This window comes from Oncorhynchus keta, chromosome 14 (assembly GCF_023373465.1).
Source record: "Oncorhynchus keta strain PuntledgeMale-10-30-2019 chromosome 14, Oket_V2, whole genome shotgun sequence".
Taxonomy (NCBI): domain Eukaryota; kingdom Metazoa; phylum Chordata; class Actinopteri; order Salmoniformes; family Salmonidae; genus Oncorhynchus; species Oncorhynchus keta.
This window is the reverse complement of record NC_068434.1, coordinates 34,163,649-34,307,827: the sequence shown is the minus strand read 5'-3', so window position 1 is coordinate 34,307,827 and position 144,179 is coordinate 34,163,649. Positions and strand designations below refer to the sequence as shown.

The window sequence follows — 144,179 nt, the reverse complement described above, 5'->3', positions numbered from 1 at the left end:
GGGTTTTTATAAATAAGCATCAACCAGTGGGTCTTGCGACTGGTATACAGAGATGACCAGTTTACAGAGGAGTATAGAGTGCACTGGTGTCCTATAAGGAGCATTGGTAGCAAATATGAAGGCCGAATGGTAAAGAACATCCAGCCGCTTGAGAGCACCCTTACCTGGGTACTCCCTTGGTGACAGGCAGTGGCTGAGACAGCAGATTTTCTCACTTTGTACACTGCACTCTTTGAGAGAGGTAGTTAGCAAACCAGGCCAAAGACCCCTCAGAGACACCAATACTCCATAGCCGGCACACAAGAATGGAATGGTCTACTGTATTAAAAGCTTTTATATATACTGTAGGTATGAGGGTTTGTGTAATCTGCATAGGGATGAATCAGATATGTAATACCTGCAGTTAGTGCTCCATTACAGACAATTAAAAAACACACCTGTCTCAGGGTCACTTTCAGGGTTTATCAAGAGATAAAAATCCATCCACCCACCTGGAGAGAGAAAATAGATACCTGTCAGGCCCAGTGAACAAATCTCCCTGGCACAGACACATACACTCTCTCTTAATCGCTCTCTGTCTCTCTCAGTCCCTCTCTTTGTCCCCCTCTCCGCAGACTCTCTCTCCCTGGCCCACCTTAAAAGAGCCGTGCACCTGTCTGCGGATAGGCTTTGTTCTGGGTGACAGAGCTGAGTGTTACAGATAGAGGGATCTCCTTAAACCGTCAGAGGTAGAGAGAGAGAGAGAGGGGAGAGATATGGAGGAATGACCACTTTCTTTTCACTCTGTATGGAGTATGGATGGCTCAAAGTGCAGGGAATTGGGTGAAAAATGGATGACTGTGTGGCTGCTAGATGTACTGGAGGGAGAGAAGTCCTCCCTGATGTACTCTTTAGAAGACTGAGTCATTTCAGTGTCCAACTTTAAATCTCAGTCGAACAATCATCACAAAATATAATTTAGTATCACACTCTTTATATAGTTTTATGTAACAATCAATAACATAGATGTTTTCTCTTATATAACCTAATGTAGGCTAGCCACAGGTGTCAGTCTCCTGTGGTGTGGTAGCTGTTCCTCTGAGCTAATTGGGTACTAGTGGGCTCCAGCAATGCCACAAGGTGAACAGTTGATGACGTGGTGTGTGGGCTACAGCACTGTGCAGAGAGAAAGTAGATAGAAGTAGCCCAGAACAGAAGTCTCAGGCCTCTGCTGTAGGGCAGCCACTACCAGCTACTACTGTTTCACTTATCAATGAGCATCCCCATCTGCATTCCCCAGCTCAGCTCAGGGGGAGCGGGTGGATAAGCCACTACCTCAGCACTATAGCACCCTATTACCTTGTTAGTGCACTACTTTACTACCATAGGGCTCTGGTCCAAAGTTGTGCGCCATAAAGGGAAAAGGGTGCCATTTAATATGCAGCCCAGGAGTCAGATACTTTCAGAGACATGTCTCAGTACACAGAGATGGTTCAGCTTCTGTGGGTGGCAGGAAAACATGATCTTGTCATACACACAGAGCGGATGCGAGGTGGTTGTCTGGTGGGTTGACTTGATTGGTTGTTATGACATTGTTTTGAAGTAATGTACTTTCTTTGATGTTGACTAGAAACGACATATTACAAATAACAGTATGGGTGAAAATATGAAATGCAATTTCCTTTGTTAAACAGCTGTTACTGGATGATTTCCAGCTTCCTGAATACTCAATGCTTGTACTACTTACTATAAGTAGATTCTGAGGGGCTTGTTCACCTGCAGTGGGGTAAAACAAAAACTCAGGAAGTGAAGGGACACTAATCTCAAATAGTCTCCCTGTAACATTACAAATTATAATAAGCATTACTGTCATAATGGAGTACTGATATGCCATTATATGCACCATGAGATACATCTGCTGCACCCTTATTTCCTGTCCAGTATTTTTCCTGTGCCTATATTGTTCCTGTCCAGTTTTTTTTATCTGTCTATGAGTGGTCAGGGAAGTGAATCGAGTTGTCGTATTACATGCATCAGATGTAATGTTTTCCTCAAACATAAAGATTAATGTATATCAAATCATCTGAATAAGCTGCCAGCAGGTGGGGGATTAGGGGGGCTAGGGGCACCAATGGCATCAACATCAGATTAATCATCACAGTCCCATAAGGTGGTTAAGCATGAAGCTCCCATCTGGCAATATGCTCCTTGTAACATCACTAGTGAGAACTATCAAAACAAACAGCCACTGTCCAGTCCTTCAAGCACCACATCTGCACCACATATGCAAGGCCTGTGTGTAGTTAGCATGCTGAAACCCCCAGAACCAGGGTGCCAAATCTTCAGCAGCATATGAAAGTTCTGTCTGCTTCAAAGGAAATTGGCCTTGGTCCAACTGCCCCACAGGCCTGTATGAATTTAAATAAGACAGGGAACAGTTTTTGTTGTTGGGTGTGTGGGTATTGATCTGGACCACTGGACATTGCTGAGTAAGTACACTAAGTGAAAAAAATTATAAAATATAGCTTTCTCTCCATCTCTTTCTATGTCTCTCTTGCATCTCCATTTTTGTAGAAATTAATTGGTTCAAAACTGTTCACACATGGTATGTTTTCAGTACTTGATGCATTCTCTGATCCTTTGATTGGGTGGACAACATGTCAATTCATGCTGCCAGCACTCTGATAGATTGGAGGACATCCTCTGGAAATTATCATAACTACTGTGTAAGTCCATGGAAGGGGGTGAGAACCATGAGCCTCCTAGATTTTGTATTGAAGTCAATGAACCCAGGGAGGAGGATGGAAGCTAGCTGTCCTCCGGCTACACCATGGTGCTACCCTACAGAGTGCTGTTGAGCCTACTGTAGACCTTCATTGCAAAACAGTGTGTTTTAATCATTTATTTTGTGATGTGAATATATTTATATATTTATTATGATATTTTAATGGACAAAATGCCTTTCTTTCAAAAACAAGGACATTTCTAGGTGACCCCAAACTTTTGAACGGTAGTGTAAGAGGATTCAATGTACGTATTATGTACAGATAGGATATGAACTGAATGAATGAACCCACTATGGACTTTGGTGTGAGAACAATAACTTGAACCCAAAGCACATCATTCAATATCTCTATTAGAGATGATCTTAAAAATCACGTCTAAAGAAAAAAGGGTGATATTCTGCTTTTTTTAACGGCACATTTCTATGTCTCTTCTGAGTGGGTTGTGGAGAATGTGCTGAGACTGTGGAAGGTGTAGAAAACTCTCCTGTGAGGGGCATCTGCTGTGAGGAAGCATCTCGCCTGCTTTAATTCATGAGCTGTTTTCACCCTGATCACGCACAGACTGCTCGTTAGAAGCACAACCAATGAATGGAGGATACACATAATTAGAGTAGGGTGAAATAACAGCCACCACAGTATGCAAAGGATACTGTCACACCCTGATCTGTTTCACCTATCTTGTGCTTGTCTCCACCCCCCTCCAGGTGTCCCCCATTTTTCCCATTATCCCCTGTGCATTTATACCTGTGTTTTCTGTTTGTCTGTTGCCAGTTTGTCTTGTCTCGTCAAGCCTACCAGCGGTTTTCCTGTACTCCTGTTTCGCTCTTGTCCCTGTTTTCTAGTTTTTCCGATTTTGACTATTCTGCCTGCACTGAGCCTGCCTGCCGTTCTGTACCTGTCTGGCACTGCCCTGGACTGCTGACTTCTGCCTGCCCTGACCCTGAGCCTGCCGTTCTGTACCTTACTGATACTGCCCTGGATTACCGACCTCTGCCTGCCCTTGACCTATCGTCTGCCTTCCCCCTGTTTTGTTAATTAACATCTGTGATTCGAACTGTCTGCATCTGGGTCTTATCCTGAGTTCTGATCGTACTAACTGGCCATGACTGACCCAGCAGACTCAGACTCAGACCAGCTCTGCAATGCCGTCTCCTCCTAAGGAGCCACCATTGGATGGCACGAGTTACTTCGAGGTCTTATGGAAGGATTCCAGACCTTGGCGGAATGCCATGACTGTGTTTTGAATATATTGCTGGAGCAATTCCAAGAATGTTCTGTTAGACAGACGGCGACGACAGTAACCTCCCAGCCACTCAGTAACCCCGCTGTCAGCAGAACATCTTTCCAAGCCACTCTGGCTTCCCGAGAACCCTGCTTTCCTCCCCCCGGAACGCTTCGCTGGAGAGTCGGAAACCTGTCGGGCGTCTCTCCCGGTGTTCCCTCATCTTCGAGCTGCAGCCCTTGTCCTTCCCTTCGGACCGCTTGAAGGTAGCGTATCTTATAACGCTGATGTCCGGGAGGGCTCCTGCCTGGGCTCCGGCAGTGTGGGAACAACAATCTGCCATGTGCTTCTGTCTGGAGGAGTTTGTGGCGGTGCCGATGCAACTCTGCAGAGCTAGGCTTTCTCCAGCCGAACGTTTACGCAGACTTAACACCAAAAGTTGTCTGTATTGCGGGACTGCCGGTCATTACATGTTTACCTGTCCATTAAAAGACCAGGTAATCAGTAGGTACGAGTACTCAAGTGGGCCATACGGATGGATACTTTCTCTTCTCCCCTTACTCGCACCCCTCTCCATGCCATCCTGCTGTGGGGTGACCAGTCAAAATCTCTCCTGGTTCTCATTGACTCTGGGGCCGATGAGCGTTCCATGGACGCTACCCTGGTGTCAGAGCTGTTCATCCCCACTCAGCCCCTCTCCATTCCCATGGACGCTAGAGCACTGAATGGGCGCTCTATAGGCAGTCACCCACAATACTACTCCTATCAACCTGCAAGTGTCAGGGAACTCCAGCGGCTCCAGTGACTGTATTCACTGTCGGGTCTGGAGACCAAGGCTATGGGGACGTACATCGAGGATTCCCTGGCTGCAGGGTGTATCCGTCATTCTACCTCCACGCTGGTGCAGGGTTCTTCTTTGTGGAGAAGAGGGACCGGGGCCTCAATGACATCTTGGTTAAGAACACCTACCCACTACCACTCATTGCCTTGGCTTGCGAGACACTCCAGGGGGACACTATTTTCTCTAAGTTGGACCTGCGGAATGCCTACCACCTAGTGCGGATATGGGATGGTGATGAGTGGAAGACATGCTTCAACACTGCTAATGGACATTCGATCTGACCAACGCTCCTGCTGTGTTCCAGGCCCTGGTTAACGATGTTCTCCGTGACATGTTGAACCGGTTTGTTTTCGTCTACCTCGACGACATCCTTGTTTTTATCCCGCTTAGTTCAAGAAAACGTTCTCCACGTCTGACTAGTCCTCCCGCTTCCCCTGGAGAACCAGCTTTTTGTCAAAGCAGAAACATGCGAATTCCATCACCCCACCATCTCATTCCTTGGATACATCATCGTTGCTGGTAATGTGCAGATGGATCCCGGAAAGGTGAGAGCGGTGGTGGATTGGCCCCAACACACGTCCAGAGTGCAGCTGCAACGCTTCTTAGGATTTGCCCATTTCTAACCCTGGCTTCCCCCCTTTCAGCACTCACCTCTCACAAGGTCCCATTCACATGGTTCCCAGCTGCTGACCGGGCATTCCTGGACATTAAGCACCGCTTCAACACAGCTCCCACATTAATACATCCGGACCCGTCCTAATCAGTTCGTGGTGGAGGTAGATGCTTCAGATTGGAGTGGGGGCTGTCCTGTACCAGCATTCTGCCCTGGACCCTTAAGATGCATCCCTGCGCCACCTTCTCTCATCGTCTTAATGCTATGGAGAGGAATTATGAATGTATGTAAGGAATCAAGAACTACTTGCAGTGAAGATGGCATTGGAGGTGCAGAGGCACTGGTTAGAGGAGGTGGAACATCCATTCATTGTGTGGACAGATCACAAGAGCCTGGAATATCTCCACCGCCAAGCATCTGAAGTCCAGGTAAGCTCAATGGGCCCTGCAGTTCACCCGGTTCAACTTTACTATCTACTACCTCCAGGGGTCCAAGAATGTTAAGCAGGATTTGCTTTCACACCGCTATAACCCTGCTGCTACATCCTAAAAACCAGAGAACATCCTTCCTACCTTGTGTCTGGCAGCTACACTCATCTGGGGAATAGAGAACCAGGTCTGTGAAGTGCAGTGTTCCCAGCTGCTCCTCACTTCCCAGGGGGAAGCCTGTTAATTTCATTAATCCAAATGCCAGAATGCTTTTCTGTCCGTTTCAACGCAGACTGTCCAACTTGCTTGTTGAGACGAGATCGAGTGTAGATCAGAGATTGCCTTCTTAATACTCTATGATATTGATAATGGCCAATGTGTGCCTCTTTTGTACCTTATCATTGGGAATTCACAGAGCAGCATCTGTAATCACCACTTGGATCACTTGAGTGACCCTGTGGCAGGGTCGCTACATCAGAAATCCTGCCAGTGTGGTAAGCAAGAGAACAGTGAGACTTGTTATTATGGTAAAGGACTCTTTTTTTTTTAAATCTGTTTTTCTCTTTGTATTTCATTGCTGAGCAAGGGGTCAAAATGTGCAAACAAAATGTTTACTACCTCAGATTAAAGATTTCGGCTTTACATTCCCAAAATGGAAAGGTGAAATTCTAATCCCTTGCTAAGTGTCCTGTTCCAGACAAATCTGCTATGAAATATCCTACAAACACCTGTAAAATTGTCTCCAGTCTTCTTGCCAATCTGGCCATAATTAGAGTCAATGTTCTTAGCCAATTCCATTTAAGTTATTTCCAGTCATGTCCCGAGTCCTATTCAATTACCTTCTCACTTCTCTTCTCCCGACGATCCTAACGTCTCCTCTCCTCTGCTCTCTTTACACATCCTATCTCTCTCTGCTCAGATGGGGATACAGGAACAGTGACCGTGCTGCCAGGTTAAACCAGTTCAGGCCACTGAACCAGACTGCTGAGCCATGCTTAATTTCCAGTCTGACAAGCCCCAGGCATTCCAAAGGCCTCCGTTCCAAGTGACTTCCCCCTGGCTAATGCGTGACCTGCACACCACAGAGTTGGTTCGTACATCACTAAAGTAATTTGGCTGGAAGCTTCTCAGCTCTGTCTCAAGCATCACCATCACTCTGTGTCTAATATCTGGGCTTATTATCTCTCAGCAATGTAGAGAGAACACCTTATTTCTAGTGGACAGATATCTGTGAATACATGTTTTTCCTGGCCTTCCTCCCTTCCCTCCCCTGCCCATGTGGATAAAGCCTGTTAATGTAAAGATTTAACACAGAGCCATGCTGGCCCATCTGTGCTTATGACTGCCGGCACACTGCCATCTGTAATCCTCCAGGGTGTTTACCGGGAAGCTGTGCGCATTAGCGTGTGTGTGTGTGCGCGAGACTATGTGCATACCAAATACACTGAGTGTACAAAACATTAAGAACACCATCCAAATATTGAGTTGCATGCCTCTTTTGCCCTCAGAACAGTTGGAAGCATTGGACTCTACAAGGTGTCAAAAGCATTCCACATGGATGCTGGCCCATGTGGACTCCAAAGCTTCTCACAGTTGTGTCAAGTTGTCTGGATGTCCTTTCTGTGGTGGACCAAAACCCAGCAGTGTTGCAGCCACGTTTCATCTTCAATGCCCTTGCTGATGGAAGGAGGTTTTCACTCAAAATCTCACGATACATGGCCCCATTCATTCTTTCCTTTACACGGATCAGTCGTCCTGGTCCCTTTGCAGAAAAACAGCCCCAAAGCATGATGTTTCTACCCCCATTCTTCACAGTGGGTATGGTGTTATTTAGATGCAACTCAGCATTCTTTGTCCTCCAAACACGACAAGTTGAGTTTTTTACCAAAAAGTTCTATTTTGGTTTCATCTGACCATATGACATTCTCCCAATTTTCTTCTGGATCATCCAAATGCTCTCTAGCAAACTTCAGATGAGCCTGGACATGTGCTGGCTTAAGCAGGGGGACATGTCTGGCACTGCAGGATTTGAGTCCCTGGTGGCGTAGTGTGTTACTAATGGTAGGCTTTGTTACTTTGGTCCCAGCTCTCTGCAGGTCATTCACTAGCCCCCCCGTGTAGTTCTGGGATTTTTGCTCACCGTTCTTGTGATCATTTTGACCCTACGGGGTGAGATCTTGCGTGGAGCCCCAGATCGGGGGAGATTATCAGTGGTCTTGTATGTCTTCCATTTCCTAATAATTGCTCCCACAGTTGATTTCTTCAAACCAAGCCGCTTACCTATTGCAGATTCAATAGTCTTTCCAGCCTGGTGCAGGTCTACAATTTTGTTTCTGGTGTCTTTTGACAGCTCTTTGGTCTTGGCCATAGTGGAGTTTGGAGTGTGACTGTTTGAGGTTGTAGACAGGTGTCTTTTATACTGATAAGTTCAAACAGGTGCCATTAATACAAGTAACGAGTGGAGGACAGAGGAGCCTCTTAAAGAATAAGTTACAGGTCTGTGAGAGCCAGAAATCTTGCTTGTTTGTAGGTGACCAAATACTTATTTTCCACCATAATTTGCAAATAAATTCATTAAAAATCCTACAATGTGATGTTCTGGATTTTCTTTTCTCATTTTGTCTGTCATAGTTGAAGTGTACCTATGATGACAATTACAGGCCTCTCTCAACTTTTTAAGTGGGAGAACTTGCACAATTGGTGGCTGACTAAATACTTTTTTGCCCCACTGTATGTGATACCACTTTCCATGCCAATAAAGCCTTTTGAAGGGAATTTAATCAATAGCACTGGTACACATCATGTGGAAGATGGGGGCCATACAGTTGAAGTCAGAGGTTTAGATACACCTTAGCCAAATACATTTAATTCAGTTTTTCACAATTCCTGACATTCAACCCTAGTAAATATTCCCTGTCTTAGGTCAGTTAGGATCATCACTTTATTTTAAGAATGTGAAATGTCAGAATAATAGTTGAGAACGATTTATTTCAGCTTTTATTTCTTTCATCACATTCCCAGTGGGTCAGAAGTTTACATACACTCAATTAGTAATTGGTAGCATTGCCTTTAAATTGTTTATCTTGGGTCAAACGTTTCGGGTAGCCTTCCACAAGCTTCCCACAATAAGTTGGGTGAATTTTGGCCCATTCCTCCTAACAGAGCTGGTGTAACTGAGCCAAGTTTGTAGGCCTCCTTTCTCGCACACGCTTTATTCAATTCTGCCCACATATGTTCTACAGGATTGAGGTCAGGGCTTTGTGACGGCCACTCCAATACCTTGACTTTGTTGTCCTTAAGCAATTTGCGACCAAGCTTTAAGTTCCTGACTGATGTCTTGAGATGTTGGTTCAATATATCCACATAATTCCCACAACATAATGCTGCCACTCCCGTACTTTACGGTTGGGATGGTGTTCTTCGGCTTGCAAGTCTCCCCCTTTTCCCTCCACACATAACGATGGTCATTATGGGAAAACGGTTCTATTTTTGCTTCATCAGACCAGAGGACATTTCTCCAAAAAGTACGATCTTTGTCCCCATGTGCAGTTGCAAACCGTAGTCTGGCTTTTTTATGGCGGTTTTGGAGCAGTGGCTCCTTCCTTGCTGAGCGGCCTTTCAGGTTATGTCAATGTTGGCCTCGTTTTACTGTGGATATGATACTTTGTACCTGTTTCCTCCAGCATCTTCACAAGGTCCTTTGCTGTTGTTCTGGGATTGATTTGCACTTTTCGCATCAACGTTTGTTCATCTCTAAGAGACAGAACACGTCTCCTTCCTGAGCGGTATGACGGATGCGTGGTCCCATGGTGTTTATACTTGCGTACTATTGTTTGTACAGATAAACGTGGTACCTTTAGGCATTTGGGAATTTCTCCCAAGGATGAACCAGACTTGTTGAGGTCTACAATTTTTTTTCTGAGGTCTTGGCTGATTTCCTTTCATTTTCCCATGATGTCAAACAGAGGCACTGAGTTTGAAGGAAGGCCTTGAAATACATCCACAGGTACACCCCCAATTGACTCAAATGATGTTAATTAGCCTATCAGAAGTTTCTAAAGCCGTGACATAATTCTCTGGAATTTTCCAAGCTGTTTAAATGCAGTCAACTTAGTGTATGTGTAACAGAATAACTTTACGTCCGTCCCCTCGCCCATACCCGGGCGCGAACCAGGGACCCTCTGCACACATCGACAACAGTCACCCTCGAAGCATCGTTACCCATCGCTCCACAAAAGCAGCGGCCCTTGCAGAGCAAGGGGAACTACTACTTCAAGGTCTCAGAGCAAGTGACGTAACCGATTGAAACGCTATTTAGCGCACACCGCTAACTAAACTAGCCGTTTCACATCCGTTACATATGTAAACTTCTGACCCACTGGAATTGTGATACAGTGAAATCATCTGTCTGTAAACAATTGTTGGAAAATGACTTGTGTCATTCACAAAGTAGATGTCCTAACCGACTTGTCAAAACTATAGTTTGTTAACAAGAAATTTGTGGAGTGGTTGAAAAACAAGTTTTAATGACTCCAACCTAAGTGTATATAAACTTCCGACTTCAACTATACTTTTTCTTGCCACTGTATGACCTAAGGCTGATAAATTAATAAAAGGCTAATTCATTTATCTAAAGAATGACTGTGTGGGTGAATAGAGAGAGTTGGAGCAAATAGTGTTTTATCTGCAATGAGGGTGTTATGTGACAATATTATAGTTGGTTTGGGTGATACAATTGTACAGCGTTGACATGAGGTTATTTTTTTCAAGAGGGTTTAAGTAAAGGACAGCAAAAAAGGACCAGGACAAAAATGTGTATCAGTGTACCTATGCACATTTAGTCTTATCCAGTTGATAAAACCAACTGCTATTTAATCCTACTTTTTAACAGTAAGATTAAGGGACAAATGGCTCTTATAAGAATCATGCCATTTCTGTGCCCCAAAGGTTATGACTATACTCTACCACTATTAAGAATTAATATTGAAATTGGACCACAAAAAGACAGCTGATTTCTTTGAATGGTTCTGGTGAGTTGACAAAACGAGCACAGATAGTCCTTTCAGATATCATCTCAGTAGATGGCAGTATTTGTTCTAATGCCCCAGTCCAGCGCAGTATAAGGCAACACCATCAACCACCAACTGAGTGTCCAAATATGAACTGTAGTAAAGCAAAAGTGCATTCAATCATGCTGAGTGACAAATTGTATTTTTTAGATGAAAGCATTTTCTGTGCGCTAAAGGTTACCGCTACACATAATGACCATCTACTTATAACCCCTTATTTCCAATATCCTCTCATTTAATCTGCATTGTTTGGCTGGATTTCAGGCAAACAGATTTCCGCAAGGAAGCATATAGCCTAATGCATTTATCTCTCAATTTAATCTATATAATGGCGCTGAGGCTGTGCACTTTCCAGTATGTTTTTATGCATGGGGAGAACACTATAACACCCAACTTACTATAAAAGACAATCCAAACGGCATGCTACTTGACAGGACCAGAATCTTATGTGGATTTCAGGGCAGAGTAGGAAAGCCAGACAAGGGCACAGCACACATCCACGCCAGTGGAGAGAAACACGCCCTGATTCTGCTCTGTGATTTAAATGTATGACTCGGCTCTGGCCAGACGATAGACTGCTTGACTGCATGAAAGGGAGAGCATGTAGGCAGGGTGGCTGACGACAGGTACTGAGGGGAGAGAAGTGTTAACGCGGGGGAAATGAGGTCACATCCTGGTGAATCGATGGTTCCTCATTTAAACCCTCAGTGTTGTCAGTTTTGATGTTGTGGAGGAAATTCAGTGCAACATTGGCCTCAAAGTAACAACAAATAAAGAAACAAATCATCCAACAGCAAAATGATGGGGCCTATAATAGCCTTTCATTCTCTATACACTCTTAGAAAAATGGTGCTGTCTAGAACCTAAAATGGTTCTTTGGCTGTCCCCATAGAGAACCCTTTTGAAGAACCCTTTTTTTCCAATTAGAAACCTTTTGATTCCAGGTAAAACCTTTCTGGGTTCCATGTAGAACTCTTTCCACAAAGGGTTCGGTAACGCTTCACTTGAAGGGGTCTTTATTATAGTGTAAATGCACTGTAACTGTCACGATTGTCATGGGAAGAAGTGGACCAAAGCGCAGCGTGGTACGTGTTCATTCTATTTATTTTATAGTGAACACCAACAACAACAAAACAAATACGAACGTGAAGTTCTACAGGGCAAAATAACAACCAATGCAAAAATAAGATCCCACAAATGAAAGAAGGAAAAAGGACTGACTAAGTATGATTCCCAATCAGAGACAACGGTAGACAGCTGTCCCTGATTGAGAATCATACCCGGCTAAAACAAATAGAAAACATAGACTTCCCACACGAGTCACACTCTGACCTAACAAACATAGAGAAAAAAGGATCTCTAAGGTCATGGCTTGACAGTAACAAGCATTGTAGTTAATTGTAATGACCAAGGGGTAACAATGAATACTTGTTACCATGCTTGTTACAAATGGGCAAGTTTTCACTAAATTCACCAATTTAGTATTTTGTTTCTACTCAACTGCATCCGATCCAGTAATAACTATAACAAGGTTCTAATCTCTTGTGGACAGATGCACTGCGTGTCCTGAGATTACGTAGGCTCTAATTACCTACCTGTGAACGCACATGTCAAAAACTTCCACTCAATGTTGTTGCTAGCACTTTCCCCCAAAAACTGTACCATCTGGGTTAACTTGTTTGAGTTTACAAAAACAGATCAGATAAAGGACGATCTCACAGACTAGTGTCATCCTCAAGTGGGAGGATAAACACACAAGTACACCACAGAGTACATGTAAAATCTGCATAAGTACAATGTAATTACGAGGTGTTACACAGGATTTAAAAATGTTTTATCTATGAGATGTAGAACAGTTAAAGGATTTTTATTTTCACAGCTGCGTTGTACAATGCAATTTACTGCAGCATTTAACCAAGGCTTCATTATACTACAACCATTAATTGCATATTACAGTCTTACAAACAAACACCTCGGAAAAACATTTCCATTGACCTATTTGTTTTAAAGAACAACGTGGCACACTTGCTGACAATGAGTCTGAAGTAAAGTGTCAACAATGTGGTGGATATCTAAAACAGAATAATACTTCCACTTCCTGATTTATAACACTTGTATAAACAAGTTGGCAGCCACTAATGCTTAGAACAATTCATCTATTGTACTTATTGACTACATGATATCACACTACTAAACATTACAATGAAGCAAATTAAAATAGCAGCTACTATTTTGCATATTCAAGATTTTTGATATATATATATCAGAAACCTTCAATATGCAAAATAGTAGCTGCTATTTGTGCCCTATGCCCAGTCTTAATATTGGGCAACATCAGTACCTGTAAGGGAGTGATTAATGTGGCTCTACTCTCCCTCACCTTCCTGTACACATAGCAGGGATTCATTACTTGTGCTCTATGTTCTTATAAGAGAACTTATTTTATATCTATTCATTTTATTGATTCCTCCTGGACGCAACACTACTGAGGTGTTTTTCTCTTTCTCTTTCACTCATTCCCTTTCTGTCTCCCTCACTTGCTCTTTTTTTGTGCATGTGCGTGTGATACTCAAGTAATAGTTATGTTTGTGCACAATTCCCCCCTCTGAAGGCTAGCTTCCACGGCTTCATCTCTGTCCTATACCAAGCAGGATATTGCTTGAGGAAAGCAGCGCTCCATAATTTGCTTGATTCACACTGATAATTTTTTAAGAAACCACATACCCTGTATGGGTAGACTTTCAGGTCTTCTGTGTCAAATCTAAACCAAGAGACCTGGAGTTGAGAACAAGAGGATTTGACAGGAGCAAGCACTGAAGCACATTGGCCAATGACAAATCAGCTGACCCAGCTCTACAGTGGGCTCAGCTCACAGGAAGTGTAACAGATTATGGGGAAGTCAAAGTTAAGGATCCACCACACTCAGTGGTAACCTATTTTTATTTAACCTTTATTTAACTAGGCAAGTCAGTTAAGAACAAATTCTTATTTACAATGACGGCCTAACAAAAGGCAAAAGACCTCCCGCGGGGACGAGCTGGGATTAAAATAAATAACATAAATAAAATACAAAACACACATCACGACAAGAGAGACAACACAACATTACATAAAGAGAGACCTAAAGACAACAACATAGCAAGGCAGCAACACATAACAACACAGCATGGTAGCGACACAACAACATGACAACATGGTAGCAACACAACATGGTAGCAGCACAACACATGGTACAAACATGATTGGGGACAGACAACAGCACAAAGGTAAAGAAGGTAGAGACAACAATACATCATGCAAAGCAGCCACTACTGTTAGGAAGAGTGTCCATGTTTGAGTCTTTGAATGAAGAGATTGAGATAACTATCCAGTTTGAGTGTTTGTTGCAGCTCTTTCCAGTCGCTAGCTGCAGCGAACTGTAAAGACGAGCGATCTAGGGATGTGTGAGCTTTGGGGACCTTTAACAGAATGTGACTGGCAGAATGGGTATTGTGGAAATGAGGGCTGCAGTAAGATAAGGTAAGAAGAGGTTCCAGATAATTATTTGACTGACTGCATAGAGGTCTGGGCCTGTATCCACAAAGCGTCTCAGAGTGGAAAATTGGTCAAAAGTGCTGAGAATAGAGATAGTTTACTCCTATTCTTAAGGGTAAAAATAAAAGCTATGCATGATGCCTCTTTCCCACCTAGTCGACAGATAATGAATAATGGTAAATGCTCTGTTATTCAAATAAATAAATAAAGTAATCCAACAATGTGTATGCCGCCATCTTGTCTATTTCAAATCGTCTCTCATTGATTGAGAGGTGGATCCACCCCAAAGTGCAGCACGTCATCATGACACTCACCTGTCTTGATTCATGAGAGAAGATTTGAAGAAGATAAGATGGTGGCGTACACATTATTGGATTACTTCATGGAGCAACAAAATGTATTTATTGTTATAACGGAGAATAATGGAGCATTTTCTAAATTAAAACTCGATCTGCAACTGGACACAGACATTTTCAAAGATACACTTTTGGCCGGATCGAGAGCGGAGATAATATCACCAAGTTAACGTTGGTCGAAAATTCTCTGTGCTACACCAAACAGTACACTGTTTGACTTTTCTGTCATTTCAATAGTAAAACACTGTAGGATGTACAGTATAATACCATAAATGTGTTTTACAGCATTCATGCTCTAGATTGCACTGCATTTTGGAGATAAAATGCTGAAAAATACTGTTGTTAACTGTAATTTGGGAAGCCTGTAAAATGTTTTCCAACTTACTGTATTTCTTTTCAGTAATAGCTTATACCTACTTAGATTCAAATGATCCATTTCAGGCGGCAACCTCATGCTGTCGGGTGAGACGTAGCTCAGACTAGTTTTAGTAAATATCTTCTTGAAGCGGCTGTGAAGTGGAAGAATATCTTTAGCAGCTGCTGGGTAGGTACCTTGCCTTGTTTATAAGTACAGTGCATTCGGAAAGTACTCAGACCCCCTTTTCCTAATTTTGTTACGTTACAGTCTTATTCTAAAAATGGATTACAAAACATATCCCTCATCAATCTACACACAATACCCCATAATGACAAAGCTAAAACTGAAATATCACGTTTAAAGTATTCAAACTCTTTACTCAGTACTTTGAAGCACTTTTGGCAGCGATTACAGCCATGAGTCTTGGGTATGACGCTACAAGCTTGCCACGTCTCTATTTGGGGAGTTTCTTCCATTCTTATCTGCAGATCCTCTCAAGCTCTGTCAGGTTGGATGGGCAGCATCTCTGCACAGCTATTTGCAGGTCTCTCCAGAGATGTTAGATCAGGTTCAAGTCTGAGCTCTGGCAAGGCCACTCAAGGACATTCAGAGACTTGTATTGAAGCCACTCTTGCGTTGTCTTGGCTGTGTGCTTAGGGTAGTTTTCCTGTTGGAAGGTCAACCTTCACCCCAGTCTGAGGTCCTGAGTGCTCTGGAGCAGGTTTTAATCAAGAATCTCTCTGTACTTTGCTCCATTCATCTATCCCTCGATCCTGACTAGTCTCCCAGTCCCTGCCTCTGAAGAACATCCCCACAGCATGATGCCGCCACCACCATGCTTCACAGTAGGGATGGTGCCAGGTTTCCTCCATACGTGCAGGCCAAAGAGTTCAATGTTGGATTCATCAGACCAGAGAATCTTGTTTCTCATGGTCTGAGAGTCTTCATATGCCTTTTGGCAAACTCCAAGCGGGCTGTCATGTGCCTTTTACAGAGGAATGGCTTCTGTCGGGCCACTCTACCATAAAGGCCTGATTGGTGGAGTGCTGCAGAGATGGTTGTCCTTATGGAAGGTTCTCCCATCTCCACAGAGGAACTCTGGAGCCCTCTCAGAGTGACCACCGGGTTCTTGGTCACCTCCCTGACCAAGGGCATTCTCCCCCGATTTCTCAGCGGCCAGCTCTAGGAAGAGTCTTGGTGGTTCCAAACTTCTTCCATTTGAGAATGATGGTGGCCACTGTGTTCTTGGGAACCTTCCCCAGATCTGTGCCTAGACACAAACCTGTCTCAGAGCTCTACGGACAATTCCTTCGACCTCACGGCTTGGTTTTTGCACTGTTAACTGTGGGACCTTATATGCAGGTGTGTGCCTTTCCACTTTCCAATCAATTGAATTTACCGCAGGTGGACTCCAATCAAGTTGTAGAAACATCTCAAGGATCATCAATGGAGACAGGATGCACATGAGCTCAATTTCGAGTCTCATAGCAAAGGGTCTGAATAATTATGTAAATAAGGTCATTTTTATACATTTGCAAACATTTCTCAACCTGTTTTCACTTTGTCATTGTGGGTTATTGTGCATAGATTGATGATTTTTTAAGTTTAATCCATGTGAGAATGAGGTTATAACATAACAATGTTGAAAATGTCATGGGGTCTGAATACTTTCCGAATGCACTGTATGCTTAAATCATTAGTCATTTTTGTGCACTGTAGAAAACAACACATACTTCATTTTACCCACATTCAATACTAATTTAAAATCAATAAATGTTTTCTGTAAAACAATGAAAGCAGACTGTAGTTCAGATAGAGCCTGGCCAACAGTGGGGACAATAGCATACAGGTGCAGTTATTATTATTTATTTTACAGACAAACCAGTATTGTTAATGTAAACAGTACTGGACCCAAAATCAATACATGCGGGAACCCTTTCGTAATTTTAAGGAAACCTGATACCATCAGAAAATACAGTGTCATGTCTGTCAGGTCGTTTGTAAACCAATTACACGCAGCCTGGTCCAGGCCAATTACGGACAACCTTTGAATTAGTAATGCATGATCAATAGTGTCAAAGTCCTTTGACAGGTCATTGAAAAGGGCAGCACAATGTTGCCTTTTCTCCATACATTTATGTACATAATTTATAACCAGTGATGCAGCAGAGATTGTCTTTAGACCTGGTCATAGCACTGACTGATGAACATTCAGAATACATTTCATAGTCCAGAGAGTTGAGAGTTGATCGATTGCTAGGTTTCCATCCAATTATAATCTTCTAAAATCTGCTTAAAAAATGTGTGCATTTTCCCACCTTAGATGTGTTTCCATCAAACGGACTTATTGCTGACAAAAAGCTGTGCGTGATGTAGTGCACACAACTTTTGCCGTTAAATTCCCCAAAAATACAAGCTAATTGGATTTACATCCAATTACAGCTCAAAGATACAGAGCAGGAAGGCTACCTACATGATGAGTTTATTCTGGATAAGAGTGAGATTATTTTTTATTTGCCAACTGGCAGCCAAGGATTGATCATCATATCACCAGAATAAGAACCTTGAAATGTATTGTAAAGGAGCATCAAGCTCATCACCGTGCACTTTCACCACCCTGTGAAGTTCCTCTGTTGCCTAATAAACTGCGTGCTTTCCCGAGTCATAGTGGGAGGACCACACAACATTCACTACATGGCCCAAAGTATGTGGACACACCTTCAAATGAGTGGATTTGTCTATTTCAGCCACACCCGTTGCTGACAGGTTTATAAAATCGAGCACACAGCCATGTAATGGGCAATAGTTATTTAGGTCACAAGGGTATAACGAACTGTTCCCGAGACACCAAGACTACCCCATGTCTATTCTAAATAATACAACGTTCCCATAGCGGAGTCAAATAATGGAACACCCAATACTATCCATGGTAAGGATTGTAATAAAAAAATCGAAAACATTAAAAATACAACAATTGATAAAGAAATCAAATACAAATACACTATTCCATTCAAGATCGGGAATGTCGTAAAATAATCTGTATCCGGCTTTCTATTTAAATAGATAAAAGACAGCATTAGAAGAAAGCACAATTATTGAAATAATACATCTTCAAATATAAATTACTGCAACACAAAAGTACTCAAAAGCCTGAAAGTATGTAGGAATCAACATGGTAGGGATAACACAGCAAGCAGAGGACATAAAAGGTACAGTATGAGACCATTTTTGGGGTGAGGAAAGACAATGCATATTGACATGAAATACAGTATGGCAAGCCCTCGACTTGTTTGGCATGTTTCGCAGACTATTTCCTCAAGAACAAGCAGTTCAAGACTAACCAGGAAGTTGAACCTGAATCCCCCACCCCACTTTTCCCTGGGAGAGACCGCATGATGACTTTTCTCTATGAGAAAACCAAGCCATTATTGTGTCTGTATGCACTGTTTCATTATTTATAGCTTGACCTTCATTAGGAAATCTAATCTGCAGGGTACATGAGCGGGCCTCCATGTACTCCGAGGTGAAAGTGACTTTGCTGAAGTGCGTCAAAGTGGGTCAGATAGGCTGTTCCATGCGGGGGGCAGTGCTGCTGTACTGAAATATTTACATACTTGGCAAGCACACAGCTACTGCCCCAGGTTTAGGTCAATGATTTACATGCATTGGAGAGACTGTTCCCATGAAACATCTGTTAACAGCATAGTGTAGAGGGAAAGAGATGTGAAAGTTTTCAAAAGAGAAAAAAAACATTGTATTAATATGACACAATTAGGTAATATTCTTAGGCAGGCATTACATCAATTGCAGAAATGGCTTTGACATATGTGTGGTCGACTCTATTACTTAATAACAGTGTCAACAGGGAAATCTTCTGAAAGATATCTGGGATTTTAGTTTTTATTCTGTTCCCAGGCTCTGCAGACCTTCAATACTCTGGAGAGCAGTAGCTCTTTTTATCTCAATAGAAATACTGCATAATCTGTATTCAACTTTCTATTTATATAAACAGATAAAAGACAGCATTAGAAGAAAGCACAATTATTGAAATAATACATCTTCAAATATAAGTTACTGCAACACAAAAGTACTCAAAAGCCTGAAAGTATGTAGGAATCAACATGGTAGGGATAAAACACAGCAAGCAGAGGACATAAAAGGTACAGTATGTGGCTATGTGTGGGTATATATGTGGGAGGAATGTAGTTGTGATGGGGAGGGTGTATTTGTGATTGTAAAAGTGTGGTGAGTGAGGTGAGTGAAAAAGAAAAATGGTTGCAAATGCCAGAGCCCATGTGTGTCTCTGAGCAGAAGTTGTGACAGAGAGAGTTTTCAATTTTGTGCAGATATGGGATATACTTTTTAAAATAAATGACAAATATACTTTATTTATTTATCGTCCTATCATGACTTGTTTGAAGGGCCATACAGCAGCTAGTTTGTCTGCTTGCTGATGAAGTTGTATGGCACCAAAGTTATGGGACTGTTCTCAGAAATCAGCATGTATCTGACTCTGACAGCTGGTACTGTGTCTTGCTACTTTATAACATTTAGCCAAAGCGATAACGTCAAAGAGCGCAGTCAGCTTTGCTATGGAACTCGGCGCACTAATCACGGCAGAAGAACAGATATTATGACAATTCCTTTGTGCATTAGCTAGAACTTCAATACATTAGCTAGCTAGCTACAGCGGGTATTCAGCATTGAGTGTGTGAATTGGCGTTGTTGGCATCCATTCCTTTCGTTTAATATGGATTGAAAAAGATTGGCTTTAGAATTTGTGGTGGAAGTTCATGAAAATTGAATAATAGCGTCTGTAGAAAAACAAAACAAATGGGTAGATTTTTACACTGAGTGTACAAAACATTAGGAACACCTGTTAATTCCAGGTGAAAGCTATGATCTCTTATTGATGTCACCTGTTAAATGAACTTAAATCAGTGAGGGGAGGAGACATGTTAAAGAAGGATTTTTAAGCCTTGAGAGAATTGAGACATGGATTGTGTATGTCTGCTATTCAGAGGGTGTATTAATATGACACAATTAGGTAATATTCTTAGGCAGGCATTACATCAATTGCAGATATGGCTTTGACATACGTGTGGTCGACTCTATTACTTAATAACAGTGTCAACAGGGAAATCTTCTGAAAGAGATCTGGTATTTTAGTTAACAGTGTTTTTATTCTGTTCCCAGGCTCTGCAGATCTTCAATACTCTGGAGAGCAGTAGCTCTCTTTATCTCAATAGAAATACTGCATACAATAAAGGAAGGTTTAGCAACGAAAACATGTAGATAATTGGGTCATTGTGAATATGTACCTTTCAGCTATGCCCAAATGATTGCAGTGTCATTGAGATGATGTTCTATGGGACATGTTGAACATTAGAGCCAGTACCCGCATTCTGTTGAAACATGTTCATTCTGTACCACAACGTGAGTCAAATTCATGCAAAATTATTAGAATATTTTTCATGTACAGTGAATAGATCCCTTTCCAACCACCTGAAACACATGGATTTTGTGTTGTAGATATGCAGTAATAGAGTAGTGGCCTGAGAGCACACACTTAATGTGTTGTGAAATCTGTTGTGAAATGTTTTGTAATGTTTTTCAAATGGCATAATTGTCTTAATTTTGCTGGACCCCAGGGACAGTAAGGCAGCAGCAAATCCATAATAAATACAAATACAAACAACTGTTGTCTGATTCTCGATTATAATGATATAGGAATAGTAATGAATTTTATTCAGTATAATGGTTTCTTGCATCAAACAAACCAAACATGTTCAGTCACCTCCTTGTCTGAAGGAAAGGTGAATGAACAGGTTTATGTCAAGCCCTGCATGTCTCATGGAATGTAGGCCTACATTGAACACCACACATTGGCTGCTACTGTAGGCTAAATGATAGAACAGCTATTGCCATGTATAAATGTTATGGAATACATTTTCTCCATTATGTTTGATGGTAGGCCATTCTGGTAAGCCTACATTATGATTAAATAGCCACAGTAGCCTGCTTGACCACTGTCTGAAACTGTAACTAAGAGTGGCTAAAGCCTCAGTGTTCACAGTAAACGAGTGCTGGAAGTTGCACAGAATTTTAACAACATTCAAGTTTGCTCTCAGCAGATGTGAAATTTGCTCAATGCCGAAGAAAATTAGAGGGAACATTGACCATGACTACATGGCCACGCAAGTCTCCAACTCAGTCATCAAGTTTGCAGACGGCACAACAGTGATAGGACTGATTACCTGGTGAGAACCCTGGCGTAGTGGTGCCAGGAAAATAGCCTATCCCTCAGCTAGGATGTCTCCAGCCGAACGCGTACGCAGACTTGAGACCCAGTTGTATGTATTCCAGTACTGCCGGTCATTATGTGTCTACCTGTCCCTTCAAGAGAACTAGCTTATTTGTCGGAATAAGTACTCTGGTGGGTCTTAAGGACAATTTTTCTTCTCCCCCTACTCGCCCTCCTCTCCATGCCACTCTGCTGTGGGGCGACCAGTCCAAGTCTCTTCAGGTATTCATCGATTCGGGGGCCGATGTAAGTCTCATGGACGTTACCCTGGCGTCCGAGCTGGGCATCCCCACTCAACCCCTCTCCATTCGCATGGGTGTTAGAGCGCTGGACGGGCGCTCTATTGGTCACCCACCAGACCACCCCCGTCAACCTATGAGTGTCGGGGAACCACAGCGAGACTATTCAATTCCTGCTGGTTGAGTCTCTGCATGTTCCCGTGGTATTAGGATTCTGTTGGCTCCAGCGACACAATCCCTCCATTGACTGGGCTACTGGTGCCATCATAGGCTGGAGCCTGTCCTGCCACATTCATTGGGGCGGCAGGGTAGCCTAGTGGTTAGAGCGTTGGACTAGTAACTGAAAGGTTGCAAGTTCAAATCCCCTAGCTGACAAGGTACAAATCTGTCGTTCTGCCCCTGAACAGGCAGTTAACCCACTGTTCCTAGGCCGTCATTGAAAATAAGAATTTGTTCTTAACTGACTTGCCTAGTAAAATAAAGGTAAAATAAAATTGTCTGAAGTCAACTCTGCCTGCCCCAGGACATCTTCCTGGGGGCTTGGAAATTGCCCCGGACCTCTCCGCCAGCTCTGCAGAGTACCAGGACATTTACATTTACATTTAAGTCATTTAGCAGACGCTCTTATCCAGAGCGACTTACAAATTGGTGCATTCACCTTATGACATCCAGTGGAACAGCCACTTTACAATAGTGCATCTAAATCTTTTAAGGGGGGGGGGGGTGAGAAGGATTACTTTATCCTATCCTATAGGTATTCCTTAAAGAGATGGGGTTTCAGGTGTCTCCGGAAGGTGGTGATTGACTCCGCTGTCCTGGCGTCGTGGGGGAGTTTGTTCCACCATTGGGGGGCCAGAGCAGTGAACAGTTTTGACTGGGCTGAGCGGGAACTGTACTTCCTCAGTGGTAGGGAGGCGAGCAGGCCAGAGGTGGATGAACGCAGTGCCCTTGTTTGGGTGTAGGGCCTGATCAGAGCCTGGAGGTACTGAGGTGCCGTTCCCCTCACAGCTCCGTAGGCAAGCACCATGGTCTTGTAGCGGATGCGAGCTTCAACTGGAAGCCAGTGGAGAGAGCGGAGGAGCGGGGTGACGTGAGAGAACTTGGGAAGGTTGAACACCAGACGGGCTGCGGCGTTCTGGATGAGTTGTAGGGGTTTAATGGCACAGGCAGGGAGCCCAGCCAACAGCGAGTTGCAGTAATCCAGACAGGAGATGACAAGTGCCTGGATTAGGACCTGCGCCGCTTCCTGTGTGAGGCAGGGTCGTACTCTGCGGATGTTGTAGAGCATGAACCTACAGGAACGGGCCACCGCCTTGATGTTAGTTGAGAACGACAGGGTGTTGTCCAGGATCACGCCAAGGTTCACGCCAGGACCTCCGGGAAGGGTTCAGTAAGGGCCGGGCCACTTCGCTTCCGCAGCACTGACCGGTATCCAAGAAGGTCAAGCCCGAGGCACTGGCACGGCACTATAGTGCCGCAGCTACACCCCTGGAAGCCGAGACCTTTCCCCCTGCTCCAAGATCGTTATCCCCTCTGCTGTTCATCCTCTGTTACCCTGTACCCTTCGTATTTCTCCTACCTTTTCTGTGTCTAGAGTCAAAACCATGTCTGACTGCCCCTTGTCTTCTGTTTCTAGACCCATTCCTCCCCCGTGTCATCGATGGCCAGCCAGCGTACACGGTGAGACGCCTCCTGAGGCGCCTCCTGTTCGACCATGTGGCAGGGGTTTGCCTTGACCTGTCGTTTGCCTGCCCCAGTTGTTACAATAAACATGGTTACATCACCCAGTCTGCACTTGGGTCTTACCTTGATCCCTGATAGGCACACTTAACCAGCATGGCTACCACTGCATTCTGCAGCGATACGCCATCCCATCTGGTTTGCGCTTAGCCCCATTTGTTTTTCAACAGGTCAATGACCCAAAACACACCTCCAGGTTGTGTATGGGCTATTTGACCAAGAAGAGAGTGATAGAGTGCTGCATCAGATGGCCTGGCCTCCACAATTTCCAACCTCAACCCAACTGAGATGGTTTGGGATGAGTTGGACTACAGAGTGAAGGAAAAGCAGCCAACAAATGCTCAGCATAAGTGGAACTCCTTTCAAGACTGTTGCCAAAGCATTCCTCAGGAAGCTGGTTGAGAGAATGTCAAGAGTGTGCAAGTTGTCATCAAGGAAAAGGGTGGCTACTTTGAAGAATCTCAAATTAACATATATTTAGATTTGTTTAACACTTTTTTGGTTATTACATGATTCCACATGTGTTATTTCATAGTTTTGATGTCTTCACTATTATTCTATAATGTAGAAAATAGTCAGAAAAAATAAAAACCAATGAATAACTAGGTGTGTCTAAACTTTTGACTGGTACTGTGTTTGTAAACTTACCATTCAAAAGTACCATGATGATTTAGTGTCCATATAGCTGTACCATGATAATTGCACTGCTACTGAATAAACCTCTGATTGTTCTCCACTATTCCACTCCCTACTGTGTATACTGTATATATTTAAAATAATAGATATATTTACCAAAAAAAGTATATAAATGGCGGATTGGAAATAATGTAGATAATTACGTTGATAGTAGCCACAATACATCTCTCAAGGTTCTAAACGTCATCATAACCGCCATCAATAAGAGGCTACTACTGTGCAGCCGTATTCATCGACCTGGCTAAAGCTTTCGACTCTGTCAATCACAACATTCTTATTGGCAGACTCGACAGCCTTGGTTTCTCAAATGATTGCCTCGCCTGGCTTACCAACTACTTCTCTGATAGAGTTCAGTGTGTCAAATCGGAGGGCCTGTTGTCTGGACCTCTGACAGTCTCTATGGGTGTGCCACAGGGTTCAATTCTCGGGCCGACTCTCTTTTCTGTATACATCAATGATGTTGCTCTTGCTGCTGGTGATTCTCTGATCCACCTCTACGCAGACGACACCATTTTGTATACTTCTGGCCCCTCCTTGGACACTGTGTTAACTAACCTCCAGACGAGCTTCAATGCCATACAACTCTCCTTCCGTGGCCTCCAACTGCTCTTAAACGCAAGTAAAACTAAATGCATGCTTTTCAATCGATCGCTGCCCGCACCTGCTCGCCCGTCCAGCATCACTACTCTGGACGGCTCTGACTTAGAATACGTGGACAACTACAAATACCTGGGTGTCTGGTTAGACTGTAAACTCTCCTTCCAGAATCACATTAAGCATCTCCAATCCAAAATTAAATCTAGAATCGGCTTCCTATATCGCAACAAAGCATCCTTCACTCATGCTGCCAAACATACCCTCGTAAAACTGACCATCCTACCAATCCTCGACTTCGGTGATGTCATCTATAAAATAGCCTCCAACACTATACTCAACAAACTGGATGCAGTCTATCACAATGCCATCCGTTTTGTCACCAAAGCCCCATACACTACCCACCATTGCGACCTGTACGCTCTCGTTGGTTGGCCCTCGCTTCATACTCGTCGCCAAACCCACTGGCTACAGGTTATCTACAAGTCTCTGCTAGATAAAGCCCCGCCTTATCTCAGCTCACTGGTCACCATAGCAGCACCCACTCGCCACACACGCTCCAGCAGGTATATCTCACTGGTCACCCCCAAAGCCAATTCCTCCTTTGGTCGTCCAGTTCTCTGCTGCCCATGACTGGAACGAATTGCAAAAATCTCTGAAGCTGGAGACTCACATCTCCCTCACTAGCTTTAAGCACCAGCTGTCAGAGCATTTTACAGATCACTGCACCTGTACTTAGCCTATCTGGAAACAGCCCATCTGTCTACCTACCTCATCCCCATACTGGTATTTATTTATGTATTTATTTTGCTCCTTTGCACCCCAGTATCTCTACATGCACATTCATCTGCCGATCTACCATTCCAGTGTTTAATTGCTATATTGTCATTACTTCGCCACCATGGCCTATTTATTTCCTTAACTTACCTCATTTGCACTCACTGTATATAGACTTTTTGTTTTCTTTTGTTCTACTGTATTATTGACTGTATGTTTTGTTTATTCCATGTGTAACTCTGTGTTGTTGTACAGTGGGGCAAAAAAGTATTTAGTCAGCCACCAATTGTACAAGTTCTCCCACTTAAAAAGATGAGAGAGGCCTGTAATTTTCATCATAGGAACACTTCAACTATGACAGACAAAATGAGAAAAAGAAATCCAGAAAATCAGAAAAATCCAGAAAAATTTTAATGAATTTATTTGTATATTATGGTGTAGACCTCCACACGTCTGGTTCATCCTTGGGAGAAATTTCCAAATGCCTAAAGGTACCATGTTCATCTGTACAAACAATAGTACTCAAGTCTAAAAACCATGGGACCACACAGCCGTCATACCACTCAGGAAGGAGATGTGTTCTATCTCCTAGAGATGAACATACTTTGGTGCGAAAAGTGCAAATCAATCCCAGAACACCAGCAAAGGACCTTGTGAAGATGCTGGAGGAAACAGATACAAAGTATCTATATCCACAGTAAAACGAGGCCAACATTGACATAACCTGAAAGGCCGCTCAGCAAGGAAGAAGCCACTGCTCCAAAACCACCATAAAAAAGCCAGACTACGGTTTGCAATTGAACATGGGGACAAAGATTGTACTTTTTGGAGAAATGTCCTCTGATCTGATGAAGCTAAAATAGAACTGAATGGCCATAATGACCATTGTTATGTTAGGGGGGAAAAGGGGGTCGCTTGCAAGCTGAAGATTACCATCCCAACCGTGAAGCATGGGGGTGGCAGCATCATGTTGTGGGGGTGAAGTGCAACCGCAGGAGGCTGAAGAAATGTGGCTTGTCACCAAAATTCCTCTCAAACTTTTACAGATGCACAATTGAGAGCATCCTGTCGTGCTGTATCAACGCCTGGTATGGCAACTGCTCCGCCCACAAACGCAAGGCTCTCCAGAGGGTGGTGCGGTCTGCACAACGCATCACCGGTGGCAAACTACCTGTCCTCAAGGACACCGACAACACCCGATGTTACAGGAAGGCCAAAAAGATCATCAAAGACAACAACCACCCGAGCCCCTGCCTGTTCACCCCGAAACCATCCAGATGGCGAGTTCAGTACAGGTGCATCAAAGCTGGGACCAAATGACTGAAAAACAGCTTTTATCTCAAGGCCATCAGACTGTTAAACAGCCATCACTAACACAGAGTGGCTGCTGCCTACATATAGACTTGAAAGTATTGGCCACTTTAATAAATGGGGTTTACATATCTTGCATTACTTATCTCATATGTATATACTGTATTTTATACCATCTATTGCATCTTGCCTATGCCGCTCTGTCATTACTCATCCATATCTTTATATGTTGCCAGCAGCATACCACCCTGCATACCACTGCTGCCTTGCTTCTGAAGCTAAGCAGGGTTGGTCCTGGTTAGTCCCTGGATTGGAGACCAGATGCTGCAGGAAGTGGTGTTGGAGGGCCAGTAGGAGGCACTCTTTCCTCTGGTCTAAAAATTATCCCAATACCCCAGGGTGGTGATTGGGGACACTGCCCTGTGTAGGGTGCTGTCTTTCAGATGGGATGTTAAACAGGTGTCCTGACTCTCTGTGGTCACTAAAGATCCCATGGCACTTATTGTAAGAGTAGGGGTGTTAACCCCGGTGTCCTGGCTAAATTCCCAATCTGGCCCTCAAACCATCACGGTCACCTAATTATCCCCAGTTTACAATTGGCTCATTCATCCCTCTCCCCTGTAACTGTTCCCCAGGTAGTTGCTGTAAATGAGAATGTGTTCTCAGTCAACTTACATGGAAAAACAAAATATATTCTTATTCCATTCATTTACTTAGATTTGTGTGTATTAGGTAGTTGTGGAATTGTTAGATAACATGTTAGATATTGCTGCACTGTCAGAACTAGAAGCACAAGCATTTCGCAACACTCGCAATAACATCTGCTAAACATGTGTATGTGACCAATAAAATTTGATTTGATTTGATGAAAAGTCCCCATTCGCTAGTCCTTCTTTCATTCATGAAATGTCAACAAGTCTCTTCATGTTTGTTCAAAATTCCTGAAGGAGCTCAATGATAACAACACATTCCTATGCTATTTGGAAGCTGCTTTCTTTCTCAACGTAATATTCTAAATCTTTTTCATAAGGTAAGGTTAACTTCCGTGGGAATCTTTACACCAAGAGCATGTGTTTGTTGCAACCATTTTCGTGTGTGTTCCTTTTAACTCTTAACTTTCTCACAGTCTGAACTGTCAGCCGTTTGCTTCCAGAAATTAGGACAATTGCTATTGGGACTCTTAGGCTACAAACAACTTGTTTAATGGAATGGCTTTTTAGTTACTATAACATTTTCTTAATCACATTGTTTGGTTCTAGGTTATGAATTTAGTAGGTGAAGTTAAATTGATGTACAGTGCCTTCAGAAAGTATTCACACCCCTTGACTTTTCTCAAATGTTGTTCTCAAGGTGGTTTTAAATGGATTTCATTGTAATTTTGGGGGGGAAACAATCTTCACAAAATACTCAAAATAATAGTAATGTCAAAGTGGAAGAAAAATTCAAACATTAGTCCCAAAAAATATATACAACTAAAACACTAATATATATTGATTAGAGAAGTACTTAGCCCCTTGGTACTCAGTTCATTTCTTTGCCACATGTTTAGCAGTTTTTCTTTAGTGCCTTATTGCTAGTAGTATGGGTTGGGAATATGGTTCATTGTTTAACTAGCTAGCTACATGTTTAAACAAAAGTCCACTTTTACAGATGATTACATGACCCATCAAGTTAGCCAGGTGTGTCTGGGGGTGATTATGGCCATCTATTGTATTTCATGAGCATGTGTACATGTCAAGACAATAGTGACCCATCCACTTAGCTAGGGGGGGGATTATGGCATTTCTTTCACGTGACCCATCAATTTAGGCAAGTGTGTTTGGGTAAGCATAATCTAATAATTATACACATTGTATTTTTGATATTGCTACTATGCAAATATGCCAGTAACCATTTGACTGTAGCGTGTACAACTTCTGTATCCTGTGCATGTGACAAATACACTTTGATTTGATATAGTGTGTGTTTACCAGAGACGGTAATGTGAAGAAAAACATGACCTGCACCAATGTCAGATCAGGAAACAGACCAAGGACTAAAGTGTATTTTTACCTGGAATTTCTCCTATTGTAGATTAATACTTTCACCCCTAAATACTAAAGTATTCTTTGGTTGTTTAAAATACACTACCTTACTCACTCTTCTTAGCACATGGCCTCACATGTGAATCCTTAAAGAGATCAGTGGGGCTCAGGCTTAAGAGGTTGTGAACGATGCTAAATAGGTGTAGACAACAAAGAGCTCTCCAGTAGATGTGCCAAAAAATTAAAGGGCCACTTTCTCCACGTAGGTTTACCAGTTTATAAACTTTCAAAGCAGAATTACGTTCCCATTGTTTTGTAGCTCTGAGTTTATACTTTTATCCAATGTAAAAAAAAAAAACATTCAAAATTTTGCAACATAAGACTGAATCGAGGTGGTCGGGCACATTTTGTTGTGTTACAGCCTGAATTTAAAATGGAATAAATGTAGATTTTGTGTCACCTACACACAATACCCCATTATGTCAAAGTGGAATTACGTTTTATGGACATTTTTGCAGATGAATTGCAAATGAAAAGCTGAAGTATCTTGAGTCAATAAGTATTCAACCCCTTTGTTATGGCAAGCCTAAATAAGTTCAGGAGTAGAAATGTGCTTAACAAGTCACATAATGTAATATGTTGCATGGACTCACCCTGTGTGCAATAATATTGTTTAACATTTTTAAAAATGCATGACTACCTCGTATTTGTACCACAGTGGAGGCCGCTGAGGGGAAGACAGCTCATAATAATGGCTGGAACGGAGCTAATGGAATGGCATCAAACACATGGAAACCATGTGTTTGATGTATTTGATACCATTCCACTATTTTCGCTCCAACCATTATCACAAGCCCATCCTCCCCAATTAAGGTGCCACCAATCTCCTGTGCTGGACCCCACACATACAATTATCTGTAAGGTCCCTCAGTTGAGCAGTGAATTTCAAACACATATTCAACCACAAAGACCAGGCAGGTTTTCCAGTGACTCGCAATTAAAGTCACCTAATGGTAGATGGGTGAAAAAATAATCCCTTTGAGCATGGTGAAGTTATTAATCACACTTTGGATGGTGCATCAATACACCCAGTCACTAGAAAGATACAGGTGCCCTTCCTAACTCAGTTGCCGGAGAGGAAGCACACTGCTCAGGGATTTCACCATGAGGCCCATGGTGACTTTAAAACAGTTACAGAGTTTAATGGCTGTGAAAGGAGAACATTGTTGTTGTTGATCCATCCTCAGAGTGAAAAGAAGGATGTCTGTAGAGAATCAAATTATTCCAAAACATGAATCCTGTTTGCAATACAAACGGACTGTCATAGCTAGCCACCATCCCTGAAATGCTGTAGAATGCATCTGCAGGTAGCTAAAGCTAACCGACTAGGTTCAATGTTAGCTAGCTAGCTAACATTAGGCTATAACTAGCAATGCAAATGGATTTCTGAGATATTAATAATATTACTACACATATCATACACGTAAGGTTATCTAGCGAGTCAGCAAGCTAATGTTTGCTAGCTAGCTTACAGTACACTTTCATTTGCAATGGAAACAACTTTCTGACTAAATTAAAAAGGTATAATATCTGAAAATGTACCTAGACTCTTACCTGTATACATGGATGAATGCTTCACGGCAGACTGGAACTCCTTTAACTCCCTTTTGTTTGGACAACTTGTTTGGCAGTGTTGTGTCAAGTCATTTTTCACACTGATCTTTGTCTATAGCATTGCTGCCCAGCAATATTGTTGAGAGTAGTAGCAACCCTTTTGCAGTTCTCCATGGCAAACGTTATATCGTTCATTCCTGAAACGGGTCGCAAATGTGGAAAAAGTCAAGGGGTGTGAATACTTTTTGAAGGCACTGTATGTGCTGCAGCATTGAATACATCCAGTCCAGAAAAAGTTGTAGTGGTCAAGTACAACTTGAACAAGTTGTAGTATGGGCCTACCTACAGTACAAGATGCATGTTTTTATTTTATTAAATATTATTTACTGAAAAACTGGAAGGACATAGCATGTCATGTTCTTTTTAGTTAGCATGCAGATGCAGTCATTACAGACAGAACCTGTTCTGACTGAATCATTGTATTCCTTTTATTTAGGCTAAAAAAACAACAGAAATCATGGATGCCTCATCCAACACATCAGTCTATGATGACTACGATGATTCAGTGGTAATACCTTCCCAGTCCCCAGTCATCTATGAGATGTATCAGATGAAGGCTGGCTTTAGATACATTTATGTGTTAGTGTACTCAGCCAACATTCTGCTGGGTCTGCTGCTCAACTCTGCTGTCATCTTCAGGACTGTAAAATGCAGGTCCAAGAAGAAACTGAGTCAACAGATGTTAATCCTTGGCTTGGCTGTCACCCACCTCGTCTTCTGCCTCTTCGCCCCACTTTACCTGATCACTGCCTGGAACTACTTCTCCTGGACATTTGGGAAGGTTGTCTGCAAGCTGGGGTCCTACGTGATGTTTATGAACATGTTTTCTGTCTCACTGATGATCACCTTCTGGAATGTGTGCTGGAGTGTCCCTGGATGCTTTGAACACCGCATGTCCACCAACATGGTCCTGCTGTCCTGGTTCCTTGGGGCCATACTGAGTACCCCCTCTCTACTGTCCAGGGCGGTTCAGTACACTGCCGATGGACATGTCTGCATTGACGACTATGGCTATACTGGAAGCTCCCAGATGTCTAAAGAGGGAAGGGAGAGAATGATGGCAGTGTTGATCTGTCGCTTCATTGTCGGGATGCTGCTCCCTTTGGGTGCGAGATGTGTCAGCTGTTGCTGCATGAACAGCATGGGAAACAACCAGCTGAGGCCACGGGTTATTCGACCTGTGACTATTGCCCATTTCCTATGCTGGACTCCTGTCATTAGTCTCTCTGTGCTGCAAGTCACAATGGGGACAGGCAGCAGGTTGTTCACATACGCATTGCCCCCGGCCACTGCCCTGTCAGTCTTAAACAGCTGCATCTCTCCTATCATCTGCATATGGCAGGAGAAGAAGGAACAGAACCTGAGAGGACCCCCTCGGGTGGAGGACAACAGAGATGAGGATGAGGAGATGACATCCCTGACACGCTAACAATAAGGAGGATAATATCCGTAAGCAGTAATGGGAAAACAACATACTGTAAACACCATTTGCAATTTATGAACAGCTTGAAATGTAGTTAGAAATAGTGATATCATGCAAAATCTAAAATATTTTTTTATGAATTGTAATAAATACTTTATAAAATTGTCTTGTTAACAACTCACTGTATGTATAATTAATTACACATTGTACATAAAGATCTCTTGAGGTCATACATTACTTCTTGTTTTTAACCTGTGTTTATTTTCAATTAAAATGCTTGTCAAGTAAAGATTTGATGAAACACATAACTATTAACATTTCTGAAAATACCTCTTTTCAATTAAATTTGCCAATTTGCCATAGTAGAAATGTGACACCAACAGTGTGGCATAATGTGACACAATACTTACAACAAGGGGCTACCAAGCCAAAATAGAGTACTGAAAGTAGTGGAGTGGAATGGACATGTTTGGAAAACTGCACAGTCAGCCAGTGCTGTTGTATTGGTCAAAAACGGAGAGGAGTGCTAGGATATCACAAGTGACAATCAATTGAGAAGCACCACTGGACAGTGACATGTCAGCACCATCAATTGGTCTGTAAGGTAGGCTATTGTCTTTTCCTTCATTTCGGAACCATTGTTTCAGATCATCTAATGTTATGCTTGTGCTATAGATGACATATTAAGTTAATTGTTTGGATAATTGTCAAGTACTGATTTAACGAATATAGGCAATATCTAATACATCTCTAATTGAGGATGTTTTCAACGCTTGCAAAACATATCTTACATTTTCACGTAGGCCTATAGACATCAGTATTTTATTGAGGAGAGGGAGAAATTGATGAAGGCCATTGATGAAAGCCAAAATGTGAAGTTTTTAACTTTGCTAAAAATACATTAAAACTGCTTCAGGATCGGTGTCCCGTCCGTGGGACAGTTTAGCTAACGTAGGCTAATGTGATTAGCATGAGGTTGTAAGAAACAAAACAAAAATTCCCAGGACATAGACCCACTGTATCTATCTGATATGGGCAGAAAGCTTACATTTTTGTTCATCTAACTGCACTGTCCAATTTATAGTAGCTATTGGAGTGAAAGAATTCCATGCTATTGTTTGAGGAGAGTGCACAATTATGAACTTGAAAATGTATGAATAAACCAGTTAGGCACATTTGGGCAGTCTTGATACAACATTTTGAATAGACATGCAAGATTTCACTGGATCACTCTTAAACTTTGCACATACAGTGTTGCCATCTAGTGGCCAGTCTAAATTGCGCCTGGGCTAGAAAAATTAATTTAGCCCTTCCTCTTGCGTTTCAAAAATGATGGTACAAAAAATATATTTGTATTATCTCTTACCAGGTCTAATATGTTATATTCTCCTGCATACCTTTCACATTTACACAAACTTCAAAGTGTTTCCTTTCAAATGGTATCAAGAATATGCATATCCCTGCTTCAGGGACTGAGCTACAGGCAGCTAAGACTGAAGACTTGGGTATGTCATTTTAGGCGAACATTTTTTAAAGAAGGGGCGGATCCTTAAGATACGTTTTTAATGGTGAGCAAGCGTCGAGCCTTTTCCTTTTCAATTTTCATTGAAGAGAGGGAGGACACGGTAGTAGGAGGATAGTGAGGAGAGAGTTTGTGACAAACTAGCGATGGCCCTGGAACTCCAACCCACGTGATCACGAGCACATACAGTCAGGTCCAAAAGTATTGGCACTCTTGATAAAGATAGGCAAAAAAATACGATTAAAAAAATGATGCAAATACTGAGCTCTTTGGTATGCTTTATTTTTTGTAGAAAATTACATTATTTTACACTTATACATTTCCTCATTTTATGTTTTGATTTGACGTTTTAGTCATTTTGTAGACACTCGTAACCATAGTGACAATTAATGTATTCATCTTAAGATAGCTAGGTGAGACAACAAAATATCACAATCATAGCAAGTACATTTGCCCTCAAAGTATTTTTCAGCAAAGTCAGTGGTAGTAGGAAAAGACAAGTAAAAAAATACAAAATAATAAAAAGAGGACCAGTGGAAACTAAATTGCCCCATAACATCAAAGATCCACCACCATATTTTACAGTATGTATGAGGTACTTTCTGCATATGCTTATTTTTTTAATACCAAACCCACTACTGGTGTGTGTGGCCAAATAACTCTATCTTCAAATCATCTGACCATAGCACCGCCTGGAGTTTGATAAACGGCATTGGAACCGGTGCTATGGTCAGATGCCATGAAGATAGAGCTCTTTGGCGTCTAAAAAACGGAAGTGTACCAGGACATTTTAGCCAAAAACTTGGTTGCCTCTGCTAGGCCACAAGAAATGGTTAATTAACCACAAAATCAACATTTTGCAATGGCCATCTCAATCTCCGGACTTGAACCCCTTTGAAAACCTTTGGTTTAAATTGAAGAGGGCAGTCCATAAGAGCAGACAAAGGCTATCAAATATCTAAAAATATTCTGTATGGAGGAATGGTCTAAGATCCCTCCCAGTGTGTTCTCCAATCTCATAAAATACTTTAGAAAATGGCTCAGTGTAGTTATCCTTGCAAGGAAGGGAGTACTGAAAACAAGGGTGCCAATAATTTTGTCCCCTACCATGTTCAGATGTCTTTTGTTACTTCTAAACAAAATCCTCCTTCTCTGAGCAATTGTATTGAGCATGCAATATAGCTCAGTATTTGTATTATTTATTTTACACAGTCTTTTTTTCATCTTTATCCAGGGTGCCAATCGCTTTACCAAATAGACCACCTCAGATTTGTTTGAAGTGGACATGTTCAGAGACAGACATGTAAATTACCCATGGCTAGAAGACAGACTTTGAAGTAAAGGGTCAATTGAGAACAAGGGGGTGATCAAAACCATTTCCTAACGACAATGTCTTATCTTCACAGGGATTGTAAGCCAAATAACTGCAATACAATGGAGGATTATACATATGAATATGATTATAGCAATTACACCTATGACAATGTTACTCCTCTCGAGGATTTAGATTTCAAAACTCACAAGACATGCTTCACAGAAGTTTCATGCGCCTCCCTCCTGGTGGTCAATGTAGTTATCTTCCTGCTGGGGGTTTGTGGGAATGGGGTGGTCATCTGGATCGCTGGTCTCAAGATGAAGAAGACAGTCAACACCACCTGGTACCTCAGCCTGGCCGTCTCCGACTTCATATTCTGTGCCTGTCTCCCCTTCAACATCATCAACACGGTGACAAAGGACTGGATCTTTGGGCTCTTCATGTGCAAGTTCACCTCTTTTGTGATGTTCCTCAACATGTTCTGCAGCATCTTCCTCCTGGTCGTCATCAGTGTTGACCGCTGTGTGTCAGTGATGTTTCCAGTGTGGGCTCAGAACCACCGCACCATGGGCAAGGCCTCTGTAGTGGTGGTTCTGGCCTGGGTTGCCTCTGTCGCCCTCAGCATCCCCTCCATAGTGTTCAGAGACGTCAAAACCCATTTAGGGATGAGAAAGTGTTTCAATAACTACAGAGACCAACACAGCCACAAGATGATCGCAGTGAGTCGGTTCATTGGTGGGTTTGTGCTGCCATTCTTTATCATCATCTTTTGTTACTCTGTCATCATCCTGCGACTGAGAACCAACCGAATGATGAGCAAGTCCTCCAAGCCCTTCAAAGTTATGACTGCCCTGATAGCCACATTCTTCATCTGCTGGCTGCCCTACCATGTCTTTGTACTACTTGAGCTGAACCACCAAAACTACAACCTGGAGGTTATAAGAGCTGGGCTTATGGTGGGCACTACTGTAGCCATAGCTAACAGTTTCCTCAACCCAATGCTGTATGTTTTCATGGGCAATGACTTCCTGCAGAAATTCAAGAGCTCCATACTGTCTAAGATGGCGAATGCCATCGGAGAGGAGGGCCACACCACCAGCCGCTACCTCTCCAGGTCCAGCTCCATGGAGGGCAGCCGCAGAACCTCCACACACATCTAAATCTCTATGATGATGGTAAGGCCTCAGTGGCTGCAGACGCTTTGTCTTGTAGAAATGTCATATAAGGTGTATTTTCACTTTATGATCTAATGGACTAGTTATATTTGTCATATATTTGTATAATCACAAGTAGTGCTCTTTGTCTCATGTTAAAACATCTATCTGTTTGATATGTTTCTCCCATGAGCTCCAGTATATTTTCCTACCTTAACTTTTTCCAACCAATTTGAATGTCATTATCTCACATACAGAATGCGATGGAGGCCTTGCTGTGGAGTGATCTTTTGTAGTGATGTGACATAACATAGGGTTATAACCTATTTACTAGACATATTGAAATAACAACCTAATAACCTAATAATAATAACCTCTGTATAATGTGTCCCTGTAGATGTTAATCTTACAAGCAGAAGTCCATTTGTTTCAGTGAGTGACCAAGCTCAAAGTTCAACGACATCAGTGAAAACAGGAAATGCTCCTGTTTGACAGCCATGTCTCTTGAGGGGAAATGTTTTTTGTGGGGAAATCATTGTGACCTCTTTGTGGTAATTTGTGTAAATTAAGCTGAAACATATCCCTACCGCTGAAAAAAAAGATACCTTCTAAAAGGAAATGAACATCACACTGCTTACAGTACGAAGAGCAGAAAGACTATTCACACACTTTGAAGTGTACACTGGGTGTACATAACAATATGAACACCTTCCTAATATTTGACATCAGAACAGCCTCAATTCGTCTGGGCATGGACTCCAGAAGGTGTCGATAGCATTCCACATGGACGCTGGCCTATGTTGACTCCAATGCTTCCCACAGTTGTGTCAAGTTGGCTGGATGTCCTTTGGGTGGTGGACCATTCTTGATACACATGGGAAACTGTTGAGTGTGAAAAACCCAGCAGCATTGCAGTTCTTGACACAAACCAGTGCACCTGGCACCTACTACCATACCCTGTTCAAATGCACTTAAATATTTTGACCTGCCCATTCACCCTCTGACTGGCACACACACACAATCTGTGTCTTAATTGTCTCAAGGCTTACACATATTTCTTTAACCTTTTATCTATACTGATTGAAGTGGATTTAACAAGTTAATTTAATAACGGAGCATAGCTTTCAACTGGATTCACCTGGTCAGTCTATGTCATGGAAAGAGCAGGTGTTCATAATGTTTTGTGCACTCAGTGTATATACAGTGCATTTGGAAAGTATTCAGACCCCTTGACTTTTTCCACATGTTGTTACGTTACAGGCTTATTCTAAAATGGATTGAATACATTTTGGGGAGCATGGGAGCATCGCTGCACAACTATTTTCAGGTCTCTCCAGAGATGTTTGATCGGGTTCAAGTCCGGGCTCTGGCTGTGCTACTCAAGGATATTCAGAGACTTGCGCCGAAGTCACTACTGCGTTGTCTTGGCTGTGTGCCTACGGTCGTTGTCCTGTTGGAAGGTTAACCTTCACCCCAGTCTGAGGTCCTGAGCGCTCTGGAGCGGGATTTCATAAAGGATCTATCTGTGCTTTGCTCCGTTCAGCTTTCTCTCAATCCTGACTTGTCTCCCAGTCCCTGCCACTGAAAAACATCCCCACAGCATGATGCTGCCATCACCATGCTTCACTGTAGGGATAGTGCAGGTTTCCTACAGACGTGACGCTTTGCATTCAGGCCAAGGAGTTCAATCTTGATTTCATCAGACCAGAGAATCTTGTTTCTCATGGTCTGAGAGTCCTTTAGGTCCCCTTTGGCAAACTCCAAGCGGGCTGTCATGTGCCTTTTACTAAGGGATAACTTCCATCTGGCCACTCTACCATAAAGGCCTGATTGGTGGAGTGCTGCAGAAATGATTGTCCTTCTGGAAGGTTCTCCCATCTCCACAGAGGAACTTTGTGACCATCAGGTTCTTGGGCACCTCCCTGACCAAGACCCTTCTTCCCCAATTGCTCAGTTGGCCTGGCGGCCAGCTCTAGGAAGAGTCTTGGTGGTTCCAAACTTCTTCCATCTAAGAATGATGGTGGCCACTGTGTTCATTTCAGCAGAAATGTTTTGGTAACCTTCCCCAATCTGTGCCTTGACACAATCCTGTCTCGGAGCTGTACGGACAATTCCTTCGACCTCTAGGCTTGGTTTTTGCTCTGCCATGTCAACTGTGGGACCTTATATAGACAAGTGTGTGCCTTTCCAAATCATGTCCAATCAATTGAATTTACCACAGGTGGACTCCAATCAAGTTGTAGAAACATCTCAAGGAAGTTGATCAATGGAAACAGGATGCGCCTGAGCTCAATTTCGAGTCTCATAGCAAAGGGTCTGAATACTTATGTAAATAAGTTTGATTTTTTTTTATACATTTGCAAACAATTCTAAAAACGGATTTTGATTTTAAAAATGAATTTAATTCATTTTAGTGTAATGCTGTAATGTAACAAAAGGTGGAAAGTCAAATCAAATCAAAATCAAATGTATTTATATAGCCCTTCGTACATCAGCTGACATCTCAAAGTGCTGTACAGAAACCCAGCCTAAAACCCCAAACAGCAAGCAATGCAGGTGTAGAAGCACGGTGGCTAGGAAAAACTCCCTAGAAAGGCCAAAACCTAGGAAGAAACCTAGAGAGGAGCCAGGCTATGTGGGGTGGCCAGTCCTCCCCACATAAAAAAAAAGTCACAAAAAAAAAGTAAAGGGGCCTGAATACTTTCAGTCAAGGGGTCTGAATACTTCCCGAATGCACTGTATACATCTGCCTCAGCTATTGCAAACATCCATACACAACATAACGTCCAGCCCTATCCAAAACAAATCATTTGTGGTCGTCTGGATCCCTGGATATTGTGTTTTAGAACAAAACTCTTCATTTATATTTCCTGCCATATATCACCCAGCTTGTGGACAGGTTTCTATGCAATCAGATTTGTACCATGACATGTAATTCATCCCACCTCACCAACTGTCAGATCATCTGCTGTGACACTGAAAGTCAAGTGTTATTAAATACCCTAGCTGAGAATCATATTGGAGAGTCCTGTGTTTACGTGTGAACAACACATTTCACACAACCATTGTTCTGTTCAATCTACCTCTTTAATTAGTTTATCTGATGAATAAGATGAATCGGCTAGGATCTTGTGTTGCAGGGGTAGGCAACCCTGGTCCTAGAGTGCCGCAGCCACTTCATACTTTTGATTTAACCGACCTGGAAGACCATGTGTGTTGAATTTATGCAATCACTGAACTTATCAATTAGCTCAGTTGATCAGGTGTGGTGCCTAGTTGTAACAACATCCTGCTATATGTGTGGCACTCCAGGAACAGGACTGCCTACCCCTGTTGTCTGTATATTGGACCATGTTTGTAATTATTTATGGTAAACCACAGAAAGAGAAGCTGCTTGTTAAAAGGAACTTAACTGGGAAGCGGAAAGCATTGTCACATTCTAACTGAATTGCATTTGTAATTAAATCCAATGTTTTAAGAAATAGAAAGAAATGGAAAGTTAATTGATGTACACCTGTTTTAATGTATTTAATAATTAAAAATCATGTGACATAAACAAACTCCTGTGTCCAACCATCTTTATGTGTATGCCATAAACAGTTTATTGAAAAAGTGCATGTAATTACATTAGTCACCCAGCAGTTGCAAAACAGCATGCATCATACAGTGGGGAGAACAAGTATTTGATACACTGCCGATTTTGCAGGTTTTCCTACTTACAAAGCATGTAGAGGTCTGTAATTTTTATCATAGGTACACTTAAACTGTGAGAGACAGTTTGTGGGAATGGGATGGTCATCTGGATGGTCATCTGGATCGCTGGTCTCAAGATGAAGAAGACAGTCAACACCAACTGGTACCTCGGCCTGGCCGTCTCTGACTTCATATTCTGTGCCTGTCTCCCCTTCAACATCATCTACATGGTAACAATGGACTGGAACTTTGTGCTGTTCATGTGCATGTTCACCTCTTTCATGATTTAACATGTTCAGCAGCATCTTCCTCCTGGTCATCATGAGTGTTGACCATTTTGTAATGGTCGTATATCCAGTTTGGGCCCAAAACCAGTGTACCGTGAGGATGGCCTCTGCAGTTTTGGTCCTTGCCTGGGTCATTTCTGTTGCACTCAGCATTGCCTCCATAATGTTTTGTCATGTCACCACAGACTACACAACAACATGCTTTAACAACTACCCATCCCAAAATATCCATCTAACTGTAGTTGTGAGTCGATTTGTCAGCGACTTTGTGCTCCCTCTCCTCCTAATCATCTTCTGCTACTCTGTCATCACCCTGCAACTGAGGACCAACAGGATGACCAGGTCCTCCAAGTCCTTCAGAGTCACATGACTGCCCTGATAGCCATGTTCCTCATCGGCTGGCTGCCCTGCCATGTCTTCATTATACTGCAATCCGGAGCCAGGGGTAAAGCTTATCTAACTGTTATTCCTGAAGGTCTGAAGATATGATGGACTAAATACATACTAACCAACGTCTGGTGTACTTTTACTACCATACAACATTTATTTCAGATTGCATGTTTATTTGGAATCGCAGTCCTTTACTTCCATTCTATTACCTTATTTATAATCACATTACATTCATTCCATACAAAATACATTCAAATGTGACGCCCCTTTTGAGATTAGTGCGAGCCTGTCAATGAAAGCAAAAAACACTCAAAGTTAAGGTCCTATGTCAAAAATAGAAGAGATAGCTCCCATTTACTTGTTGCATTATAAATATATTTGTAATTTTGTTGCACGTACTATAAAAATATATGTGTATATTTTGGAAGGAATTTTTTCTTTCATTGCACTCTTTCTACATGTGACCAATAGAGACACACGCACATTATATATACATCAGTCAACATAAAATGGTGGGTGTACAAAATCAAATGCTTCACTTACAGATTATTTTGATGTATATTAGCTTTCTATTCTCTGTTGCACATTACCTATGGCTAGGACTATTATATACCTGTACATGTAGCTTGTTTTGCGATACCGAAGCAATCGAGAAAATGGGGTGCTTCACTTTCAGCATTACTCACCTTCAACAAAAATGATCAGGGATCGTATATCAAGAACAAAAAGCATTGAGGGGAAAACTCTCATCTCAAATCATCTATAACTTGAATAAATGCCTTTTGGGCCTTTGGGGTAGTAAGCGTTCAGCTACAGTACATGCTACAGCTGTATTAACCTTACAGTGAAACACTTTTTGGATCATATTCAAGTTAAATAAATGAAGACAAATATTTAAATAATGAACCTTCATTATCTCTTAGTTATGAAGTCACTCAAACAGAGACACAATATTACTTTTGATTGATTTTGGTGTGTTTGAGTCATTATAGGCAGGCAAATTTGACTGACCCCCCATAAAAAAATGTATAATTTGAAGTGTTAAACTATCAGGGTATGCTTGATAACTCCACAGTCTTGATCTAACGTGCCTCAGCCACACAGTGAGGTGGCATACAATTATTGATTGTTAACCCTGCCTCTTCCCAGCCTGTATTGAGTTATGAGCCAAATGGAAATCTCAAACATTCAATCAGTGCATTGCACTGACACAATATTTGCAATAATTGCATAACAACGTCCTTGGTATTTTGTTTCATAAGCTAGAACACTCTCGACACTAGTGTGTCTGATGATGCATTAAGCGGACAGTTTAATATCAAATATCATCAATAATGTATTCACATTACCAATAATATTTGATATTAGTAATCATTTTATTTTCTCTACATTTCAACTTAAAGCCAACAGTCAGCTGACAGAAAAGGCACCACATTGTAATTTTGCTTCTAACCACCATCATAAGGAAAGCAACAAGTTCTGCAGAGTGATTTAGCAGAAGTGGTAGTTTCAAAATAGCGCTGTTTAAGGGAAAACTCCATTCAATAAATCCACAATAAATGTATCATGCGCAGTGTGTCTGGCTGACCACATCTGAGGAGACCAAGGACGAACAAGCTGTCGATGAGTCGAGGCTAGTTGTTGAAAGGGCTGTCTTGACAAGAGTCAGGAGTGTTCCATAGAGCCTGATGGTCAAAATAAACTATGGAGAGTTAATTATTTAGTGTTCCAGAGCTGTTGCCAGTAACCAAAAGGACAGCTGTAATGCACAGATGTAATGACTCAGTAGGACTGATACAGCACAGTTTTAAGAGAGGCCACTGCTTCAGAGAAGTGCTGTATTACCTCTTCTTGTTCGAATACTGCTGAAGTATGAGGAGAAGAGTGAAGATCTAGCCTCATGGTGGGTTCACAGGGGTAGACGGAGAGATGAGTGTTCAGTCCCATTCATTACCTCTTTTAGATGGACACAGGGGTTTTCGCCAACCAAATCCAAGTCCAATAGTACGGTTTTGACCACCTCCTAATTTTAAATCTAGTGGCTCTCAAACATACTGTATTCAGCAAGTGGAGGTATAGATTTTTCCTCTCTAACAAAGCAAAACATTTAGTTGAAAATGACAGATCATTAAAAGGTTTTGTGACATTTCAAACCATTTCATGAAAGAGTATTTGTTCTCCTAATCAATACGGTTGTGAGCCTGTCAGTCAAACAAATAAAAGGAAAGGGATGTGAGAAAGAAGGAGACAGAGAAGTGGTGGGGAACAGAGAAGTATATTAAATAAAAACAAATTTCCTACACATAGATTTTCACTTCATGTGACTTTTATATTTGAAGCCATTTGGACATGGTTGACATGAATTAATCCTAGAACGAAGGGAAGGGATAGAAGAACAGAGTGAGAAATGGAGAGAGAGAGAGGGAAAGGAGAGGAGATATTATCTCGGAGTGGGTCGGTACTCCTTCGGCACCCCGGCCATGTTCCTCTTCTTTAGGGAAGCGTCCACAGTCATGACCAGTTCGTCAATGCTAGTGCGCATCTCAGGTGTGTACGGGTCATAATCCAGTTTACGCAGGCCGGAGCGCTTGAATTTACCGTCCTTCTGTCCCTCTACACAGAGCAGGCGGTCCTCGGCCACCTCCAGGTCCAGAAACAGGACCATGTCCTTGAGCTTAGAGAACAGCTCCCTCTTCAGCTCCTCAAAGTGGACCACATGGACGTTCCTCCCATAACGCAGCCAATCCAGTGTGTGGGACGCCCACCAAGGAGCATAGTTCTTCACAAACTCAGGCCACTCTGCAAAACAACACACAACACCAGAAGCAGATGAAAAATAATCAAGTTGTGTGAGAAGGCATAAAATTTTAGTTAAGGGTACACAATTGATCTCCAGCATATATCAGTTATATTCAATGTAAATAATTATAATCCAAAATTGGAAGAAAACACCTATAAATGGGGCACTATTGGCTGTATGAGCAGCCCAGCAAACAGCAGGAAAAAATACAATTTGAATATAATTTTAGAATACAATCTCTGCAGCTCTCTACATCCCCAGGGAACGCAAGGTTTGTGGATCCATTCTCTCTGCAGAAGAATCATCAAACACTGATATTATTTCATTTAAGAGGTCTGGTGCAATTCACCAAGTGTAATCACAGCACATAATGCCTTCTCTGAGACCCGGGATTCCTTGGGGGGATTAAATGAATGACACAGAACAGAGCAAGTTTTTGTCCTTTTAACAGATAGACCTGCTGCAGTCTGGGAGGCTCAGGATTTACCACCAGGGTCAATGGAGAGCTGCAGGGGCGGGACATACTGTAGAGCAGGTGACAGCTAGGATAGGGATCTACTGTTGTGGCACCAGTAGGTCTACCAGCACCCTACAGTATACATTGTCCTTCAGTTGACTGCTAAGACAGTTCAGTGCACCATACCCTTTTGGAATACTTTACTGCAGAAACCTTTCAATCTTTTATAAGCCACAGTCCATAAAGGAGTTGGCAGGCGAAACCAGGGCTGCTTTAGCATGTACCTTTATTGGGAGGAGAGGAATGGATGTTAAAGTGTAAGTCTGCTGAGTTAGCAGTGCAGGCTTGGGGATTCAGATGATATGAGAGTGGAAGTTATACTGCCATAGTGAACTTCAGAAGAACATTGCACGTTAAAGGGCAGCAGTGAAGCAGAGAAACAGTTCTCTTATCAGATAGCGAAACCAAATCTGGAGAGCCAAAACACCACAGCTATTGAATCCCTCTTGACAAACCTCATGCATTGTATGCCATGAAGCATTGGTAAATACAGTAGGCAGTCCTAATCCGAGTAGGATAGTACAATTCAGCTATTTTAATGTAGTATGTGAATGGATAGAGGTTTGTTTGTTTGTCAGTCAGTTGGAGTTCAGTTACAGTGGCCATGGACCAAGGTTGTTGAGACCCTCTGGACATCAGGAAGTACAGAATGTTAGCCTATAAGGGGGGCAAAAAGCTAATACAGTACACTGAAAGGAGCTGTGTGAATAACTTCATTATGTAGCTAAGGGACATTTGTTGGTTTATGGATGGTAAGATAATATTTTTGACAAATTCAATAATGTGCCTTAATCATCCAGAGACCACTTCCGAATATGACACATAGCCTACCGATACTTATGCATGTGTAACATTCAAATACTATCGGCAAAATAATTTTTGGGGGATTCAAGGTAATTGTGAGGCTGCAGTGCTTTAAAAGGCGTCAGCAACTCTAACAGTAACTCTAACGTCATCATAACAACCTACAGTACAGCCCCCCTCTAAGGCCTGGGGCCGGTGATCACACAGCTGGGGCCGGCTCTTACACAATGTCCTGCTGAGTCAGAGGTTCCATCTCGAATGGCACCATGTTCCTTATTTTGTGCAATATACAGTATAGGGAATATAGCAGGGTTCCCCAATAGACAGCGAACGGGCCAAATTTGTCCCGTGGGTAATTTTATTTGGGCCCCCAAATTGTTGGACATGAAAGACTAAAATCACCAGGAAATCAGCTCAAACACATTTTTATTTAGAAAATATGTTCCCAAACTTACAAGGGATTTCAGATAAGAGCTGTGGTTGCCATGGTTACTGACACACTCTGAAATGTGTGGAGGGAAACATTTATAATATGAGAACATACCAAAAACAATTCTGCCCATTGGAGGAGCTGAAAATGAGAAAATCTTACAACATGAGGCCAAAACCCCATTATATCATTCAGATATTGAAAGCCTCTGTGGTTGACCACATTAGTTAATAAAAAATACATTATAAGGAATAAGGTTTTGAAGTGTCTGTCCTATATCTAAGAGTTCTAAGAAAGCTCAGGAAATATATTTGTTTTGTTTTTACACACATTTAACCCCTTATTTTGGTTGGCACAAAACTACATCCATTCATTTGTATGGGTCATGTGACACATGTCTCTCCCTTTCTAAAGAATGGGCTTATTAGTTTATAGGCCAAACCGTTTGGATGCTACAGACGTTTTTGTGAGAAGAACGATTTTCGGGATGTCTCCTGGTCTGACAAACAGCGCAGTAGCTTTTGCCACTTTCCACCGCAGATGTTACTTAGATTAAAGCACTGGTGCATCAGTAAACTCTAGGGGGTTTTAATAAAGAGAGAGCCACTGAAAATGGGCATTCAGTAGCATGATGGGGAAAAGGCATATGCACAGTATGCCAAGCCTGTTCATATCTGTTGATTTCACTTAGTCATGACTCATCAATAATTTATATCACATACCCTTATTACTGTGTAATTATACTAATGTAATTACTGTTACAAGTATTGTAATTACTAATGATTGTACTTACACTGTACTTACAGCAGTAACCCTATTAATCTTAGCTCTAACCCAGACTCTAGCTTCATGTCAACACCTCGGCTCAACCCCAACCCTAACCCTAAGTAAAGTATAAGTACAGTGTATTAAAGAGCACTGTAATATAAAGTATAACTGACAGTTGATTAGATTAATCATTTTCATTGCAAGACAGCGGAAGGACACAATGCACAAATACAGTAGGTCGAAAAAAAGTACAAAAAATAAGCATTGGCATTCGCTGAGGACGAGACACTGAATTGTGGACACAGTGACAACATGTTGTCATCATTGGCTAAAGTCTCACCTTTCCCTCTCCAGTGGGCCTGAGAGGCAAATCCAATATGGCCGCCGTACTTGCGGTTGAACTCAGCCATGAGGGCTTTGTAAGGGTTGCGGATCATGACGATGCTGGCGTCAAAGGCTTCAATCTCCTTCTTGCCACTCTCATGTGTTTTAATGCAGATGGTCCTACCACTCCGCCAATGGTCTCGCTCACCTTTGAAGCCTTAGAAAAAAAGTATATATATACAGTACCAGTCAAACGTTTGGACACACCGACTCATTCAAGGGTTTTTCTTTATTTGGACTATTTTATACATTGTAGAATAATAGTGAAGAGATCAAAACTATGAAATAACACATATGGAATCATGTAGTAACAAAAAAAGTGTTTAAAAAAAAATCTAAATATATTTTATATTTGAGATTCTTCAAAGTAGCCTCCCTTTGCCTTAATGACAGCTTTGCACACTCTTGGCATTCTCTCAACCAGCTTCATTAGGTAGTCACCTGGAATTCATTTCAATTAACAGCTGTGCCTTGTTAAAAGTTAAAATAATGTATTTCCTTCTTAATGCGTTTGAGCCAATCAGTTGTGTTGTGACAAGGTAGGGGTGGTATACAGAAGATAGCCCTATTTGGTAAAAGTCCAAGTCCATATTTTGGCAAGCACAGCTGAAATAAGCAAAGTGAAATGACAGTCCATCGTTACTTTAAGACATCAAGGTCAGTCAATGCAGAAAATTTCAAGAACTTTGAAAGTTTCTTCATGTTCAGTCGCAAAAACCGTCAAGCACTATGATGAAACTGGCTCTCAGGAGGACCGCCATAGGAAAGGAAGACCTAAAGTTACCTCTGTTTGCAGAGGATGTGTTATTTCATAGTTTTGATGTCTTCACTATTATTCTACAATGTAGAAAATAGTAAAAATAAAGAAAAACCCTTGAACGAGTAGGAGTTCTAAAATTTTGGACCGGTAGTGTATATATGGAAATGCTTAAAGTGTCTTTTTTACTGTGTAAGTGACTGCATGACTTCCCAATGTATGACTGGCCAGTACCCATGTCATCTTTTACGTCTAAGTGAGGCCTACAGTACCTTTGTTGTAGAGGGAGCCATCAAAATAGTAGCTGCCTGTGTAGAAGCCGGTGGCCAGCTCTATGAGGTGGCGGGCCCAGGTGTTGCCAGCCCCGGGGAAGCTGGCCAGAGCAATCAGCTGCTTGGAACGCGTGGGCAGGAAGCGCCGGTCCATGCAGCGGTTATCTGAGGGAACACAGGATAGAACACAGGTCACACACGTGATACACAATAATGAATGACAAAATTAAATACACAGCCTTATTTGTGTTCCTTACTAAAAAATAGTCTTATTAACCTGCCACAGAATTGAAATTGCTGGACAGTGAGGGAGAATGTCAAAGGGTCTCTGTACTTTAGCTTGACAGTAGGAATCTCAAATGGCTTCTGTAAGCCCCTGAAGGACTGGTGAACATAGACAGCTCTTCAGGTTCATACATCCTAGACCTAGAGCAGACATGTGTTTCTACTATAGAGGAAAAAATATGGCAAATGTCATGTATAATGCCTTTGAAATCCAGTCACTGCTTCAAATGTCCTGCACTGTAAACACAAATCAATAACTTACTTGTAACAGATGACATTCACATTCTGACTATCTCTGAAACTCACTTGGATAATACCTTTGATGATTCAGTGGTAGCAATACATGGTTATAACATCTATCGTAAAGACAGAAATGCCAATGGGGGTGGTGTTGCGGTCTATATTCAAAACAGTTCCTGCATAGCTTAGAGAGGATCTCATGTTAAATACTGTTAAAGTAATATGGCTACAGGTTAATCTGCCTCACCTAAAGAACATTATTGTGGGAAGCTGCTCTAGACCACCAAGTGCTAATAGTCAGTATCTGGATAATATGTGTGAAATGCTTGATAATGTATGTGATTTCAACAGAGATGTTGACTGGCTTTCATCAAGAAAAAACGTCAAACTGTAACCAGTGCCTGCAACCTGGTTCAGGTTACAGACAACCGACCAGGGTAGTTACAAACAGCCCAGGAATGAAATCCTCAACATGTATTGATCACATCTTTACCAATGCTGCAGAAATGTGCTTTAAAGCAGTATACAAATCCATAGGATGTATTGATAACAATATAGTAGCCATATCTAGGAAAACCAAAGTTCCAAAGGCTGGGCCTAATATAGTGTAGAAGAGGTCATACAAAAAGTGTTTAAATGATTCTTATGTTGATGATGTAATTAATATTTTCTGGTCTGTGGTTTGTAATAAGGAGCAACCAGATGCTGCACTTGACACATTTATGAAATTAATTATTCCAGTTACTAATAAGCATGCACCCATTAAGAAAATGACTGAAAAACAGTTAAATCCTCTTGGATTAATGAGGAATTTAAATGTTTTATGGTTGAGACGGATGAGGTAAAAGATATGGCAAATAAGTCTGGCAGCACAACCGATTGGCAAACGTACTGCAAATTGAGAAATCATGTGACTCGGCTAAATAAAAATACAAATAAACTGTACTATGAAAAGAAAATGATATAAAGAATGATGGTAAAAAGCTTTGGAGCACCTTAAATTACATTTTTGCCAAAAAGGCAAACCCAGCTCCATCATTCATTGAATCAAATGGCTCATTCATCACAAAACCCACTGATATTGCCAACTACTGTAATGATTTTTTCATTGGCAAGATTTGCAAACTTAGGCATGACATGCCAGCAACAAACGCTGACACTGCACATCCAAGAATATCTGACAAAATTATGAAAGACAAACATTGTATTTTTGAATTCCGTGGTGTGGAGTGTGGAAGATGTGAAAAAAGTATTGTTGTCTATCAACAATGACAAGCCCCCCAGGGTTTGACAATCTGGATAATAATAGTAGACAATATTGCCAAATCTTCCATTTAAGCCTACTGGAAAGTGTGTGCCCTCTGGCCTGGAGGAAAGCTAAAGTAATTCCACTACCCAATAATAGTAAAGCCTCCTTTACTGGCTCAAATAGCCAACCAATCAGCTTGTTACCAACCCTTAAACTTTTGGAAAAAGTTGTGTTTGACCAGATACAATGCTACTTTACAGTAAACAAATTGACAATAGACTTTCTGCATGCTTATAAGGGAAGGACATTCAAAAGCACTTACACAAATGATTGGCTGGGAGAAATTGATGATAAAAAGATTGTGGGGGCTGTTTTTTTTCAACTTCAGTGTGGCTTTTGATATTATCGATCAGAGTCTGCTGCTGGAAAAACGTATCTGTTATGGCTTTACACCCCATGCTATATTGTGGAGAAAGAGTTACCTGTCTAACAGAAGACTGTGTTTTTAAATGGAAGCCTCACCAACATAATCCAGGTAGAATCAGGAATTCCCCAGGGCAGCTGTTTAAGCCACTAACTTTATTCAATCTTTCCTAACGACATGCCACTGGTTTGAGTAAAGCCAGTGTGTCTATGTATGGGGATGACTCAACACTATACAAGCCAGCTACTACAGCGACTGAAATGACTGCAGTTAGTTTCAGAATGGATGGCAAGGAATAAGTTAGTCCTAAATATTTCAAAAACTAAAAGCATTGCATTTGGGACAAATCATTCACTAAATGCTAAACCTCAACTAAATCTTGTAATGAATAATGTGAAAATTTAGCAATTTGAGGTGACTAAACTGCTTGGAGTAACCCTGGATTTTAAACTGTCATGGTCAAAACATATTGATGCAACAGTAGCTAAGATGGGGAGAAGTCTGTCTATAATAAAGCCCTGTTCTGCCTTCTTAACAACAGTATCAACAAGGCAGGTCCTACAGGCCCTAGTTTTGTCACACCTGGACTACTGTTCAGCCATGTGGTCATTAATAATATGCATGTCAATCTCTCATGGCTCAAAGTAGAGGAGAGATTGACTTCATCACTACTTGCTTTGTTAAGAAGTATTGACACCCATGCATTCTCCACAAGGCATACCACCAGAGGTCTCTTCACAATCCCCAAGTCCAGAACAGACTATGGGAGGCGCACAGTACTACATAGAGCCATGACTACATGGAACTCTATTCCACATAAGGTAACTGGAACAATCAATAGAATCAGATTTTAAAAACTAGTAAAAGTACACCTCATGGAACAGCGGGGAGCAGGGACTGTGAAGAGACACACAAAAAGGTACAGACACATGCATACACACACAAGTGCTAGCACACGCACTCCACACACATACTGTACATTGTACTATTGTTGTATGGTGGTAGTAAATATTTTGTATTGTAGATACAGTGCATTCGTTATTCAGACCCATCTACACCCAATTCCTCATAATGACAAAGCAAAAACTGTTTTTTATTTTATTTTTGCAAATGTATTACAAATAAAAACTGAAATATGACATTTACATAAGTATTCAGACCCTTTACTCAGTACTCTGTTGAAGCACCTTTGACAGCGATTACAGCCTCAAGTCTTATGACGTTACAAGCTTGGCACACCTGTATTTGGGGAGTTTCTCCCATTCTTCTCTGCAGATCCTCTCAAGCTCTGTCAGGTTGGATGGGGAGCGTCACTGCCTAGCTATTTTCAGGTCTCTCCAGAGATGTTCGATCCAGGCTCTGGCTGGGCCACTCAAGGACATTCAGAGACTTGTCCCGAAGCCACTACTGCGTTGTCTTGGCTGTGCTCTTAGGGTCGTTGTCTTGTTGGAAGGTGAACCTTCACCTGAATATGAGGTCCTGAGTGGTCTCGAGCAGGTTTTCATCAAGGATCTCTCTCTGTACTTTGCTCCATTCATCTTTCACTCGAGCCTGACTAGTCTCCCAGTCCCTGCCGCTGAAAAACATCCCCACAGCATGATGCTGCCACCACCATGCTTCACTGTAGGGATGGTGCAAAGTTTCCTCCAGACGTGATGCTTGGCATTCAGGCCAAATAGTTCAATCTTGGTTTCATCAGAACAGAGAATCTTTTTTCTCATGGTCTGAAAGTCCTTTAGGTGCTGTTTGGCAAACCCCAAGCGTGCTGTCATGTGCCTTTTACTGAGGAGTGGCTTCTGTCTGGCCACTCTACTATAAAGGCCTGATTGGTGGAGTGCTGCAGAGATGGTTGTCCTTCTGGAAGGTTCTCCCATCCCCACAGAGGAACTCTGGAGCTCTGTCAGAGTGACCATCGGGTCCTTGCTCACCTCCCTGACCAAGGCCCTTCTGCCCCGATTGCTCAGTTTGGCCAGCTGGCCAGCTCTAGGTAGAGTCTTGGTGGTTCCAAACTTCTTCCATTTAAGATTGATGGAGGCCAATGTGTTCTTGGGGACCTTCAATGCTGCAGACATGTTTTGGTACCCTTCCCCAGAGCTGTGCCTCGACACAATCCTGTCTCAGAGCTCTTCATACAATTTCTTCGACCTCTAGGCTTGGTTTTTGCTCTAACATGCACTGTCAACTGAAGGACCTTATATAGACAGGTGTCTGTGCCCTTCCAAGTCATGTCCAATAAATGTAATTTACCACAGGTGGACTCCAATCAAGTTGTAGAAACATCTCAAGGATGATCAATGGAAACAGGATTCACCTTTTAAAAAAATATATATATATGCAAAAAAAATCTAAAAACCTGTTTTTGCTTTGTCATTATGGGGTATTGTATGTAGATTTAAGAGGGGAAGAAATATTTGATCCACTTCAGAATAAGGGTTGGAACGTAACACTATGTAGAAAAGGTCAAGGGGTCTGAATACTTTCCGAATGCTCTGTATGTAGTGGTATAATAATGTTATATGATGTAATGTTTTATATTTTGTTTTATATGTGATGTAAGTGCCTTAATGTATTTGGACCTCAGGAAAAGTCACTGCTGCTTTGGCTAATGGGGATCCCTAACCAATACAAATACAATGACACTCTTGAACTAGAGATTGCTTCATATATGTGTAAGCTAAGTCACCCTTGATACAAGTTAATGCTTAGCAACAGTGTAATGTGATGTACTACAAGGCAAAGGCCTGTGAGTAACATCACTGCGGTGGTGTAAAGTGCTTAAGTAAAAATATATTAAAGTACTAGTTAAGTAGTTTGTTGGACTTTACTATTCATATTTTTGGACTACTTTTACTTTTACTTCACTACTAAAGAAAATAATGTATTTTTTACTCCATACATTTTCCCTAACAGCCCAAAATACTCAGTTACATTTTCAATGCTTAGCAGGACAGGATTTTTTTTCAAATTCACACTTGTGTGCTGTCTGGTTTGCTTAATATAAGGAATTTTACATTAATTATATTTTTAATTTTACTGTTGATACTTAAGTATATTTTAGCAATTACATTTACTTGTAATACTTAAGTATGTTTAAAACCAAATACTTTTAGATTTTACTCAAGTAGTAATTTACTGGATGACTTTTACTTGAGTCATTTTCTATTAAGGTATCTTTACTTTTACTCAAGTATGACATTTGAGTACTTTTTCCACCACTGTGTGACTGCAGGACTTGGTTGGTGTGAGAGCAGCCCTGTGGTGGTTACGATGTTGCAACTCTGAAGACTGTTTAAGGAAGCAAGAGATGGTACAATACGTCAGTTTGTGTTCTGGGACAGCTGTTGATGCACAGGCTTTCGCCATACTGGAAATTAAAATAAATGTCACATGAAACATGGCCAGTGATTAAGAAACAAATAATTGTACAATTTATATAGCCAATGTGTGTATACTACAGAATGTTTACGTTTTAAAATGTATTTGACTGTTTTTTTATTGTATCCTTATATAATATGACTGGTCCAGAACAGTATGTTGTTATACATTGTTTATTAGAGCCTCTATTTCCAGCTCTGAATGTAAGAAGTGCTGTTGCAGCATTAGGGCAGCATTGCTCACAGCCTCTCTGGGCTTCCATCCGCTGAGGTGAGACAAAACAGCAGCAGCATCCATGGTGATGGTAAAGTGTAGTGTACCGCAGGGCAGCTCTCTAGGCCCTCTACTCTTTTTTTCATTTTTACCGAGGACCTGCCATGTGTGTCCATGTATGTTTATGATTTAACCATATGTGCATCAGCAACCACAGCTAATGAGTCACTGAAACCCTTAACAAAGAGTTGCAGTCAGTTTTGGAATGGGTGGATAGCAATAAACTGGTCCTGAACATCTCTAAAACTAAGAGCATTGTATTTGGTACAAATCATTCCTTAAGTTCAAAACCTCAGCTGAATCTGGTGATGAATGGTGTGACTGTTGAACAAGTTGAGGAGATTAAATAACTTAGTGTTAGATTGTAAACAGTCATGGTAAAAACATATAGATTCAATGATTGTAAAGATAAGGAGATATCTGTCCGTAATAAAGAATTGCTCTGCCTTTTTGACACCACACTCCCAAAGCAAGTCCTGCAGTCTCTAGTTTTATCTGATTTTGATTATTGTCCAGTCATGTGGTCAAGTGCTGCAAAGAAAGACCTAGTTAAGCTGCAGCTGGCCCAGAACAGAGAGGCACGTCTTCCTCTTCATTGTAATTCATTGTTAAGGGCTAATATTAATACTTTGCATTCTAGTCACTCTTGGCTAAGAGTTGAGGAAATTCCAGATTGTTTGCATAGTTAATTTACACACAGCACTGACACACACACTTACCCCACCAGACATGCCAACAGGAGTCTTTTCACAGTCCCCAGGTCCAGAACAAATTAAAGGAAATGTACAGTATTATACAGAGCCATGAGTGCATGGAACTCCCTTCCATGTTATATAGCGCAAGTGAACATCAAAGCAACACCTCACGGTATAACGCCTTTCCCTATGTGACCTACTTGTTGTGTGTATGTGCTTATAGATGCACACACACACTACATGTTAATGTTTTTAAATGTAAATTGTAATGTATTTTATCTGCAATGTATTTTTCGTTATTTGTCGGACCCCAGTAAGACTAGCTGTCGCCATTGGTGTCGGCGAATGGGAATCGTAATAAATCAAATCAACTGGTGATGGTGTGAAAGCAGTGGGCTAGCTGTTTCACAAGAACACTCTCACCTATGCTCAGAAACACTGTACACAAATGGCTTCCTGTACCACTTCCAGCACTCTGCTATTCTCTTCTACTTAAAGAGCATCAAAACAAATATATGGGAATCCATCCTTTAATATGAATAACATTGGTAATGGTAATTGATGTAGTTATATCCAGTCACTACAACTAGAGAGGGCTTAGAAGGATGAAGTCAGTGGTAGATAGTGGCTTGTTTACCTTGGACCTGTGTCTGGTACACCACAAAGTACTCGTCATTCCCACAGCTCTCAAACTCCTCGCCATGGCAGCGGTGCAGGCACAGGTCCTCATCCTCCATCTCATGGAGGGAGAAGTGGGGGGTGGGGAACCCACAGAGACACCTGTCTCCAGCTAGGACCGCTAGGGACAGCTCCTGGAGGACAGGAAGGAGGGAGCCCAGGGACATCAGAGAGATAAAGATGATGTATATGATACACACACTCACACACTGTAAAAATAATCTAGTTGTTTCAACAAATTATTATTAAGTAAATAGTTCTACAGCCTTTTTTGTTTACTCAACTTTTCGGTCCATGTGCTACCTGAACTTAAAATGTTTAGCTCTAACTTGGGAAAACTTAGGCAAAAACTCAGTAAATGTAAAATGATGTGTTTGCTCAACTTTTCTCACATGTTCATTCAACTATAAGGCTGTGGAACTGGCTGCACACACACACACACACACACACACACACACACACACACACACACACACACACACACACACACACACACACACACACACACACACACACACACACACACACACACACACACACACACCGTGCTTTTAACATAATGTTTTCAACTTACATATTCGACACACATTGACATCACATTGACGTCTTACATCAGCAGTTACTTAATAATAAATAGTTGAAACAACAAGTTTTTTTTTTTTTTTTTTACAGTGGAAGCACTTGTAGGCACACATACACATGACATGTACGCACCCTCACATAACACAAATACACCTGCTCTCACTCAAACAGTACCAAGCAAACAGACATCACAATCTCACACATCACAATATGTACATTTCCCTCACCTTTTCCGTACACATGTCCACACACTTCTCCACTGACATGTTCTGGATGACAGCGCTGATGGGCAGGGCCAGGGTGACGTTGTCAGGCCTGTGGAAGCACCCCTTAAAGATGGCACTCCCATCTGAACCAAGGACAAACACAATATACTAGATTAGTATCAACACATTTTCATGTGTGTTCTGACTGGACAAAGTAAACGGACCCCTCCCTTGGCCTCACTAGGAACCTAACACAAAGCATGAGGCCCTGACCCAACAGTGGCCTGCCCTGAGCAGTTACCACCACATCAGAGACTGCCTGGCTCTTCAACACTGGCTGTCTCAACACCATTTAGCCCCAAGCTGTCCCTATGGGCTACCATAGTGCACACACTGTTGAACAGCAAATAACAGGCCCAGACATACTGTAGAACAGTAAATAACAGGCCCAACAATACTGTAGAACAGTAAATAACAGGCCCAGCCATACTGTAGAACAGTAAATAACAGGCCCAACCATACTGTAGAACAGTAAATAACAGGCCCAACCATACTGTAGAACAGTAAATAACAGGCCCAGCCATACTGTAGAACAGTAAATAACAGGCCCAACCATACAGTAGAACAGTAAATAACAGGCCCAACCATACTGTAGAACAGTAAATAACAGGCCCAACCATACTGTAGAACAGTAAATAACAGGCCCAGCCATACTGTAGAACAGTAAATAACAGGCCCAACCATACTGTAGAACAGTAAATAACAGGCCCAACCATACTGTAGAACAGTAAATAACAGGCCCAGCCATACTGTAGAACAGTAAATAACAGGCCCAACCATACAGTAGAACAGTAAATAACAGGCCCAACCATACTGTAGAACAGTAAATAACAGGCCCAGCCATACTGTAGAACAGTAAATAACAGGCCCAGCCATACTGTAGAACAGTAAATAACAGGCCCAGCCATACTGTAGAACAGTAAATAACAGGCCCAACCATACAGTAGAACAGTAAATAACAGGCCCAGCCATACAGTAGAACAGTAAATAACAGGCCCAACCATACAGTAGAACAGTAAATAACAGGCCCAACCATACTGTAGAACAGTAAATAACAGGCCCAGCCATACTGTAGAACAGTAAATAACAGGCCCAGCCATACTGTAGAACAGTAAATAACAGGCCCAGCCATACTGTAGAACAGTAAATAACAGGCCCAGCCATACTGTAGAACAGTAAATAACAGGCCCAGCCATACTGTAGAACAGTAAATAACAGGCCCAGCCATACTGTAGAACAGTAAATAACAGGCCCAGCCATACTGTAGAACAGCAAATAACAGGCCCAGCCATACTGTAGAACAGTAAATAACAGGCCCAACCATACTGTAGAACAGTAAATAACAGGCCCAGCCATACTGTAGAACATTAAATAACAGGCCCAGCCATACTGTAGAACAGCAAATAACAGGCCCAGCCATACTGTAGAACAGTAAATAACAGGCCCAACCATACTGTAGAACAGTAAATAACAGGCCCAGCCATACTGTAGAACAGTAAATAACAGGCCCAACCATACCGTAGAACAGTAAATAACAGGCCCAACCATACTGTAGAACAGTAAATAACAGGCCCAACCATACTGTAGAACAGTAAATAACAGGCCCAGCCATACTGTAGAACAGTAAATAACAGGCCCAGCCATACTGTAGAACAGTAAATAACAGGCCCAACCATACTGTAGAACAGTAAATAACAGGCCCAACCATACTGTAGAACAGTAAATAACAGGCCCAGCCATACTGTAGAACAGTAAATAACAGGCCCAACCATACTGTAGAACAGTAAATAACAGGCCCAGCCATACTATAGAACAGTAAATAACAGGCCCAGCCATACTGTAGAACAGTAAATAACAGGCCCAACCATACTGTAGAACAGTAAATAACAGGCCCAACCATACTGTAGAACAGTAAATAACAGGCCCAGCCATACTGTAGAACAGTAAATAACAGGCCCAGCCATACTGTAGAACAGCAAATAACAGGCCCAGCCATACTGTAGAACAGCAAATAACAGGCCCAGCCATACTGTAGAACAGTAAATAACAGGCACATTGACACTCTCGCTCTCTCTGTTTCTCAGTTAAGCTATTCTCTGTTAAGTCCATCTTCCTCTATCTCCTCAGCCTGCCGTCTCACAAAAGACACCCTTTCCTTTTTTGGTAATGAAATGCTTCATTGGAGCTTCCTCGGCTAGCGTGTCACTTAACTATAAATGATCAGCCCAGGGCCCCGAGAACTAGAGCACCTTTCTAACTTTATTAGGTCTGTGTGTCTTACTCATTATGGTAACATATCATAGATGCAAATATTAAGCTGCATGAGTGCATGAGTTAGCCTAGATCTAATAATGCGTGTGGAGACTACACATGATCTTTCTGATTCAGTATTACAAATAGGTATATAGAGATAGGGGAAAGGGACATTATAACTGGAAAGGAAAGGGTGAAAGAGAGGTAGGAGTTTTTACTCAGAAAATTGGGTCTTATGTCTCTACAAACGTTCTGCTGCTGATCAGAGGGGAAAATGGGAGGCTGCACTGTTTCCCAGACAACCGGATGATAACAATCTGCAGTGCAGAGGACAACAGAGGATAAAACATCCTCCCGTTCATTTCCTCTTTTGAAGAATGCAGCAGGGTTCTTGTCACATGATGTCTGCGATCAGGGGTGTCAGAGCATGCTCAAACACATTTGAAAAAGAGCAATGCTCAGCCATCTGGAATATGCATGCTTCAGCAAACAGGAAAAAAGGAGAAATAACAACAATTACAGAACAGTGTTGTTATTTTAACCCCCAACAAGCTTGGAGCCACTTCCAAAAGATATACTACCATAGATTGTGGATTGGTGTCTATGTGCTTATCGTTTAAGAGACCTAGGAGATAGTAGAAGTGGGGGAGGAGGAAGGGTTTGAGAGGGAGTAAAAGGAGAGGGAGGAGGTGCACCCTACCCTGTTGCCTCTGAACATCCTATCACACTTAACTACCCGTCCCACCCATAGACATTAATATCAGTACATAGCGATAACCCGGACATCATCCATGTATTCCTGTGGAAAACTCCTGATGGCGTATGAAGCCGGAATTACTTGAATTTGAAGTTTGCCATATTGCTGAATCATCCTGCCTGAGAGAGTCAATCGGAAGCCTCCTCGTAGCCTGCCGGCCCGTGATTGGTCTACGTCAGCACGTGGTCCTGTGTGTCGATAAATTTAGTAGTATTTAATGAAATATCTAGATTTCTATTGAACTTTAAAATAATTCACTGTGGGGATCAAACTTGATCATTTTAGAGACCAACACGGCTGTCTCAATTTTTTTATTTTAGCCCTTTGGCGATCGTAGGCTTTCTAGAGCAGACCAGGGTTTTTGTTCTCACAAAACGAGAGCCCTGTCAAAGTGAAAAACACGGCTCGCTGGGCTAGGTAGCACAGCTCTTTGGGGGAAAAGTAAACAACTAAACCGGGTTGCACCCGACCCTGGAAAAAATATTCACCGTCAAACCACCAAGAACTAAATATTTTATTAGCATAATTTATTAGCATTGATTGCAAAACAGTGCCAGGGACTGTGTAGAATCCTTTCAAGTATCTACTTTGCAGTTAGTTAACCTATAATGTTTTTTTTGCATTTTAGCCTATAATATGAGGTAGAAGTCAGTCATGTTGAAAGAGAACAGCACTGTGGTATGATTGCCTGGCTGCTCCTATCAGTACCCCTCTGTTTGTCATTGTGTCGGGTGCACCATGTGTAACGGATGTGAAATGGCTAGCTTAGTTAGCGGTGTGCGCTAAATAGCGTTTCAATCGGTTACGTCACTTGCTCTGAGACCTTGAAGTATAGTTCCCCTTGCTCTGCAAGGGCCGTGGCTTTTGTGGAGTGATGGGTAACGATGCTTCGAGGGTGACTGTTGTTGATGTGTGCAGAGAGTCCCTGGTTCGCGCCCGGGTATGGGCGAGGGGACGGTCTAAAATTATTCTGTTACATTGATGCTGTTGACCCGGATTACTGGTTGCTGCGGAAAAAGGAGGAAGGTCAAAAGGGGGGTGAGTGTAACGGATGTGAAACGGCTAGCTTAGTTAGCGGTGTGCGCTAAATAGCGTTTCAATCGGTTACGTCATTTGCTCTGAGACCTTGAAGTAGTAGTTCCCCTTGCTCTGCAAGGGCCGCGGCTTTTGTGGAGCGATGGGTAACGATGCTTCGTGGGTGACTGTTGTTGAAGGTCCCTGGTTCGCGCCCGGGTATGGGCGAGGGGACGGTTTAAAAATTATACTGTTACACATGCCCCCTAAGTGGAGTACCCATGCCCAGGTGGAGTGTGGTGATAGGTGGTTAAAGCTCACAGTGGCGCGCTGACTCCTGGCTCAGCTCCAGTCTGTAGATGGACAGGCGATTGGCCCCTCCACACAGGTTGCCCTTGTCGCCCTTACACTGCATGATGCATTCACTCTCAGAGGCGTTGGGGGCCTGGATCTTGTGGCCACAGTAGCACTCCGCCCCAAACTCTAGGCCTGAATACAGGTATCCCCTGGTGAAAGGAAAACAGAGGGGGTTAACATGTTAATACATCAATAATGGGGGGGATCACGTGACCCTTGAACGAGGTGGCCGCATGAACTGATAGCTCCGCACATGTAATTTCCAATTCTTATTCATAAGTTAAACCCCATTAGCTTTAGTAAAAAAAGCCATGGTGGTTACAAAAGTCGACATTACATGTGACATTTTGGCTGTATGGCTGGGCCTGTTATTTGCTGTTCCACAGACTCGAGCAATAGCAGCGGAAAAAGCCTCAGAGAAACAACTAGCTTCAGAAAAAGCTAGTGCCATTAGCCAGGAGCATGACGACCATCCCTTCCCGAGGCCCAACAACTGCCAACCTACTCCTCTGTCGAAGACATCCTTTCTGAGCTGAGATCCAAACATACAGAACTCAACATCAAACTCAGCTCAGTGTGATAGGGGACAAAGTGACAACCCTGGAAAATGCCTTGCCTGACATCAACAACAAGATAGCCATCAACGTAGGGTGCCTGGATTAGCCAGATTTGGGAATACAATCATTGGAAAATTCACTGGCAGATGCAGTGAAAACAATAGCATATGCTGAAAAGGAAACAGAGCATCTGGAAGAGAAAATCAGAGGACCTGGAAAATAGGGGGTGAAGGAATAACTGTTCTAATAACCCTGTCTGAAAAAGAAGAGGGAAACATGTCACTGATCCGCTACCTACAACACAACCCCCCAGAATGGCTCCACCAGTCCACCGACAGGCCCATAGAACTGGAGAGAGCTCACCAAGCACTGAGGCCTACACCAGCAGCCAGACAACCACCGCGCCCAATCGTCATACGTTTCCTGAGATTTCACTGACAAGGAACGAGTGCTACAGGCAGTGAAAATCAACACCATTTCAGTGTAAAACGCAAAACTCACCTTGCACCAAGACCTGTCAGCTGGAATACGTCGAAAGCGCTGAGAGTTTGACGAGGTGAAGAAACACTTCATTAACCAAGGCATCTTCAGGTGATTCAAATACCCAAACGCGTTCAGGATTCTTCACCAATGAGCCATATCACACTTCAAAACTCCCGAAGAGCCAAATAGGTTTTTGAAGGACAATCCTGGCCACTGAGAAACAGACCAATGACGAAAAGCGATTACTGTTATTACTATTGTAGGTGAGACAACATATCTGCCATCCAATATTCCAGCCACCCGGCGAAATGTAATTTTAGCAGTCTATTTATTATTTTTGGGGGCTGCGTGAGGGATAGGCCCTATAGCCTAACCTAGGCCTGCAAAATATTTTGCCTACTTTTATTTCCAAATTTTTAGCCCCTTTTACGATCTTGTATCATCACTGAAACTCCCCAAAGAGCTCGGAAGGTGAAGGTTGAGTCATTCGTCCTCCGAAACATGACCCGCCAAGCCGCGCTTCTTAACACCCGCCCGCTTAACCCGGAAGCCAGCCGCACCAATGTGTCGGAGGAAACACCATTCAACTGACGACCGAGGTCAGCCTGCAGGCACCCGTCCCACCACAAGGAGTCGCTAGAGAGCGATGAGCCAAGTAAAGCCCTCCCGGCCAAACCATCCCCTAACCCGGACGACGCTGTGCCAATTGTGCGCCACCCTATGGGATTCCCGATCAAGGCCGGATGTGATACAGCTGCACCTCTCGGGAGAAAATTCACTATTTACAGCCTGTTATCTTGTTTGTAGAACATATAGGCTATTTGGCAGACAACGTGATCAGACACTGTGTCAATTCAATATTAGGCCTATAGCTTACTTTAAAAAATGTATTTCGAATTTTCACCTCGCAAGGCTGCAGGCCCAGAAGGCATTCCTAGCCGCGTCCTCAGTGCATACGCAGACCAGCTGGCTGGTGTGTTTACGGACATATTCAATCAATCCCTATCCCAGTCTGCTGTTCCCACATGCTTCAAGAGGGTCATTATTGTTCCTGTTCCCAAGAAAGCTAAGGTAACCCCGCTATCATCCAGAAGGCGAGGTCAGTACAGGTGCATCAAAGCTGGGACCGAGAGACTGAAAAACAGCTTCTCTCTCAAGGCCATCAGACTGTTAAACAGTCATCCATCATTAACATTGAGTGGTTTCTGCCAACAGATTCAATCTCTAGCCACTTTAATAATTGGATGTAATAAATGTATCACTCGTCACTTAAACAATGTCACTTTATATGTTTACATACCCTACATTACTCATCTCATATGTATTTTCTGTACCCTGTACCATCTACTGCATCTGCCTATGCCATTCGGCCATTGCTCATCCATATATTTACATGTACATATTCTTAATCATTCCTTTACACAACATTTTTAGATAACTTGTTAGATATTACTGTACGGTCGGAACTAGAGGCACAAGCATTTACCTACACTCGCATTAACATCTGCTAACCATGTGTATGCAACCAATAAAACCCATAGCACTTTCGAGTGGCTAGATGTTCTTTACCATTCGGCCATCAGATTTTCCACCAATGCTCCTTATAGGACACATCACTGCACTCTATACTCCTCTGTAAATCGGTCATCTCTGTATACCCATCGCAAGAACTACTGCTTTATTTTTTATTTTATTTTTTTGAACCCTCATAGGCCTCACTCCCCCCTATCTGAGATACCTACTGCAACCCTCATCCTCCACATACAACATCCGTTCTGCCAGTCACATTCTGTTAAAGGTCCCCAAAGCACTCACATCCCTGGGTCGCTCCTCTTTTCAGTTCACTGCAGATAGCGACTGGAACGAGCTGCAAAAAACACTCAAACTGGACCCTTTTATCCACATCTCTTCATTCAAAGACTCAATCATGGACACTCTTACTGACTGTGGTGGCTGCTTTGCGTGATGTATTGTTCTCTACCCTCTTGCCCTTTGTGCTGTTGTCTGTGCCCAATAATGTTTGTACCATGTGTCACAGGCCGGCTCATAGCCTGTGGCAAAAAGGAGGGGACACGAACAACAGGTATAGGCCAATCAAAAAGGTTCTTTATTATAAACCAAAAACGAGCCCATGTGGCTCCAATCACTAACGGCCCACCTCTGCCTGCAGGAGGAACCGCCCCTGCAATACAGAGGAGGGGCAGTGACACATGTTTTGTGCTGCTACCATGTTGTGCTGCTGCCATGTTGTGATGCTACCATGTTGTGATGCTACCATGTTGTTGTCATGTTGTGTTGCTACCATGCTGTGTTTTCATGTGTTGCTGCCATGCTATGTTGTTGTCTAAGGTCTCTCTTTATGTAGTGATGTGTGTTTTATCCTATATTTTTGTCCTATATTGTTTTATTTTTTTAATCCCTCGTCCCCGCAGGAGGCCTTTTGCCTTCTGGAAGGCCATCATTGTAAATAAAAAGTTTTTCTTAGCTGACTTGCCTAGTTAAATAAAGGTTTGTCCGTCTTCGCTTTGACCTCTGTAAAACATCTCGAGGTCAAAGACCTGGAAATTCAACACCTCCATGTTATGAAACAAAGCATTTCATTCATTGGTCACTAAATGGATAGACAACTACTGTACTCACAAGACAAGAAAGACTCCTGTTTCTCTGGCCACAATGTGGGATGCTGCCAAAGCCACATTAAGAGGTCATCTAATTGCATATGTTTCCTCCTCGAAAAAGCAATGGAAGCACACATGTTAGATCTTGAGAGGGAGCTGGAACGTTGCGAAAAGTACATGAACAATCCCCAGACAGTGCCACCTGGAGTCAACCTAAAACAGCCAAAGTCAACCTAACAGTGTTGCTCGTCCTACTGGCCCATAAGCTTGCTGGATTTCGACTACAATATAATTACCAAATTGCTCGCCAAAGACACTCCTCTTTCCAAAATAACAAAAATGTACCAAACTAGATTTACTAGAGACAGGTACTCTTCTGATTACTTTCGCCGTCTTTTTGATATTATAGATCAAGTAAACGCACAGAAGACCCTGTCCTGCTGGCTTCACTGGATGCTGAGAAGGCGTTCAACAGGATGGACTGGAGCTTTCTGTTCTCAGTCTTAGAAAGGTTCAATATGGACCCAAACTGTATTAAAGGATGCCCGCTGTCCCCTCTGCTCTACTTATTGGGGGCGGAGCCTTTAGTGGAGTTGATAAGGAGCAATCCAAGTATTATGGATGTTTATGGAGGCGGCCTTCAGCACAAGATTTCACTCCACGCGGAAGATGTCTTGCTCTATGTATCCCACATCCTGAGAAATCAAGAGGACAAGTACATTAGAGTGTCTAGTTTGAGAAACAGACGCCTCACAAGTCCTCAACTGGCAGCTTAATTAAATAGTACCTGCAAAACACCAGTCTCAACGTCAACAGTGAAGAGGCAATTCCGGGATGCTGGCCTTCCAGGCAGAGTTCCTTTTGCCCATCTTAATCTTTTCTTTTTATTGGCCTGTCTGAGATATGGCTTTTTCTTTGCAACAGCATCCCGGAGTCGCCTCTTCACTGTTGACATTGAGACTGATGTTTTGTTGGTACTATTTAATGAAGCTGCCAGTTGAGGACTTGTGAGGCGTCTGTTTCTCAAACTAGACACTCTAATGTACTTGTCCTCTTGCTCAGTCGTGCACCAGTGCCTCCTACTCCTCTTTCTATTCTGGTTAGAGCCCATTTGCACTTTTCTGTGAAGGGAGTAGTACATAGCCTTCATTTCTCAGAACAAAAATAGACTGACGAGTTTCAGAAGAAAATTTGTTTCTTGCCATTTTGAGCCTGTAATCGAACCCACAAATGCTGACGCTCCTGATACTCAACTAGTCTAAAGATGGCCAGTTTTATTGATTCTTTAATTAGCACAACAGTTTTCAGCTGTGCTAACATAATTGCAAAAGGTTTTTCTAATGATCAATTAGCCTTTTAAAATGATAAACTTGGATTAGCTAACACAACGTGCCATTGGAACGCAGGTGTGATGGTTGCTGGTAATGGGCCTCTGACATTTAGGAAGATATTCCATATAACATCTGCCGTTTCCAGCTACAACAGTCATTTACATTTACATTAACAATGTCTACACTGTATTTCTGATCAACTTGTTATGTTATTTTAATGGACAAAAACGTGCTTTTCTTTTTTTTTTAAACAAGGCCAACGGTAGTGTAATGTATATGCATGTGTTTTGGAGTTGTAGAGAGTACTGTACTTCTGCACACAAAATATTAGATTACAGTTTGATATGACCCTGTGTCTCTATCTTCAGAATGCTCAGCAGGAATTTGTTCTTGATCCAGACATAGAAAATGTGTTTATGACTATCACATACTTTGCTAAAAAATGTATTATCTAGTGTGAGCTTCTAATTCCTCCCCTACATTTAAAATGTGGATTTTAAAAGCTCACTTATGACCTCAGCAAGAGACAGCCCAGGTCTAATGGACTCTGGTCTCCACTATTCAACTATATTTTAAACTGGACAGAGTGAATGGGGTGATTAAGGAAATGTGTGTATATAAAGTACATACTGTGTAAGATGCTGTAAAACTAATTATCTGCTTGTTGTCTCAGCAAAAGCTGGAAATAGCTAATATGATCACAGATAGTGTTGCTGCAAATGTGATGTTGTTTTTTAAGAAAAACATATTTATGTCTGCTACATATGTTTGTTTGTTGATTGAAAATAAGAAAAATTAATAAAACTATATCATCAATAATAATAGAGAGGCTCTGTCTCACACAATAATATTCTGCATTGGTTGCAACATGATAAGAAATAAAAATGTCCCTACAGCAGCAATACTCTCAGTGCTTCTAGTACTTCCTGACAATCTGTAAGCATCTCGACTCACCTACTGCAGTCTGCAATGTCTGACCAGAGGTAAGTGGTCTTGTATTTCAGAACTCGATTATGCATGCAGTAGCAAGACGCACATCAGCCTCTCTCTCAGCAGCTCTCTCTGCAGTCAGTCCAGTAATAGGGTGATTGACTCATAGACAGTCAGCTGGGTAACTAGCAGTAACCTCACTCGCTCTCTTCAAGATGAAGAGAGCCCTCTGGGTGGACAAGGGTGGGACCAGAGAGAGATTGCATGCAGTAATACTGCACCAAGACACCAGAGCTTTTTAAAGAAATACATTTTCCAGGGTGATGCTGATTCCGAAGTCCATGCAGAGTACACTATTCTGGAAGGCTCTATCCATCAAACACACATGGCCTTGGGGTACAGTAACCTGGCAGTGGCACATGAGAGATGCATACTTGATTCCTCTGAGTTCTTTAGAATGTCAATAGATGGCCAACACTACACAGCCTTTACACAAAAAATGCTGGGTTTGTTAGGATGACCCAACTGCTGGGTTGCAGACATTGGGTCACTTAATTTGGTTGTTTTATTTTAAATCAGCAAAGTTGGGTTGTGGATGCTGGAGTATTGTTACTGAGTTATTGAGATATGGCCCAGCGGGTTAGATCAGAAGACCAGGGCTTAGTAGGGGCGTGGCTTTCAGATAGTTATTTTTGGCCACCAGTGAGAGTAAATGTAATTTTGTTCTGTTGTATTTTTATCACATGTTAAGGTTGAACACTGAAACCTTTATAGCTTTAATGAAGCTTACACACGTGTATGAGTTCCTTAAGAGCCTATGCATTTCCCAGTGTTGGGATAGTTACCACTTTGTTACAATATGTTATTACTATGTTATTAAGGTTTTATTGGAATATGTAATGTGAAAAAACATTAAAGGAAAACAAAAATTTGCACTGTACAAACTTAACATGATGACATTTATGCTCACTGGTGGCCAAAAATAACTATATAAAAGCCACGGACCCTGATAGTGCATGACTCCTGAAAATAACATATAGATTACATTAAAAAAGACCCAGCTGCTCAGTCAACCCAGCATGAAAATGAATACAAATCCAATTCATGGTTAAATTAATTAACTATTAAAGGCCCAGTGCATTCATTTTGTGTGAGGAGAATTTTGTTTTTGTACTCAATAATACCCTGAACAAAAACATAAATGCAACATGCAAAGTGTTGGTCCCATGTTTAAAAGATCACAGAAATGTTCCATATGCACACAAAGCTTATTTATCTCAGATTTTGTTAGCAAATTTGTTTACATTCCTGTTGTCATGACATTGCTCTGTTCTCTCTCTACTCTACAGATTGGCCCTTTGTTAACATAGAGAAAGTCTGGTAACATCAAAAGGTTGGGAACGGAACCATATTTCAGTAATCCAACCAGATTAAAATATTTATTGGTACTTAAAGAGTATGATGTCAGATCAGTTGTCATCGGAGGCATTATTACTGATGATACGACATAAACTGTATCTTGGAAAGTCAGATTCACATGGAATTCTTGTGCAATTTAAATGTTTAAATATGAAACTATTTGTGAAAAGATTCAATGTAATTCTACCTTCTAAATGAGAGAATTGTTTTCAAAAGTGAACTATGCTTACTCAGTGTCCCCGCCCAAGTGAACAGGCATTGGTTGTGAACTATGAAGCACACCCTTCTCTCCCCCACTACAAAAGCCCATTGACGAAAGTCAACCTAGTGTTCTCGATGACGTGAGGACTGATGTCCATACGTCTAAAAGGGCTAATTTCAACTACAGAACTAAACCAACCTCAGCATGAGCTCTGGTTGCGAATGGTTGAACGACTACAACCTAACCAAATTAACATTGTGTTCCCGATGACGTGTGGACTGATGTCCATACGTTTAAAAGGGCTAATTTCAACGTGGAGGTGACGATCAACACGCTGGAAGCATGACCTTCGACTATACCAGCCAGAATATAGCATGAGCTTATAGTATGGCAACTATGAACTCTTATTCACTAAAGAAAGGATACATCCAAGATGTCGAGTTATCAGCAGCAGCTGTAAATGTGGGCTATGAAAGGACAAACAATCTCTTCAGAAAGACAGGGTACTACAACGTATACGTTCTACCACGCGACTACGATACTACAACGTATCCTTTCTACCACAAGACATATTCTTCAAAGGACAAGGGAGATCTCTGCTGGGCAACTCAGCCTTCCATCTTCGACCAATCTATCGAAGCGCAGATCAGAGTAAATATTTCTTGCATTTTCCATTTCCAAATGGGCGGTTATTTAGAATGCATACGATTCTGTATTTACGATGGCATAGCTTCATTAGTTCCGATAGAGACCCAATCCTTTTGTTCCTCAGTCTTCCCATGCTTCATTCAAACCCAACCCCCTTTCTCTGAGTAACCAGCTGTCATATCGGTTCCAATCGCTAGGGACGTTTTCTTGTAAGACATAATTAGTAATCAATGTATGATCCATCCTGTGTACACTATATGTAATTCTGTGTGATTATTTAGGTATTTAGTAAATAAATAGTTAAACCAAATTTTGTATTGCTGATTCAACTGGTTAGCCAGGTTTTGTGAAGATAACCAAGAATTTTACGATGTTCAGATGAGACTGAATAAGTTAACGATTGATAATTGACTGCTATTGATATACAATATTACCAGGTCTTTAAGAGTTTATTCGAAAGACAACAGCTCTATAAACCTTCCGTGGTGCCCCGACTTCCTAGTTAATTACATTTACATGATTAATTTAATCAGGTAATATTAATTACAGAGAATTGATTTCATAAAATAGCAAGTCATATATCACTTAATCCATAGTAAAGACACGACACTGTTAGTGAGCGTTTCTACTTTGTCAAGATAATCCATCCACCTGACAGGTGTGGCATATCAAGGAGTTGATTAAACAGCATGATCATTACACATGTGCACCTTATGCTGGGGACAATAAAAGACCACTCTAAAATGTGTATATGCGTGCCTGCGTGAGTGTGCGTGTTTGTATATGTGTATATGCGTGCCTGCGTGAGTGTGTGTGTTTGTATATGTGTATATGCGTGCCTGCGTGAGTGTGTGTGTTTGAAACATAAACATTTTTTATCCTGTCATTCCTCAGCCAAACAGTTACAGTAGTAACCACCAATGAATTTAGAAGTAGCAAGGACAGTAAGCACACTAGAGGACATTTGATTGCTTGTTGTCTTTGTACTGAATCGTCGTGTTTGTGAGTTTTTATATTCCCAGGCCTACCTTTCAGCACAGTTGTCCTGGCAACGGAAGACCGTCATTTTCTTGTAGTCGAAAAAGGACACTCCCCTAAGTGCTCTTTTCGCTGTGTCGTCGATATAGCAGCCGATGTACTTCGCTGTAAGAGAGAAAAGTATAACATTTCTGATAATAAATCAAATATGCACAATTCAAGCAGACCAATGCATATTATAGGAGACAAGGGAGAGAGGCAATAATACTGTTTGAAATAGCACATGTTTTGTTTAGCATGGAATTCCATAGTTTATGTGAGTAAAACATGCACATTTAGTACATTTCCAAAGGTAATTGCTTATTATTACAGCCATGGTCAATTATGTAGAGACATTCTATAAATCAGTAAAACAACTTTTAAGTAAAATCCCAAATCATCAATTTGATCCATACAGTGAAGACATATTGAAGGGCAATGTTTCTGCTCAAGGAATCAACACCAGACTAGCATGTTGATTTATTTATAAAGACACACAACTCCTTCTAGTGGCCTGCTACTGCAATGGCACTCAGTACACTTCCTCCCTGACTTATTTGAAGTGAGTATTGAGGGAGGGAGGGAGGGAGGGATGTCCTTCTGCAGTGGGACTGGTTGATCCTTCCACACTTCCTTCCTGCTCTGTCTGTGAGGTAGCATGCTGGGTAGACCAATCCAAAACCCTCACCATCTGTCCCCTGGGGGGTTGAACAATGCACATCCTAACCCACCACATTACTGTAATTGTAATGGTCTAAAAGGCAGTAGAGCGGCAGCATGTGGTGCTCTGTAGGACCTTGCAGTAATCTTCCGCCCAGACATAGCAGCAGAGTGGACTGATCACTAATCTGCTTTATGACAAAGGGAAGCAGTGATTTAGCTCAACTGAACTGCACTTCAGTGGGGCTGCCCTTCCACCTTCCGTTTTTGTGCTGAGTTTATTAAATTAAATAATCCGATCAGCAGCCACACAAGGAAGCAGAGATACTATATCTATCTGCAAGTTGTGATGTAAGCACAGTCATGTGGCAAGAAGATTAACAACAGACACAAATATGAAGTCTATACTGTACGAACAAATACTGTGTGTACACAGATGTATGACAGGAGTGTAGGGAGTGTAGAGACATAACTCAGCCACCTGTATAGAGTTTTATTCAGGGCTGTGATGATAGTTAAAGTAGGCATCTCTCTAAATCAGAAGATCTGGTGTTGACAGGTGATGGATATAGTGGTTCCATTTCAAACAGCTTTGTTTTTTCCTCTCGGTTTCCCAAACAAATAACAGACATGTCAGAAACAATCTGCCTCTCTGAGTTTGTCACCATAGTATGAGCTTATTGTCTCCCCTCTCGTATCATGTTATTATCTTATCATAATCTTATTATAATCTTTTATAATAATCGTATTATTATTATATACTATACAGTAATGTTCTCGCCTCATGAGGGATGTCAACAGATAAAATGAATCTGTACTGGATTACAACGATACCCTTGCTGGATTACTCCTTGAAACAGGGTAGATGAGGTGGTTGGATACAGGGGAAGACAGTATTTGGTTAATGTTTCTTTCAGACAGTGTGTGTGCTTGCGTGCGTGTGCTTACATGTGCAAACGGGTGCGTACCCTTGTGTGAATGGTGGGGAGCGGGTTGGGTGTGGCTGCTCTTGACGAGAACATGACAGGGGCCTGGAGTGTGATGAGGTGGTGGTGGGGGTGGTGGAGTACTGTGGCACATAGGAGTTGTGGATGAAGTGGAGCAGTGTCACTTTGAAAGCACTAATTACTCTTTCAGCTAGCGCTCTGCCGTGGTCCTGTGGGGTTTATCACTTCACAGAGAAAGAACAGAGGGAGAGGAAGACAGGAAGAGAGAGAAAGAGAAAGAGAGAGAAAGAGAGAGAGAGAGAGAGGGAGAGAGAGGAGAGAGAGAGAGAGAGAGAGAGAGAGAGAGAGAGAGAGAGAGAGAGAGAGAGAGAGAGAGCAAGGACATCCTAGACAGAGAGGACATACTACATGGAGACAAACTGAGGTCCTCTCGTATGATCTGATAATCCGTAGCAATAATACATGTACTATATAAAGCCTGTTTGTGTTTCTCTCAATCAGAAAGATGGATAACAATCATGTACCATATGAATACCACATGAATGTAACAAAAACAATCCCTGTGCAAATCAATTCCACCCAGGAACTGCTTGTGCTTGTAATACCTATTTCTCTCATTCAAAGGCTAACTATATGTAGGTATCCTTGTACTACGAAGGTAATAACCATAGAGATTCTATCTCTATTATTATACTGCTGTCATCTGGTACAACTCCTACTATATACTTTAAAGTCCAATATGGAGAGTGTAAAGATCATTGAAAAGGATCATATGATTAGGGCGGTGCGCTATGCTGTGCACTTCTGGCACTTCCAGTCTGCTACCAGCTGCTCACAGCAGCCAGCTTTGTGGAGTCCCATTCTAAATTAATCTACATCACTTCACAGGAGCTCGATCTAGCTCTTTTTGGGAAAGGTTAATTGGACATGGACATGCTACATATGGACATGCTACATATGGCCCATGAAAATGAGCCGTGAAGGATTTTACCCAAGATTGGAGATCTATGCTTATGAGTGTGAGACTTTCAGAGATAGAGACAAACCTTCAATTAGCTTATTTTTTCAATTATATTTTGTGGTTTGGTTCCAAGTCATTTGTCTGTGGCTTCTCAGTATCTAGGTAATATTTACAATGTCACACCAGATGTTGCTAAGGATAGCTCCATTATGTAGGAAAACATACATAATAAAATATAGGGAAAACCTGCTATCAATGTAAAGCAGTGCGTTCTGAATATCTCCCTCAATGGGTGTTGACTGACTGTGGGCAAGGAGGACCAGGGTGGGTGGCATCACAGAGCTAACTGAGCCCCTGGTTCCAGATCTCCCTGGGAGACAGGTCTTCATCTCCCTGGAGCTACAAGCTCTCACAGTCTTAATCGTCACATTTTTAAGTTATTCCAAACATCACATTATTAAGTGTTTAAGGTTAAGTTTAGGAATTAACTCCACATTTGTACGGTTAGGGTTCAATTTAGACATTAACTCTGAATGGTTAATGTAAGGGTTAAGGTTTGGGATAGGTTTAAAATAAAAAAATATTAAAAACAACTTTCTTTCGCTGGATTCAAACATGCATCATTTGGAATCAGAGGTAGAAGCTTAAGCCCATCCACTATCCCCATCCACAATGTCCTTGCAAAACCTTGAAGGTAACAGTGCTCACTGTTGCCCCTTAATAGACAGTTTCCACATCATCTCCCAACGTCTTCAGAAATGGATGAACGTCAAATACTGGCTTGTTTTACAGGTGACCTGCCTGTCCTGGAGAGGCATCACCTGAAGGGCTAATTACTTGTTAAATATCCAGTCACTTAAATGCTGCATCAAATTTAAATGGCTGTCGTTTTGCCAAGGCCTCCAGCACAATAATATCCACATTAACCTTGAGCAACACTCTGAGGGTGAATGTGTATTTGCCTATCCACAAATGCCTGTGTGTCTGTACATGTGGAATACTGTGCATTTCATAATGAACAGTGAATACTCAAGGGGCCATTTAAGTTTGATAGTCACTTAAACGGATAGTATATTTCTTCAGGCTGTTGCAGTGAAATAATAAATTACTCTATTGTCTATAAACCTGTCATTTTTTATACAACATAAACAACTGGAGTTACAGATGTAGGATCGTAATTTGAGCCAGCAACAGGACATATGAATGATGTGGATGACAATTAATGGACATTTTTGTAGGGGTTGAAACATTATTCGTAAGGGAAATTCAAGTCTGAAATTTCAAAGTGGAAATGTCAAACTTCAGAAGCATTTTAAACCTTGAATACCCTACAGGTTTTACATTTACTGCATTGCAGGAAAGGTCTCCTGCAACAGGGTGATCAAATTAAGATCATAAATCTGTAAGTCAGAGGTGACTTTATCAGACAATGATTCTTATGTATAAAACCAAGCTGAGGGTGTCTAGTTAAATACACTACAGGACCAAAAGTATGTGGACACCTGCTCGTCGAACATCTAATTCCAAAATCATGGGTATTAATATGGAGTTGGTCCCCCCCTTTCTGCTGTAACAGCCTCCACTCTTCTGGGAAGACTTTCCACTAGATGTTGGAACTTTGCTGCGGGGACTTGCTTCCATTCAGAGTATTAGTGATGTTGGGCTATTAGGTCTGGCTCGCAGTCGGCGTTCCAATTCATCCCAAAGTTCTCGATGGGGTTGAGGTCAGGGTTCTGTGCAGGCCAGTCAAGTTCTTCCACACCGATCTCGACAAACCATTTCTGTGTGGACCTCGCTTTGTGCACGGGGGCGTTGTCATGTTGCCACAAAGTTGGAAGCACAGAATTGTCTAGAATATGCTGTAGTGTTAATATTTCCATATATCAATATCATATATCACATATCAATATTTCCAAACCCATTTCATGAAGCTCCAGTTCCTGTGCTGACATGGCTTCCTGAGGCAGTTTGAACTCGGTAGTGAGTGCTGCAACCGAGGACAGACAATTTTAACGTGCTATACGCTTCAACACTTGGCGGTCCCGTTCTGTTTCCAATTCACAATAACAGCACTTACAGTTGACCAGGGCAGCTCTAGTAGGGCAGAAACTTTAAGAAAGGACTTGTTGGAAAGGTGGCATCCTATGATGGTGCCATATTGAAGGTCACTGAGCTCTTCAGTAAGGCCATTCTACTGCCAATGTTTGTCTATGGAGATTGCATGGCGGTGTGCTCAATTTTATACACCTGTCGGCAACCGGGGGGGTCTGAAATAGCCAAATCCACATACGTTTGTGTATATAGTGTATACCAAACATGTACTGTAGGTACTGTACAACTAGCAATGTATCAACATAAACTTTTGACTCACCCCGTCCGTCGTCCAGATCTTTGGCGTTGCGTCCCTTGAGGGCGCGGTTCCAGCTGCTGGTGTAGTCTACTCCCCTACCCTCCCAGTCCTTCCCACCAGCCCCTTTCATCCAGGGAGGGCCGTACCTCCGTGGGGTGGGTCTGCGTGTATCTTTCAACACCCTCCCCATCATTCCTACCCCCCGGCCGTCTGAGGAGGCCACCCTGTTCCCTATCCCAGATGCTACCATGGGGTCCCGGCCCCCATTTTCCCCCGTGGAGCTGTCCCCTACAAAGCCAGAGTGCAGGAACACCAGGCTCCCAGCTGTCAGGTAGAGGAGGATGAAGGAGAAGAAGCGCACAGGTTTCCTGCGAAAGTAGCGTTGGATTTTCAGCAGAGGCCTGGCCATGCTGGCTCCCCCTGCTCAGTCACAACGTCCCAGGGACACCCAACCATAAAGCAGCAGAGCAGGACAACACCCCCCTAAAGCTACTAAGAGGTTCAATCACACAGGACAGAGAGTCCAAATCCAATTCTGGTTGGGGAAAAATAATTGCCTACCAGGTAAAAAAACACACACAACAAAGGTATCTTGAGCTAAGGAGTGTGTGTGTATGGGATCTCTGCATGAAGGGGTGTGTGTGTAGTGCTGGAGAGTGTGTCTCCAGTGTGTGTCTCTCTACATTCCCTCTGAGAAAGCATCAGGAGGGCAGAGAGCTGATGGTGGGGCCATGGCAGGAAAGGTGATTTGCTGAGACTGAAAGACGACCACAGCTCCACAGAGGCCCTTTCCACCGCCAAGCAGATGGAAGACGCTTTTACTCCCTCCAGCCATTTACCGCGACGGTCTGTGACGGAGGTTGTGGCTCGCCATCTGAAAGTAAAATAAGCCGCATTAAATCAAATCAAAATCGAATTGTATTTGTAACATGCTTCATAAACAACATGTGTAGTCTAACAGTGAAATGCTTCCTTTCGGGCCCTTCCAAACAATGCAGAGAAAAAAACATTGAAATAGAAGAGAAAAAAAAGAGAAATAATAACACAAAGAATAAATAGAAAAATTCTAACACACAATAACTTGGCTATGTACACGAGGTACCAATATCGAGTCAAGGGGTACAAGGTAGTTGAGGTAGATACTGTATGTACATATAGGGAGGGATAAAGTGACTAGGCAACGGAATAGATAATAAATAGTAACAACGGAGTATTTGATGAGTCAAAAGAGATTAGTGCAAAAAGGATCAATGCAGATATTCCAGGTAGCTATTGGTTAACTATTTAACAAACTATTTTACCAGTCTTATAGCTTTGGGTGTAGTGCCCACCCACACACACCATCTCCCCACCTCCTCAGCAACACTCAACCATCATGCACCAGGTTGCAAAGAAATAAACTAACACAAATAAATAAACAACCTAACCCGAAAAAAGCAGAAGCAGTGGCAAACAGCACATTAGGGTTAGATATGGCCAAAAGATACATCAAAATGAATCTCACAAATAAATACAAGACACTATTATTAAGACAAATGCATCAAACTAAAATACAAAATACTTTTGCAAAGTAGAGTATTTACATAAATACACTTGCAAGTACACGGCTTCACTACAACAGCATTCTCAGTAGCTCTAACGACAAGTGTTTTACTTGCTATGGCTGTGAAATGTGGTTGTTTATCTACCTCAGTTGAATGCACTGACTGTAAGTCGCTCTGGATAAGAGTGTCTACTAAATTAGCAAAATAATAAACAATTAGAAAGTACACTGGGTAATATCATTGACCTTGTTTCGGGGCGGAGCTCATTAACACAATACCCAGCATGCTTTAATGTTCATTTTTACATTTTCATTTATGTATTGGTAATTTAGAAGACACTCTTATCACACCATAATGCCATTAGACTTCTGATATCAATGCAAGGTGAAATTAAATAATAATAATTAAATAAAGTTATTAGAAAGTATTTTATATTTTGAAAATACTAATTACAGTTCTTGAAAGTATCTTGCTACTAATACATTGGATTGTAGTTAAGGCCGGTGAAATACAAATGACAAAATGCTCAAAAGTAATTGAAATACATATTTCTAATATATCTCTGATTAGAGTGGATGAAAAGCTTTGGGCTGTGGTGGTTGTTGCCTTCAGTTCATACTAAACCCAACTGTGGGTGGTCCTCTCTGTTCCAACTAGCTCTGAGCTCTACAGGCTTCATTATATCTTCTAAATGAGATTGGAATGGAAACACTGGATGGGGAGGGGAAACATAGGAGTTCCACCCCACAGCAGTCGAGTTAACCTTTTACTGCAGTTGGCTAAATCAGGGTCACACAGAGTGTTTCTTGGTAGTACTAAACAAATCTACTTTGAAACAAAAGTATACACCTCACACAGCTTAAAAAAAGAAGACACCTATATACCATGTCAGATATAGAGTTGAAATGTATTCAGTTTAGCGTTTGCATCCCAATATTACACTTTATATACATCATAGAAGACATAGAAACACCGGATTTTCGGCAGGTTTTTTAAAATAATGTTTATTCATTATGAAATTATGAAAAATATGAATAACATTCTACCCATGAGGTCACTATGTCATTTGATTGCAGGAAATGGCTACAATCCTCTCCATCACGGATGGTATGAGTTGCTGAATTGAAAAATAAATAAAAAATCCCATTCTGTTTCAGTGGTCCCAGATCAGGATCTGGTAACATTCTTTATATTAACAACACTACAGATGTAGGATCTTAATTTGAGCCAGTTTACTACAGCAGGAAAATAATCCTGCAGCAACGGGAAATGTGAAATATCATGCGGAATATAATTAATGGACATTTGTCTGGATATCTCAAGTAAGACGGGCGTTCTTCATTCATTAAAAAATATGTGAAAAAAAAAATATATATATATTATTTTTTTTTACGTTTAAAAAAATATATATGTGCTTAATAGCAAACTCTTTGGTGATCTGTAAACATTTTAAATTACGAGCCTAGTTTATTTCTTATGGAGAAAAAAAGGATTCTTCCTGGCTAGCCTTGATTGGCTGAGATAATGGAGGGGCTGGTCATGCTGAGAGATGATTCCTGATTGGTCTACCATGCCACAGGCTACTGTCTATAACATAATGGGGGTTTCCTGATCAGTAGTCTACCACAGATTTTTATTTTAAAGATAATAGCAATGGACAATTGCAAACGTGTTGCTACAGCTCTCAACGTCATCACTGCCCTGAATTTAACTGCCGCTATTGACAAAGCTCAGTAGGAGAATGTTGTGATGGGCTACTCTCTGGAGGTTGACAGCCTGACTCGCTCTTGACTCTGAAAGTGAATCAGATGACGAAGCAATCCTTGACTTGGGTAAAAACAACATTGTCATTTCTGATGATTTCTGATGACAGTGGTGAGGAAGAAATGAAGATCAACAGTATTGTTGTGGCAGAATAAGTGGACCAAGTTTTGAACTCAGTGGAATGCCCAGTAGAAGCAGAGTATGAGGAGATGAACAAAACTCTGAAGTTCGATTGCAAATAAGGAGAGAGTCGAAAAAAGAACTCAGAAGGCTCTTGTATAAAACAACTCTCACTGCGTTAAATCTTTAAGCAAAGGGCAAACACAGCATCCATGACAGAGACAAACAAAGATGATTCTTGGAATATTGAACACTGTCAATGTCAACTGGAGCGACATGACACAACATAACAAGAATGCTGAGCAGACGAAAAGCAAATGACAGAGAACCTTTTACTTAACCATTAGAAACCCAGACCCGGTTTTCCTTGCATAAAAACATCAGTAGTGATAGGACTGCTCAAGGAGACCCCAATTAACATATTTCTGAAGAAAAAATTAAAATGTTGGTTAACAAAAAATGCATGCAAATGTATGGTTTGCATCACTTAATGCCGTTTGTTACACAACACACTTTCAAGTACTTAGCCAAAAATGTAGATTTTTAGTTGAAAATATACTCAGGCCATCTCTGGACATCACATGAAATATGCTGAATGAGCATACAAAACAATGCCTCTTCAGCAAGTGTGTAACACCTTCTGGAGCTTGTCTATAAGTTGGAATAACAAGTTAGCACATTTCAAACAAGCATTACTTTCCCATGTTTCCCCCATGAGTCTGTACTTTTATAAAACATACAAAAAAGCCAATATCGATTTGATGGAATAGGAAAAAACTCTACCACTCTTTCAGTGTACCACCTTAGCGGGTGGTGAAAAAAGAGTGTCCTTATCTGTCCTCTGAGTCACGCTATGGCCATTATAAGGTTTGTGTTTACACCCAATGCCTTGGGAGATTAAGGTGTTTGAGGTCAGAGCATTCAGAGGGGAGGAGGGGGGGTAACCTTGACTTAGAGGCAGACCTTCATAAAAGGTACTACAGTACATATAAAGGTACTCAAGTACTTCCCCTCATGCGCTCTTCCTCCTTATTTTCACTTTCTAACCATGGCATGCAGACACAGACATATTATATCTGCCTAGCATTCTTTTACATACTGGGATTGGCATGTAGGCCAGAGGCAAAAAACACCTGGGCAGATTTTGGGCATGGTTGGGGAGAAAGATAAAGGGCACACAACTGGTGGCAGATGGCAGAATGTTACAGTATACACACATGCACACACACACTTGCAATCACCCTATTAATTATTTATAAGCACACAATGGAAAAAATGAAATTGAACTACAAACTCCACCTGAGAAGAGCATTTCTAATTTGCAGGTTCAAATGACCGTAATAAGAGTGGATGCAGAGGTCACTGACTTCAAACAAGACATTGAAACACAGACAGGTTTTGTATGTAGGGGGGCAGAGAGTTACAGGTGTCCTTACATTCTCTAATTGCCAATTGGGGTTCTATGACTTGCCGTGAGTTTACAATGTTTAAATGAGCTATAAGAGGCCCTTGAAGTGAGAACCTCCTCGAGTATTGGGGTTGGACTGTGTTCATATCTGGCTGACCACTTCAGAAGGTGGTCAGGGCAACATTTCTCCTCAGTCTGGATGCAATCAGGCACATTTTTGGGATGACATCATCAGCACTCTGCCACAAGTCTCCAGAAAACTTGTGTTTTCGAAGTGAGGCACCTTTTTTCATTAAACGTTAGAGGAAATATGTTCCTAGTGTGTGAGGAACGTGTTTATTGGCTTCAAAATGGCTAGCCAGCTAGCTTATTTACAAAAAAATGTTTTTGTGTGGCTAGAGTTATGCTAACCTGTTTGCAATCCCTTTAACTTTGCTAGCTAACTTGCTGGCTAGCTACAGAGTTTCACTGGCTAGATAGCTACAGTAAATGGCTCCTGCCATCAAGTTGTTGTTGTGTTCTTATCAGATGTATCCTGTTCCACCGTTTGCAGAATGCATACTGGCATTTGAATACATAAAAAAAGGGAATCCAGACACAACATGGACATTTAAATGTAGGCGTATACACATGACGTGTTCGAAATTTCATGATCTCCATGATCAGAATACAAAAGCTGCATGAACTGTCAAGTCTAGACACGGCGTGATTGACCATTAATTCACATTCATATTAAATGAGCCAGCAAATATTTAATCCGAGTGGATTCTGGCGGGAGAAATGTCAGAGTTAATCGTTACCGGGCAGTCGGGCAGCTCAGTGCGTGCTGTGGGCCATGGCTCTGCAGGACACTCCATAAATATACTTCATATCTGCCCTGTGACTTATTGAGCACTAGGCAAGGGGCTCTCCTGCAGAGTGGATGCTGTCACCTCACTCATACCCTTTACAGAAAGCCTTTACTGTAAAACAAAATCAGGCCATGTTTTTTAGAGCCCAATTCATAGAGTCCCATTTGAACCACATTCTTGCCAGGATAAACCATTTATATCTCCCGTGCACATGCTGGGAAGTGTGGGAGTAGATGTGGATCAATGTGGGTGGACGTCTATTTGAATAAATCTATTGAATATACACCATTATAAAGGAATCCGTGATTTTTTTTTAGGCAGGTCCTAAGAAACATTTTAAGACAAATTGTTTCTTTTTACGAATAGAATGCCATATTCTTTGTTTAATTATGTTACTGGTCTGTGCAGCCAAAAGTCTGCAGCATGTGCATGAAATCACAACCTGGTCTCAGAGCATTTCATATTATTCTGTATGTAAATTAAATACACTCCATTTAGTATGATACGTTACATTTTAAACGGTATTAATTCATTTGTGGATGTCCATCACCCATTTCGTATGATTATAAGTACAAATTTGCAAAATGTACAATATGTTACGAATTTGCAAAATGTACAATATGTTATGAAAACTAGCTAGGTGGCTAATATTAGCTAGCTGAATACCGTTAGCTTGGCTAGAGGTTAGGGTTAAGTTTAGGAGTTAGGTTAATGGGTTGCAGTTAGGGTTAGGGGAAGAGTTAGCTTACATGCTAAGTAGTTGCAAAGCAGCTAAAAAGTAGTTAACAGTTGAAAAGTTGCTAATTAGCTAAAATGCTAGAGTTGTCCATGATGAGATTCGAACTAGCAACCTTGCTACACATTTGCGTTATATGCCCACCGATCCACCCCAACCAACCACCCTACTTACATTATTACCAATCAGGCTGTTATGGTAGAGTGGTCAGATGGAAGCCACTCCTTATTAAAAGGCACATGACAGCCCGCTTCGAGTTTGCCAAAAGGCACTTAAAGACTCTCAGACCATGAGAAACAAGATTCTCTGGTCTGATGAAAGCAAGATTGAACCTGGCACTATCCCTATGGTGAAGCATGGTGGTGGCAGCATCATGGTGTGGGGGTGTTTTTCAGCGGCAGGGACTGGGAGATTAGTCAGGATCAAGGCAAAGATTAATGGAGCAAAGTACAGAGATATCCTTGGTGAAAACCTGCTCCAGAGTGCTCAGGACCTCAGACTGGGGTGAAGGTTCACCTTCCAACAGGACAACTACCCTAAGCACACAGCCAAGACAACACAGGAGTGGCTTCAGGACAAGTCTCTGAATGCCCTTGAGTGGCCCAGCCAGAGCTCAGTCTTGAACTCGATCGAACATCTTTGGGAGACCTGAAAATAGCTGTGCAGCAACGCTCCCCTTCCAACCAGTCAGATCTTGAGTGGATCTGCAGGGAAGAATTGGTGAACCACCTCAAATACAGGTGTGCCAAGCTTGTAACGTCATACCCAAGAAGACTCAAGGCTGTAATTGCTGCCAAAGATGCTTCAGCAAAGTACTGAATAAAGGATCTGAATACTTATGTAAATGTCATATTTCATTTTTCTCTTTATAGAAATTAGCAAACATGTCTAAAAACCTGCTTTGACATTATGGGGTGTTGTGTGTAGATTGATGAGGGGAAAAAAACGATTCAATCAATTTTAGAATAAGGCTGTAACCTAACAAAATGTCCAAAAAGTCAAGGTGTCTGAATACTTTCCAAAGGCACTGTATATCCAGATGATGCTGCATACCATTTTGCGCAATGAAGATGTAGGCATGTTCGAGGTGTAAGAGCATAGTGTGTGCCAATGCATTACGGCTACATTTCATACTAAGCTGTAGGCAGAACTTTACGCAATCATGACTAACACCTTGATCACACAGACAGCGTCAATGGCAAAATGGTATGCAGAATCATCTGGATATGTGTCCCCTTCTGCTATCATTTCTGTCAAGCTGTTTACTATACAGTAGAATGCACTGCAACTGCCTCTAACGCGATGCTGCAAGGCAAACGTAGCATTCCATTGGAAATGAATGTACTTCTGGTGTACCTAAATGCAATGATGCTGTCGGTGTGATCGAGGCGTAAGTAGGTTGGCGGAAATAAAAGTATAGGTATTTGTTGCTGGCAATATCTTTCATATATGAAGAAAAGTCGGCAAAAAGTTGGCGGGATGCTAAAGTTGGTGGAAAAACGTCTTGGTTTAAAAACGGTTTCTATCCCACCTAGCTCAGGGAACAGGTCAACTGAGACCACCTTATGTGACCACCAGCCTTTCTGTCCTACACTGTCCTACCCAGTCCTGCCTTGCTGGCTCTCTGACAGGTGTCACCGCCTCTGTCACTAACAGCCTTCTTATATACACAGAGTGTACAAAACACTAAGAACATGACATATCCATGACATAGCTTTTAACTGGATTCACCTGGTGAATTAGTTAGTCACCTACTGAGTGAGTCGTGTTTATATGCCTTGTGTTTGGCCCCAGATGAGGATAATACAGACCACTTTTGTAACATTGAATCAAAAAAACAGATAATTTGATTAAATATAATTATCTCCTTATCTGTTTTCATTCATTATCATTTGTGATGTTATTGGATTACCTTGTATAAACCACTATAGTAGGCTCAAGGGTGTGGGGTTTCCACGTCACCAAGTTCAATAACAAACAGGCACCAGTAGCACAATTAGAATGCATTTATTAAGGGTTTTGGTACACTGGGGAAATGCACCAATCACCTCACAGTCCACAAGCCGTTCTCATTGTCCGTTCCATTTTCCAGGTGTACTCCTCACACTGGGGTCATCAGCCAATCCGGTCCGGTACACAAGGGGGGGGTAATCCGACAGTCCAGGTCACCACAGGTAATCACAGCTATCGCTCTTACAGCTATCGCTCCTCCTCTGCCCCTTTGTGCAGGCTGCTGCCTCCTTTATCCTCAAGCACTCCTTGGCTTAACCATGTCACGTTCTGACCTTAGTTCCTTTGTGATGTCTTTGTTTTAGTATGGTCAGGGCGTGAGTTGGGTGGGCAGTCTATGTTCTTTTTTCTATGATTTGGTATTTCTGTGTTTGGCCTGGTATGGTTCTCAATCAGAGGCAGCTATTGTCCCTGATTGAGAACCATACTTAGGCAGCCTGTTTTCACCCTTGAGTGGTGGGTGATTATTTTCTGTTTGGTGTTTGTATTCTGCACCAGACAGAACAGTTTCGGTTTCGTTCGTTCACTTTGTTGTTTTTGTTCAGTGTTCAATTGCTTTATTAAAAATATGGACACTTACCACGCTGTGCGTTGGTCCTCACCTTCCAACAACAACGGCCTTTACAAACCACCTACAGCCTCCCCTCGTTGGGGCAGGAAGTTCATATAAGGCTCGGCGGTGGAGCCAGCTACCTGCAAGATATCTCCCCTCAATTACAACTCGCCAACTCGCCCTGCCGTCTGCCACACCAAATAAAAATAAACATTTCTCTAGATATTATTGTCATGAATGGGATAATCTCAAATTGTTTTTCATAAATGTCTAACATTTTTATGTTCTTATGCCAAGAAAATAAATTGGGTAGAAATGCAATGGTAATGACATTATGTTGAGAGAGCAAACAGGAGAACTATGCTGTGCAGAACATCAATAAACGAAAACAAATCAGTCCCAGAAAATAATATTTTCCAATGGTCAAATAACTAAGACATAAAACATACGGTTTGTGGTTTGGCTTGGCCCTTACATACTATACTGTATGTATCCAATTTCTGTTATTTTGTATTTTATTTGCCAAATGAACCCTATTCCACTCCTGAATTATTGGGAAACAGGGCGACAAAGAGCTCTGAAACAGAGTTGACCACAGCTGGTTTAAATTTTATTTTAATCAATCCTCTCCTCTGATTTGTGTTGGGCTTGGCTGTGACTGGCTTCCTCCCTGATGATATTGCATTCTACAACAGTGATAACAGCATCACAACATGGCTGAACAAGGGCCAGTGTGGGGCGAGAGAGAGAGAGAGAGAGAGAGAGAGAGAGAGAGAGAGAGAGAGAGAGAGAGAGAGAGAGAGAGAGAGAGAGAGAGAGAGAGAGAGAGAGAGAGAGAGAGAGAGAGAGAGAGAGAGAGAGAAGTGTGTGGGACTGATGAGAGGCCAGTGTGGGGCCGGAGAGAGGAGTGTGTGGTTTTTCTGAAATCCTGGTTGAAGGATTCCGGATTTCCTGCATATTCCCTCCTGGTTCTGGTAAGCCTCCAACCGGGATTTTGGGAAAACCAGGGAATTTATTGAAAGTCTCAGGAATTTTGCAAAACTAAATCCCAAGGCAATGCTTTAACTGAGGTCTGTGAATTGAAGCTAAAATCCTCGGAAGATGAAACAGTGCGACTGTTGGCCCTCAGATGCATTTGTAATAGTTTTTTGTTTTGTTTATGAAAGAAGGAGAGGAGCATCCAGCATCTTGGTCAAATAAGTAGTAGTACATGCTCTGCAGTTCTATGCACATGTAATGATGTCTGAGGGGGAAAAAACTGTGTTCGTTGTTTGAAGTAAAGTCTTTGTTGTTGTAATATGGCAAACGGACGTGGCAGTTTCACCGCTACGGATTCCAGCTTTAAGATCTATTCCAGGCGTAGCTCCTAAGTGACACAGCTCTTTATAAGATAAGCACAGATGGTGCCTGTGAGTGTTGGTGGAGCCTTGAAAACGGTTGTGCTCAGGAGGTCCTGGCAATAAGTATTGAGGGGCAGTGGGTAAAGAGCACAGGAGCAGCTCTGTTTGCTCTGTGTCTGGCAGTGTACAGTAGTAGCCAGCCACACGGTGCAGGTGTTTCACATCTTCATGCCAACCATTTTGATTAGACCCATGTTTGATCCTGGAGTGTGCCGGCTGGTATCAGTGATTGGCTCAATTCCCAATTCATGGAATTAGTGGTAGCCACTCAGAGGCTGTGGAAGCTTGTCAGTGGGGCTGTGTGGGAAACTTCCCAGATATATCCTGTCTTTCGTAAGATTCGTCCTCTGAAGCTAACATAGCACTTTGAAAACAGCTGTCATAGCCCTTCACTGGGTGCCCAAAATAAACTGTTATCACTGGTGAACAGTTTTGGGGAGTACATGTAGTTTAACTTGTAATTTAACTAAATTTTGCAGTAGCTTGGCAATAGTTGACCTAAATTGTAATCTAGGTAGTGTTTTCAGAAGTTAATTACTTTTCTGCCATGTAGCGGTTTAGCTAACTACTATAACTACACACTACTTTATTTGCAATAATAAAATAAAATATGGGAGAAGTCGGTAAGAATTTCCTTTATTTTTCTGCATCAGACCTACCTGATTCTCACTTGAAATTCAGTTGTTGTGTTTAATAGACTAACTTACACATTCTGCAATTCTGTCAATATGACTCTAAAGTTCTTGCAATTTCTTATCTATGACATTTCAGATTTAGTAGTTTGGAAGTAGTTTGGATGTAGTGAACAACTTTTTAAGTGTAGCTTTCATGTAGATTAACTTATTTCAGTGTAATTGGTAGCTTGGTAAACTATATTTTCAAAGTTGCTTCCCCAACACTGCTGGTTAGACAAGGTTTATTACAGTTAGTGACATGATTCTTTGGCACAGAAGTTGTATAGATGCTGTAGTTAGGTAAAGTGTCTCACACGAGCCGTAGTTGGGTGCAGTATCTAACACTATCTGTAGTTGGGTACAGTATCTAACACTATCTGTAGTTGGGTACAGTATCTAACACTAGCTGAAGTAAGGTACGGTATCGAACACCAGCTGTTGTTGGGTACGGTTTCTAACACTACCTGTATTTGGGTAGGTTTTCTAACACTAGCTGTAGTTGGGTACAGTATCTAACACTAGCTGTAGTTGGGTACAGTATCTAACACTAGCCGAAGTAAGGTATGGTGTCTAACACTAGCTTTACTTGGGTACGGTGTCTAACACTACCTGTATTTGGGTAGGTTTTCTAACACTAGCTGTAGTTGGGTACAGTATCTAACACTAGCTGTGCTTGGGTACAGTATCTAACACTAGCTGTAGTTGGGTACAGTATCTAACACTACCTGTAGTTGGGTACAGTATATAACACCAGCTGTACTTGGGTACAGTATCTTACAATAGCTGAAGTAGGGTACAGTATCTTACACTAGCTGTACTTGGGTACAGTATCTTACAATAGCTGAAGTAGGGTACAGTATCTTACACTAGCTGTACTTGGGTACAGTATCTTACAATAGCTGAAGTAGGGTACAGTATCTTACACTAGCTGTACTTGGGTACAGTATCTAACACTAACTGTATTTGGGTACAGTATCTAACACTAGCTGTAGTAGGGTACAGTATCTAACACTAGCTGTAGTTGGGTACAGTATCTAACACTACCTGTAGTTGGGTACAGTATATAACACCAGCTGTACTTGGGTACAGTATCTTACAATAGCTGAAGTAGGGTACAGTATCTTACACTAGCTGTACTTGGGTACAGTATCTTACAATAGCTGAAGTAGGGTACAGTATCTTACACTAGCTGTACTTGGGTACAGTATCTTACAATAGCTGAAGTAGGGTACAGTATCTTACACTAGCTGTACTTGGGTACAGTATCTAACACTAACTGTATTTGGGTACAGTATCTAACACTAGCTGTAGTAGGGTACAGTATCTAACACTAGCTGTAGTTTGGTATATTATCTAACACTAGCTGTAGTAGGGTACAGCAACTAACACTAGCTGTAGTTGGATACGGTGTCTAACACTAGCTGTAGTAGGGTACGGTGTCTAACACTAGCTGTAGTAGGGTACGGTGTCTTACACTAGCTGTAGTAGGGTACGGTGTCTAACACTAGCTGTAGTAGGGTACGGTGTCTAACACTAGCTGTCGTAGGGTACAGTGTCTAACACTAGCTGTAGTAGGGTACGGTGTCTAACACTAGCTGTTGTAGGGTACGGTGTCTAACACTAGCTGTCGTAGGGTACGGTGTCTAACACTAGCTGTAGTTGGATACGGTGTCTAACACTAGCTGTAGTTGGATACGGTGTCGAACACTAGCTGTAGTAGGGTACGGTGTCTAACAATAGCTGTAGTTGGATACGGTGTCTAACACTAGCTGTAGTTGGGTACAGTATCTTACACTAGCTGTAGTAGGGTACGGTGTCTAACACTAGCTGTAGTAGGGTACAGTGTCTAACACTAGCTGTAGTAGGGTACAGTATCTTACACTAGCTGTAGTAGGGTACAGTATCGAACACAAGCTGTAGTTGGGTACAGTATCTTACACTAGCTGTAGTAGGGTACAGTATCGAACACTAGCTGTAGTAGGGTACGGTGTCTAACACTAGCTGTAGTTGGGTACAGTATCTAACACTAGCTGTACTTGGGTACAGTATCTAACACTAGCTGTAGTTGGGTACAGTATCTAACACTACCTGTAGTTGGGTACAGTATATAACACCAGCTGTACTTGGGTACAGTATCTTACAATAGCTGAAGTAGGGTACAGTATCTTACACTAGCTGTACTTGGGTACAGTATCTTACAATAGCTGAAGTAGGGTACAGTATCTTACACTAGCTGTACTTGGGTACAGTATCTTACAATAGCTGAAGTAGGGTACAGTATCTTACACTAGATATACTTGGGTACAGTATCTAACACTAACTGTATTTGGGTACAGTATCTAACACTAGCTGTAGTAGGGTACAGTATCTAACACTAGCTGTAGTTTGGTATATTATCTAACACTAGCTGTAGTAGGGGACAGCAACTAACACTAGCTGTAGTTTGGTATATTATCTAACACTAGCTGTAGTAGGGTACAGCAACTAACACTAGCTGTAGTTTGGTATATTATCTAACACTAGCTGTAGTTTGGTATATTATCTAACACTAGCTGTAGTTTGGTATATTATCTAACACTAGCTGTAGTTGGGTACAGCAACTAACACTCGCTGTAGTTTGGTATATTATCTAACACTAGCTGTAGTAGGGTACAGTATCTTACACTAGCTGTAGTAGGGTACAGTATCTTACACTAGCTGTAGTAGGGTACAGTATCGAACACAAGCTGTAGTTGGGTACAGTTTCTTACACTAGCTGTAGTAGGGTACAGTGTCTAACACTAGCTGTAGTAGGGTACAGTGTCTAACACTAGCTGTAGTAGGGTACAGTATCTTACACTAGCTGTAGTAGGGTACAGTATCGAACACAAGCTGTAGTTGGGTACAGTATCTTACACTAGCTGTAGTAGGGTACAGTATCGAACACTAGCTGTAGTAGGGTACGGTGTCTAACACTAGCTGTAGTTGGGTACAGTATCTTACACTAGCTGTAGTAGGGTACAGTATCGAACACAAGCTGTAGTTGGGTACAGTTTCTTACACTAGCTGTAGTAGGGTACGGTGTCTAACACTAGCTGTAGTAGGGTACAGTTTCTAACACTAGCTGTAGTAGGGTACAGTATCTTACACTAGCTGTAGTAGGGTACGGTGTCTAACACTAGCTGTAGTAGGGTATGGTGTCTAACACTAGCTGTCGTAGGGTACGGTGTCTAACACTAGCTGTAGTTGGATACGGTGTCTAACACTAGCTGTAGTAGGGTACGGTGTCTAACACTAGCTGTAGTTGGGTACAGTATCTTACACTAGCTGTAGTAGGGTACAGTATTGAACACAAGCTGTAGTTGGGTACAGTATCTTACACTAGCTGTAGTAGGGTACAGTATCGAACACTAGCTGTAGTAGGGTACGGTGTCTAACACTAGCTGAAGTAGGGTACGGTGTCTAACACTAACTGTAGTAGGGTACGGTGTCTAACACTAGCTGTAGTAGGGTACGGTGTCTAACACAAGCTGTAGTTGGGTACAGTATCTTACACTAGCTGTAGTAGGGTACAGTATCGAACACTAGCTGTAGTAGGGTACGGTGTCTAACACTAGCTGTAGTAGGGTACGGTGTCTAACACTAGCTGTAGTAGGGTACGGTGTCTAACACTAGCTGTCGTAGGGTACGGTGTCTAACACTAGCTGTCGTAGGGTACAGTGTCTAACACTAGCTGTAGTAGGGTACAGTGTCTAACACTAGCTGTAGTTGGATACGGTGTCTAACACTAGCTGTAGTTGGGTACGGTGTCTAACACTAGCTGTAGTTGGATACGGTGTCTAACACTAGCTGTAGTTGGATACGGTGTCTAACACTAGCTGTAGTTGGATACGGTGTCTAACACTAGCTGTAGTAGGGTACGATGTCTAACACTAGCTGTAGTAGGGTACGGTGTCTAAAACTAGCTGTAGTAGGGTACAGTGTCTAAAACTAGCTGTAGTAGGGTACGGTGTCTAACACTAGCTGTAGTAGGGTACGGTGTCTAACACTAGCTGTAGTTGGGTACAGTATCTTACACTAGCTGTAGTAGGGTACAGTATCGAACACAAGCTGTAGTTGGGTACAGTTTCTTACACTAGCTGTAGTAGGGTACGGTGTCTAACACTAGCTGTAGTAGGGTACAGTTTCTAACACTAGCTGTAGTAGGGTACAGTATCTTACACTAGCTGTAGTAGGGTACGGTGTCTAACACTAGCTGTAGTAGGGTATGGTGTCTAACACTAGCTGTCGTAGGGTACGGTGTCTAACACTAGCTGTAGTTGGATACGGTGTCTAACACTAGCTGTAGTAGGGTACGGTGTCTAACACTAGCTGTAGTTGGGTACAGTATCTTACACTAGCTGTAGTAGGGTACAGTATTGAACACAAGCTGTAGTTGGGTACAGTATCTTACACTAGCTGTAGTAGGGTACAGTATCGAACACTAGCTGTAGTAGGGTACGGTGTCTAACACTAGCTGAAGTAGGGTACGGTGTCTAACACTAACTGTAGTAGGGTACGGTGTCTAACACTAGCTGTAGTAGGGTACGGTGTCTAACACAAGCTGTAGTTGGGTACAGTATCTTACACTAGCTGTAGTAGGGTACAGTATCGAACACTAGCTGTAGTAGGGTACGGTGTCTAACACTAGCTGTAGTAGGGTACGGTGTCTAACACTAGCTGTAGTAGGGTACGGTGTCTAACACTAGCTGTCGTAGGGTACGGTGTCTAACACTAGCTGTCGTAGGGTACAGTGTCTAACACTAGCTGTAGGAGGGTACGGTGTCTAACACTAGCTGTAGTAGGGTACAGTGTCTAACACTAGCTGTAGTTGGATACGGTGTCTAACACTAGCTGTAGTTGGATACGGTGTCTAACACTAGCTGTAGTTGGGTACGGTGTCTAACACTAGCTGTAGTAGGGTACGGTGTCTAACACTAGCTGTAGTAGGGTACGGTGTCTAACACTAGCTGTAGTAGGGTACGGTGTCTAACACTAGCTGTAGTTGGGTACGGTGTCTAACACTAGCTGTAGTTGGATACGGTGTCTAACACTAGCTGTAGTTGGGTACGGTGTCTAACACTAGCTGTAGTTGGGTACGGTGTCTAACACTAGCTGTAGTTGGATACGGTGTCTAACACTAGCTGTAGTAGGGTACAGTATCGAACACTAGCTGTAGTAGGGTAAGGTGTCTAACACTAGCTGTAGGAGGGTACGGTGTCTAACACTAGCTGTAGTAGGGTACGGTGTCTAACACTAGCTGTCGTAGGGTACGGTGTCTAACCTTAGCTGTCGTAGGGTACAGTGTCTAACACTAGCTGTAGTAGGGTACAGTGTCTAACACTAGCTGTAGTAGGGTACGGTGTCTAACACTAGCTGTAGTTGGATACGGTGTCTAACACTAGCTGTAGTTGGGTACGGTGTCTAACACTAGCTGTAGTTGGATACGGTGTCTAACACTAGCTGTAGTTGGATACGGTGTCTAACACTAGCTGTAGTAGGGTACGATGTCTAACACTAGCTGTAGTAGGGTACGGTGTCTAAAACTAGCTGTAGTAGGGTACAGTGTCTAAAACTAGCTGTAGTAGGGTACGGTGTCTAACACTAGCTGTAGTAGGGTACGGTGTCTAACACTAGCTGTAGTAGGGTACGGTGTCTAAAACTAGCTGTAGTAGGGTACGGTGTCTAAAACTAGCTGTAGTAGGGTACGGTGTCTAAAACTAGCTGTAGTAGGGTACGGTGTCTAACACTAGCTGTAGAAGGGTACGGTGTCTAAAACTAGCTGTAGTTGGATACGGTGTCTAACACATGCTGTAGTAGGGTACAGTATCTAACACTAGCTGTACTTGGGTACAGTATCTAACACTAGCTGTAGTAGGGTACAGTATCTAACACTAACTGTATTTGGGTACAGTCTCTAACACTAGCTGTAGTAGGGTACAGTATCTAACACTAGCTGTAGTTTGGTATATTATCTAACACTAGCTGTAGTAGGGTACAGCAACTAACACTAGCTGTAGTTTGGTATATTATCTAACACTAGCTGTAGTTTGGTATATTATCTAACACTAGCTGTAGTTGGGTACAGCAACTAACACTCGCTGTAGTTTGGTATATTATCTAACACTAGCTGTACTTGGGTACAGTATCTTAAAATAGCTGAAGTAGGGTACAGTATCTTACACTAGCTGTACTTGGGTACAGTATCTAACACTAACTGTATTTGGGTACAGTATCTAACACTAGCTGTAGTAGGGTACAGTATCTAACACTAGCTGTAGTTTGGTATATTATCTAACACTAGCTGTAGTAGGGTACAGCAACTAACACTAGCTGTAGTTTGGTATATTATCTAACACTAGCTGTAGTTGGGTACAGTATCTAACACTAGCTGTAGTTTGGTATATTATCTAACACTAGCTGTAGTTGGGTACAGTATCTAACACTAGCTGTAGTTCGTTACAGTATCTAACACGAGCTGTAGTAGGGTACAGTATCTAACACTGGCTGTAGTTTGGTACAGTATCTAACACTAGCTGTAGTTGGGTACAGTATCTAACACTTTCTGGAGTTAGGTACAGTATCTAACACTAGCTGTAGTAGGGTATGGTGTCTAACACTAGCTTTACTTGGGTACGGTGTCTAACACTAGCGGAAGTAGGGTACGGTGTCTAACACTAGCTGTAGTAGGGTACGGTGTCTTACACTAGCTGTAGTAGGGTACGGTGTCTAACACTAGCTGTCGTAGGGTACGGTGTCTAACACTAGCTGTCGTAGGGTACGGTGTCTAACACTAGCTGTAGTAGGGTACAGTGTCTAACACTAGCTGTAGTTGGGTACGGTGTCTAACACTAGCTGTCGTAGGGTACGGTGTCTAACACTAGCTGTAGTAGGGTACAGTATCGAACACAAGCTGTAGTTGGGTACAGTATCTTACACTAGCTGTAGTAGGGTACAGTATCTTACACTAGCTGTAGTAGGGTACGGTGTCTAACACTAGCTGTAGTAGGGTACGGTGTCTAACACTAGCTGTAGTAGGGTACGGTGTCTAACACTAGCTGTAGTAGGGTACGGTGTCTAACACAAGCTGTAGTTGGGTACAGTATCTTACACTAGCTGTAGTAGGGTACAGTATCGAACACTAGCTGTAGTAGGGTACGGTGTCTAACACTAGCTGTAGTAGGGTACGGTGTCTAACACTAGCTGTAGTTGGATACGGTGTCTAACACTAGCTGTAGTAGGGTACGGTGTCTTACACTAGCTGTAGTAGGGTACGGTGTCTAACACTAGCTGTAGTAGGGTACGGTGTCTAACACTAGCTGTCGTAGGGATACGGTGTCTAACACTAGCTGTCGTAGGGTACGGTGTCTAACACTAGCTGTAGTAGGGTACGGTGTCTAACACTAGCTGTAGTAGGGTACAGTATCGAACACAAGCTGTAGTTGGGTACAGTATCTTACACTAGCTGTAGTAGGGTACAGTATCTTACACTAGCTGTAGTAGGGTACGGTGTCTAACACTAGCTGTAGTAGGGTACGGTGTCTAACACTAGCTGTAGTAGGGTACAGTGTCTAACACTAGCTGTAGTTGGATACGGTGTCTAACACTAGCTGTAGTAGGGTACGGTGTCTAACACTAGCTGTAGTAGGGTACGGTGTCTAACACTAGCTGTCGTAGGGATACGGTGTCTAACACTAGCTGTCGTAGGGTACGGTGTCTAACACTAGCTGTAGTTGGATACGGTGTCTAACACTAGCTGTAGTTGGATACGGTGTCTAACACTAGCTGTAGTAGGGTACGGTGTCTAACACTAGCTGTAGTAGGGTACAGTATCGAACACAAGCTGTAGTTGGGTACAGTATCTTACACTAGCTGTAGTAGGGTACAGTATCTTACACTAGCTGTAGTAGGTTACGGTGTCTAACACTAGCTGTAGTAGGGTACGGTGTTTAACACTAGCTGTAGTAGGGTACGGTGTCTAACACTAGCTGTAGTAGGGTACGGTGTCTAACACAAGCTGTAGTTGGGTACAGTATCTTACACTAGCTGTAGTAGGGTACAGTATCGAACACTAGCTGTAGTAGGGTACAGTGTCTAACACTAGCTGTAGTAGGGTATGGTGTCTAACACTAGCTGTAGTAGGGTACGGTGTCTAACACTAGCTGTCGTAGTGTACGGTGTCTAACACTAGCTGTCGTAGGGTACAGTGTCTAACACTAGCTGTAGTAGGTTACGGTGTCTATCACTAGCTGTAGTAGGGTACGGTGTCTAACACTAGCTGTAGTAGGGTACGGTGTCTAACACTAGCTGTTGTAGGGTACAGTATCGGACACTAGCTGTAGTTGGATACGGTGTCTAACACTAGCTGTCGTAGGGTACGGTGTCTAACACTAGCTGTAGTTGGATACGGTGTCTATCACTAGCTGTAGTTGGATACGGTGTCTAACACTAGCTGTAGTTGGATACGGTGTCTAACACTGGCTGTAGTTGGGTACGGTGTCTAACACTAGCTGTAGTTGGATACGGTGTCTAACACTAGCTGTAGTTGGGTACATTATCTAACACTATCTGTATTTATGTACAGTGTCTAACACTAGCTGTAGTAGGGTACATTATCGAACACTAGCTGTAGTTGGGTACAGTATCAAACACTAGCTGTAGTAGGGTACAGTATCGAACACTAACTGTAGTAGGGTACGGTGTCTAACACTAGCTGTAGTAGGGTACAGTGTCGAAAACTAGCTGTAGTAGGGTACAGTGTCTAAAACTAGCTGTAGTAGGGTACGGTGTCTTACACTAGCTGTAGTTGGATACGGTGTCTAACACTAGCTGTAGTTGGATATGGTGTCTAACACTAGCTGTAGTTGGGTACGGTGTCTAACACTAGCTGTAGTTGGATACGGTGTCTAAAACTAGCTGTAGTAGGGTACAGTGTCTAACACTAGCTGTAGTTGGATACAGTATCTAACTCTAGCTGTAGTTTGGTACAGTATCTAACAATAGCTGTAGTTGCATCTCGCATACTATCCAAAGGCAGCTCTGCAATTACCACAAGATAGTGAACATCAGCCAGACAATAGATATCTTGAACACCAGTAATAGTTTGAATACCTCCAATCCATAATTGTCAACATCTGTCTTTCGGAGAGAGATACCGTCTATAGCCTATAGAGATATGGTGAAAGATACAGTGCTGTTCTAATTGGGATAGGGTGGAAGATACAGTGCTGTTCTAATTGGGGTAGGGTGGAAGATACAGTGCTGTTCTAATTGGGATAGGGTGGAAGATACAGTGCTGTTCTAATTGGGATAGGGTGGAAGATACAGTGCTGTTCTAATTGGGATAGGGTGGAAGATACAGTGCTGTTCTAATTGGGATAGGGTGGAAGATACAGTGCTGTTCTAATTGGGGTAGGGTGGAAGATACAGTGCTGTTCTAATTGGGATAGGGTGGAAGATACAGTGCTGTTCTAATTGGGGTAGGGTGGAAGATACAGAGCTGTTTTAATTAGGATAGGGTGGAATATACAGTGCTGTTCTAATTGGGGTAGGGTGGAAGATACAGTGCTGTTCTAATTGGGATAGGGTGGAAGATACAGTGCTGTTCTAATTGGGATAGGGTGGAAGATACAGTGCTGTTCTAATTGGGGTAGGGTGGAAGATACAGTGCTGTTCTAATTGGGATAGGGTGGAAGATACAGTGCTGTTCTAATTGGGGTAGGGTGGAAGATACAGAGCTGTTTTAATTAGGATAGGGTGGAATATACAGTGCTGTTCTAATTGGGATAGGGTGGAAGATACAGTGCTGTTCTAATTGGGGTAGGGTGGAAGATACAGTGCTGTTCTAATTGGGATAGGGTGGAAGATACAGTGCTGTTCTAATTGGGGTAGGGTGGAAGATACAGAGCTGTTTTAATTGGGATAGGGTGGAAGATACAATGCTGTTCTAATTGGGATAGGGTGGAAGATACAGTGCTGTTCTCATTGGGATAGGGTGGAAGATACAGTGCTGTTCTAATTGGGGTAGGGTGGAAGATACACTGCTGTTCTAATAGGGATAGGGTGGAAGATACAGTGCTGTTTTAATTGGGATAGGGTGGAAGATACAGTGCTGTTCTAATTTGGGTAGGGTGGAAGCTACAGTGCTGTTCTAATTGGGGTAGGGTGGAAGATTCAGTGCTGTTCTAATTGGGGTAGGGTGGAAGATTCAGTGCTGTTTTAATTGGGATATGGTGGAAGCTACAGTGCTGTTCTAATTGGGGTAGGGTGGAAGATTCAGTGTTGTTCTAATTTAACACCTGGTGAGGTAAGCACAGACATGATATTTTATGCTACCAAGGGAAAGAGTAATGTCAAAGGAGAAACATAAGAAACTGAAGGATGTGAGGAAATGGTAGTACAGTGTTGAGAAAGACATAAAGAGGTACTTTATGCAAGGGTAGCCTAGTGGTTAGAGTGCTGGACTAGTAACCGGAAGGTTGCAAGTTCAAACCCCAGAGCTGACAAGGTACAAATCTGTCATTCTGCCACTGTTCCTAGGCCGTCATTGAAAATAAGAATTTGTTCTTAACTGACGTAGCTAGTTAAATAAAGGTCAAATTTTAAAAAATGCAATAGCACATTTCTAATGTTTGTAAACAAGTAAATTCGTACACAGTGGCACGCAATGAAGTGGCAGATGCCAATAATGCCCATGCATTTGGCACAAAAAGGATCCAACAGACCAATCACAGGATGGGGTTTTAGGTGAGCCATTTAAAGCTGAGAAATTAAGCCCATGGGTGGCAGGGAAAAGGCTCATTGTAATCCTTATAATACTCAATGGACCATTAAGCTCACTGGTGTCCTTTTTACAGTGAAAGAGGTAAATAAAAGGCTCTAAAAATAACGTTATCCTATACAGTAGCAACTGGCCCTGTACAGTAGTAGCCTTAGCTGAGTGTGGTGTAATGGAGTAACTACATCAGTGTTGAGAAACATTTTCTGAGCATAATCAAAGGAAAGACTATTTTTTCCACCCATTTGTTTCTACTCTGTTGTTTCCATGGCACCATATCGGTGCCTATTGGTGCCATGGAAACTGAATAGTAAAAATAAACGGGTGGTAGTGATAATAGCTTCCTTTGATTATAGAACATGCCCAAAAGCACTGAAGTGTGATTAAGCAAATCAAAACTGGACTGTCCAGGTTCCACCTGCCATTTCCACAAAATCCGAGTCAGCTTTCTTTTGTTCCACAGGACACTAGGCTGTGTGAAAACACAATATATTCATGAAGCTTTTCAATTTAGGGAGGTAGGGGGAGGGAGGAAGGAAGGAAGGAGAGAGATAGAGAGGGAGTGAGTGTGGCTGAGAGAGAATGAATAAAACAGTGCAGCAACCTTTACAGCATCACAGACTCAGAATTAACCAACACAGAGAAGGAGCCATTACATTCCAAAAGGAGCCATTGATGGGCACAACCGAAGAGGTACTTTCATTCTGTCCTCCTTACCCAGGTGTCACCCTTCAGTCTAAAATCTGAGAAAATACCTCAGATTCTTCCACTCGTCTGAGCCTCTGCCCCCCCCACGCTGTCTCTCCACCTAGCCAGCCCAGCCCCCTGCCCGTCGGCCCTAGACGGACATTTGAAAATCAACTGAGTGAATTAGCCCTCTGACGGCTCCTGTAAAGAAGTCATTATTTGCAGTGATGCTGAATGGGGAAGCTCTGTCAATGGGAGATCAAATGATGTCTTCCACTCACCAGCCTGAACAAAGCGTTTATTCAGGGCCCACAGAATATCTGTATTTTTCCCCCAGAGTGAAGCGTTTCCCCTTGCTTCCAGCTTTCCCACTGGCAGGATTGATTGGCTTTAATTAAGAAATAAATCTCATAGCCATGTTATTCTCTGAAATTCAGTCCACTGTGGTTGAAGGAGATAATTTTTTAAAGACACACTTTCATGTTTTAAACACCCTTTAAAAACAGTCTGAACATCTAATTACATATCTGAATACAAGACGAGTTCAGGGTTCCCAACAAATTACTAACTTTACAGTAGTTACAAAATTTACAAGGGGTGGACAGAAACCTAGCTTAAATCAACACAAATCACATGCCGACAAACACACACACACACACACACCACAGTTACTTGGAGTCATTCATTAACTGAAAGGAAGGCTCTTAGTTTTTCCATGTTGACAGAACAGGAAGCCACTTAACTGAGCTTGCTAGAGGGGAGGAACCAGCTCCTACTCTTTCCCAGCTTCTACGTTACACCTTATCTTACATCAGCCTTCCTGCCCTTTGTCTTAGTAATAGAGCAGCTCAGAATCTTTTCCAGGGATTTTCTTTGTATCTAAGCCACACGTGTATGTCCAAATCCAATATCCTGGTTACTCATTACTCCAGAACCACTGCTCAATGGCCTGTGTTCTTAAACACAGTCTGGATTTAATGATCCAACAAACATGGGCAAAGTTATCTGGATGTTGCTGGGACATACGCCTTGGCATAGTGAGTAGACACTGAGCGAGAGAAAGAGAGAGAGAAAGAGATGGTGGTGCATTCACAAGCAAACCAATGTTAGTAGTTTGAAAGAGTAAAAGAGCTTGTGTTGTACTTATACAGTGTTTTTTTTCTTCTTAATTAGGCTATATTGTCTCTTCTGACATATTCTTTTGAATGTAGATTTCAGATTTCAGACAATGACAGAATGCACTTATGAATGAAATTCACATGTGGAAACTTGAACGTCAAACTAAACTTGACTTCAACAGCAGCCAATGATCCCCTAAAGCCCAAACTCAGCTAAAGAGCCAAGCAGCCATCTTACCTCACCTGGGCTCACCTGACCTGCCTGCTTACTTGTGGACAGAACTAATCACCAAATCCCCTATCCTGTTCTGTCCATAGACACGCACAAACGCACACACACATGCACGACACACACACACACACACACACACACACACACACACACACACACACACACACACACACACACACACACACACACACACACACACACACACACACACACACACACACACACACACACACACACACACACACACACACACACACACACACACACACACACACACACACACACAGTGTAGATAATGTCAAGACGTAGCAGGAGCAGGCAAGAGCAGTTGAATCTGGATTGTGTAAAGCGTTAACCAGCCTTCCACCCCCAACCCGTCCGTCAACCCTGTCCCCTATCCCCCTTTGGCAAAGCCATCTCCTCCTTTTAGCATCAACACCTCAGCTACTGTGAGCATAATGAAATTTCACACTAACAAAACAGCCATTCTGAGCTGCCGCACCAGCATTATTGTGATTTTTTTTGGTACCCTTCCCCAAATAATGTCCAATCATTTGAATTTACCACAGGTGAACTCCAATAAAGTTGATCAATGGAAACAGGATTCACCTCAGTTCAATTTCGAGTCTCATATCAAAGGGTTTGAATACTTATATGGTATTGCTGTTTTTTATTTTTAATACATTTGAAAAAATGTCTAAAATCCTGTTTTTGCTTTGTCATTATGGGTATTGTGTGTAGATTGATGAGAGAAAATTGTAATCAATTTTAGAATAAGGCTGTAAGGTAACACAATTTGGAAAAAGTGAGGGGATCTGAATACTTTCCAAACGCACTCTATACTTCCATAATTTTTTTTACGTGGTACCATGATTTTTTTATTATGCTAATTAGATTTCCGTGGGCACTGACATCGACTCTAGGCGGTTTAAACTATGAGGGTCACAAGGAACAACCTATTTTAACATCCTGGGAGTCTAATGAAACCAAAAGGCACATCCAAAGATCGCACACATAATGTTTAAAGTTGCAGCAGAAAATGGTCGTGTGGACAAAGAATGACTTGGCACAATGTGAGCTAAATACAGCAATGCTTGAGTATTTCATACAGTACTGTACATAAATTAGCTGCAAGAGCAGATATTTACTGAGCTACATTTCAGCTTTCAAAATCGTCCTTCATTGTAGACTGCTTGAAAGGCACAATGTATAGAAAGCACACATCCTCACAATGTTCATGGACTCTATACTCTGTCTAAAGATCTCCTCAAGGATAACCTGACCAGCTGGATGACTATTTTGAGCAATAGAAATTGAGCAGACTGCAGAGGCCATGGCCTAAACCTTAGCACACAAAAATAGTAAATGATGAGAATGGGAAGCTTGCAAACCTGCCTCTCACCCTGATGAACACTACTTTATCTCTGCAGTGGATAACCTCCAAAGGCTCAGGCTATTTTGGCTTTTAATATGAGCTCTGCAACGGTGAGCAGTCACGTCAGGCAGTGGCCAGGACCCACTGGGCTGGATGCACATGTTTGGGGGGAGAGGGGGGGATGGGGGGTAGGGTTGGGGTTGAAGGTTCTATGAACATGCCTCCTCTTGCGGAACAGTCACTGAACCATGGGCCTCCTCATCAAGCCAATCTGCCTGAAAAGGCAGAGTAGTGCCAGCAGCCAGATATCATCACAGCCACATTAATTAAAGAGGGGCCATCATTAGAGTGAGTCCCTGTTGCTCACTGCTGTTTCTATTTCTGGACAGACTGTTGTTATTGTTATTGTTGTAGCTCCTTTTGCCTCTTCACTCAGACAGGAAGGAAGATGCTAACAGGTTGCTTAATAATGAAGAGGAGCATAGTGACATCTACTGTAACCTCAATCTCCACTCCAATACGGGTAGTTAAGAATTAGTATCCAAAAAAGTGCATTCCTGTTACACACCACTAATTTAGTGTAGGTGCTGCCCTTTAGTAAACTGATTAAACATAAAGAAAAGGCACAACTCTATACTAATCATTTAAGAATCATTATCATTGCTTTTCAGGTCTCAGAATGCACCACCTATTTCTGTCCATGCAACAAAATAATCACATGACATGAGATTGAGAAAAAGGAAGTCAAGAAACTGCATTTGACTTATGATACAGTGGTTATCATAAGTATCCACCCCCCTTGGATGTCTTCACATTTTATTGTGTTACAAAGTGGGATTAAAATGGATTTGACATTTTTGTAAAAAATCTATACAAAATGTCGCAAAAATTATAACAGGTCTTAAAACTGTATGAAAAATGTAACACTAACATACTTTGATTGGATAAGTATTCACCCCCCTGAGTCAATACATGTTAGAAACAGCTTTGGCAGCGACTACAGCTGTGAGTCTTCTTGGGTAAGTCTCTAAGAGCTTTTCACACCTGGATTGTACAATATTTGTCCATTATTTCTTCAAGCTCTTTTAATGTTAAGGTGTGGGGGTCATGGCTAGACAGCAATGTTCAAGTCTTGCCATACATTTTCAAGCAGATTAAAGGGTAAGATGCATGGGTTTTTTCTCACCATATTTACATATTTACTACTGGCACATGTTTTGCTTTACACTCAGATTGCAATTTAATAACAAACATTTGGCAAAACACAACACACAATTCTCTACCTTTGGCACAACCTTCACAACTAAAATGTCTTATGTGCAAATGAAAAGCAACACTGTTCAACAAGCTAAGCTCAATTACCAATTGATCAATTTCACTCTTCACATGTGACCAATTGTATGAATGTTCACTTTGCAATCAGACCTTTGTTATGGATAAAAAGGCCACAGGTGAGTACTCCTGTGTTTGGAGAACAATGGAAGCAAACTTGGTAGAGGTGGAGGTGGGGGTAGAGATGGGGGTAGAGGTAGAGGTGGAGGAAGACCAAGAACAAGGAGAGTAATCTCTGATGAAATTCGGGCAACTGTGGTGGACCATATGGTCAACCATGGTTTGACCTTGAGAGATGCTGTGTAGAGAGTGCAGCCCAATCTGAGCCGCTTCACCGTAGCATCCATCATCCAGACGTTCCAAAATGAGAATAGGTATGCACTGCAGACATTGAACCTATCTACTACTTCTCCTACTTGTCAGTAGTACAACATAAAGCACAGTATGGGGAAACAGAGTAAATGTTTCAGGTATTACTGTATGTATAAATTTGGGAGCTATACTATTTTGTAACATGTTTATCTTGTATACTGTACTACTGCAGTGCTTACTGTACTGTATGCTATTTTGTTTTTGTACACCTGAAAGACGGTAACCACATGGTGGTAGAACGCGTCTATTTACAGACAAACAGGCGACTGCCATTGTGCAAATTATTGAAAACCCTACCATCTTCCATGATTTTGATTGCTGTGTTTCATTTTTTGCAAGATATCTGTGGGGTTTGGGGGAATTGGCTAACGGTTTTGTTTTGTGTTTAGAGTATAGAGTACCTGAAATGTAGTTTCAGGAAACGTGTGTTAACAATTGGGAAAACTGTAACTTATTTCCGGATATCTTCGGACCTACCCACAATGAACCTTTTCTCAACATCATATGGAGGATCTACTCTGTGCTACTGAGTTCGTAGCTAGGTCAAGCTGGCTAAGGTTAGCTACACCTCATGCTCTTCACAGACTTTGTGGTCGTTATCTAGTGGGAACCCGTTAGCACTGCAGACTCTGGTGCCTTCTTGCTGTGGGCTCAAAACAAAAGAGAAAATGGTGTCCTTTTTGTTCTGTCAACTACTCAGCATGTTCTTTGTGAAGTAGGCTATGGGAATTTTGTAACTTTTTCCACCTTGGCTTAGCGCGCTAGCTGACTGACATCTGGAATCTATCTATTTTGGATAAGAGCAACTGTTATTTGGATAAATAGCTTACTGGCTGACTAGCTTGATAAGTTAAATGCATGTAGCTAACATTCTTTTATGTTTGGTTAGATGGCGTTATGCACACTACCAGTCAAAAGTTTTAGAACACCTTCTCATTCAATGTTTTTTCTTTCTTTTTTATTATTTTCTACATTGTATAATAATAGTGACGACATCAAAACTATGAAATACCACATATGGAATCAAGTAGTAACCAAAAAAGTGTTAAACAAATCAAAATGTATTTTATATTTATATTTTATATATTTCTTCAAATAGCCACCCGTTGCCTTGATGACAGTTTTGCACACTCTTGGCATTCTCTCAACCAGATTCACCTGAATGCTTTTCCAACAGTCGTGAAGGAGTTCCCACATATGCTGACCACTTGTTAGCTGCTTTCCTTCACTCTGCGGTCCAACTCATCCCAAACCATCTAATTTGCTGGTCGGGGGATTGTGGAGGCCAGGTCATCTGATGCAGCACTCCATCACTCTCCTTTTTGGTAAAATAGCCCTTATATAGACAGTAGGTGTGTTATGGGTCATTGTCCTGCTGAAAAACAAATTATATTCCCACTAAACCCCAACTAGATGGGATGGCGTATCACTGCAGAATGCTGTGGTAGCCATGCTGGTTAAGCGTGCCTTGAATTCTAAATAAATTACAGACAGTGTCACCAGCAAAGCACCCCAACACCATAACACCTCCTCCTCCATTCTTTGCGGTGGGAAGTACACATGTGGAGATCATCTGTTCACCCACACCGCTTCTCACAAAGACACGGCGGTTGAAACCAAAAAATCTCCAATTTGGACTCATCAGACCAAAGGACAAGTTTACTCGTGTTTCTTGGCCCAAACAAGTCTCTTCTTTATTATTGGTGTCCTTTAGTAGTGGTTTCTTTGCAGCAATTAGACCACGAAGAACAATAAAAATCTCTGAAACTGAAAACACTTATCTCGCTCACTAGCTTTAAGCACCAGCTGTCAGAGCAGCTCACAGATTACTGCACCTGTACATAGCCCATCTATAATTTAGCCCAAACAACTACCTCTTCCCCTACTGTATTTATTTATTTTGCTCCTTTGCACCCCATTATTTCTATTTATACTTTGCACATTCTTCCACTGCAAATCTACCATTCTAATGTTTTACTTGCTATATTGTATTTACTTCGCCACCATGGCCTTTTTTTGTCTTTACCTCCCTTATCTCACCTCATTTGGGATATAGACTTGTATATAGACTTATTTTTCTACTGTATTGTTGATTGTATGTTTGTTTTACTCCATGTGTAACTCTGTGTTGTTGTATGTGTCGAACTGCTTTGCTTTATCTTGGCCAGGTCGCAATTGTAAATGAGAACTTGTTCTCAACTTGCCTACTTGGTTAAATAAAGGTGAAATTTGAAAAATTTGAAAAAATTCACACAAGTCACCCCTGAACAGTTGATGTTGAGATGTGTCTGTTACTTGAACTCTGAAGCATTTATTTGGGCTGCAATTTCTGAGGCTGGTATCTAATGAACATATCCTCTGGAGCAGAGATAACTCTGGATCTTCCATTCCTGTGGCGATCCTCATGAGAGCCAGTTTCATTATAGCGCTTGATGGTTTTTGTGCACTTGAAGAAACTTTCAAAGTTCTTCAATTTTCAATTTTTCAAATTGCTTGACCTTCACGTCTTAAAGTAATGATGGACTGTAGTTTCTCTTTGCTTATTTGAGCTGGTCTTCACATAATATGGACTTGGTCTTTTACCAAATATGGCTATCTTCTGTATACCTCCTACCTTCTCACAACAGAACTGATTGGCTCAAACACATTGAGGAGGATAGAAATTCCACAAATTAACTTTGAAAAAGGCACACCTGTTAATTGAAAAACATTCCAGGTGACTAACTCATGAAGCTGGTTGAGAGAATTCTAATTCATGAAAGCAAATGGTGGCTATTTGGAGAATCTCAAATCTAACATATATTTAGATTTGTTTAACACTTTTTTGGATACCACATGATTCCATATGTGTTATTTCATAGTTTTGATGTCATCACTATTATCCTACAATGTAGAAAATAGTAAAAATAAAGAAAAACCCTTGAATGAGTAGGTGTTCTAAAACTTTTGACCGGTAGTGTATGTCCAAAACTTGATTTATTTGAGGGTAGCTGCAAGCTAGGTGTTGATAGCAACTCGCTGACCAATGTAACGTTAGCAGGCTGGTAGGGCTAGTGTTGGCAGGCTAGTAGGGATAACGTTAGCAGGCTAGGTGGTTAGCAACCCTGCAAGTTGATTTGTAACAAAACATTAATAAAGTATTTGCTTGTAAGTTGGCTGAAAATTTTACTGAAACCAGTAGTCATGAGTGCAAACGATTTGGTTTAATTTGAAATTACGCATTTTAAGTTATTTCTGTTGGAGTTTACATTATAAGGACTTTTGTATTCTTCGGAATTCTGATTGGCTTCATGGATTAACTCCAAAAATAGAAATGTGAGGTGTAACTTTGTATCGGGACTTTTGATGTGTATACTAATGCCAATCCATATGTTAAATTTGGTTACGTTTATGCTAACAACCCTTTAAGTCAAACCTGTAACTTGGCCACTCGGGAACATACACTGTCTTCTTGGTAAGCAACTCCAGTGTATATTTGATGCAACCACCACCATGCTTGAAAATAAGAATGAAATATGGCGCTGGAATGTATAGCAGATGTTTTAGGGATTCCTGACCATTTCTGCTATTCTTTTTAATTGTTTTGCTTTTGGACATCATAGCAGGGATAACTAGCCTCGATTTGGATAAAGATTTCTAATTTAATGAGAAGGAGACACAGGACATACTGCTCACCCCGGACCAGGCCCTAATCCCTGACACTCGAAGAGAAAGAGACAGTGCGGGTACCCTGATGAAGCTACTGCAGATAGTAAATAATCTGCCTCTCCCCTTTGTTCTATTGAAGAATGTACAATCACTGGAGAACAAACTGGATGAACTCCGTTTGAGACTATCCTATCAATGGGACCTGAAGAACAATGACATGGATAATATTCTAGCTGGTTTTCATATGCATCGGCAGGACTGAATGGCAGCATTGGGTAAACTCAAGGGGGGTGGTGTGTGTCTCTTTGTAAAAAACAGCTGGTCTGCAATCTCTAATATTAAGGAAGTCTAGTTATTCGCCTCTCCTAAATTAGAATACCTCATGATAAGCTGTAGACCACACTATTTATCAAGAGTTTTCATCTACATTTCTTGTAGCTGTCTATTTACCCCCACAAACCGATGGCATTAAGACCATACTCAACAAGCTGTATAGGCCCATAAGAAAACAACAAAATGCTCAACCAGTGTTGGCCCTCCTAACTTCCGATGATTTTAATGCAGGAAAACTCATTTCTGATGCTAGTCGGATGTGGCAGGGCTTGCAAACTATCACAGATTACAAAGGGAAACCCAGCCGCGGGCTGCCCAGTGATGTGAGCCTACCAGACAAATGAAATTCCATCTATGCTCGCTTCGAAGCAAGCAACACCTAACCATGCATGAGCGCACCAACTGTTCTGAACGACTGTGTGATCACACTCTCCGTAGCCGATGTGAGTAAGACCTTTAAAACAGGTTAACATTCAGAATACCAGTTCACATACCGCCCCAACAAATCCACAGATTACACAATCTCTATTGCATCCCACACTGCCCTTTCCCACTTGGACTAAAGGAACACCTACCTGGGAATGCTGTTCATTGACTGGAGATCAGTGTTCAACACCATAGCTTAGCACTAAGCTAAAGACCCTGGGACTGAACACCTCCCTCTGCAGCTGAATCCTGGACTTCCTGAAAGGAAGCCCCCAGGTGGTGAGAATAGGCAACAACACAGCAGACCGTAAGGTGCTACAGAGGGTAGTGCATACAGCCCTGAACATCACTGAGGCCAAGCTTCCTGCCATCCAGGAACTATAGTTGAAGTCGGAAGTTTACATACACTTAGGTTGGAGTCATTAAAACTCATTCTTCAACCATTCCACAAATTTCTTGTAAACAAACTATAGTCTTGGCAAGTCGGTTAGGACATCTACTTTGTGCATGACACAAATCATTTTTCCAACAATTGTTTACAGACAGATTATTTAATTTATAATTCACTGTATCACAATTCCAGTGGGTTAGAAGTTTACATACACTAAGTTGACTGTGCCTTTTAAACAGCTTGTAAAATTCCAGAAAATTATGTCATGGCTTTAGAAGCTTCTGGTAGGCTAATTGACATAATTTGAGTCAATTGGAGGTGTACATGTGGATGTATTTCAAGGTCTACCTTCAAACTCAGTGTCTCTTTGCTTGACATCATGGGAAAATCAAAAGAAATCAGCCAAGACCTCAGAAAAAAATTGTGGAGGAAAAGGGGAGGCTTGTAAGCCGTAGAACGCCATCCCAACCGTGAAGTACGGGAGTGGCAGCATCATGTTGTGGGGGTGATTTGCTGCAGGAGGGACTGGTGCACTTCACAAAATAGATGGCATCATGAGGAAAGAAAATTATGTGGATATATTGAAGCAACATCTCAAGACATCAGTCAGGATGTCACGCCCTGGCCATAGAGAGGCTTTTTATTTTTTATTTTGGTTAGGCCAGGGTGTAACTAGGGTGGGCGTTCTATGTTCTTTTATCTGTGTTTTTGTATTTCCTTCTTTTTGGCCGGGTATGGTTCTCAATCAGGGACAGCTGTCTGTCGTTGACTCTGATTGAGAACCATACTTAGGTACCCTGTTTTCCCACTATGGGGTTGTGGGTAGTTATTTTCTGTTTAGTGTTTTTGTTGCACATTGCAGAACTGTTCGTTTGTTGATTTGTTGTTTTTGTTCCAGTATTCATCTTTATTAAAAGTATTATGAATACGTACCACGCTGCACTTTTGTCCTCTTCTCCTTCTCCCAACGACAATCGTTACAGAACTACCCACCACCAAAGGACCAAGCAGCATGGTAAGGAGGAGCAGCGCTAAAGGAGGAATGGACATGGGAGGACATTCTGGACGGCAAGGGATCCTATACATGGGAGGAGATCCTGGCTGAAGGGATCGCCTCCCATGGGAACAGGTGGAGGCAGCCAGGAGAGTGGAGGCAGCAGGAAAAGGGAGCCAGCGATTTGAGGGAACACGGCTGGCAAGGAAGCCCGAGAGGCAGCCCCAAATATTTATTGGGGGGGGTGCAACCGGGGAGATTGGCGGAGTCAGGTAGGAGACCTGAGCCAACTCCCCGTGCTTACCGGGTGGGATGTCGTACTGTTCAGGCACCGTGTTATGCGGTGGAGCGCACGGTGTCTCCAGTGGAAGTTCGCAGCCTGGTACGTTACATCGCAGCTCCTCGTATTGGCCGGGCTAGAGTAGGCATCGAGCCAGGAGGGATGAAGCCGGCTCAGCGCATCTGGTCTCTAGTGCGTCTCCTCTGTCAGGGTTATCCTGCGCCAGCTCTGCGCACTGTGTCTCCAGTGCGTCCTGTGCCTGCTCCCCGCACGTGCCGGGCTAAAATCACCATCCAGCCAGGACGGGTTGTGCAGGCCCTTAGTTCGAGACCTCCAGTGCGCCTCCACAGCCCGGTCTATCCTGTGCCTCCTCCAAGGACCAGGCTGTCTCTCCGTCTCCTTCCTCCAGGTTCTCCCTCCTGTCCGGAGCTGCCAGACCCGCCCGTACGTCAGGAGCTGCCAGAGCCGCCCTTCAGTCAGGCGCTGCCAGAGCCGCCCGTCAGTCAGGCGCTGCCAGAGCCGCCCGTCACTCCGGAGCTGCCAGAGCCGCCCTTCACTCTGGAGCTGCCAGAGTCGCCCTTCACTCCGGAGCTGCCAGAGTCGCCCTTCATTCTGGAGCTGCCAGAGTCGCCCTTCACTCCGGAGCTGCCAGTTGCCCTTCACTCCGGAGCTGCCAGAGTCACTCTTCACTCCAGAGCTGCCAGTCACCCTTCACTCCAGAGCTGCACTATTATTATGAATACGTACCACGCTGCACTTTGGTCCTCTTCTCCTTCTTCCAATGACAGTTGTTACACAGGAAGTTAAAGCTTGGTCGCAAATGGGTCTTCCAAATGGACAAAGACCCCAAGATTTCTTCCAAAGTTGTGGCAAAATGATTTAAGGACAACAATGTCAAGGTATTGGAGTGGCCACCACAAAGCCCTGACCTCAATCCTATAGAAAATGTGTGGGCAGAACTGAAAAAGCGTGTGCGAGCAAGGAGGCCTCCAAACCTGACTCAGTTACGCCAGCTCTGTCAGGAAGAATGGGCCAAAATTATTGTGGGAAGCTTGTGGAAGGATCCCAGAAACATTTGACCCAAGTTAAACAATTTATAGGCAATGCTACCAAATACTAATTGAGTGTATGTAAACCTCTGACCCACTGGGAGTGTGATGATAGAAATAAAAGCTTAAATAAATCATTCCCTTGTCACGGCTGTTGAAGGATGAGGACCAAGGTGCAGCGTGGTGAGCGTTCATTTTCTTTATTTGAATCAAAATGACACCAAACAAAACAATAAACACTACAAACACCAACCGTGAAGCTCAAAATCAAAGTGCTCTAAACAAAGTCAACCTCTCACAAACCCAGGTGGGAAAAAGGGTACCTAAGTATGGTTCCCAATCAGAGACAAAAATAGACAGCTGTCCCTGATTGAGAACCATACCCGGCCAAACACAAAGAAATAGAAAACATAGAACACAAAACATAGAATGCCCACTCCAACTCACGCCCTGATCAAACCAAAATAGAGACATAAAAAGGATCTCTAAGGTCAGGGTGTGACATCCCTCTACTATTATTCTGATATTTCACATTCTGAAAATAAAGTGGTGATGCTAACTGACCTGAGACAGGGAATCTTTACTTGGATTAAATGTCAGGAATTGTGAAAAACAGTTTAAATGTATTTGGCCTAGCTGTATGTAAACTTCTGACTTCAACTGTATATACTACGCGGTGTCAGAGGAAGGCCCAACAAATTGTCAAAGACTCCGCTACCGCACGGCAAGCGGTACCGGGCCGACAAGTCTAGGTCCAAAAGGCTCCTTAACAGCTTCTACCCCCAAGCCGTAAGACTGCTGAACAATTAATCAAATGGCCACCCAGACTATTTGCATTGACACCCCCCGCCCTTTGTTATTACACTGCTGCTACTCACTGTTTATTGTCTATGAATAGTCACTTTACCCCTGCCTACACGTACAAATTACCTCGACTAATCTGTACCCCCGCACATTGACATAAGTTAAAACTGCATTGTTGGTTAAGGGCTTGTAAATAAGCATTTTACGGTAAGGTCTACTACACCTTTTGTATTCTGCGCGTGACAAATCAAATTTGATTTGATTTGCCATAGATTTTCTGTTAATTACCAACATTACTGAAGATTCCGGTAACTTTGGTAAATTACCGGTAGCTTTGCAACCCTTATAGCAATATCACACTCCCAGCCCTGGCCTCAGTCTAACCTTGCAGCGAGGTCCAGTGAATGGGTGAATGTTTCCGGGAGGGAATCAGTGAGGCCCTGAATGAGCTGAGTCATCTTCAGAGCACATCTATAAGATACCTGTTACTGACACATGCACAGTCACCACATAGTAGAGTAGACACAGGAACTGATGGGAGCCATCATGGCCTGGGCCCTGGCTGCCACATGGCTGACCAGGCACTGTGTAATAATGTGACACTCCCACACATCTCACCAGACTTGTGTGACTTCACTGCCAGATGGATAATGAATATAGGCCTTGTGAATGGAAACTGCGTGCTTACTGATCCCCACCAGACCGGAAACTAGGCTAATACTTAAGACATGCTTAGAGCCTTATCCTATTTGATGCTTCTAGTGCAGGAGCCAACTCTTTGTATTAGAACAATGTGGAACGGTAGCAAGGCAGGTCTTATTGTAAATAGACAGAGCTTGGCTACTGCATTACATTACATTACAAAATCTTAGTCATGAAGAGCATAAAACATATTGTAAGTACATTTAAGGTTCACCACACCCTTCATGTACTTGTTCCCAACGGTGCATACACATTTAACTACTTATCCCATGATAATTACACAGCAGTAACAGGCCTGCTGTATGTAGAGAATCTTAGCAGGAACAGTGGGATGCACCCCGGGATTTTGCCAGGAGTTTCACTTCACAGCATTCGGACAAAGCTGCATGGAAGCTGTGACAGCCCAATTAGGGCCCAGTGAGCAGAGAGGAGAGGAGATCTGAGGCTGCTGCCTCTCCCTGTACAAGCTGAAATACAGATCAACAGGGGATCTCTTCTCTTCTCCTGTGTGACTCAGTTGGTGGAGCATGGCGCTTGCAATGCCAGGGTTGTGGGTTTGATTCCCACGGGGGACCAGAACAAGGGAAAAAAGTATGAAAATGTATGCACTCACTGTTCTGCTCTGGAGCTGTTCTGGATAAGAGCGTCTGCTAAATGACTCAAATGTATATCCTTTATCAGACCAACCACTGGTGCTGCATTGGAGGGAGGAGGGGAGTATTATGAGGAGAGGGCTCAGAAATATCTCTTCCTTTTCTTCTTTTAAGTGAAGAACGTCTGATTTTTCACAGAGCTTTCTGAATGTGGATTTAGCTCTGCTGTGCCAGTCCGTTTCCGGATGTCCAGATATCTATGGGTAGAGTTGCAGATTCACCATGATTCTCTACTTAATTAGGCCTTAAATTGGTAAAATTGATTATTGGGCATGAATATTATTGTGAAGATGAGGTATGTGAAATTTACTACATACCATACTATAGTTGCATTCTTTTAACAGCAAGGGGCAACAGCAACAACGTAGCTCAGGCAGTAAGTAGGAAGCTCTCTCCTCCATTTATATGCAAATGAAACAATCTTATGTTCAGCTGGCCCATCCCTGGATTTTGTGTTAAATGCTCTACAACAAAGCTTTCTTAGTGTCCAACAAGCTTTCTCTACCCATAACCTTGTTCTGAACACCTCCAAAAGGTCATGTGGTTTGGTAAGAATAATTTCCCTCTCCCCACAGGTGTGATTACTACCTCTGAGGGTTTAGAGCTTGAGGTAGTCACACAAGTACTTGGGAGTATGGCTAAACAGGACACTGTCTTTCTCTCAGTTAAATCTAGACTTGGTTTCCTCTTTCGTAATCGCTCCTCTTTCACCCCAGCTGCCAAACTAACCCTGATTCAGATGACCATCCTACCCATGCTAGATTACGGAGACATAATTTATAGCAGGTAAGGGTGCTCTCAAGCTGCTAGATATTCTTTACCATCTCGGCCATCAGATTTGCCACCAATGCTCCTTATAAGACACATCACTGCACTCTATACTCATCTTGTAAACTGTTGCAAGGCCCACTGGTTGATGCTTATTTATAAAACAGTCTTAGGCCTCACTCCCCCATCTGAGATATCTACTGCAACCCTCATCCTCCACATACAACACCCATTCTGCCAGTCACATTCTTTTAAAGGTCCCCAAAGCACACAAATCCCTGAGCCGCTCCTCTTTTCAGTTCACTGCAGCTAGCGACTGGAAAGAGCTGCAACAAACACTCAAACTGGACAGTTTTATCTCAATCTCTTCATTCAAAGACTCAATCATGGACACTCTTACTGACAGTTGTGGCTGCTTTGCGTGATGTATTGTTGTCTCTACCTTCTTGCCCTTTGTGCTGTTGTCTGTGCCCAATAATGTTTGTACCATGTTTTGTGCTGCTACCATGACGTGTTGCTGCCATGTTGTTGTCATGTTGTGTTGCTACCATGCTGTGTTGTCATGTGTTGCTGCCTTGCTATGTTGTTGCCTGCTATGTTGTTGCCTTAGGTCTCTCTTTATGTGGTGTTGTGTTGTCCTATATTTACATTTTATTCATTATTACTTTTTAAAATCCCAGCCCCTGTCCCCGCAGGAGGCCTTTTGCCTTTAGGTATGCCGTCATTGTAAATAATAATTTGTTCTTAACTGACTTGCCTAGTTAAATAAAGCTTAAATAAATAAATCAAATAAAAATATCTGGGTAATATCCGCAACTTGTTACCAAACAGAGCACGAATTCATTAGGCAGAAACTGTAGCTCAAAACAAAAAGATAAATGGTTTAATAAATGCAGTGTTTATCTTTCCTCCCACATGATCCAGCCTAAGGAAGCATTCATTACTTTAATATGTGAATTAATTTGCAGAATGTAATATAATAGTGCGGAAATCGCCAGGCTTTGGTAGTTGTGTGTTAAATATCAATGGGGCTTTGGCTCAACATTAGCCCAAGATAAATGGCTCACTGAGTTAAACACTGGCGCCAGTAACTACGATACATTTCCCTTCTCCAAGATGCAATGAAAGTGGACCCAGAGAACTAAAAGTCTGTGTTTTAGGAGGATGTGTGTTGGCAGGTGGCACCCTCTTGATAAGCCAGGTAGAAAAACAGGTTCCAGTACTTTCACGCAGACTAAGGCTTGTTTGTTTGTCAGCAAGTTCAAGAATGAACAAGAGGGTCTGTTATTGTAGGTCAGCAACTACAATTGGCTGATGTTGCAATCTCTGTGACTGGCCACATCTCAAGGTCAGCCATTCATTGACTACATAATGGACTATTCTTTCTCTCTTTTTCCTCACTCTATTTCTCTCGTCTCCCCACTCGTTCTACTTCTCGGTCTCTCTCTCTCTGTCACACGCACGCACACATACACGCCTTAATGTCGAACCCTCTAACTCCCCTTGGCAGTTAGTGTTGGTCATTTACAATGATATGAGAGTCAGCCTGAATGACACTTTAGAGGACAGGATGATGGAGGATGGAAGATGGAGCAGAGAGTTGGCGAGACTACAAGGAGACAGTGCAAACGCCACGTCTGGGACCTGATTCCTAATCAACCCTGAAAACTCGGAAACACTTTACTTGACAACTAGCGTCATAACAAGTTATGACACAGTCATAACCATGTCATAATATGTCATAACAGTTGACATAACTTGTCATAACCTGTCATAATATGGTCATAACACTACACATATATTTAGACCTCTTGTAACATATATTGCATTATTTTACGGCTGGTTATGACACCTACATAAGAGTGTCAAAACCCACAAAACCGACCATACAAGGCCAAATATTCAATTAAACCATAGTCTACAGTATGTTTGTTGTATAACATTTTATGAAATTGACCATATTAAATTATCATAGTAATTGCTCACAAATTTATGTCAGACACACACCTACCCCAATGCTCTGTTGCTGATGTATGGGATGAATGCAGGAGCAGATTTCAGGAGCAGGAAAAGACACCCTCTTTTTGTCTGATGACTGACATAAGGACATGTACGTGATAGACCTATCTGGTTTATATGATTATGGTGGTCATAATGCTTCATGACAGTGTCATAAAGTGTATTTTCTTAGTCCAAGTAAAGTGACACGTGATGGTCATAATGCTTCATGACAGTGTCATAAAGTGTATTTTCTTAGTCCAAGTAAAGTGACACGTGATGGTCATAATGCTTCATGACAGTGTCATAAAGTGGATTTTCTTAGTCCAAGTAAAGTGACACGTGATGGTCACAATGCTTCATGACAGTGTCATAAAGTGGATCTTCTGCAAGTTATTTAAAATGAAAAAATGTCTGTAAACAGAATTCATTACAACAACAACAAACGACTTAAGAAACAAACTTTCAAATGAAAGGAAACTTCTTGACAGGGAAAAAATACATTTCAATAAATGTGAGTTTTGACACTCTTATGTAACCAGCCATAACATAACACAATATATGTCACCACATGTGTAAATAAATATATGTGTCATGCCAGTGTTATGACCATATTATGACAAGTTATGTCAGCTATTATGACATATTATGACATGGTTATGACTGTGTAAAGTTTCACATGACAAGGCTTGAAATAGCGGCTTTGGGAAAGTCCTTCTACATTGACTGACTATCGGACCTAATCAACCATTTTAGGTTAATAAGCATGTGTGTGTCAGGAAAGAGCTTAATAACATATTCATTATCTATTTCAACTCTGCCAACTGAGAAGACCTGGCATTATTAACCTCACATAACCAGTTGATTGATGGATGTGAATGCTGGGTATAGATGACTGACAACGCCATATGAATACATTTAAATAATCAAAACACAATACCAATTCAAGTTCAACGATCCAAATAGGAACGGAGAGTATGAGCCTGCTGAACCACATTATAGTATATACTGTAAACACCACCGTCCTTATAGAGTGGATTCATTGTATCTCCACACACCGACTAGCAGTGTTAGAGTAACGACCTTGGTTAATGACAGTAATGATGACAAATCATCTCCTTGTTTCTGTGACAGTGCATGTTTCCCTGCCCTTTCTACGGCGTTCCGCAGTCATCCATCACCATGGGATGCCTCTAACGCTGCTGATCCATCGTCCTTCCTCCTCGGCCAGATAGACACAGTTAGAGATGTTAACAAAGTACAGTGACAGAGTCCCCATCGCGCAGGGAAAAACACTTGTGATTCACTGACGTCTATATCCCTGCATACTGGACCCCCAACCACACACCAGCCCCACCCACCACCACAACCCCCTTCCTAAAACCAAACAATAGTCACGGGCAGGTGGGCTAAACAACATCCTCTCCCTCAGTGCCCTGCTGTATCTGCGTCTGCTGGAGGATGCCCAGCAGAGAAACAAGTGTTACTTTGATTGGACAGGCCTGGGTTCACATCCTTCAAAGAGGGGGGAGAGGAACATCTTTCCACACACTGGCTCTTGAAACTCCTCATAGAGCATCAACATTAGCATAACCAAAAAATGTAAGCGTTTGATGAGGATAAAATGAGTGAAATGTATAAAGGAGAAACATGTAAGTATGCACACACGCACAATGTCATACTTCATTAGGACATTATCTTGTTACCTAAATCTTGTTTTTTCCCCACCACCCAGAATGGCCTTTCCTCACTCAAGGTTACCTTATCACCTGTCCAGGCAGCTATTACTTGAGTATTATTTACTGAAAAAGCCCACGGTTGCGGATTATCCCTGTCAAGACAAAAAAATCTGCCAAAATATGTATGCAGCAAGGCTAGCCCTCCTCAGGCCTTCCTGTAACTGATCAAAGAGTCTTGCAGATAATCCCCACTCCAAAATCATCTTGACATTTGAGGAAACATTAGCAGGGAAATGACGAAAGGCTCGGCACACGCATACTCAGGCTGACTGGCTATCGTTCAGGCAAATGAGAAATAAGGGCACTCAGGCTATCCAGAAGGCCAAAGTTAGTTACTTTAAGGAGCATTTCTCTCTCTGTGGGTCTAAGCCCAAGAAGTTCTGGAAAACGGTTAAAGTCCTGGAGAATAAATCCTCCTCCTCACAGCTGCCCATGTCCCTTAATGTTGATGATGTGGTTGTTACTGACAAGAAGAACATGGCTAAGCTCTTTAATCACCACTTTATTAAGTTAGGATTCCTATTGGACTCAGCCATGCCTCCTTGTCCATCCAACATTTCCTCATCTCCCACCCCTTCTAATGCAACTATCCATGATGCTACTCCCTCTTTTTCCCCTGCCCAAAGTTTCTCCCATTAGGCAGTCACTGAGTCTGAGGTGCTAAAGGAGGTCTTTAAACTTAACCACAAAAAAACATCTAACTCAGATGGTTTAGACCCTTTCTTCATTAAGGTTGCTGCCCCTATCATCGTCAAGACTATCTCCAACCTTTTTAACCTGTCTCTCCTTTCTGGGGAGGTTCCCATTGCTTGGAAGGCAGCCACAGTTCATCCTTTATTAAAAGGGGGAGATGAAGCTGATCCTAACTGTTATTTTGCCCTGTTTATCAAAAGTGTTGGAAAAACTTGTCAATAATCAACTGACTGGCTTTCTTGATGTCTATAGTATTCTCTCGATTATGCAATCTGGTTTCCGCTCAGATTATGGATGTGTCACAGCAACCTTAAAGGTTCTCAATGATGTCACCATTGCTCTTGATTCTAAGCAATATTGTGTGGCTATTTTTATTGACTTGTCCAAGGCTTTTGATACGGTAGACCATTCCATTCTTGTGGGCCGGCTAAGGAGTATTGGTGTCTCTGAGGGGTCTTTGGCCTGGTTTGCTAACTACCTCGCTCAAAGAGTGAAGTATATAAAGTCAGAAAATCTGCTGTCTCAGTGTCGCGCCCTGGTCGAAGTAATGTATGTTTGTCTTCATTTATTTGGTCAGGCCAGGGTGTGACATGGGTTATTGTGGTGCGTTTTTGTCATGGGGTTTTTGTGGGGTGTCTAGCATAGTCTATGGCTGCCTGAGGCGGTTCTCAATCAGAGTCAGGTGATTATCGTTGTCTCTGATTGGGAACCATATTTAGGCAGCCATATTCTTTGAGTATTTCATGGGTGATTGTTCCTGTCTCTGTGTTAGTTGTTACAAGATAGGCTGTATAGGTTTTCACATTCCGTTTGTTGTTTTTGTATTGTTCGTGTTTTTTCTTCATTAAAGATGTATCGAACTAACCACGCTGCATTTTGGTCCGACTCTCCTTCGACGGAAGAAAACTGTAACAGAATCACCCACCACAGCAGGACCAAGCAGCGTGGTGACAGGCAGCGACAGCAGAAGCAGCGAAAGGAGGAATGGACATGGGAAGACGTTTTGGATGGCAAGGGTTGTTACACTTGGGAGGAGATACTGGCTGGAAGAGATCGCCTCCCATGGGAACAGGTGGAGGCACTTAGGAGAGCAGAGGCAGCCGGAAAGAGGAGCCGACGATACGAGGGAACACGGTTGGCAAGGAAGCCCGAAAGTCAGCCCCAAAAAGTTATTGGGGGGCTCAGGGAGAGTGTGGCAGAGTCAGGGTGCACGATGTGCCCGTCTCCGGAGTCTGACCAGAAGACGTTTTCCCCTTTTACGAAGTCGTTTTTTTGGGTCGCCGGCTGGGATCCATTCCGTTGTCCTGGATGAAAGGCAGAACACAGGATCTGCTTCGCGAAAGTCATATTCTTGGTCGTACTGATGGTGAGTTGACGCTGCTCTTATGTTCAGTAGTTCTTCTCGACTGTATGTAATGAAACCTAAGATGACCTGGGGTACCAATGTAATAAAAAACAAAAAACTGCATAGTTTCCTAGGAACGCGAAGCGACACGGCCATCTCTGTCGGCACATGGAGCAAGCACGGGTTATATTAGAACCAATCACAAAGATGTCATTGTACATACTGTAGATGTTTCTGCCATGTCCCTCTGACTTGACATGACTAAGCCATCACTATATGAGTCCTACATCTCTACTTATAGAGATCATAGATGAGACAATGCCTAATTTACCTGTCAGAATTTGGAGGCATTAAACTGTTTTCATTGAGATGATGGACGTGTCTTATTCACTGTTCTTTCCTTCAACCACTGATGAACCTCTTTATAACTGTCAGGCCATAGATCTGCTGTTCTGTCTTTCTATGATTCTTATTCTCAGTGGTGTAAAGTACTTAAGTAAAAAATACTTGAAACTATTGCTTAAGTAGTTTACTTTACTTTACATTCATATTTTGGACAACTTTTACTTTTACTTCACTATATTCCTAAAGAAAATGATGTACTTTTTATTCTATACATTTTCCTTGACACCAAAAAGTACTCGTTACATTTTGAATGCTTAGCAGGACAGGTCATCCCTACTGCCTATGATTTGGCGGATTCACTAAACACATGCTTCGTTTGTAAATGATGTCTGAGTGTTGGAGCGTACCACTGGCTATCCGTAAATGTAAAAAACAAGAAAACGGTGCCGTCTGGTTTGCTTAATAGAAATGATTTACACTTTTGCTTTTACTTTTGATACTTAAGTATATTTTAGCAATTACATTTACTTTTGATACTTAAGTATATGTCAAATCAAATACTTTTAGACTTTTACTCAAGTAGTATTTTACTGGATGACCTTCACTTTTACTTGAGTCATTTCTATTAAGGTATCTGTAATTTTACTCGAGTATGACAATTGAGTCTCTTTTTCCAACACGGCTTATTCTGCAGCAAAACAGTATTTGACATCGAGTACAGAGAAAACCATCAACTCCCTCTGTCTAATGTGCCACTTCCCTGAGACACCGCACTGACGAAACCCAGAGAACAGCGAGGAGCGATTGTCCACATGCCAGAGCTTAAGCACTCAACACTGAAGCTCCTTTTTATAGCCAGGCTACTTCTGTATACACCCTAATGAGAATCTTGGCATCCGTTCATGATAATGAAATATCAATAGAGAGAGAGAGAGAGCACATCATCAAACATACATACAATACAGGACAGTACAGTGCCTTTCCATAACACAGCAGGGTTCAGAAGGTTTCATTGCTATGACCAGCTCAGCCATGGATGTTCTCTTTATGTCAGCTCCTCTGGTTATATTCACAGACCAGAGCCACTTATTCTGATCCATGAGGAGTCACTGAGAGTTCACCAAGAGGATAAAGAAGGAAGCCATATAAACTGAAGGTATTCAAAGCCTTCTTCACTATGCTGCTGTTGCTGCTATCTGGTCATGGCTCTACAGAGAGGTGCATATCTGAGGGGCTTTAAAGTGCTCTATTGGGCTGGGTACTAAGCCTGCTAGAATCTGAAATTCTAAATGAAATACTACCTACATACTAGATTTTTTTTTACTTAAAAAAAAGATTATTGGAAGGTTGAAAGGAATGAGTACTCACAACTGTTTGAATGTGTCAGCTGGCCTGGTGAGTAATTGGTAATGAGTAATGAATTAATATATATAATGGGCAATACTAGAAAATACTGTACCATGCATCTGTTAATACCATGGTTAGTTACCATGTAGGGCGACCCAGCCCCCAAAGTGACTATTTACACTGAATGCATTGATTCCTCTGTTTTGTCTTAGGAATTCAACATTCTCTGTGTTGATCTCACCAACCCCCATTGTCACACCTCTTAGAAGCAGAGGTTCTGTTGTCTTTAAAGGTCTGTAGGTCTTATATCTCATTGGAGATTAACCAGTAATGCTGTTGGTCAACAACTCAGATTTTGAATCTAAACAACTGAGGCTTAAAGAAGGTCTTAGATTCATTGTCTCGCTCTCCTTTTTGTTCCTGATCTGCGCTGGTGAGACAGTCTCTCCTTCTCTTTCATTCTCTCCCTCTCCCATGAGCTATGGGCTCCCTCTCTGATCATGCTTAAAATAATGCCTTGTAATGCTTGTTAATGCTTTGTAACTTAAGCTGTATGTCTTGTATGGCATAAGGCTCCCGAGTGGCGCAGTGGTCTAAGGCACTGCATCTCAATGCTAGAGGCATCACTACAGACCCTGGTTTGATCCCGGGCTGTATCAAAACTGGCTGTGATCGGGAGTCCCATAGAGCGGCGCACAATTGGCCCAGCATCGTCCGGGTTAGGGGAGGGTTTGGCCGTGGTAAGCCGTCATTGTAAAATAAGAATTTGTTCTTAACTGACTTGCCTAGTTAAATAAAGGTAAAACAAATTATTCAGTATGTTATTTTGTTCATTTTACAAAGTCATTAAATACACTTGTATTTAGAATTCCATTTTCAGACATTTATTGATTCCCTATTACTGTAACTCAACTTTAGTCTCTTGCATACTGCTAAATCATCTTTGTGGAGTCAAATAATTAATTTAATGGGCCAATTGCTTAGTCTTACTATGAGTGGCATGTGAGGTATATATAATACGCACATATCAAATATTACTTCACTACAACCATTCCAATAACAGTCATTGAGAGCACCTGAATGTCTCTTTTTCCTATCTAATTGCAAAGGGGCGAGAGAAACATTATTCAGATATACTGTTGCTGTTTGGCACAGCATCACTCAGAATCCAAACCCCTTTGAGCATTCTTATCTTTAGCCTGTCCCCCCACTTTCTCAGCCTCAGGCTAGTAGATGGCTGCAGGGTGGGACGGCTACTGCCAGCTACACTTAAGCTAGATAATGGTTTCATTTGTCAAAATGAGTGACTTGTAATTCATCAACCTCTTTTAAAAGTACAAGGTGTTGACACATATAAAATATATACACAACTTGTCAGTAATAGTGGGTGCCCGGTTTTATACTTACTTTCTCCAGAGGGTAATTACTATAGCCTACTGTACTGTACTATGGCAGCAGTCTGAACAATTCCCAGCATTAATAACTGGGTAGTTCAGCAGCCTTGTGGTCATTTTTAAAGACTTAACATATTGCTATTATATTATTCTGACCCAAGAATGTTAGGGTTAAGGTTAAATGTGGGAATGTTTGCTCATTTCCAGTACTGAATAACTGTGCATCTGGAGAGCACCTGCTGACAGATGATTCTTCATTATGAATACCACCAAATATCAATTCAGTTCATTTCCCCATTACTGAGCTCCCACAAAGAAGAATACATCTAACACATCTCTAACCCTGTCATTAGCCTCAGTAACAGAATAACAGAGGGTTAAGGAAGGGAAGGCAGGAAGTCAGGAAGGCAGAAAGGCAGGCCGGTTTCCTCTGCTATCTGAGGTGGATCTGCAAGTCATTCTGCTAGTTAAACATTAGCAGGAGGGCTCTAATGAAAGTCCAGCTGCCTCACACTTTGGTTAAAGTGAGAGTTTCGATGTGTTGATTCTCACGGCCAAACAATATTTACATAGAGCAAGCCCTCCAGAACAGGCAGGGAAATAATGGCATGCAGCCTGGCAGAGCCACTGACTGTGCCTGATTACACACACTGAGATGAGTTGGCTACTGGTGCAGAGGGCACTCTCACATTTCCATTAGCACAACTAACTAATCCAAATAAACCCTGCATGTATCAGGTGTTGTGAGCTTCAGGGGAGCTGATCGTTTTACACACACACACACACACACACACACACACACACACACACACACACACACACACACACACACACACACACACACACACACACACACACACACACACACACACACACACACACACACACACACACACACACACACACACACACACACACACACACACACACACACACACAGAAAATCAAACAACCTCTTCCTGACTTGACTTTGTCTAATTGATTACAGACTAAAGAGAGCTCCACTTGGTTTGTGGGAATATAGCAATATAGCATGGATTGAATTTTAATTTTTGGGCAATGATTTACACAAAATACTCTGTAATGTCAAAGTGGAAGAAAAATCTTAACATTTGTGAAGAAATTATAAAAAAATAAACTAACATATATTGATTTCATAAGTAGTCAACCTTCTGAGTCAATACATGTTAGAATCACCTTTGGCAGCGATTAGAGCCCTCCTGCTGTGAATCGTTCTGGGTAAGTCTCTAAGAGATTTGCACACCTGGACTGTACAATATTTGAACATTATTATTTTTCAAATTCTTCAAGTCCTGTGAAGTTGGTTGTTGATCATTGCTAGACAGCCATGATGATGTCTGGTCATAGATTTTCAAGACAATTTAAGTCAAAACTGTATGTAACTCGGCCACTCAGGAACATTAAATGTTGTCTTGGTAAGCAACTCCAGTATATATTTGGTTCTAGGTTATTGCCCTGTTGAAAGGTGAATTTGTCTCCCAGTGTCTGTTGGAAAGCAGACTGAACCAGGTTTTCCTCTATGATTTTGCGTGTGCTTAGCTCTATTCTGTTTATTTTAGTCCTAAACAACTCCCTAACTCTTGCCAATAACAAGCATACCCATAGCATGATGCAGCCACCACTATGCTTGAAAATATGAAGAGTGGTACTCAGTGATCTGTTGTGATGGATTTGGCCCAAACCTATCACTTTGTTTTCAGGATATAAAGTTCTTTCTTTGGCACATTTTTTGTAGTTTTACTTTATTGCCTTATTGCAAACAAGATGCATGTTTTGGAATATTTTTATTCTGTACAGGCTTTCTTCTTTCCACTCTGTCATTTAGGTTAGTATTTGGTGAGTAACTACAATGTTGTTGATCCATCGTTAGTTTCTCCTATCACCGCCATTAAACTCTGTAACTGTTTTAGCATTGGCCTTATGGTGAAATCCCTGAGCGGTTTCCTTCCTCTCCGGCAACTGAGTTAGGAAGGATGCCTGTATCTTTGTCGTGACTGCGTGTATCGATACACCATCCAAAGTGTAATTAATAACTTCACCATCCCCAAAGAGATATTCAATGTCTGTTTTTTTACCCATCACACTTATTTGTGAGGCATTGGAAAACCTCCCTGGTCTTTGTGGTTGAATCTATGTTTGAAATTTGCATTTCGCATTCGCATTCACATTTTTACTCCTGAACTTATGTAGACTTGCCAAAACAAATGACCTCTACGGACTCAAGATATTTCAGCTTTTCATTTTTAATTAATTTGTAAAAAATTCAAACAACATAATTTTACTTTAGCATTATGGGGTATTGTGTGCAGGCCAGTGACAAAAAATCTACATTTATTCCATTGTAGATTCAGGCTGTAACACAACAAAATGTGGAAAAAGTCAAGGGGTGTGAATACTTTCTGAAGGAACTGTATATGAGAGTCTGTGGTGGTAATGGTAGGCCAATTAATAGGCCCTCAGGGAAATCTTGAAATGTCTGTTGAAATTTTCAGCTCAATGGCAATGACTCTCTCCACCATTATCAGTGGTAATGGTCTCTCACCACCACCACCTTCAGTAGGCTTGGAAAATAATAAACTATAGGCTACTGTAGGCTACATTAATATATTTGTATGACTTAAATTCATGTCAGTGGCCCAGTGGCCCAGCATACATAAAGATCCGAGGGGAGAGTGGGTTTGCTGGTTTGCTGAAATTACCCTGCACTGTCTGATCTTCAAAACAATTGTGATGGGGGCACTTATCAATGTCTCAGATGCTATACAGTAGAAACCAGCTGATAGAAACAGACGTGATCTAGTAGAAATCTGCTGGTAGATGTTAAATCATACAATAGAAATCTGCCCATAGAAAATGCATATAACAGCCTAGTAAAATTCTATATCTGGTAAAACATTTTTTGAATCAATGTTTGACAACTTTCATCGAACTGAATATAATATGATAAGGTCTGTAACCTACCTCAAATAGGAGTCATGAGAGAGACATCCAAAGGTGAGTACAATCCATTACCGCATATTCGGGAAATCTTTGGTTGAACCTAATGCGCGGGTAACAGAAAGATGCAACTCTGAAATAAGAATGGGTCTGAAAACAGCTCTCATGCACAATCTTGGTCCTTGCTTGGAGAAAATTCCTCACAATGTCAAGTAAATAGATCCAGTGGTAGTCTAAATGTTGAGATCGGGTAACTCATTTATGAATTCGCCATAACGTCCATGCGTGGGTGTTCTGTCACTGAGTGTCTCAATCCCGTTACAAACCAATCTGGGTCCAGTTCTATAAAACATTCATTGGATGCTGCCACACGTTTATTTACAATGAGAGAATGTGGAATATGGTCCTTGAAGCAAACCAAATGAAATTGAACACGGTAGGCGGGAGACTATCCTTTCTGTACACCGCTGTCATATATTTGGGTCAATGTCGGTATGATGCCGCCAGCGTGTCGCGGTGAGACGACCTGTCTATTCTCTTCGTGTCCAGACCGCCTGTCTAACAGCCCTGTGGATCGCGCACACCACAGCGGTAACCGCGCTCTGCGCTCCACACAGACCGATTGCATTGCCTACTGTATTTAAAGAGACACAGCAGAAAATACACGCAACTAAGGGCGCGGTGACTGTGCATTTCACTGTGCATTTTGCAGTAACTACTTTTCTATTGCATATATTATAAACCATACAGGCCACCCTACACCATAAAACAAATAATTCCTCCTTGAATATTAATGTATGATCCATGTCTTGAATTAATTATATGGGTATTTATGTATGATTCTTGTCTTGAATTAATTATATGGGGCAGGTAATGGTCACCTTGACATGATTTATTTTATTTATATATTTTTATTTAACATTTATTTAACTAGGTAAGTCAGTTAATAAGAACAAATTCTTCAGATGCAGTGCATTAGACCGCTGAGCCACTCGAGATTTGTTTCTACTGTGTAATGTCACAACAGTGCAATACACCAAAACATCATACATCTAATTCTGTTTTCGTGAAAACATATAACTGTGATGGCTTTCTCCAACATGGAATCTCGACAGTTTACAGCAGTTGGCTTGAGAATCATACTAGCCTAATGAAAGTCAATGGTAGAGCAGCCATCTAAACGTATCCTTACTGCTTTCATCAATGTATGAATCTAAGAGCTGTGACTGAGAAACGTTCTGGCACTGCAGTGGGCAAGGGAAGAGACATGACTGTGACCCTTTATTCTCCCCCAAAATGTATATTCTTTTTTTCTATTCAATTTAAGGCCTTTATTGGCATGGCAAACATATGTTTACATTTCCAAAGCAAGTGAAATAGATAAACAAAAGTGAAATAAACTTTTTAATATTGCTGCTGTGATTGCACACTGTGATATTTCACCCAATAGATATGGGAGTTTATCAAAATTGGATTTGTTTTCAAATTATTTGTGAGTTCGTGTAATCTGAGAGAAATGTGTGTCTATAATATGGTCATACATTTGGCAGGAGGTTAGGAAGTGCAGCTCAGTTTCCATCTCATTTTGTGGGCAGTGTGCACATAGCCTGTCTTCTCTTGAAAGCTCTTTCTCAATAGCAAGGCTATGCTCACTGACTCTGTACATAGTATCACGTTTTAGTGAAGACCCAGATGCAGACACCGTCGAGGTAACAAAAGTTTATTGCTAGAACAGGTTCAGACAAAACAACAGGTCAAGGGCAGGCAGAGGTCAGTAATCCAGATTAGAGTCAAGAGGTACAGAACAGCAGGCAGTCTCAGGGTCAGGGCAGGCACACAAAGACAGGTGAAACAGATCAGGGTATGACACACAGTCAAAGATTTCCTTAATTTTGAGTCAGTCATGTGGTCAGGTATTCTGCCCCTGTGTACTCTCTGTTTAGAGCCAAATAGCATTCGAGTTTGCTCAGTTTTTTTGTAAATTCTTTCCAATGTGTCAAGTGAATATGTTTTTAACGGCTCTTTTCTGGATTTTGATAATTAGCGGGTATCGGCCTAATTCTGCTCTGCATGCATTATTTGGTGTTTTACGTTGTACACCGAGGAAATTATTGCAGAATTCTGCATGCAGAGTCTCAATTAGTTTTTTGTCTCATTTTGTGAATTCTTGGTTGGTGAGCGGACCCCAGACCTCACAACCATAAAAGGCAATGGGTTCTATAACTGATTCAAGTATTTTAAGCCAGATCCTAATTGTTATGTCGAATTTTATGTTCCTTTAGATGGCACAGAAGGCCCTTCTTGCCTTGTCTCTCAGATCGTTCACAGCTTTGTGGAAGTTACCTGGGGCGCTGATGTATAGTTTTTTGTGTGCTCTAGAGCAATGGTGTCTAGATGGAATTTGTATTTGTGGTCCTGGGAACTTGACTTTTTTTTTCTTACTGAGATTTACTGTCAGGGCCCAGGTCTGACAGAATCTGTGCAGAAGATCTAGGTGCTGCTATAAACATTTGATTCTAGTAGGGTGAGGCCGGGTGCTGCAGACTGTTCTAGTGCCCTCTCCAATTCGTTGATATACAATGCCTTGCAAAATTATTAATCCCCAATGGTGTTTTTCCTATTTTGTTGCATTACAACATGTCATTTAAATTAATTTTTTATTTAGATTTCATGTAATGGACATACACAAAATAGTTCAAAATTCAAAAAAATTCAAACGGAAAAGTGGTGCATGCATATGTATTCATCCCCCTTTGCTATGAAGCCCCTAAAAAAGATCTGGTGCAACCAATTACCTTCAGAAGTCACATAATTCGTTAAATAAAGTCCACCTGTGTGCAATCTAAGTTCCACATGATTTGTCACATGATCTCAATATATATACACCTGTTCTGAAAGGCCATAGTGTAAGGCGTCTAGGTGTAGCAGGGAAGGCGGAGTCAGGCGCAGGACACAGAGATTAGTAATTCACGTAACTTTACTCAAAACATCAAATATTTCAAGAAGGAAATTAATCAAGCTCACAAACACAGACTAACTTACAATGAACAAACACGAACAAAACCATGGGGGAACCAGAGGGTTAGATAAGGAACATATAATTATGGGAATGGAAACCAGGTGTGTAAAATGAAGACAAAACTAATGGAAAATGAAAAGTGGATCGGTGGCGGCTAGAAAACCGGTGACGTCGACCGCCGAACGCCGCCCAAACAAGGAGAGGGACCAACTTCAGCGGTAGTCGAGACACCCAGAGTCTGCAACACCACTAAGCAAGGGGCACCACCAAGCAAGCGGCACCATGAAGACCAACAAGCTCTTTAAACAGGTCAGGGACAAAGTTGTGGAGTGGTACAGATCAGGCTTGAGTTGTAAAACATATCAGAAACTTTGAACATCACACGGAGCACCATTAAATCCATTATTCAAAAAATTGAGTGAATATGGCACCACAACTAACCTGCCAAGAGAGGGCCGCCCACCAAAAGTCACAGACCAGGTCATTAGGGCATTAACCAGAGAGGCAACAAAGAAACTAAAGACAACCCTGAAGGAGCTGCAAAGCTCCACAGCGGAGATTGGAGTATCTATCCATAGGACAGCTTTAAGCCGTACACTCCACAGAGCTGGGCTTTATGGAAGAGTGACCAGAAAAAAACGCCTTGCTTAAAACCTATCTGGGATATGTGGGACAGTAGTGTCCCACCTCGCCAACAGCCAGTGAAAGTGCAGGGCACCAAATTCAAAACAACAAAAAATCTCATAATTAAAATTCCTCAAGCATACAAGTATTTTACACCATTTTAAAGATAAAATTCTCATTAATCCAGCCACAGTGTTTGATTTCAAAAAGGCTTTACAGTGAAAGCACCACAAACGATTATGTTAGGTCACCACTAAGTCACAGAAAAACACAGCCATTTTTCCAGCCAAAGAGAGGAGTAACAAAAAGCACAAATAGAGATCAAATGAATCACTAACCTTTGATGATCTTCATCAGATTACACTCATAGGACTTCATGTTACACAATACATGTATGTTTTCTTCGCTAAAGTGCATATTTATATTTAAAAAATCAAATTTTGCCGTGTTACGTTCAGTAGTTCTAAAACATGCAGTGATTTTGCAGAGAGCCACATCAATTCACAGAAATACTCATCAAAAATGTTGATTAAAATACAAGTGTTATACATGGAATTAGCGGTATACTTCTCCTTATTAATGCAACCGCTATGTCAGATTTCAAAAACACTTTACGGAAAAAGCAAACCATGCAATAATCTGAGTACAGCGTTCAGACAACACTGAGGATGTTAATGATAATGTAGAGGATTTTCCCAAGGTTGCTGTTGACGCATATCCCACGGTAGTTATTGGGGTCAAATTCTTCAACACTTTTGTGGATTAGGGTGATCAGTCCTTTGTTCCAAATATTGGGGAATATGCCAGAGCTGAAGATAATATTAAAGAGTTTAAGTATAGCCAATTGGAATTTTTGGTCTGTATATTTTTCATTTAATTCAGGATACCATAAACCCCGTAGGCCTTGGAGGGTTTGTATTTTGTCCTGTAGTGTATTCAATGTAATTAGAGAATCCAGTGGGTTCTGGTAGTATTTAGTAGTTGATTCTAAGAATTGTATTTGATTATGTATATGTTTTTGCTGTTTGTTCTTTGTTATAGAGCCAAACGATTGGAGAAGTGGTTCATCTATACATCTCCAATTTGGTTAGATAACCGTGTTGTTGTTTCTTTATAATAAATATCAGAGACTCGAACCATCTGCCTTCCGTGTCTGCATCTGGGTCTAACCTTGTACCATTATAGTACGAACTGGCCATGACAGACCGAGCAGACTTGGACCAGCTCCGCCACGCTGTCTCCCTGCAGGGAGCCACCATTGGGAGGCGTGAGGAGCTACTAACGGACTTTTTGGAAGGGCTTCGTCCCCTGACGGAACGCCACGACCAAGGGTTTAAGGCAATCATGGAGCAAATCAGGGAGTTACCTTATTGGCAGCCTGCCACCTCTGAGATCCCCCAACCACCCAGTAACCTTTTATCTATTATTGGTGAGTTTGTACAGCCTACCCTGGCTCCCCGAGAACCCCGCTTACCTCCTCCAGAGCGATATCCTGGGGATCCTGGAGCCTGCTGGGGTTTTCTTTCGAAATGCGGTGTTATTTTTGAGCTACAGCCATCTTTGTTCCCTTCGGACCGATCGAGGATAACGTATATTATTACGCTAATGTCGGAAAGGGCGCTCTCCTGGGCTACGGCAGTTTGGGAGCAACAATCCGCCATTTGTCGTCATCTGGAGGATTTCTTGGCAGAGGTGAGGAAGGTGTTCGATTCTCCGGTATCTGGGAGAGAGGCGACCCGAAAACTACTTGAAGACTCTCGTAGTGTGGCAGACTACTCTGTAGACTTTTGCACGTTGGCAGCCGAGAGTGCCTGGAATCTGGAGTCCCCTTTCGATACCTTCCCCCATGGTTTATCAGAGGTAATAAAAGATGAGCTAGCTGCTCGGGAATTACCGGTTGACCTCGATTCCCTCATCGCTCTCACCATTATGATTGATGGACGTCTACGGGAGCGCAGGAGTGAGAGGAGGTCTGGCCTAGGTCACACTCGTTTATCTGCTGTATCTTGCTCACCTCCAAAGGAATCCGGAAGTTCCCGAAGACTGTTTTTCTGAGAAGAACCAAAGCTATCCGAGTTCCCACGAGAATCATCGGCGACGGGTGAGTCAGATACACCGGAACAAATGCAACTGGGCAGAGCTAGATTATCGCCGAGGGAGCGTTCACATAGGCTAAGCTCCTACAGTTGCTTGTATTGTGGTGCTGCGGGGCATTTCATAGCTACCTGCCCAGTGAAGAGACCTAAATCATTAGTTGACACAAGTACACTGGTGAGCCAGACTGGGAAGCCTCTAATTCCTATTACCTGTACTCATTTTGTTGTTATCCTGCTGTGGGGAGACTAGTCTGGGATACAGCCCGTTCTGCCATTCACACTGCCTAAAGGCAGCACAGCCTTCCACGGGACGTCTGCCTGCAAGGTTAAGTACAGCCTCGGATCTCTCTGCTGTTCCTCCTGGAGGTTTCCAGCAAGGCTCGCGCTACCTCCCTTCCTCCAAATCGTCCTTACGATTGTGCTATTGACCTCCTCCCGGTCAGCATACCGCCTCGAGGCCAGCTATATTCCCTGTCTGGCCCTGAGACCAAGGCCATGGAAGAGTACATTGAGGATTCTCTGGCTGCTAGCAGCATTCACCCTTCTGCCTCTCATGCCGGCGCAGGGTTCTTCTTTGTGGGAAAGAGGGACAAGATCCTGCGTCCATGTACTGATTACCGGGGCCTCAATGACATCACAATCAAGAATCGGTACCTGCTACCACTCCTCTCCTCGACTTTCGAACCTCTCCAGGGTACCATTTTAACTAAACTGGACCTCTGGAATCCATACCACCTTGTTCGGATACGCGAATGAGACGAGTGGAAGATGGCTTTCAACACGGCCAGTGGACACTATGAATACCTGGTCATGCCGTTTGGACTCACCAAAGCTCCCGTTGTCTTCCAGGCCCTGGTCAACGATCTGCTCCGGGACACGTTGAATCGTTTTTTTGTCTACCTCGACGATATCCTTGTTTTCTCCTGTTTTGCCCAAGAACACATTCTCCATGTTAGACAACTCCTGCAGCGCCTCCTGGACAATCAGTTATTTGTAAAAGCGGAGAAGTGCATGTTCCACCGCTCCACTATCTGTTTTCTGGGATACATCATCATGGAAGGGAATGTTCAGATGGATCTGGAAAAAGTGAGAGCCGGGGTGGATTGGCCCCAACCCACCTCCAGGGTGCAGCTACAACGGTCTCTGGGGTTTGCAAATGTTTACCGCCCTTTCATTTGGGGCTACAGCAACCTGGCGGCTCTCCTCTCTGCGCTCACCTCTCCAAAGGTACTGTTCACATGGTCCCCAGCAGCAGACAAGGCTTTTGTAGATCTGAAGCAACGATTCATCCATCCGGACCCGACCCGTCAGTTTGTGGTGGAGGTTGATGCTTCTGACGTGAGAGTAGGGGCCGTCCTTTCGCAGTGCAGGACCAAAAGCTTCATCCCTGTGCCTTCATGTCCCATCGTCTCATCTCTGTGGAGAGGAACTATAACATTGGCAACCGGAAACTCCTAGCAGTTAAGATGGCTCTGGAGGAGTGGAGGCATTGGCTGGAATGGGTGGAACATCCATTTTTAGTTTGGACTGACCATAAGAATTTAGAATACCTCCGTACTGCCAAGCACCTTAACTCAAGGCAAGCCCGTTGGGCCCTGTTATTTACCAGGTACCATCTCCTACCGCCCAGGGTCCAAAAATGTGATGCCGGACACCCTTTCCTGCCTGTACAGTTACGCTGCCACATCCTCAGAATCAGAGACCATCCTCCCTGCCTCATGTTTGGCGGCTTCGGTTGTCTGGGGGGTATTGAGGCTCTGGTCCGTAAGCATAACATTCCCAGCCGGACCTTGGGGGGTTGCGGAGCCTCAAGTCTCAAGTCAGCCTCAAGTCCTGGAATGGGCTCACTCAGGCTTACCTGTCATCCTGGTGCTAGTTGTACCCTGGCTTTCCTCCGACAATGCTTCTGGTGGCCCACCATGGCTCCTGATGTCTCGGCCTTTGTCGCTGCATGCATGGTGTGTGCTCAAAGCAAGACTCCGCTGCAAGCTCCCTCTGGCCTCCTTCAACCACTTCCTGTTCCTCATCGCCCCTGGTCCCATATTTCCCTAGTTTGTCACTGGGCTTCCTCCATCAGATGGCAACTCCAGCATCCTGATGGTGGTTGACAGGTTCTACAAGACTGCCCATTTCATCCCTCTTCCTAAGTTACCTTCAGCCAGGGAGATGGCCCAGCTCATGGTGCAGCACGTCTTCCGAATCCATAGACTCCCGGTCGACATTGTTTCGGATCGGGGTCCTCAGTTATCGTTTCGGAAGGCCCTTATCGGGTTGTCGGCCAGCCTGTCCTCCTGGTTTCATCCCCAATCCAACGGCCAGTCGGAGCAAGCCTATCAAGACATGGAAACCGCACTCCGGTGTCTCATTGCCAGTAACCTCACAACCTGGAGTCAGCATCTGGTCTGGGTGGAATATGCCAGGAACACTCTCCCCTGCACGGCCACTGGACTCTCCCCCTTCAAATCTTCTGTGGGGTATCAGCCTCTGCTCTTCCCAGAACAAGAAGTTGAGGTCAATATACCTTCAGCCCAGATGTTCATCCGCCGCTGCTCAAGACCACTTCAAGGTATCGTCGACATGCGGATCACCACCGGGACTCAGGCTTTCTAGAGTCCTTGATCCCACTGCTGTCCACCTGCTGTTGCCCCGTACCCTCCGTGTTCACCCTAATTTTCATGTGTCCAGGATTAAGCCCTTGTCTCACAGTCCGCTGTCTTCTAATTCTAGGTCCATCCCTCCACCCGTGTCATCGATGGCCAGCCAGCATATACGGTGAGACGCCTTCTGAGGGTTCGACCACAGGGCAGTGGTTTCCAGTACCTGGTTGACTGGGAGGGTTATGGCCCAGAGGAGAGGTGCTGGGTTCCTGCTTAAGACATCCTGGACCTGGCCCTCATCGTAAGTTTTCACCGCCGTCTCCCTGGTCAGCCAGGTATGCACCCAGGTAGGATGGCAGGTGGCGTTCCTAGAGGGGGGTAATGTCACGCCCTGATCAGTTTCACCTGTGCTTGTGATTGTACCCACCCCCTCCAGGTGTTGCTTATTTTCCCCGGTGTATTTATCCCTGTGTTTCCTGTCTCTCTGTGCCAGTTTGTCTTGTAGTGTCAAGTTAACCAGCGTGTTCCGTGCTGCTGCTTTTTCCTTTTCTCTGTTTTTACTAGTCCTCCCGGTTTTGACCCTTGCCTGCCTAGACTCAGAACCCGCCTGCCTGACCATACTGCCTGCCCTGACCTCGAGCCTGCCTGCCACTCAGTACCTTCTGTACTCTGACCTTGTTATGATCTTTTGCCTGTCCACGACCATTCTCTTGCCTACCCCTTGGATTATAATAAATATCAGAGACTCTAACCATCTTCCTCACATGTCTGCATCCGGGTCTATATGATACGTAAGAAGTGCCCATCAAGCCAATCCAACTTGTGGGAGGTGCTTCAAGAAGCATGGCATGAAATCTCTTCAGATTACATCAAGAAATTGACAAAAGAATGCCCAAGGTCTGCAAAGCTGTAATTGCCGCAAATGGAGGACACATTATTTCAATGAAAAATCATTATTTATAACCTTGTCAACGTTTTGACTGTATTTCCTATTCATTTTGCAACTCATTTAATGTATGTTTTCATGGAAAACAAGGACATGTCTAAGCGACTCCAAACTTTTGAACAGTAGTGTACCTCGTAGGTCGCAGGATGGAGCTTGGGCAGCTGTAATAGTGAGAGTTGGGCCTGTTGCTCTGTTCACGGCTTGGGCATATGTCCTGCTGTCATGTTGAGGTCCTTGTCGCAGGGGTATGGGGTGGATGGGGCATAGATCTGATATAGAGGGGCCTATATCGAGTGTGGCCAGGATTTGGTTGGGGTGTGGCTGGTGATGCTGTGGATTGGGTGTTGGTCCTCTTGGCGTGATTTCTCTCAGTGCAGGTCCTTCAGGAGGGGGTCTTGCAGGTCTGGCAGTGTGTCTCACTGGTCTGGGCGGGGTGTCCGTTGCTCTGTTGCTCCTGTGTGAGGTGCAGGGGCAACAGTTGAGGGTGACGTCCTTCAGGGTCCTGGCAAAAGTTGGGATTGCTACCTTTTAGAGGTGGACCTAGTCATAAAGGCTGTTCAAGTCCAGGTTGGAGTGGTGCGCCAGGTAGACATTAGGTTTTGAGGCACAGTCTCGCGAAATGCTTGCATTTACCCGCTGTATGGTGGCTTTTCATGGTAGTAGAGGTGGAAATAGCCACTTGTGCATTGGGGAAAGTGGAAGAAGCTTTTTCAATCACTCCCTTGAGTACTGTGGCCACCCTTACCTGCTGGGCACTCAGGTCATTTGTGCCTGTGTAATGTGGCTGGGGGACCCTAGTCTGTCCTCTTACAACAGCTCCAGAGTATGTCTAGTGTTTGGGCACAAGAGCTTAGCCACTTTGTGTTTAGGAAAAAGTTTATCCTCTTGAATGTATTAGCCATTTGTGTCAATGCACAGTCTTTGGCTTTTTTTGTGTGTCCTCGGTGGATGTGTGGGGGTTGTCAACAGAGCTATCAGGGGCGCTGACAGGGGTGCTGTTAGGAGGGGGTGGGGTCTGTTGGGTTGGTAGGTCCTGTGTTTTTCTGTCCCATTGTGGTGTTGTGGTCTGGGTTTGAGGTGGGCTGTTCTGCTGGCTTCTCTGGGGGAGTGTCCTTCTCTCTGTCACACCACAGCTTTCTCACTTCTTAATTCAGTGCCATGTGTGCCTCTAAGTTCTCTCACCTCAGTCCAAATAACAGCCAGCTGTCCATCTCCACCTTCTGCCCTCTGGGTCTTGTTCGGGGTGTTGTTGTGCTGGTCTGTTTTGTGGGTTTGTTCTGTCTGTATTGTGTGGACTAGCTCTCTGTGCTCCACCATGTCTCTCTCCAGCTCTGTGAATGTATCCCTCTCAGTGATGGAGGAGTAGTGCAGTTGTTGGACCTGGGTGTGTTCAGTGCTGGGGGGGGTGACTATCCTCGTCTGCAGGACAGTTTGAAGAGGTATGATCAGACTGACTCAGGATGGGGGAGTCGTCACAAAGAGAGAACTTTTCCTGCTGTGCTCTTGCTTTGATCCCGTAAAAGTCCAGCTGCAACTGCACAAAAATGCCCTGCACCATTACTGTCCCAGACTTGTAGACGTTGACAGAGGTTGTTTAAATGACCCAATACCCTATCTCTTGACATAGGGGTAGTGTGCTCTTATAGCACTGTGCCATGCCAGGGGTTGGTCTGTGTGGAAAATGAAGTTGCTTACGTTCCCGTCGTTGTAGCAGTCAGCAAATAGTCTCTCGGGATTGTCCTTGAGGAACTTTTTTTTAAACGTATTCCGTGTAGTGTTATTTTTAATATCCATGGGGTACTGTGTCGTAATAACCTCTGGACAGGGATAAGCCATGGGGGCTTCAAAGGCCTCTACATTTGGGTGGAGGAGGGGCTGTGGAACTCTCCTGCCATTGTTAGGCTCAAGAGTTTTCACACCTCTCACTTCACACTTCAGTGCTAATTGATCAGGTCAGTTTCTTTCCTATCTGCTTGGTAGCTTAGTAGCCTTATTTATTAAGCTTTATAAAAACAAAATTACCTAGAGATTGTTGTATTTAATTTTTTGCCTTCAGAAGTAGGTTCAGACTAAACATCACTGACTTACAGTCGTTTTGTGTTGGATGGTATTTCCAGGTTCCGCTGTGTTTCTTCTGAGGCTTTGGTTTGTTAGAACTTTTTGTTGTTGATAGTCCTTGGTACAGTAGTAATAGTCCATTCCGGTAATTTTGTCCAAAATCAAGGCTTTAGGAATTGGTCTCTCTATCTCTCTCTCTCTGTACCAGCCTCAGAAATTGCAGCCCAAATAAATGCTTCACAGAGTTCAAGTAACAGACACATCTCAACATCAACTGTTCAGAGGAGACTGTGTGAGTCAGGCCTTTATGGTCAAATTGCTGCAAAGAAACCACTACCAAACGACACCAATAAGAAGAAGAGACTTGCTTGGGCCAAGAAAGACGAACAATTTTGGTTCCAACCACTATGTCTTTGTAAGACGCAGAGTAGGTGACTGGATGATCTCCACATGTGTGGTTCCCACCATGAAGAATGGAGGAGGAGATGTGATGGTGTGGGGGTGCCTTATTTAGAATTCAAGGCACACTTAACCAGTATGGCTACCACAGTATTCTGCAGCGATATGCCATCCCATCTGGTTTGCGCTTAGTGGGATTATCATTTGTTTTCAAGACTGTTGGGAAAGCATTCCAGGTGAATCTGGTTGAGAGAATGCCAAGAGTGGGCAAAGCTGCCATCAAGGCAAATGGTGGCTACTTTGAAGAATCTCAAATATAAAACACTTCTTTGGTTACTACATGATTCCGTATGTGTTATTTCATAGTTTTGATGTCTTCACTACTATTCTACAATGTAGAAAATAGTCAAAAAATAAAGAAACTCTAGAATGAGTCGGCGTGTCCAAACTTTTGACTGGTACTGTGAGGCGTGTTGCTGACTTTATATTGTATAGAGCAGAGACCGTCACTGCTGCTCATATCATTTGCAGAAGCCTAGACAGAGCAGCATTACAATCCTTGTCTCAGCCTTCTCAAATTCAAGTCCTGCTGTTCAGCTGCTGCATCCTTAACAGGCACTTAACTTAGTGACTAGAGCCCTCATAGCTCTGCTTACAGACAAATCTTCCTTGTGTGTAAAACACTCTCTCTGATCAAAGTTTGATCACTCTCGCCCTGAAAATGATGACATTGCAATCAATAGCACAGCAACAGCATTAAGCAGGCCTTTAAAGGCCAGCATGCACCCACTCTCTCTCAAATACAATATGTACTCCATACACACATCCACACACATACACACTAGTCTATTGAAGTATCCCCTGAGCCAATAAGCAGCACTCCATGCAAATGAGTAATCTACAATCTATTTTGTGTAAGCCAACCTGTTTGTTAATCAGAGCTGAGCTGAGTAATGCAAAGTATGACAATTCTTTGCTCCAAAAAATATATCTCTAAACATGGTCACTTGGATTAGACATTGACATCACACTTCTCTAATAGAAATATGATCAGTTGTCCATGTAATAGACACATCGACATTATGCAGTAAAAATGTATCTGTAGTTGAATAGTTGAACCATTGTTGAAATTGAACTTAAGGAGCAACAGTCAACACATTGCATTATTATTCATCCATCTACAAGGGGCAGCCAGTCTGCTGAACCTACATAACAGACATGACAGCATAATCATCTCAGGGTGAGCAGGGGAGTGATGCTTTCTCCCTGCACTGTGGCCCCTGGCACTGTTACCTCCCATTAATAACTTCACTTAGCTCCGTGGTGACCAGGAGGACTGGGGTCAACCTACAAATAGATGCTTGACCTGGCCACTGAGTTCCAGTGAGACGACTCATGCTGAAGCAGTCGGGGTCATGCCTCTGTCTCATCTACTGTATGGCAACCGCCTCTGGGACTCGTGAGTAAAAAGACCACACAGCATCTTGCATTTATGTTAATGCTTGTTTGATATGTCAAAAGGTAAGGTTTCTTTCTGTAAATGTTTTAGCCATCAACAATACAGTAAACCTGGGTTGATCTGCAAAAAGTTGTGAAATGTCATTCTGTCAGTTCAGTTTAAGACATATCACCTCCATTTATGTACACATCACATCCATGCCCTCCTGTACCTTTCAGGAGATGACCCAGGCTGTATCCCAAATTGCACCATAGTCCATATAGAGCACATACCTATGGGCCCTGGCCACAGTAGTGCACTTTATAGGGAACAGTGCCATTTGGGATGCAGGCCCACAATGAAATAAGGGGTCTGTGTCTGTTGTCCTCTCCCAGAACCCCTCTTCTATATGGATGTCATATAGAGACATTGGGAGTGGGCTGTCTGGCCAGATATAAGGAGCCAGTCAGTTGTCAGAGATCCTTTTCATTATTCAAAAGGATTTGAATCAAGATCCACACATGTGGAATAATACATTTGTATTATACATGACAGGGCACGTACGAGGAACACAATGATATAATCTGTGATTTACAAGAAAACTCATTGAACAGTTCATGGCATTTTCATTGGATCACATTATTTATTTAACCTTTAGTTAACTAAAGTCTCTGTAAAGCCACTTTCTACCACTCTAAATTCCAAGCATCTGCCTCTAACCCTAGGAAACTCTCCTCCCTCCTGAATCCCCCCTCCTCCCTCTCTGCAGATGACTTCGTCAACCATTTTGAAAAGAAGGTCGACGACATCCGATCCTCGTTTGCTAAGTCAAACGACACCGCTGGTTCTGCTCACACTGCCCTACCCTGTGCTCTGACCTCTTTCTCCCCTCTCTCTCCAGATGAAATCTTGCGTCTTGTGACGGCCGGCCGCCCAACAACCTGCCCGCTCGACCCTATCCCCTCCTCTCTTCTCCAGACCATTTCCGGAGACCTTCTCCCTTACCTCACCTCGCTCATCAACTCATCCCTGACCGCTGGCTACGTCCCTTCCGTCTTCAAGAGAGCGAGAGTTGCACCCCTTCTGAAAAAACCTACACTCGATCCCTCCGATGTCAACAACTACAGACCAGTATCCCTTCTTTCTTTTCTCTCCAAAACTCTTGAACGTGCCGTCCTTGGCCAGCTCTCCCGCTATCTCTCTCAGAATGACCTTCTTGATCCAAATCAGTCAGGTTTCAAGACTAGTCATTCAACTGAGACTGCTCTTCTCTGTATCACGGAGGCGCTCCGCACTGCTAAAGCTAACTCTCTCTCCTCTGCTCTCATCCTTCTAGACCTATCGGCTGTCTTCGATACTGTGAACCATCAGATCCTCCTCTCCACCCTCTCAGAGTTGGGCATCTCCGGCGCGGCCCAAGCTTGGATTGCGTCCTACCTGACAGGTCGCTCCTACCAGGTGGCGTGGCGAGAATCTGTCTCCTCACCACGCGCTCTCACCACTGGTGTCCCCCAGGGCTCTGTTCTAGGCCCTCTCCTATTCTCGCTATACACCAAGTCACTTGGCTCTGTCATAACCTCACATGGTCTCTCCTATCATTGCTATGCAGACGACACACAATTAATCTTCTCCTTTCCCCCTTCTGATGACCAGGTGGCGAATCACATCTCTGCATGTCTGGCAGACATATCAGTGTGGATGACGGATCACCACCTCAAGCTGAACCTCGGCAAGACGGAGCTGCTCTTCCTCCCGGGAAGGACTGCCCGTTCCATGATCTCGCCATCACGGTTGACAACTCCATTGTGTCCTCCTCCCAGAGCGCTAAGAACCTTGGCGTGATCCTGGACAACACCCTGTCGTTCTCAACTAACATCAAGGCGGTGGCCCGTTCCTGTAGGTTCATGCTCTACAACATCCGCAGAGTACGACCCTGCCTCACACAGGAAGCGGCGCAGGTCCTAATCCAGGCACTTGTCATCTCCCGTCTGGATTACTGCAACTCGCTGTTGGCTGGGCTCCCTGCCTGTGCCATTAAACCCCTACAACTCATCCAGAACGCCGCAGCCTGTCTGGTGTTCAACCTTCCCAAGTTCTCTCACGTCACCCCGCTCCTCCGCTCTCTCCACTGGCTTCCAGTTGAAGCTCGCATCCGCTACAAGACCATGGTGCTTGCCTACGGAGCTGTGAGGGGAACGGCACCTCAGTACCTCCAGGCTCTGATCAGGCCCTACACCCAAACAAGGGCACTGCGTTCATCCACCTCTGGCCTGCTCGCCTCCCTACCACTGAGGAAGTACAGTTCCCGCTCAGCCCAGTCAAAACTGTTCGCTGCTCTGGCTCCCCAATGGTGGAACAAACTCCCTCACGACGCCAGGACAGCGGAGTCAATCACCACCTTCCGGAGACACCTGAAACCCCACCTCTTTAAGGAATACCTAGGATAGGATAAAGTAATCCTTCTCACCCCGCCTTAAAAGATTTAGATGCACTATTGTAAAGTGGCTGTTCCACTGGATGTCATAAGGTGAATGCACCAATTTGTAAGTCGCTCTGGATAAGAGCGTCTGCTAAATAACTTAAATGTAATGTAATGTAAATGTAACTAGGCAAGTCAGTTAACACATTCTTATTCACAATGATGGCCTACCCGGGCCAAACCCGGATGACGCTGGGCCAATTGTGGGCCGCCCTACGGGACTCCCAATCACGGACGGTTTTGATACAGCCTGGAATCAAACTAGGGTCTGTAATGAGGCCTCTTGCACTGAGATGCAGTGCCTTAGACCGCTGCGCCACTCGGAAACCCCACATGAATATCTAAAGATTGAGCCATACTTATTGTTTTTTCTTGGCAATGTTCTGGCAATGTTCTGCTGTTAGAGATGATGTGAAACTAAAGAGAATATATAACTTCATAACTCATTATTTGAAGTATAAAGGATATAATGAATTCAGGATCATATTTTACTTGGAAGACACATTCATACTCTATTTGTATGGCATCATTTTTTTCCACATTTTCCACTGCTCAAACACAATACAAATAACAGGCCTTGAAGGCCATGTCAAACTCTGCCATGGGAAAATGTGTGATTTTATATCCCATTAGTATTCATTGAGCGTTTCCCATCAAGAACCTAACTCTGCTTTTATCCTGTAAACACAGGTCTCAGGGGAAATATAAGGCTACAGCCATGGTGTTACTCTACATACAGCATGACTCTCTGCTTCGCAATGGGGAAGAGAAAGGGCACTTCATCTGTCATCATATAACTTTAGAACAATAAACACATCTCGTTGGGCACACCACGTCATTTCAACATGGATAATTGGGTCATATTTGGTTGAGGCGTTGATCAATTAGAGTACAACCTATATTCACCCATTCAAAAATCCAGCCAAAAGATAGGTGAATTTCCAATGTGTTGTCACTATGCTTTTAATTTATCCATATAAAACCACAACCAAATTTCAAATGGGAATACAATGCCAGATATTTATTTATTTATACATCAGATGAATGTGTTATCCCTGTGCTTACTCTAATAGCAGAACCAAATAGCCTGGATTGCAGTTGAGGTTTCAAGTACATGGTGCAAGTGACCAATGTCGTTCGAGATTCTGCACAGAAATTGTGAAGATCTCCACAGACCTGCGGCGGCCTATGCATGCTATCTTGAACATGCACACTTTATATGATAACATAAGAAGACATTTATAGTTACAGTAAAATCTAAATGTGGCCATGGATGTGTTACTTATTTTAAATTTGAATGTTACATTAGTTTGTAAAGTGGCTTTAACTTCAGGTGGTTTACTGTATTACAAAATTAATATTGAATTGTGTTTGGTTGACAACGCAACCAAATATAAACATTTGAAGAAGATGTAGGAATATCTACTGCTTGGATAGTTCCATCTGAGCTACAGGCTTAATCCCATTCTTTAACTCTTATTTTATATGTTAACTTGTAGACAAATGGGCAAAAACTGGTTGAATCAACATTGTTTCAACGTAATTTGTCAACGTATTGTGATGTGGAATCTACGTGGAAATTACACTGGATTTGAAAGAAGTCATCAATGTAAATTGTTGTTTAAAGGGTTAAGTATCAACCACAGGAATATGTCATCATGGTACCAACATATTTCATACAAACCTTGTATAAAAGTTTGAATTTGTACCTTTAAAACAATGTCAGAATTTCAACATTATATCCACTATCAGAGGAACAAAAATATATACTGGGTAGTACCTCCTACTGGAGAATTGATCTATCTACAACTACCTCTTGGTCTCCCATCCAATAGCTGTTGATGACTTTGCAAATGTTATGTACTGTAGGCCTAAATAGCATCATTGATGAAAGGAGCTATAAAGTATGGTCACATTTAATTTGCTCTGTTAAATCTATCCGTTGGAATGACTTCGATAGCAACAATGAATCTATTTAGTTTTTAAATGGAGATCTCTCAACAATCATTCTTGCGATAGCACATTGGTAATAATCACTGAAAATAGGAATAGGAAACCAAAAGGTGAGGTAGCACATTGGTAATAATCACCGAAAATAGGAATAGGAAACAAAAAAGGTGAGGTAGCACATTGGTAATAATCACTGAAAATAGGAATAGGAAACCAAAAGGTGAGGTAGCACATTGGTAATAATCACTGAAAATAGGAATAGGAAACCAAAAGGTGAGGTAGCACATTGGTAATAATCACTGAAAATAGGAATAGGAAACAAAAAAGGTGAGGTAGCACATTGGTAATAATCACTGAAAATAGGAATAGGAAACAAAAAAGGTGAGGTAGCACATTGGTAATAATCACTGAAAATAGGAATAGGAAACAAAAAATGTGAGGTAGCACATTGGTAATAATCACTGAAAATAGGAATAGGAAACAAAAAAGGTGAGGTAGCACATTGGTAATAATCACTGAAAATAGGATTAGGAAACAAAAAAGGTGAGGTAGCACATTGGTAATAATCACTGAAAATAGGAATAGGAAACCAAAAGGTGAGGTAGCACATTGGTAATAATCACTGAAAATAGGAATAGGAAACCAAAAGGTGAAGTAGCACATTGGTAATAATCACTGAAAATAGGAATAGGAAACCAAAAGGCGAGGTAGCACATTGGTAATAATCACTGAAAATAGGAATACAAAACCAAAAGGTAAGGTAGCACATTGGTAATAATCACTGAAAATAGGAATAGGAAACCAAAAGGTGAGGTAGCACATTGGTAATAATCACTGAAAATAGGAATAGGAAACCAAAAGGTGAGGTAGCACATTGGTAATAATCACTGAAAATAGGAATAGGAAACCAAAAGGTGAGGTAGCACATTGGTAATAATCACTGAAAATAGGAATAGGAAACAAAAAAGGTGAGGTAGCACATTGGTAATAATCACTGAAAATAGGAATAGGAAACCAAAAGGTGAGGTAGCACATTGGTAATAATCACTGAAAATAGGAATAGGAAACCAAAAGGTGAGGTAGCACATTGGTAATAATCACTGAAAATAGGAATAGGAAACCAAAAGGTGAGGTAGCACATTGGTAATAATCACTGAAAATAGGAAACCATAAGGTGAGGTAGCACATTGGTAATAATCACTGAAAATAGGAATAGGAAACAAAAAAGGTGAGGTAGCACATTGGTAATAATCACTGAAAATAGGAATAGAAAACCAAAAGGTGAGGTAGCACATTGGTAATAATCACTGAAAATAGGAATAGAAAACCAAAAGGTGAGGTAGCAGCAGATAGATCAACTTCCAGTAGGTATTTTTTAAAGGTACAAATTCAACATATTTTATACAAGGTTTGTCTGTGTTGAAATGTGGATACTAGGATGATATACAGTGCCTTCAGAAAGTATTCAGACCCCTTGACTTTTTCCACATTTTGTTATGTTACAGCATTCTTCTAAAATGGATTAACTAAAAATATTTCCTCAGCAATCTACATACAATACCTCATAATAAAAAAGCAGAAACAGGGTTTTAGAATTTTTTTCTAATGTATTCAAAATAAAAAACAAATACCTTATTTACATAAGTATTCAGTATACATACGTATTGCTAGGAGACTCAGGTGCATTCTGTTTCCAATGATCATCCTTGAGAAGTTTCTCCAACTTAATTGGAGTCCACCTCTGGTAAATTCAACTGATTGGACATGATTTGGAAAGGCACACACCTGTCTATATAAGGTCCCACAGTTGACAGTGCATGTCAGAGCAAAACCCACGAAGTCAAAGGAATTGCCCGTAGAGCTCCGAGACAGGATGGCGTCGAGGCACAGATCTAGGGTACCAAAAAATGTCTGCACCATTGAAGGTCCCCAAGAACACAGTGGCCTCCATCATTCTTAAATAGAAGAAGTTTGGAACCACCAAAACTCATTCTAGAGCTGGCTCCCCGGCCCAAAACTGAGCAATCGGGGGAGAAGGTCCTTGGTCAGGGAGGTGCCCAAGAACCCATGGGTCACTCTGACAGAGCTCTAGAGTTCCTCTGTGGAGATGGGAGAACCTTCCAGAAGGACAACCATCTCTGCAGCCAATCAGGCTTTTATGGTAGAGTGGCCAAACGGAAGCCACTCCTCAGTAAAAGGAACATGACAGTCTGCTTGGAGTTTGCCAAAAGGCACCTAAAGGACTCTCAGACCATGAGAAACTAGATTCTCTTGTCTGATGAAGCCAAGATTGAACTATTTGGCCTGAATGTCAAGCGTCACGTCTGGAGGAAATCTGGCACCATCAGTGAAGCACGGTGGTGGTAGCATCATGCTGTGGGGATGTTTTTCAGCGGCAAGGATTGGGAGACTAGTCAGGATCGAGGCAAAGATGAACTGACCAAAGTACAGAGAGATTCTTAATTAAAACCTGCTCCAAAGCACTCTGGACCTCAGACTGGGGTGAAGGTTCACCTTCCAACAGGACAACAACCCTAAGCACACAGCCAAGACAACGCAGAAGTGGCTTCGGGACAAGTCTCTGAATGTCCTTGAGAAGACCAGCCAGAGCCCAGACTTGAACCTGATCGAACATCTCTGGAGAGACCTGAAAATAGCTGTGCAGCAACGCTACCCATCCAACTTGACAGAGTTTGAGAGGATCTGCAAAGAAGAATGGGAGAAACCCCCCAAATACAGGTGTGCCAAGCTTGTAGCGTCATACCTAAGAAGACTTGAGGCTGTAATCACTGCTGACGGTGCTTCAACAAAGTACTGAGTAATCGTGAGAAATAGTCCTATGGTTTAGATGTCAACATTCAATGCATGGTGCGAGAGACCTGATATTGATGCGAACAACCATCCTCTTAAAGGTAGCTCTCCTCTAAATGGTAGCTCTAACAGAATGAAAATAAAAACCAGCCCATTTACCCTATTCTCATTGTAAGCAGTGAGAATAGAGACAGCAACGTGTCCTTGTAATGCTTTGCCAAAACAACACCTTGTCATTGTCATCCGAACACCATATCCTCTGCCCTTTAACATCACTAAGTTCTATTCTGGAACACATTCCTAGCATCATATTCTATAAAACACGTATTTACATATCATGTTCAACTCTTATTCCATTGACCATTCCTATAGAGAGAGAGAGAGAGAGAGAGAGAGAGAGAGAGAGAGAGAGAGAGAGAGAGAGAGAGAGAGAGAGAGAGAGAGAGAGAGAGAATATATTGAGTGGAATGTGGTGGCAGTGAAAATGCTGGAAGGTCTACAGGGATGATTTAATTGAAAATGTGTTGTTTGGGTGTGGGTCTCCCAGCTATCCGTGTCGTCAAACTGACTGGAATGATTTAAAATAGGGTTCCAAGAGGTGCAATCTTCTAATGGATTCCTGGAGCCCATGGCTGTAAGACTGTAATTTCCTATCCATAACCCCCCTTCTCTTCCCACGTACACTCATCCAGCACAAATAAACAGATGCAGACATCAGCAAAAATGATTTACTTGTCACAATAGATTTCATACAATTACAATAAACTGGCCTGAATGCCAAGCGTCACATCTGGAAGAAACCTAGCACCATCTTTATGGTGAAGCATGGTGGTGGCAGCATCATGCTGTGGGGAGGATTTTCAGTGGCAGTGATTGGGAGACTAGTCAGGATCGAGGGAATGATGAACGGAGCAAAGTACAGAGATCCTTGATGAAAACCTGCTCCAGAGCTCTCAGGACCTCAAACTGGGGGTGAAGGTTCACCTTCCAATAGGACAATGTTGGACAGGACCCTAAGCCCACAGCCAAGACAACGCAGGAGTGGCTTCGGGACAAGTCTCTGAATGTCCTTGACTGGCCCAGCAAGAGCCTGTACTTAAACCAGATTGAACATCTCTGGAGAGACCTGAAAATAGCTGTGCAGCGACATTTCCCATCCAAGCTGACAGAGCTAGCAAGGATCTGCAAAGAAGAAGGGGAGAAACTCCCCAAATACAGGTGTGCCAAGCTTGTAGCGTCATACCCAAGAAGACTCGAGGCTGTAATTGCTGCCAAAGGTGCTTCAACAAAGT

At 42.4% G+C, this 144,179-nt stretch overlaps 3 protein-coding genes across 5 annotated transcripts; 2 read left to right on the top strand and 1 right to left on the bottom strand.

Moving 5' to 3' along the window:
- The first annotated feature begins 27,729 nt into the window (after positions 1-27,729).
- Positions 27,730-32,285, top strand: LOC118393275 (chemerin-like receptor 1). The gene is made up of 2 exons (XM_035785808.2): positions 27,730-27,877; positions 30,982-32,285. The coding sequence occupies exons 1-2, from the start codon at positions 27,821-27,823 to the stop codon at positions 31,972-31,974; spliced, it is 1,050 nt and encodes a 349-aa protein (XP_035641701.1). The 5' UTR covers positions 27,730-27,820; the 3' UTR covers positions 31,975-32,285.
- A 139-nt stretch (positions 32,286-32,424) lies between these two features.
- Positions 32,425-39,636, top strand: LOC118393273 (chemerin-like receptor 1). Its single transcript, XM_035785805.2, has 2 exons — positions 32,425-32,572; positions 34,897-39,636. The coding sequence occupies exon 2, from the start codon at positions 34,925-34,927 to the stop codon at positions 35,963-35,965; it is 1,041 nt and encodes a 346-aa protein (XP_035641698.1). The 5' UTR covers positions 32,425-32,572; positions 34,897-34,924; the 3' UTR covers positions 35,966-39,636.
- Positions 39,637-40,460: 824 nt separating this feature from the next.
- On the bottom strand, positions 40,461-123,069 carry LOC118393272 (WSC domain-containing protein 2). 3 transcript variants are annotated; one of them, XM_035785803.2, is made up of 9 exons: positions 122,495-123,069; positions 73,654-74,506; positions 68,726-68,840; positions 59,474-59,658; positions 55,090-55,211; positions 54,240-54,414; positions 47,062-47,226; positions 45,989-46,189; positions 40,461-43,128 (listed from the first exon to the last, which is right to left on the bottom strand). In XM_035785803.2, the coding sequence occupies exons 2-9, from the start codon at positions 74,039-74,041 to the stop codon at positions 42,770-42,772; spliced, it is 1,710 nt and encodes a 569-aa protein (XP_035641696.2). In that variant the 5' UTR covers positions 74,042-74,506; positions 122,495-123,069; the 3' UTR covers positions 40,461-42,769. The 3 variants fall into 3 exon arrangements, with proteins under 3 accessions (XP_035641696.2, XP_035641697.2, XP_052317529.1); XM_035785804.2 differs by lacking the exons at positions 73,654-74,506; positions 122,495-123,069 and adding an exon at positions 70,343-70,502; XM_052461569.1 differs by lacking the exons at positions 73,654-74,506; positions 122,495-123,069 and adding an exon at positions 70,323-70,465.
- Positions 123,070-144,179: the final 21,110 nt, after the last annotated feature.

Excerpts from the sequence above, each read along its gene's own strand:
- LOC118393275 (XM_035785808.2), top strand. The coding sequence starts at position 27,821 with ATGCTATTTGGAAGCTGCTTTCTTTCTCAACGTAATATTCTAAATCTT. Across the intron at positions 27,878-30,981 it reads TTCTAAATCTTTTTCATAAG|GCTAAAAAAACAACAGAAAT; the intron begins GTAAGGTTAACT and ends CCTTTTATTTAG.
- LOC118393273 (XM_035785805.2), top strand. The coding sequence starts at position 34,925 with ATGGAGGATTATACATATGAATATGATTATAGCAATTACACCTATGAC.
- LOC118393272 (XM_035785803.2), bottom strand. The coding sequence starts at position 74,041 with ATGGCCAGGCCTCTGCTGAAAATCCAACGCTACTTTCGCAGGAAACCT. Across the intron at positions 68,841-73,653 it reads AGATCTGGACGACGGACGGG|CGAAGTACATCGGCTGCTAT; the intron begins GTGAGTCAAAAG and ends TCTCTCTTACAG. Across the intron at positions 55,212-59,473 it reads CCAGGAGTCAGCGCGCCACT|ATGGGAGTGCCATCTTTAAG; the intron begins GTGAGCTTTAAC and ends TCCTTGGTTCAG.